Genomic DNA, 144179 nt, shown 5'->3' on the forward strand with positions numbered 1-144179 from the left:
AAAATTGACATGAAATATGGATATCTTTCATTAGCCCTTAAGCTTGCTGCCCCGCGTGCTTGGTGCAGACTTAAAGTGAATCAATTATTTAATCAATACTGTCATCTGTTGAGTAGTCAGTTGATCAATGAATTGATTCATCAATATCATAAGATCTACGCCTGATTTACAGGCACAAGAAAAAGTCATGTAGTCTGACTAATATCCCAGAGTTAATCTCCTTGGACATACAGCAGGACCCCTGATTGTGAAGTGCTGTCAGGCACATGTGGCAGAAGGACAACGGATCTGAGACAGCACTGTCACTGTCCTTCTGCCACTGAATTGACACTTTAAAACAGGGTGTTCAGATGTGCACTGGGCTGTGATCTGAGCTGTAACACTAGCTCATATGTGTGCACACACACACACAGCAACACACTTCTACACATACACACACACTCATGTCACTGCATGGCTGCGATAGCATGGGTGGTCTGCAGGAAGAGAGAGACAGAGACAGAGCAGTATATCTGTAGGCAGAAACATGAGAAGGGCATCTCTTGTGTTTTCCATTAAGGTAACAGAGATGTGATGGCAGGGATGTTGGACCAGATAAGAACAGAAAGAGACATGGAAATGAATTTTTTTTTTTTCTCCTAGGTGACCTTAAGCTAGCATGATATTTACTGTGACTCATTGATGATTGCTTCCTGCATTAGAGTGCAGGGCTGATTGCTTGGATGGAATTGAAGAATGGCTGCATGAGTGAGACTTCTCACTCAGTTGGTAGAGTTGGTCGCCTCAATAGCTACGTATATGCAAACATGTATACACTTTTAAGCATAAACGTTGACACTGAAATAAACAGATAAATGATGTATAAGTGGCTCAGTTGGTAGAGTCCATCATCAGTGATCTTCAGCAGCATTCCAATGCTCTACTATATGTAATACAGGTTTGTGCACTGGCACACAAAACGGAGAACATCTGAGAGACGGTAGTATCATTTTTGAGCCAAATTAAGAATCCTTAAAGATAATTCCCCTTCAGCTGGTTAATTAAATGTCAAATAACATTCAAACAAATCAAACACCCAACCCAGGAAGTCTTTGTGTTATGTGGCACACATCTCTGGGGAGTGCCGGTTATTTACACCCTCTCATCCTGTTGAGGTTGGTGCTGTGAGGATGCATCACATTCTCACTTTGTTGTAGATCAGCTTTAGGCTGCTTTAACTGTCAGCCGTGGCCCTTTAAATCCCGGAGGGCCCATTCTATTTGCACTAGCCATTAGACAAGGAAAAGAACTCTGTCTGTCGCCTAGCTTATTTAGCAAGTCTTTGTTTGTTTTTCCCTTGCTGATTCCTTTTTGATCATTTCATTCCTCCCTTTTCATTGATGCGGCATGCATATTCTTTTTTTCTGAGCGTTTCAGGGTACACATTTGGGGAATAGTTGGGGGGGTTGGGGTTTCAAGCCTCTAATGGCGGGTCTAATCACATGCAGGCATGTTGTCAGAGGCTTTAATCGCCTTTGTCAGCCATGTCTCCGAGTTCAGAGAGGGGCTGACATCCCTGTGTGATACCCACTGCTGTGTTCATACAGTAGATGCATGAACTTTGAAAACAAAGGGAGGGAAGCAGAAGCATGAGGCTTTGATCAGGCGAAAGTTGCCAGTTGCCATTGTTGTACATACTGTACCATACAAAAGTTTGATTTGACGAGGATTAAGTCATAGAGAAGGTTCCAACAGATAAATGCCTCACAGATTTTTATTTCGGACAACTAACTTGCAAGGCCAAAGTCCTCAACCATCAAACGGACTTATTCTGGCAGGATTCCTTATACTAGCAGAATCCAAAATGACTCTCAATACTTTCACTGTAGTCGACAACAGAAAATGTCTAAACTTTTGCCCTTGTTACTTGAAAATCTGACCCTTGTTTTCATCTTTGTGACTTTCATTTCTAAGCTGGTGCCAACAGATTTTTCAGTTTATTTAGTGCATGAAGAAGGAGAATTTAAGAAACACTTTCCCAGTCTGAATCAAACCACCACAAGAAGGAGTTTTTAAAGGTTAAATGGAACGGGGAAGTAGGACAGATAAATGGATGCAGAGAATAAAAGAGGAAGTAATCAGTTTAGGCCTATCTGGGATAGATAGCACCCAAAGCAAATGATGTTGCCCAGATGGTGCAGTACCTGGACAGGATTAAATAACGGGGATAAAAGGAGGGAAGAGAGAGGATGGATGTGTATATTGATGGCAAGAGAGTTGGAGAGAGAAATTCAAGAGAGAAACTTATTAAAGATAACTGAGACACATTATTTAATGAGGTGGCCAACTACATTGTTTACAGGAAGTGTTTCTACCTAAAAAATATTTAATTGTGGACTGCATTGGTTGATGTCTGATGGTTATATAGCCGCTCAGAGCTTTTGCCATTTTTTTATGGGCTTACAGGGTGAAAAGATCAGAGTCAAACAGGGTTACCGGATTTTGAGACTAAGACTACAGTTTACATATCCTCACAGTTTACAGTCTTATAAAGCAGTCTAAGTTGTGTGAATAGAGTTGGGGTTGACAATGTCAGTTGGCTCCACATCAGTAAAAGATTTCAAACCTCTTGAAAGCTGATTGTTAAAGGATTGCATTATGGCCAATTAGTATGCTTTGTCCTCCACACGATAAGTTTCTTGAATGAAACTTGAATAAAGTCTTATGATTTGTTGGTAGAGTGTGTCCTTTCATATTCAATCCCCCGGTCCCGCATTGTACATGTCAAAATGTCCATGGGTAAAACACTGAACCTGAAATTGCTCCCAAAGGCTTGGCCATCATTGTGGAAATGTGTGTGGATGTGATTAGAACTGATGGACAGTTGGGCACTTTACATAGCAGACTCTGACATAAATGTATACACTGATGTATAAAAGAGTGAACACAACATGAAGTGTAAAAGCCTTTTGGTTCATCAGAGGAATAGAAAAGTGTGATCCCATTTGTATCTATACTTCTCAAAGAGAAATGGCTCCCAACACCAACAATCATGTCTCTTGCCGACAGATTCTGTGCTCATAGAGTTATGAGTTCATTTGCACAAAACAGGTAATTATAGCTTTTGTTCAAAAATCTTTTTAGAAGGGTACTTAAGAAATCATGAAACAATGTAGATAACCTAAGCTTGTTTTTTTAATGTTGTGGGATAGAATTTTATTTCTCTCCCCGACTGGACACAACCTGTCTTATCACAGCCGCACTGATGATGACCAAGCAGACAGTACTCCTGGCATAGACTCATGTAATTGCCTGTAAATGTCATATGTTCTTATTTTATCAAATAAAGTCAATATGAGAGATAAAGAGCACAAGCTATTACAGTAAATTTAATTATCTGCCCTACTAATTTATGTGTCCTAACATGAGATTTATCATGCAGCACAAGTTATTAGTGTGTGTTAGAGTGGGTGCGTGTGTATGTGTGTGTTCAATATCTGCATCCAGACTTAGATAAGTGAAATAAAACTTAAAAAAGATGTTCTGTCTGTTGACCTCAAACCACATTATGAGTCTTGACCAGAATTTTAAGAGGAGATTAAGTCAAGCAAAGTTTTCTTACTTTGCCTCACCTGAAAATGACTTTTAAAAAGATCAGACACACACACACACACACACACACACACACACCCACACACGCACACACTTCTACACACTCACACACACACATACACAAACAAAAACACACACTGCATACTTCCTTTTCAAAGAAGGTTTAAATATAGTGCGGACCAAATTGGTTGCTGAGGATATATCCCAAAGAACATCGTCAAAATGACATTGGGGTAGAGCTCGGTTAATGATGCCATAGCTAATTGATATTGGAGCAAAGGATCAATGGTGCAGCGCTGCCAAAGGAGAACAGCTTCAATAGTAAGACGCTCGTCCCCAAGGTCATATACTGTTACTGTAATATTGGCCTTCCTGTTCCCTACTGACATTATGTCCAAGTCGTATCCTGTTGTTATTGCGCAACCATTCAGGTATCTGTCTTCTCTTTCATTCATTACATCCTCTTTGTGTGATGGCCTCTGTGGCAACTTTCAAAGTCTAACACAAAAAAACTTTGACTGTTAAGATCACTCATCCAAGTTTCTTCTACGTGGGAAACAAACTAAAAGAATCAATATGCTCTGAGATTGACCAATTATAAGAGGAAGTATTTGGGACAACATGGTATATTGGGTCTTTATGAACGTTACATGACTGATAAAAGCAATCAAACAATCAGGCAGAACATGACTGCTTCTCTTTTTTGTTATTGGTCATGGCTGCTGCCACTAGATCAGATTCCAACAAAACAATTTAGAGAATGTGGACCGAAACTACCTTTGGCTTATTTTGTTTGGCAACGTTTTACCTTGAGTTTAATTTAAAAGATAGCATGAGGAGTGTATTTTATGGCAAAATACTAGAGTATAAACAGAACTGATATTCAAAGGGATAAGACATATAAGTCTTTGTGTTTAGATGGTGTTCAAGTTCAAGTTCAAGATGGTATTAGCTCATACCATGAAAACATTTATAAATGGTAAGACTCATAGATTTGAACACATCAGAAGGACCCCTCAATGAAGCAAACAGATCAAGACTTTAAGATTTAACAATACCCATATAAATAAACTAAACAGTTATTTTTATATATATATATATAGAAGTAACATCATGAACGCATAGGTTAATAGAATTGGTTTTAAAAGTCCAGGTGACATTTACTGAAAGGTCCCTTAACTTCCTGAGTGTCGCACCAGACATTGGTTATTTGTGAATTGACTTGGCGGTGTCAGTCAGTAGAGCACTTTGCCAAAGGCACTAATCTATGTGATGGAATTCATATGCCTACTTCATATTAAGTTTCCTGTGTTGCTTTTTGACCTTTTCATCCAGCATTTTTTCCGCTCTGATGTGAGCTGGCACCCTTCACAGAGGCTGTCTGAGGCCATTATTCCAACAATTTCTATTCTGCTTCCGGTGAGAAACACTTGAACACTTAACACTCTGCTTCATTTAGAGGTTACTGCGATGGGGGGCTTGAATGTTAGGGAGAACTGGTAGTACAAAGTGTCGGGTGCAGTCTCAAGCTTCCTGAGTGTGTGAATGTGATAAACATATTCATTTTGTGGCCTTTATTTTCAATTCAATCTGGATCCTGCTGTGTAATAAATGGTGTCATTTTATATTATTTGAAAATACATTATAAATAGACTGTTATACACATTGTACGTTCATACTAGCATGTTTTGTTATGTGGCGTTACGTGGGCATCTTATTTGCTGTGATTGTGTGTCCCATCATGTCTTCTTCTGTGTGATTAAAAGTGATTCTCTTTCACACCCACTCTGTACTCAAAGGTACTTACTGTATTTCTGTTTATTTCTTTCCTCAGTGGTATCAAATCTAACCCGACACGCTTGACTGTTTCTGTATCCAGACATACATTCATATTCCCACCTCTCTTAAATACACGAACACACACACAGTCTCTCTCCAAAAGCCCACACTCTCCCTGCCACGTTTTTCAATTTGCCTCCCTTCTCAAATTCTTCCACAAATGAAAGGAAACCTTTGTCCTTTAACTTGAATATGATTAATACCTTTTCTTTTTCATGTTGAAATGATCTTCCCTCCGTTTGCCCTTTTAGCCAACTCAATAAAGAACAGTACTTGATTAAATCTCATTAGCAGATATTTGAATCAAGGACTTTAATAAGAATGCAGAAATAAGATGTATCTTTCCTACTGAGGGTAAATATGAAATCACTCAATTGACACTAAACATAAAAGACTACAGAATCAAGTAAAGCAGTTAATTAATTTTACAGTTTTGTGTATTAAGCTTTCATGATGTTACCATGACAATAACAGTACTCTGTTTGTTTCCATTCTAAACATTAGATTCTTTGGGGGGTAGTTTCTCTGCTTTTTTATTAATTTTTTGCAAAAGAAGTTGTTGGTTTGAAGAAAAATTCATACCACGGGGCCAAATGAGACTGCTTGTTATCCTCAAGCATGGTGATTTTAAGAGCACTCGTTTGCCATCGTTTTAATTATTATCTGCTTTGAGGCGACTGCTTGGATACAAAACAGAATGAAATCGTGGTGCATACCAATGTTCTGCAAATTATGAGTAAAATATACCCTCTGTGGTCAAACTGAAAATTAATTTGATCAAGTTCTCTACAAGTAATAAATGGAATAATTTATCTTGATTTATTTGAATGAATTCTTTTTGGAAAAATTATTTTGTGTGGGCACTAACACTGCCACTCAGTGTTGCAGGAAAGATCTTTAGATAATTACAGACATTAAAGGCATGAGTTATCCATCAAATTATCTTTGTATTGAAATTCTCAAAAACATTTCCATCATTTAATTGTTTTAGCACCAAGACAGAGCGGCGTTGCATTCATTGTCAGCAGTTAGAAGGAGTGTTGTCTGCAAAATGACTTCATTCTAAGGCAGCAGACCAATTCTGGTTTCACGAAGGCACTGAACTGTTCATCTGCAATTTAACAGGGGTGATGAAATCATCTCCTTAAATTAATGTAATGGTGTAAAATTGCAGTTTACAGTTTCCATTTTTTTCTGCAAAAAAAAGCAGAAAAAAGCCTTAGAAACACATTTCAAAGCATCAGTACTTAAAGCTGCAGTCAGCGCTAATTACAGTACATTTCTTCACTACGAACGAGGTCACATCTACTACTGCCAAACTGTCTTCCATTCGAACAACTACTATCCAGTAATTAGACATTTGTTAAACCAGATATGAATAAGTGAACAGGAGGCATACAAAACCACGGGTCGGTTTTGGACAGACTTCAAATTGGCCTCTGAATATGGATCTAGCTTAAGGGATGAGTGCAACATCTTCTCTGAGAAACATTAGCACACAGAATTTCAAGCTCCGTTTTATTTGCCTCTGAGCAATTAGAAGAAGAAAAAAAAACATAGTTTGAGCAGTAATCTTTCATGTGGCAAAAATCTAAACCAATGTTATGAATGAAGAATCATTTGCCCAAAGCTACATTTTAAGTCTGTTTGTGTGTGAGGGTGCATGGGGAGGAGGTGCATGCCCATATGCATTTAACAACCAATTGAAAAATCAAATTTTTATCTTTTCCTAAGTATGCTGGCACTTAGAAAGTAAACAGTGAATTTTATTTGACAAAGCAAAATTGGCTGTGAGGATGCTTCAGGGAAAGATTAAAAAAAATGGGTGTGCAAGGTTATCTCTGGGGAGGAGAGAAATTAAATCAAAGCCACAACTAGCCATTCTTCACAAACCAACTCATACAAGAACAAGAGCAAACATTATTAGTAATTGTTTTTGGGTTTTTTTATTTGATCTTTTCATGTTTTTTTTTCAGATAGATCACAATGAACACAGCCTTTAGACAATAGCAGTTGAAATAATCCATACAAATGAATGTCTGGCGAATTTTTTTTTGCACCAGATGCCCGTTGTAGCATGGAGCCCTATGCTATCAGTGTGGGCTTTGGGGGTAGAGGGAGGGGGGGGGGGGGTGGTGGGGAGTGAGAGGAGGACACTGACAAACATCGGGTGCTTATTTAACTAACCAAAATGGCGTGTTGTCTCTGCATTTGTGTGTGAAGCAGTTGCTGTCTGAGTCTGCATGCACCTGCATCAGTGTGAGTCAGAGACCAGAGGCGCTTAGCCACATTCAACAAGGCCCTGTCCTAATCACTTGGTAAAATCAACAGTCTGAAGTGGGCTAAAAGAACCCACTCTAGATCTGAGTAATGCACTGCCAACAGGCCGTAATTAGTCAATAATGAGAGGCCTTACATTTCGCTCAATCTCCAACTATGAGTTGACCTCAGCAGCCACAGGCTCTGCTCTATTAGACAGAAAATAGCCTGAGAGAGGGGCCATGGCTTTAAAGAGAACCTTGCATCCACTGGACCAGGCTCATTTCATGCCTTCAGGTTGTGAGTGTACAGACATCGGCCGAGCCAGTAGAACACCATTAGAGGGGACAGCACTTTAGATGTGATAGTGAATGTTTGTGGCAGCCAGACTGAGCAACAGACACAATCCTAGCGGTGACCTTTGCACTTTGTCTGAAATAATGATGTCCAAACAAAAGCCGGAGCGTAGTAGTAGAGGTTTGATTGGAGTTGAAATTAAATCTTTAAGCATTCAGAGAAAAAAAAGGAGGAAAACAAAGAAAGGTTTTGTTGAAATGGAAAGGAATCAAGTACATTCTCACATCCTCACACACACACACACACACACACCCACACACACATTCACAGGGGAGAGCATGCCTGATCCAGCATGAAGGCCAAGCACAATGAGATAAAAGAAAAATAAAGCATGAACACAAGTGTGAAAGTGTCACATTTGTCTGGGTAGTATTTTGCCCTCTCTTTCAGCCTCCATTTTACCTTTAAGGAGCTATGCATTTAAATCAAAGGCATGTGTGTGGGTGTGTGCGAAGCAGCAGTTTTGTTAAGATCACATTTGCAGCATGCACTTTGAACAACTAACCCATTTAAACTGGAAGATGTTAGTAACGGGCTTGTCTAATTTATCCAGATATTTGAGAAAGATCACTGAAAAATTATCTTTCTGCCCATGAGTATTTTCCTTTTTAATAAAGTCTTCCAACAGTCTAAAAAAAAAAAAAAAGATCAGCGTCGGTCAACTCCAGATGAAAAGGAGGGAGGGTCAAATGTAACCAAATACTTTAAAGACGAAAGAGAGGGAAAAAAGAACTAACAATTACTTTGCTCCTCAGAGGTGACAAAGCAAACAGCTCCGGAGAAAAGTAAGCAAATGCAAAGCAAAATCAAAGAAATAATGGCAAGGAGGCAAAAGATACAGCAGAATGACAGGAGGATGTCCAAATGTGTTACTCAATTAGGAAAATAAAGAAGGAGCAGAAATACCAAAATGCTCAGATGTGACAAGTTTGGAGGTTGTGTTGTCTCTGCCATCAAGATACCAATAAATGTAAGTCACTGTTCCCTCTCATGGCTGCATCTTCCATAGATTTGGTGATAGTGGTCATCTTCACCGAGAACACATCTAGTCTAATAGCCTACTGTTCTGCTTATTTAACGCACAGAGAATATTAGAAAAAGCTCCTCCCATACTTATTTCAGAGAGTGGCCGAAATGTGCCAAAAATTTCAAAAATAAATGTCTGTATCATTTTTTTTATTATTTAAGAAAGCCTGAATGTGAAGACACTTGGTTATATAAACCTTGTACCTAAACAGCTAAGACATCAAATCCAAAAGTAACTTCAGATAGAATTTCAGATGTCAAGTTTCTCTGCAAAGAATGAGAATTCTAACATGTATCGAGGAGTACATACATAAACGACACAGACTGCTGAAAAAGAACCTCTTTTGGTCCTTTATAGAAAATGCACATTCTGGTGGACCAGGGCTTTAGAAGCAGTCACAAGCTCCACAGATACAACAAGCTCTCCGCAGAGACAGTAAGGCAGTTTTATGATCACCAAGGAAACCACTCCACCTTCCATATGGCAGGTTTCTTTTTTTTTTCTTTTTTTGGAAAGAAAGTAAAAACGTAATGAACAGAAAATCCGCATCCTAGTTATTGTCAAAGAAAAATAGCTGCCCTGTATAAATCTTGCTCAGTAAAAATATTCAAACTGTTTTCTTTTTTTCCATTGTGGTTGTTGCTTTTTGTTGTCGGTTTTTTGGAATTGTATTCTAGATCAGCTGGCTCATTAAGCTTTTAACAGTTATTATATTTGATCCAGCTGGATCTCAGGGTAAAAAGAGGCGACATCTCAAAAGCACTGAAGCCAGCCTGCAAAGATGCAGAATAGAGAAGAGAAAAAAAATAACAACAAAAACCCAAACTAAAGCAAACTCACAGAGTTCGACAGCTACTAAGGCAACTTTTGCCAAATACAATATAAGCCCATGTATATTGCAACACAACTATATATTAATTTAATAAAATACACAATATAGCTTTTGTACACATAACAATTTGGCTCAAATGCACAGAAATTGCAGTAAAATCAATAAAAATATGTCAACTTTTTATGTAAACACATCTAAATTGGATACATTTACACATAATGATAGTATGTATAGTGATAATGTGAAGGGACATTTTGTTGTTTGTTTATATTTTTGGGTACTTCGAAACAATGGCAGTGTCCTTTGCAGTTCTATGAGTTAATACCCCTCTCTTGACCTTTCCTTGAGGACACTTTTTTGCTGAGATTCCTCATTTGTTTTTTTTTCTTAAAAAATGTATAAATACTCAGTTAATATTTGGACACTATACATGGATTCATACATATAATCATCTATATAATCATATAGATATCATTTTTTCACAGTTGAGAAAAATGTCCCTTTTTATACAACTTGTGATTGCCTTAAGGCAGAGTCACACACATGATTATTCACTGTACACAAGGGACTGAAGCTGATGATGTTCATGTAGAAGACAATTACACAGATGGCCACTTGTGTTTAAGCAATAGTTTGTGTGTGTGTGTGTGTGTGTGTGTGTGTGTGTGTGTGTGTGTGCACGTCTGGAGTATCAGTGCATGTGAGTGTTTCAGCACATGTAAGTGCAAAGTGTAGTGCACATGTGTAAAATTGGTGCACGTCAGCAACATGAATGTTTAAATAGAGGCGTGAGACAGACACAACTTACACATGTGGCTACAAATGACAGGTGAAACAATGGTTACACTGTTAATAATTCTCCTTCAGCGTAGCATTTAAACCCCGTCAACCCAAAATCCACAAACAACACGAGCGAATGCCTCTCCTGAACGACTAATCTCCTCATATTCAGATACAGGATCTATCAAGTCTTATACGCCTACATTAAAGTCAGGAAAGATAAGGTTGTTTCCTGTTTTCACCATCCGAGATAGATTAGAATTTGTATCTCTGTTCGATTGTCGTGTCTGACCATTAAAAGTCCTTTTTCATTCAGTTTCTATGGCCATCACACATAACAGAAATCCACCTACACACACTTAGATATGTAGGGCTTCACGAGAGACCATGAACAACACACTTATGAGCTGGTGGGCACTTAGATAATAGTTTGCGAGGTGCCAGAGGAATAAGCCTCTGCAATTTGCTAAAGAATCCAAAACAAAGAGTTTATAAATTCAGTAGAATCCAGGTGTTCTGTATCGAGTTCCTTTCGGTTTGTAGGGATCTCAGCACCTAAACTGGTGCAAAATCTCTAACAGTAAAAATGTTCCCATTGTCCGTCCTGTGTCGGTACTTCTCAACAACAAATACAGTGAAAAGAGCTCCTTGTCATAAGAGCCATTTAACCTTTCTGATTTGTTTTGGTAAAAGTTTTGGCATGAGAGTTTTTGGAACAGCATTCTATTCCTCTCTTATCCTTCCCACTTTTTTGAAAGTCCTTTTTGTCACTTCCTGAGTGTGCCAGTGGCCTCACTTCCTCTGCAGTCCTGCAATAGTTTGTCGATGTCTCTCACCACCTGGTCAGCGTCCATTCTGTCACGATTTACGTTCCCAGGCTCCACCTGCTCCAGGACGCATTCCATTTCACCTGTTGCCTCTTGGCTTATCCTGGAGCGAGCCTCTGCCAGCACCTTGGCTACTGGATCTGAGGGAGGCAAGGGTGGATAGACCCCCTGGTCTCTGCTTTGTTTGGTTGGTGAAAGGTACTGACCATCAGGAGGGCCGTAGTGACCGGAGCAAGTGGCGGGGGGAGGTTTGCCTTCAGCTCCGTCGGCTGGGCTTTTCATGGAGGAACAGGGAGACATAGTGGAGCAGCCTTTAGTAGGACTGCTTGAGACTGAGGGAACCTCCTGGAGCAGTGGACTGAGGGCACGTTTCGCCTTCAAGTAGGGCTTGACATTGGCGACCAGGATGGTGTGATCCCGCCTCTCTTTTCCAAATGTACAGAACGTCTTCTTGCCGTTTGGGTTGACAGTCTCATAGGATTCTGTTTCAGGCACAGTCTCCATCCCTGCTGGTACGAACATATTGTTGCGGTAGTCAACGCCCTCTGCCTGATTTCCTCCAGTGGGGAATTGGGGCATCCAGCAGCGGTCGGAATGACCCAGAACTCGGCACTCCTCCGTACAGTTCACACAATCCTCATCTGTAGACAGAAAAATGGGAAGGGGTGGATAGAGAAGAAAGTTATATTACTGTCATAGTGTGCATAGAATGGTAAAACCACACAGGGAGAGGATAATAGAATCATAGAACTGTTACGAAACTGAACTGTACAAAGGATTGGATCCCAAAGTTACGAGAGCAGAGCCAAGCTTAATGAAATGATGTAAAATTGGAGGAGCCAGCTAAGGATGTCCCTTTCCAAAATCTGTGAATACATGCACAGACACAGTTTTCCAAGGGACTGGGGGACACCTGCTAGCATTTTTCAAAGCTCTGATCAAGGGGATGGCAGAGCATACAGAAAGGATGGAGAGGGAGCGAGAGAAAAACAACAACAGTTGAGGTTTGGCACAGGCATAGTGCCGTTATCATAAATTCATGTCAGTGGGCTTTGAAGCCCTCCCTAGACAGAGAGACTGTGCCAAATGGCTTGTGCTTCTTCCCTGTATGTTTGTGCCTGTTTATTTGTGTGCTCCTTGTTGTTGTCATCTGTGCATGCATGTGTGTTTAAGTGTGTTTTCCTATGTGTGTGTATGCGTGCGTGCGTACGTGCGTGTGATTGTGTGCGGGTGCGTGCGTGTGTGTGTGCTCTACTCTTTCATCTCTATTCAGAAGGATGCACTCTCTGGCTGATTATGGGAGTGTTCACGCCTGTGTCAAACAGATCCAGAACTTGGTTAAAATAATAATAATAAAATGAAAAGAGGAGCAGATTTTTTTCTCCTCTTGGGCGTGAAGTGAAAAATACAGAGAGAAAAAAACCGAGCATCTGTTGTCCCATAAATGGAATTTTTCCATTGGCTGATTGGGTGAAACATGAGGAGATGCACATAAATACCAAATTCTAACCCTTGAGAATATTTACATAAAATGTGTATGTAAAATGTATTTATTTCTCGTCCTGGTGAATACACCATATATGTCATATATTGATAAAGATATTAAAACACTGACAGCTAATCTCATTTTGTGACACAAATAGACACATTATTGCTGCACCCAACAGATCTCAGTACACGATCTTGAGAAACTTTCCTCCATAATTCAAAGAAGCATGAACTCAACAATACAGGCTCGCCTTAAATTCTGCTCTCCAGCAAAATCCAGTTTGTTTGCACAGGCATCTAACCAAATGCAGCAGCTCAGTCCATTTTGCATATTGGGTTTAAGATATGCAATGCATCTCTGCCTGTTTGTGGAGCCAAACACTGCAAAAAAGCACCACACTTTCCCATATAGCAATGCAGGGAATGGGCTCTTTTTAGAACAAAACAGACTGCAACAGATCTGAGGCAGCTTTCTTTGTTGAGAGGAATTAGGCAAGTCTTTTCAGTGAGGCTTAATTTCTACACCATTGATGACTGTGTGGCCCACTAAGTATGTAAAAAACTGAAGTGGCAGACAGAAATATTTGAACTTCAACATGATCACACACTTAAAAATAACACTACTTGGAGCTAAAGAGCTTTCGAACCTTTGTGAGAAGATAACATTACTGTTAGGCGCCCCCCCCATAAATTCCATTATGTGTTGCATGGACCTTTCCAGCATTGTGAGAGTACAGCTCTTAAAGACCACAAACTTGGGAGTCATACAGTCTTTTGTTGATGCAAATGAGCGTGCAGAGTGGATGTGCTTGAGTGCACTTGGCTAGGCTGTCTTTGCAGTGTTGCGGGTCAGCAGCCTTGATTTCAGAGAGACTGCCCTCCTAAGCTGCAGAGATGAGCTTAACACTTCACAAATGTTTGAAGAAGCCAAACAGTGCCGGCAGAGAGAGAGAGAGAGAGAGAGAGAGAGCCTGACATTTCCCATGTCAAGGCAGTCATCGGAAAAGGAAATAAGGTGAGCTGGAAAAGCCAAGGCCAGACCAGTTTGAAATGGACTACATTCAAATGGTGCGCGGGGGTGAGCGAATGCATCTGCACGCGCCGTGGAGCATTTGTGTGCGTCTATGCAAGAGCGATTTTAGATTTGAGTAAGAAAGTATAAACAACGTGTCAAAGCACTAAGATCGATGATATGGTTGGAGGACTGTACAGTACAGTGCATAATACAAAACCGAACACTCTTTCCAACCAGAACACGCTATTACTGCAATCCATCACCAACATAGACTCTACGTGTAACCAAGCTTAACAGCTGGACAACCACTGCCGCTCTCACAGCCAGCTCGCATGCAGTCCAGACACACACAATTAACTCGGCCCCTACAATGTCTTTATGCTCTCAGAGGTGATTGTCCATCCACCGACTGCATATTAAAGCATAAATAATCCATGCAGACATATTTCCCTGTATTTAGTCAGAGGAAACCTCTGATAGATTATTCATGTCTCAGCTGCACGTTCAACCTTGAGGTGTTCTCCTCGTATCTATGGCTAACAATATGACATATGAGAGCAAGGGTGACATTCATCTCCCCTTTCTCTCTCTCTCTCTCTTTATTTGTCTCTTGACCATGGCTCCACTAGCTCTTCAGGTTTGGCAACAGAAGCATTCACCAAGGACATATTTGCCCGTGATGATTTGGCTACCAGGGGTGTTTTCTGTCTCCCTCATTTTTTTGAGTGTGGTCCAAGATAAATTGCACTGATAAAAAGCTGGAACTTGAAAAACAAAACAAAACACAATTAGATTCAAGTTTTGGGCAAAAATACGATTTGGTACTGTTATGACACCCTGATAAACTGCTTTGTTTGTTTTCATATGAGAGACACAAAGGAATCATGATTCCTTAAGAGCTTGACTAAAGCAATTTACTTGTGTATATGTTCCACCCACTTTTATATATTGTGTTTAAATGCTCCATGTGGATGTCATCAATGAATCTATATTTTTTTTCTAGCAGCATAATTACAACAAAAGTACAATTTGTTATAAAGTCAAAACCTCAAGATAACTTCAACCTCATGATATCAATCTATGTTTACAACAAGCACACACTATTTCATCTTTCAGGGTTCACTCATGTATCAAGTCTACAATCTTGGGCTTGGATATTGTTTGGCTTTTAAAAAATGTGTCCTTTAATCTCATCTTGCAAAGAAGCCTTGAAAATACTCTGGTACGTTTTATAATATCCATGTTGGCCCCGAACCAAATGAAAACAAATGGAAAGCAGACAGGGGACAACACAATGACATCCAGTAAGAATTTGAGATGATTCAGTGTAGAGTGTGACTGAAACGTATTAGACACCAGGAAAATTCTACTATATTTACACATAAGGTGTCACTGATACATTGAGTGAATTGTCAGGATGGAGCTCAGTTGATTTTGTCTTTGCAGCCCCATTGTAGACACTTGACCTGAATCACTGATTGAAATTAGATATTTATTACACCTTCATTGGCAACAAAAGAAGTTTAATTAGCTCCACACACTCCTGTGTACTTGTGGAAGCCTTCTTTTAAATGCCAGAAGAGACTGCTATCTTACTACCTCTGGCATGGGTTAATTGACTCCCTGTAGACTCCCTGTATATAAAAAGACTGGGTAACAATGAGTAAGATGGGATAGCTTCGGTACGAAGCTGCCGGTTATCTTCACTGCAAAAGGACATGAAACGGTTATAAAAGTAGCAAAGCGGCTCGAAGACATGTTTGAGCTTAAGGCCAAAGGACGCACGGTTTCAAAGAAACCTTTACCACTTCAGACAGCCCTTAATTCAACATCATTGCAAAAGGAGATGATCCTATTTTGCTGCGCTGTCAGCATCAGATATTGCTGCTTACAGGGTAGGAAAGGCGGTGACAGTGAAAGACTGAGATAAATAAAAGATTTGTTAATTCCTATCTGACCAGATGATGTGCCTTAGCTAGATATAGAAATATGTTTCTACATGTAGCACTTTAAAAGGACTGGGACATTTTTAGAGGCAGTTCTTGCTCAATGAATTATGAATCGTTTGAATGAATAATTTCAATAATGAATTCCTTTTAAAATCAGAACAGATTTTCTAATACATAACGTGTAATGACTGTCCTATGTATTCAAAGCGAGAAGGTGAGAGATGCTTGAGAGAGTTAGGTTTTACGTAAGAGATTCCGCAGTCTTTTCATAAAACCCAGACAGCGGTTCCTAGGAATTATTGATACCTTGGCTGGTTAAACAGAAATCTACACAGGATACTGGCGAAAAAAAGAAATCAAGAAAGAATGTGGGTTTGAATTTGGGTTACAGGAAGTGGTCCGTAGTTGTATGTATAATGCCCACGGTTACATCCCTACTAATTATTTTTGTATTTTTTCTATTCTCGTTTTAAAAAAGTAATATACTTGTCATGGCCTAAAGATTGATGGAGTTGAAAAGAAAATGCTAATGGAATGGATATACCACTAACAGCTAGCCACAGTTAGCTGTAATATCATTAAAATCACTGCAGTTTGACTGCGCAAGATTAAACAGTTTGCATATTAAAAGCACATTATCTTCAAGAAAAGCCAATACACTTTCCTAAAACTCCTGAAGAAGTCCAAGGTAAGTGTAATTATAACAACATAAATGGTACATACCCAATACAGGCATGAACATCCACCCAAACACACATGTACCCACAAAGTCAACTTTCACAACTCCGCTTGGTATGATGCACAACCCAGAGTCCACAGTAAAATGTCAACATGTAATGAGGTGTATCTTAAAAAACTCCAATAACCGAAAGGGGTCACAAATAAAAATAAATGGCTAATAACTGGCTGGTGAAAAAAATCCACACAGTTAAAAACCTGTCGACTCCCTAAAACTGTGTTCAGCTGTCACTTAGCTGGTAATCACATACTAACAGATGCATTTTATCACCACCTGATATCACCGGAGTTAACAACATCCGAAATGCCTCCCACTGCTTTCTCACCATCACAGAAAAAGTGAAGGTGCTTCTTCCACTGAACTGTTAAATGTCTCTCATGTCGCTCCAAATTATATAAAAAAAAACACCTCTCTGTTTTCGCTCCAGAAATAATCATTTACTAAATTAACACCTAATCAAACACATGAAATCACATAAAGGTGGGCTTGAAGGTTTCATCATCAACACAGACAAGAAAAAAGTGAATGTTGAATTTTTCCTACAGTGCTGTTTGTTTCTGAATTCCTCCGTCTTACTCCTCAAACTTTTAGGCTGGAAGTTTTCAGCATGCTGCATGAAGGATGTGCACCTAAACCTGTGGCTGTAAAAAGTGTACTTGTGTATCAGTGTGTGTCATAAAGCATGGAGTGATTTCCCTAAACACCCTTTTCTCCCCCAGACGCCTGCACCCCCTGGCCCTACATGCCCATCCCTCCTCGCTTTATTACCCAGCCCTGTGATTAATGTCCCTCTGTCACACACTCTGCTTCCCAGAAAGGGAAGGAGGAAGAGAGAGCTGTACATGGAGACTATGGCGAGCAAAACAGAGGACAAACTCATAGCTCGCAAAAGTAAAACGCTACAAACGCGTGGCAATTTAGCATCCATCAGAGTTGGGGGGAATCACTTTACCATCACGCACACCTCGCATGGGTACCTATCAGACAGCTCAATGGGCTAGCAAAGTAGCTTCTGAAGATGGAGAACCATCCAAAATAGTGTGTATGTGTGGGTCTGTATCTGTATGTATGTATTTGTGGGTTTTGTATTTGTGTTGTGGTTAATTAAACCCCCCCCCCCCACCTATCCACCCAAGGTGGACAGGAGGAATGGCAGCTGATGAATCGCACCGAGCATCTGTGACAGACCATGACTGCACCTGTTCACCTGAGGGAGCGCACAGTGTGTGTTTGTGTGCGCATCGTGTGCATGTGTGCGTTTGTTTGATATTGTGTTTTTTAATCTCCTTGCCTACTGCTGTGTGGCCCAGCTGATCCAACTCCCCACCCCACAACCACCCCCTTAATTCTCAGCCAATCAGGAAGACTAAATATTTGAACTGCACAGATGAGAGAGTGTCCTCTCTGACTGAGCTGAATGTTTAGTAAGTATTCTGACTTCTCAGGGTAACATCGTAAAAGAAGGCTTTTGAAACCGTGTGTGGTCTTGGATTTTTCACCACACAATGTGGACTGGAGAGCAGATTTATCCTCAGGCTATACACACATAGAAAGAGAAAAAACTGGCTAAGGTATTCTGTGTTAAAGAAGACCATATAGTTGCCTCTTTTTTTTTTGAAACTGTGGAAATCATCAGGTGTTACATAAGAACTGTTGTTTTCTCCTTAACCTCCTTCTTTGATTTATTCAGCCCTGAATTTGGTTTTACCAGGACACAGACCCAGAGTATTAAAAAGCTGTGATATTTCCCCAGCACATCAAATAAAGCATGTGAGTTTATATTCCTTTCCTATTTTTTTCACAGAATTGTTTTGGTAAAAATTAGAACATTACTCAAGTGTATTACTGCATCTGATGTTGTTATGATTCTCAAACAGAGCAGGGCTGGGGAAACAGGTTGCTCTCCACAGTTGCCTGGTCTGTTTTGTCAACATCATTTCAAAAGGTTGCAATATGGAATTTGTGTGAAACGGTGGTATGGTATACTAAATGTTGCTGCAGGGTCCGCATTTTACGGTGTACTGGCTTCTGATTAAGCATTACATAAATTAAATCTATAATGTCCAATAATTATAGTATATCTAAATGATGTAGCTGTAGGCAAATTAGAACAATTGTGGGTTTTTTTTTTTTTTTAAACATTAGCTTCAAATCAATCATGAAAGTTTCACTCAGAGTGTGGTGGTGCATTTAAGGTGACCGGTCTGGATTGTTTAGTGCAGTGGGTAGCTTAGCACAATGAGAAAGCTACCTCTTTACAGTTTAATAGCTTTTATCACAGTGGGAGGCAAGAGAATACCAATGCATTGCAGGAAATGCTTGGCAGCAGCAGCAGGAGGGGGCCTGGCGGCTGGCGGAGCCGGGACTGAATCAAGGACATATATCTCAGGATCAAACACGTCCTCTCTTCAGGCATTCCCTCACAAACTGCAGGCCCCACTCCGACAGCTAATGCCCGGCTAAGTTGTTCAAAGAACACCCGGAGGAGGCAGTATTTATGCATGGGAGAAAGAGGGATAAGAAACCCAATGGAGGGAGGAGGTGGAGGAGGAAAAGTAGCATGAGCTCATATTCAAACAAAAACAAACACACAAAGCCTAATCAATGATGAGCAAGCAGGGCTGTGTGCGGTGGGAGAGGTCTGTGGGTTTGTAGAGATGAGGGGCATCTGGACAGCCAGATTGATGTTCTCAAACAACACATTCTTTTCAACCTAAAGAAGTAAGGAGAGCCCTGAAGTATCTTTTAAATGTGACTTTATGCAATTGACCTACCTGGTTACATCAAAGCAAGCGTATGTGTGTGTTTGTGTTTCCTGTTTGTCTTAAAAGGTCAGAATAGTCTGTGCACTAAGAGCCAGCTAGCATGTCTACCACTGGAAGGCATATTGATTATTTTCAATGAAGCTCATTTAAAGATACTCCATTTAAATATAAATAGCTTCCCCAAGCATTCTGTATATTTCCACTACATGCTGTAGACTCTTCATTCATTCACATTTTAGCTGTATGCGTCCTGCCAGAATCTCAATGAAAACAAAAAGGTTGCTGCCAGCTTTAATAAGTGAAGGTCGGCCTTGAGGCACCCGTGTGAAGAACAAGGAAAAGTAAAGGAGGGATCTCAACGTTACCCGTGTTATCTGTTGACAATCTGATGAGAAAAAGGAACTCAGCAAACAGGTTTTCAACGGTAACGAACAGCCATGGGAACCTGTCCAAGGCCAAAAAATGCTGAGAAAAGACAAACTGAGGTTTATCTGTAATCAAATCCGTGACGTGTTACAACCCACTTCAGAAAATTCACAGCTGCTGTAGTTTGAGCAATATATTCAACTGAGTTTAAAGTACACTTCACTGAGGTGCTTTCAAATAACAAAAGAGAGGATGAAAACACTAGGAAGAGACTTTCTTTGCATTCACAGTAACATCACATCCGTCTGAGGCACCAAATAAATATTTCAAGGTCAGTCGTTGTAGATCCTTGCATCAGCCAATCAGAAAAAATCTGAGTCTTTTTTTTTTTTTTTCATTTTCCCACCTGTGACTTACGACCTTGTATAATTCACATTTCCTCTGGCTACAGCTCGCTTTCCAACTCCTTTTTCCCCTCACTGCCTAAGTGTTCTAATGGTGGAGCAATTGCAGCAGAGAAGCCACAGGCGAGCTATTAGATATAGATGTCTGAGAGGAACATTCCGCTCATACTTCCTGCTGTCATCACGCTATTTTTATCAACCAATTAACCTGGCAGAGAATAAATACCAATAGTTCAACAATACAACACTCCACTGTTATCTAGGTCTACTGTATATGCCAATTGTTTGAACGAATTTCCACCATTACTTTAGTCCATTTAGATTTAGACTAACCCAAAGATATGAAAGCTACACATAAGTCCAGATTTGTTAATATTATTTACCTCCATCCTACCAAAATATTTTGAATCCTCAAAAATGTGGTCAGAATAAAAAATCTGTTTATAATAGCTATGATGCTTTTGATGCAAGCCTGAACTCAATATCGAGCATTTGGTTGGTGTATCTCCAGGAAGTTTCATATATTGTTTGGAAAAAAAAAAAAAAAAGCAAGCTATGAAACCAGAAATTCAAATCCAATGTTTAAACACTTTGATTGAAAAAGTCTCTAAAATGACTGAATAAGGCGCCTCTTTAAAACGACAACACACAAGAAATGTGGTGTGCAGATGTCAAGGTCAAAAGGTACAGAAAGTTCACACACACATTCAGTCAGTCATTATAAATCTTTTCTTAGGACAGTTTAAAGTTATAAAAAAAAACGTATTTCACTAGTTATGTACACACAAATGTTTTTTTAATTTATTAAAAACGTGTATTTTGTCTCTTTGTTTGTCTTTTTCGTTGGACAAATGATTGTTTCATTTCATGGTCTGCCGACAGATGATATGTCCTGATTCTGCATTGTAAATACAGCTTCTTTGATTTAAATAAAATATGGTCAGTGTATCTGGAGAAGATAGATGGACTCACACATTAGCCCACTGTACACAGTGCTATTATTTGCACCAACACATACAAACCCAAACAAAGCCCAGCAAAACATTATCACACAAGAATGTGTTTCAATGATGTAAACATTGTCTTATGTCCAAATATTGCAAATAAAATGAAACTGAAAAAAAGGCAAATAAAACAAGTCTGCTGCCTGGATTACTGTAAAAATGTGGATTAGGTGACGTTGTCTGAGGCACACATGTTAGCATAGTAGGAACAATAGAGTGACACAGGTCAGTAGTATCTTTCTACCTTTACCTGGCGAGAGACATGGAGAGCAGCACAAAGGGTGGCAAGGAGACAAGAAGGGGACTTATTAGAAGATGAGGCGAGAAGCGTGGTGAATCAGTGGCTAATCCTCCGTTTCCTCTAAGCCTGTGTAATTAGGACATGGGGGATTGCACCGTGACAGGGGATGCTTCTGGACCGCCTTACTTTTTCTTTTCTCCCCATCTCCTTCTCTTACTTTTTTTCCTTCTTTCCTCTTAAGCCTGAGTTTATGGCAGTTGGTCGTCTAAATATAGCAGACTTTTTGTCTCTCTCCCCTTTGTGTGTTACATTGCAGCATGTTCACTCATAAGCAACGAAAACAGACCCAGCATGTCTGCACAATGTTTTTATTTTTGTACTTTACTACGTACTTGCGTGCCTTCTTTGGTTGTGTGACACCCTTAGCTTGTATTTAGGAATTCTGAGGGAGTCAGATGGACTGTGTCTGTCAAATAGCACTCCCTCCAACCCACACAATCATTCAAACGCACCAATTTGTAAGGTTGTCTAATGACCAAGGAGCCTTCGGAGAGGGGGCCTAGGATGGACCAGACATTACACAAGAGCCCAGAAAAGCTGATCAGCATCCTTCTGCCTGTTAATAACCTTAATCTACTTCCTTCCCCCAGTAGACTGAAAGGAAAGTTGCCTTGGCCCATTTAGGGAGATAGTGAGTGCAAGAAATGATGTGAGAAAGAGAGAGGGAGAGAGAGAGAGAGAGAGAGAGAGAGAGAGAGAGAGAGAGAGAGAGAGAGAGAGAGAGAGAGAGAGAGAGAGAGAGAGAGAGAGAGAGAGAGAGAGAGAGAGAGAGAGAGAGAGAGAGAGAGAGAGAGAGAGAGAGAGAGAGAGAGCAGGGGGAAAGAAAAAAACAGAAGGGGGAAGGGAATTTTAAAGAAATTAAGACAAGACAGTCAGTGACTCACCAGCTCATTACAGAAATCCTGTCTCTATTCACGAGGTAAACAGGTTTAAAACACGCTATTAAAGAGAGAGAGAGAGAAGTAAACCTTTCATTGCCAATTCACAGGACCTTGTCTTTTGAAGAGCTTAAATCCAACTGTTTTTTTTTTTACATTTCAGACAAGCAACTATGATGTTGGTCCTTCCAAACCTCTAGAATTATGAGACCTCTTCTTATACTGATTGGATTTAGAGCCTGAAAATAAGGCACTGTGGCACTGTCCTGATAACTGGACACAAAACAACAAGGATAAACACATTTAGTATTACTGAGGCTTCACTCAGGCAATCCATACAGTACAATAAAGAGATCCACCAGACACCACACAATCCTGTCACATTTGCTGAATTAATTCACTTTCTTTTATTGTCTCTCTCTCTCACCCTGTCTGCCTCTCTGTTTGTCGCTCTCTTTTTGAACAAAGGGATTTGAAGAACTCGGGGTGTCATGCCTTTGTACAAGTAATCATTCCCATGTGTACTGCTTTAGCAGGATTAGGGGAAAGTGCTTCTCATTTTCTCTCTCCCTCACTCTAATACAACATACACATGCAGTGTTCATAAGTGTGCTGATACTACTGCATAATGGTTTGTTGGCACCAGGTGACCTTGATCCTTTTAAAAGTTTGGTTTGTAAAATGAAGCGAAAGCTCTGAGACAAAAGCTGCTATGGCAACATGTAAATTCATAAAAATCAAAAAAGGGAGAAATGTGGAGCTCCTTCCTGGTGTCTGAAAGTGGATCGACTCAATACAGACAGGGAAGTTGGGTAAAACACGTCAGGAAGCCTGACACTCGAGTCTGATGCAATCCAAGAAGGAGCCAAAACCCAGAAGATTGGATTAGTGATGGCTGCTGCTCATCTGGGGTAATGAAAAACACTGAAGTCATGAGAAGAACCAGAAAATATCAAAAATGATGTGTTTTTTTTGTTGTTTTTTTTTGTTTTAGCAAACTAGTTAATATGTGCTGCAGTAAAGAATTCTATGTAAGTTGTAATGACAAGCCGGATGTGCCGATCACTTGTGATATGTTCTCTCAGAATAAAATTCTGCAGATCACCACAAGAAGCTGCACTGCTTCTGCAGAGAACAGCTGTGACACTTTTTAAGATCTGTTCTGTACCTTCCTTACAATAATATAGCAAAACTATCAGCGTCTACAGCTGTGTGAAGATAACCTGAGTGCATGCACATACCTGATACGACACCAGTCAGATGTTTCAAACAGCCTACAGTAAGCTGACAGACCAGATTACTAGTGTGTACATATTATTGGCCTGTTACTGCAGTTCCTTAGATTAAATGTTCTACATTGCATGAAAGCGCTGTACCTCGATCAGGATTGTGTCACTTGAATCAGATTTGGCTTTTACTGCAAATCTTTTGGTCTTTAAGTCCACCAGACTGTTGCTCATGTTTTATTCTGTGTACAGCGTTGCAGCAATTCGTTAGTGATTCAACAGACAAAACGGGAGAAGTCAAGCGACCAGGCTTCTTTTTGTAAGTGCAGGCTTGTATGTGAACTAATGCTGTAAAGCTGTATGCACTTCTCGCGAGATGACATTGGCCCGCCGCCTAAAGGTTTCAAACTGCAGTAAACAGGCGATCGAGCCGTGATGTGGGAATGGGAGAGACACTATTATCCCTGTTGAAAGTGATTGTATTATTAATGGACCATTGACAATTTAAAGGTGTAAAGTTACAAATTGTTGCGTTAGGTCTGACTACCTGCTAAACAGTGTGATACATCTGCTAAAACAGGTGAAGAAGTGTGCAGACACCCCACTTTCAAATGAACCATCCAGCCGCATATCAGCACACCACACTAAAATCATCCTCATGAGACTAATAGCTGCAATAAGAACGCTGTACACTTAAGCATGTCAGCATTTGATCAATTGTGCCAAAGAACAGTAGTGTAGCTCCCCTAAGGATATTGGCAGGTGTTGAACAGAGGCTAAGTGGAAAGGTGGAGAGAGGAAGGTTGAGTCGATGGTGTTGGCTTTCTCAGCCCTGGGGCCTAACACATTTAGAGAGCTAACTGACACACTTTGGATGTATTAGCCACAGTGAGCTCTGCCAACCTCTCCTCTTCTTGCTGCTGCACCTCCTCCTCCTCCTCTTCATCCTCCTATCGGCGTCTGTCTGTCACTGCAATCTCCACTGCGTGCAAGACAGAGGAACATTCCTTGTGTTTCAGCAGCATTGCTTTAGCATTGATGTTCCTCCAATGCTGCAGCCAAATTGGTGTTTGGCGTCTAGACACTGGTTGCTTGTGTCTCTGTGTGGATAAACATACGCACACTCTAACACTCTCGCACGTCTGTTTATAAGCATGATTAGATTAAAAGAAACTGACGGAAATGCAATAACAGTCTATTAGTATACCCGTCAGGGAGGATAATCATTTCAAATAGAAATGTATTTTCCATCTCACTATCTAATTTATACTTTCTTTGCCTCTCCATATGCCTCACTCCGGAGACTGGTGGGTTATAAGCAAGAGGCTTTAAAAGAGGCTGGGGTTCAAGTCCAGGCCATAGCAATAAACATAAATAAAAAAGGAAATAAAGCAATAAGTGCCTTTCAAACTCAACTCTTTTGAAAAAGAAAAACCCCACAGGCTTGAGGACTCCATATTTTGTCTGACGAAGGTATGCGTTGAATCTGAAGGTGAGACAAACAACTCCACACAGTCCGCACTGTCCCACTCTATGTGGTGGTTCAAGATTAGGGTCAAAGATTAGAAGGCTTACACGAGATAAGAACTGGATTAAAAGAGCTCAGAGATGTAAAATTACAGATCAGAGGACTGGTAAAAACACACCTGAATTGTAAACAAACGCATAACACTACCACCACCTGTCCTGCTGGACAAATCCCGACAATGCGGGGGAGAAAACAAAACAATGTCTTCCTGATGAGAGAATAGGAAGTGAACAATATGGAAGCAGCTTCCAATATTCCAGAGAGGGATTCAATACACATCAAAGGCTGCCTCTGCAGTAAGTCTGTTAGATTTGGGATTAATGGACTCCAGAGGGGCCTGGACACACACATGCTGGCACACAAACACATTCACACACACACACACACACACACACACACACACACACACACACACACACACACACACACACACACACAATCCACTACCACAGCTCCGCCTGATAAGATTCACAACCCGACTAGCAAAGCACTGCAGTGCAGAGTATCTTTTCTGGTAACTCTTCACAGTAAACTCTACTGCAGCACTCTTGCCAGTGCAACAATGCCTTAGTTTAAGCATTTTCCGTAATTTCTAGTAAATCTTGGACTGCAACTGCCCTAACTATTCATGTTGTTTTACTGCAAGATTTCCATGAATGCGGATCAGGTTCTTTCCAGTCATGTCTGTTGGAATGTTTGGACAAGTTCTTTATTTTGCTTGTCAAATTGTGAAACACATGCCCGGACACACACACGCTTGCATGCATACATGCACACACAACCGTATGTTGCCTCCAAGCTCAGATGACTTCATGCAAATTACTAATATGCAAATGTGTATGGCAAGGCTCAGATGGCCCTGGTACATTTTAAGGAAATACAACAAAATGTAGGTGGAGGCGACTCACCATGAATCTGTTTTGTTTAATCTGGACGGACAGGCTGATAGAAAGACAGCCTAATCCCAACTCCGACTGCCTTTCCACCCCGATGCCCAGCCTTCCCCCCCCATTTGGCCACCACCTCCCCCTGCATCCCCTGCCCCCGGGGCTAAAACCACAGGTGCAGGCGAATGCAAACCACTGGGTGGAAAATGCTCGTTGACAGCATTCTGGTGTGTTTGCGATTGGTCAGTGAACAATGAGGGAGTTTCCTGAACCACTTGTCGTGCTGATGGAACAGCTGGACACCAACACCAGACACGGATCAGAGTGGGAAGAGACTACGCAGAACAACAGGGAACTTAAAACCAAAATGAGATTCGGCAGAGCTTAAGCTTAGTGTCATTACACAACCCGTTTATGATTTTTTATTTTTTTATTATTTTCGACTCACAGAAAAATACTCTGGTTATACCTCATGCTGCAAGTTCTTTGAGCAGACGAGGAGCATTTCCCAAATGTTCTGCTACTTATTATTTCTTATTTGACAAACAGTTATTATCAATTACCAGATTGATAGTGAAAAAGGAAGATGTTTCAAATCACCTGTTGTCCGATGTGTCTTGAATTCTGATGGTTGCCTGGATACAGTAACAGCAAGAGTGTGTGTTTTCCATCACTCTCTGTATGCTTATTCATAGACCTGCTCTACTGTCTGCCTCTACTAACCACACAGGCACACTACTACATGCGAGCATGAACCAGCCATAGACACTCCCAAACCCCGCTCTCAGCCACATGATCATCCTGAGCAGCATTATCACAATCTAGGGAACTAGATTATCCCTCGGCTCAAAACTTCATCCCCTTTGATCCCCTCTTGGGAGGGGATGAGAGTCGGCGCAGGCGACCATCACCCAGATTTGCCACTTGTTAATCAAGGCAGATTTTGATCACCTTCAGCACCAGATGGACTGTTTTCAAAACACCGCCTTACAAAAGGCATTACGCTATCTAGGATACTACCTTCAGCAACAACAACACCATTTTATTTCTGCGATTCCATCATGATCCAGAAACACTTGTGTTCCTAAACTAAAATCAGATTCAGCTCCAGACATCTCGATTAATATGGTGCATTGTGTTGTGCATGAGAGAATGCAAAAAAGTGCTGCATTTATTCGAAAATGTAATAAAATGCTGGTCAAAATAATGTATTGCTGCTGCACTTTAAGAGGCTTTAATAAATAGATCTCACTTTCTAAGTCTGATTCCCTCATTTAAAACTCTTGTGCTAAATAGATAACAAGTAAGCAACTAAGTAGGTAACGTGTCCGCATAAATCAATTCAGTGCTGCTCTCTTTAAAACCTATTACAGAAAAACCTACACAGCTGCAACACATCCAACCATCTCACTCGACGTGGTCAGAATTACAATGAAGAATGTGTGTGTGAACCGAAAGAGGAGGCGCAAACACCCATAAGCACTGTACAGAGATCCATCACACTTAGTTGTTTACACTGCAAGCCTTCTAAATCTCCATAATAGATCTTTGTTGTGGTTTGAGGTGGGACGGTGAGGTCAGCTGTTAATTGGCTGCTGGTAATTACAGATGCATCTTAAGCTTGCTGACATTGTCCGTGGGGCTTTGGAGACTTGCAACTAATGCGCCGCAGAGATTACTGCAATGGACAAGAAATTGCACAACCCTCATTCATGCATACTGAAGTAGCAATTAAAAGTCCTTATTTTAAGTCTAATCGCGTCCTCATTCTTTTACGGAGCCATTGTGGACATCACATGTGTCGAATATAATGTATTTAGATTGCAATAAGGTTGAGTGATTCACACTGTTTTTTTTACACAAATGAGATCACATCACTCTGTCCTTGCCCCCCGTCGGTTCATTTAAATGTTCCTGCTCCTCATTCCATCAACTCTTCCATTCTTTGCCAGTAGCCATGATGCTGTTTTTCCCCCCCCCTCTGTAGGGCTGCTTCCCGGGGAAGGCAGGCAGCGCAGGGACAATAGCAGCCACCCAATTAAAGCTGTGTTGGCCTCGCAATTCCTCAAGGTATTGCCATGTGACAGTTTAATTAACCAAGCCCCTTATCTTAATTTAGCAGGATCAAAAAGTAACAAACTGAGGTTATCGGCGAAAAACACTCCCAGTCGCCATCCACACATACTCACACATGCATACTCTCTCTCTCTCTCTCCATCTCTGTGAGTAAGGAAAAGCTGCAGTTCAGAACCACAAGATATATTTGATGAGATTCATACAGCTGCGATCCATGCAGATACCACAAAGCACTACTTACGGGACACATTCTCTGAAGCATATTTATTACAGCTGTAGTGGTCTCAACAATGACAGCCCTTGCAGTATGTCACTGAGTGTGTGTGTGTGTGTGTGTGTACATTGTGATCAGCTTCAGGCATGTCTTTGTAGCGTATGTGTTTACATTGACATGTGGTTTTTTTTTCTTTTCAATCGGAAAAGGTGGCTCAGGAACTGCAGGAAGCCAGGCACCATGCTACTTAAGCCAATCTCCCACGGAGCCCGCCTGCTGTCCTGCCCATCTTCATCCATCCACACGTCAATCCAACCATGAGCTATTTCTTCTTATCATCCGGTTACTTTTCGACTCGACACGCTGTTTCTTCTCTACAGAACTTCTTTGATTTTCCATTTTTTTCAAGTGATGTTCTGATACCATTTCATGCTCTCAAAATGAACTGAGATCTTTCCCATATAAGACGCCCCAGATACCATTGGATTAAAATATTATAGGTTAGTTATCGATGATGGAAAAACTAACTGTCAACATGTCACTCGCTCTACTTCACACTTCACTCTCCATTGGCACTGCACTGTTGGTATTTGTTTCTATCACATGATTATGAACTAAAACTAGCTTACTTTTGGAAGGCTTATTACTTTACTTCAGATCATTGACTGGTATTTTTTGCTGATACTTGATTCTGCATGTTAAGAATTAAAGGCACAATACCCATACTGGTAAAGGTATCAGTACAACTCTAATAAATACACTGAAGCACAATCAATATTTATTCTTTTCTGACATCTCTGATCATCCCATCCTCTGTCATATAATACCTCCCATCTCCTCTCTTTGTTTTAGCATTTCCTCTGTCAAGACTCCATTATCTAAAGCCCTGCAGGCAGTGGATAAAAGGACATTGCTAGTTATGGTTGAGCAGAGAAGAAGTCCTGAATCCTGATGCCTTGGACAGGCCAGGCCCATTTATCTCTCTGGTTCCTGATGCAGTGTAACATGGGGGAAACAATGCCCCAGAGCATCACAAATATTCATTCCCATCAGCCTATGAAAACAGGGCCGGACAAAGGGGCTCTTCACTTGTATTTTACGGATTCAGTGAAAGATGTGCACAAATTACAGCTCAGACAAATGCTTAGCAGGCATTTAGTTAATCAAAGCTAAGTTATTGTGTCGAGTTTTGTAAGTGTCTCCATAGAATTGACCAAGCAATCTGCCACTAATTCACAATGTTGCTGCTTCCGGTATAGTATTAGCAGGCGCGATGAGAGTTGAATCTTAGTAATGCTTGATCTGAACCTCTGCAAAAAAGCAGTGGATGACAGGCAAGAGGCAAGGACTCGATAAGCAAGCAGTTCAATTGTAAGTGAAGGGCGTGTGGGATGATCAGATACAAAGTCATTTGAGTAAAAAAAAGAAAAAAAAAAAGAAAAAACATCTGCGCCACCTGTGACTCCCCCTCCAACATTATTGTCACAAGCTGATGAGGGAATCATGTTCTCTAATTGGGAGAACAGCCTACAGGTGTGAATTTGTCACATGCAATACATCACTGTTGTAAAGTCAAAGTCTCTGCTTTTCCATCCGTCTCTTTTTTTATACACTATTAGGACTCTAGGTGCCTGATTTGATCAATGTTTTTCTAGATGTTAAGGATGAAATAACCCTAAACTTGCTCAAAAATACAAAGTGTACTCTGCACTGTGAAGTTAACGAGGGCAACTTGTTCAAGCTATAGTTAGACTTTACAGCTTTTGTTGCACAAAGGAACATGCAATAATACAGTATATAAGTACAATTCACAGAGCCGTAATCTTTATTACTACTCAAGAACATAATTAAACTCTAAGCTGTTACATGTCATTATCGTTTTCTCTGTAATGTTTCATTAGTTTTATGACATGGGCTCTTGGAAGATTAGGTTTCTGTGGTTTGAATGAAATCCAACTCAAGAGACGGAAGACTGATGGCAGCTCTTTTTTTTTTGCTTCTTCTGAGAGAAATCCACAGAGACAGAAACACTGTAACTTTATTGTATTACATACTTTTTATACCATTCATGTCCTGTTTTAACAATGCAAATACTGCCAAATGTTTAAGTATTGTAAATATTTCCATTGTAAGACTATTTTCACTATGTTTCAACTGTTTTGTTTATCTATTTCTTTATTCTTCTTTAATAATTAAGACCTTCACATGTTCTCAAGCAAAGTACATCCTCTGAACGAGATGAGAATGATGATGTACAACAAAATAGGGAGGAAGTAAAAATGGCCATCAGAACATATGTTAAAGAGTGTGGTTAATGTCAGAACAACGGACACACAATCATGCGTATTTACTCACACACAAGCACACACACAAGCAGGCACTCACACACACACACACACACACACACACACATACATACAAATGCAGCGATGCCTGGCTGTCCGTGGACAGAGGACAGATGGCCATAGAGTGGCTCTGTTCCAGGAAGTGACGATGTTCTGTATCATTATAATCTGCTCCGTAGTATCCTCCCTACTGCTGTGCTGGACAACATGTTTCACCCACTGTGAGCAGATACTGGAACAGCTCTTCTGCTGCTCTGTCACACATACTCTTAGAGAGGTGCTGTGACAACAAAGTGTCTTGTATTGCAAGAGCTTCTTTGTTAAGCTTTGTTAAGGTTTGGAGAGAAATGGTCGCTTTGTTGCCAAATGACTTTCAGAGGAAGAGGTAAATAAAAAATGTACAGTGTATAAGTATGTTAAGGTCACAATCTCTGTTCAAATCAGCTTTCTCATAGTGGTTATTTCTGTTCGTCAGTCGACATACTTTGCAACACAGACATGTGCACTGATTGTGACTCACCCTTCAGCCTGTTTGTTGTTTCCGGCTAAAACGTACTTGGTACCACCCATGAGCTTTGAAAAAACAACAACCACGCAACAACATCTCCCCTATTTGTATTTAGTGCCAAAGCTTCCATCTTAAAATATATATATATAAATATAGCATCAACAGATGATTGCATCCTAATTATGTATGCTGCTAAGCACAAATTTAACTAAGCTTTTCAATTAGAGGTTAATGCCAGGGAAAAAAAAAAAAAAAAGAAGAAGTAGGAAACGTGGGCTGCCCTGCCATGGGGCTCAGCCACACAATGTTAATTAATTTCATTTATAGCACAGACACTGCATCTACCAGGTTGTTGCTCATGTGATTACAAAGAGAGGAAACAACTGGGAGCAGAAACATGTCTTTCCTGATAATGGAGGTGATAAATAAAATGGATTTGGTCTGTTCCTGCTGTTTAAAGGGGATATATCTTGTGAGTGTGTGTGCGTGTGCGTGTGTGTGTGTGTGTGTGTGTGTGTGTGTGTGTGTGTGTGTGCGTGCGTACGTCTGGTAGAACCAGTTTGAAATGGGGGTGTTTTTCTCTCCTCCAAAAACATGCACTGTGGATGACAATGTAGGTTACTAGTGTGTTTACAGCAAGCAGGCAAGTCTGTGTGCATGTATAAACTGCAAACACGAAATATGCAAACTAATCAAACTGCCTTCCCTCACTCCCGGACTTTTATTACACTCAAATGAGGGATTCACACAAACAAATTCAAATTTGTCTGCAGGCGACTTTTCTGACAAGAACACTGACAAAAGCAGCATCTCCAGCTGGAGCTACAGTTCTGTAGAAAAAACTAACTGTGTGTGTGTGTGTGTGTGTGTGTGTGTGTGTGTGTGTGTGTGTGTGTGTGTGTGACACCATGAGTGTGAACAAGCAGTGCAAAAAAAAAACTTATAATCATAATAATAATGACATCACAGTTTTTTTACTGGACTGTAGTGGAGAGTGAATAAAAGTTTAACAATACGTTTGAAGAGTGATTAACTTTAAATCTGCATGACTCTGCCCTAATCCTCACAGTCTGTGTGCCTACATTTTTTAATGGGCCTTCCCCAGAATTTAATGGCTTTGTGTGTATTTTCAGTGTCTAATACGAGTGAGCACACTCCTGGATTAATACCCTGTAATGTTCTCATTACAGAGCAAGGCAGCCGTAAGCATTTAGGGGCATTGAAAAGCACTTTCAATGGGATCCAAAGCAGACTTTTTTTAAAGAGAAGTCCAGCCATGCTATGATGAGAGGCTGTAAGGGTACTCAGAGAGAAATAAGATATCTTTTTACTCATTGCTTCTATAAACATGCCATAATTAGTTGGTGAGCAGCAAGGGTGAAGGGAATAATGTCACAGATTTATAGCCCGAGTGGTTAGAGTCCCAGATATTCATCACTCCTCTCCAAGACTGTGGTGCCACAGTGCTTGAGATGGGCATTGCTGGCTGAATGAGGATAAGAGGTTGAGCCGCCATGCAGGCGCGCTGATGTTGAGAGGTGGAAATCCCTACCCCTACCTCCACCCTCTCACCACTACCACAGCCCGGCCCATCCAAATATCACAAGCTAAGCTAAAGAGGAAGGACACAAGAATGGACATTACCCCTCATGAACCACAATCATAACAATGGAATTTAATAAAACTTGGTGTATTAAAGAAAATAGACTAATCCCTTTAAATCTTCCATAATGAGAGGGAAGAAATCCTAAGACTGTGATATTTTCCCTCCCTTCACCCCACAAGATTTTAGGCTTTCCACAGGATTCCACTAGCTTAGCCGCAAATCGCCTCACTGCTGTGCGATACCGCCACATCCTCTAAGAATGGGTTGAACGCACACTCTGCCAGAAGTGTACAGGCACACAAACACACACACACACACAACCACACATACAAATCTTATATGACTTTGAGTGACGCTTTCTGGAGAGGTCCAGATTGCTGATGGTTCTTATTTTCCACACTAGGAAAACTAGCTGGTGGTGTTGCCACGAATCAGGCTATCAGCCAAGCCAGGGACGAGCCGCGAAGAGCCAAAGAAGAAGATGAGGAGCAGGACAAGATGAAAGGCTCAGAGACAAATCCGGCTCGCACACACAGTAAGAAGAAACATGAGCATCTGGCTGCTGTTTTTCAGATGTGGCTTGTTTTATTCTAATCTCGGCAACTCCCCAAGGCCATGCTGAAGACGTTTAGATAGATTCCTTAAGCTTTCATTTTGCCAGGACAGATACTCCATGAGGAGGAGATAAACATTTGATATTTAAATGCATGATCACTGATAAAAAAAAATTAAAATAAAAAAAAAAGGAGCAGTAAATGTCATGCAAGCCAAAGTGGAGCTCTGGAACACATCAAGTCATGTTACAATGGCTGTAAGTCTGATGGCCTCAATTAATCATGTTTAAACAGACGGATGAGATAGCAATCACATGAAACCTGACTCCCCCATATGCTACCTGTTTAAAGTAATATTTGTAAACTTACTAATTACAAAGCACTCAAACGAGGCTCCTCTCTCCTCGGCAGATGTTTGTACCATTAACCTGCAGAACAAGGGTTTTAACATCGCACATTGTGTGAAAAATCGCACATTAACAACGCCCTCGCTGCACAGAAGAGAACACCTTGTCAGAGCCTTCAAACTAATGCTAATATGCTAATTGGAGACATTTGGAGGCTGATTAAGACCCTTTTTTGCAATGTTTTATGGTGGAAAAAAGGTACACGTTGTCATTATTTTCCACATCAAGGTGTAAATCAATGATTCAATTAGTGCTTTGTTTTTTTCACCAATAATAGATAGTTCCAAAGGACTGAGAGTTTTGCATTACTGCAGCAAAGCATATTTATTTATCACATTGCCAAAGAGCATCAAAGGTATGAATATATACACTATATATAAAGGACCAAGTGTGTACTGTACTAAACTAAACTAAACGATCTTTGCAGGCACTTTTCAGACTCTCATGCCGACAGTTTCTTTGAGTTTTCTTTTGATGAATTAAAGTCTAAAAGTCCATTCTTGTCCATGAGACTGAGTCACTTTCTGGCTGAGCTGTGCCTCATTCACATCTCCACTTTCTTTCTAATGCCCATTGGAAACATTTCAGAAGAAGTGCGTCTTCAAGCAGGCTGTCTCTCAGCAGCCAGATTTTGTGTTGCTTTGTTCATTTGTTTTTTTGGGGGGTTTTTTTGTTGGGGGGATCCAATTGTGCTGTGTCTGAACAGCGTGGGTCTCTCTTTCTCTCTGTCTGTGTGTCTAAGTCTTTGTCTTCAACTAGAAACTGTCGAAATCATAACTTACCCCAAAGAAAACCCACATAAAAATGACTATTTTAAGACAAAGAAAGATAGAAGCTAATTTTAGTGCTTGTGGTCACATTCAGCAACCAAAAGAACTGATTAAGATTCATTATTAAGATTAAGATTATAAACCCATTCATATACTTTTATTAACATATTATTGTATAAATGTAAATTTGAGATCAGGATATTTTCACAACAGGTTGATCGTGCTGCATCTTGAATATAAAATCAAAAGCATATAAATAACAGATGTAATAAGCATCCGCCCACTGCCTGCAAAACGTGTCTGAATTCATCTGTCCATGAAAAATGAATGATATTGAAAGGAATGCCCTTTTCCAACAGTCAGATAAAGGTTTACTGAAGGCCACAGTTAGCAGAATAGAGGTTGCCATGGCTACACATGTGAAAAGGGCATCTGATCCAACTTCTGACCAGTCAATTAATCTTGGAATTGCACTTTTTTCATCAAAAGATCAGTTATAATTCAAAATTAATTGCTGCACATGAAAAGGAAAAAAGTAAAGACTGAGATTGTGAGGAACTTGAAACACTTTGGAAAAGTACAGTTGCGCTAGCATTTTAAGATTAAAACTGCCATCAGGGAAAGCTGGGTGAATATTAAAGATGGATTAAAATCTGAACCGTTTGTTTGGTGGAAGTATGAAGTGGTGGGAAAACCTATTATTCAAGAAAACATCATATAAAAGCCTAATTTTCCTCCTGATTTTAGGAGTGAATAATTACGTTATTTCACTTTTTTTTCTCAAATGTTTTAACATAAACTATGAGGACTCAAAAAACTATAAGATGGAACATAAATGTATCCTGTGAAGTGAAAGGGACTTTATCTGAAATACAATGATCAATGGTAAATGATTCATTTTCCTTTAGCTGATGGTTAAAATATCAAATTCAGTCATGGAGAGAGGCCAGTAGAGAAAACACACAAGCTCTCACATGGCTACAACACCTACCCCACACTGGTACTTAATATAAAAAAAGGATAATTCTCATTGAAATAGAAGGGGGAAAAAAAAGACCTCAGTTCTTCTATACAATCTTTAATTTCAAGCTAAGTCTCTGAGTTAAAAGGAGTGTATAATGAGCCACATAGGACACATAAAGGACCTCACAGAGCTATCAGTTCCTCCTCATCCCAGCTCTCCATTCTCAAACAAATAAGTCATGTCGCTTTAAAGATATCCAGCTACCTACATCAGATGTTTTGAACATCTCCCCAAAAGTACATACTGTATTTGACAATATACACTGTGCCAAGTTCAAAGGACTCCTTTACACAAGCATCTAAATGGAGGTGTTGGCGGGGTACAATTACATTTCCTGCCGACATCATCAAATATTTGTGTACAGTACATACATCTGTGTTTGCACTCACAGCTTTGTTGGTGTGTTAGCCAGTAGTTTGCGTGCGAGAGCAATTGACAAAGTCTGACATTTCTCTTATTTAAGCTATTCACAAGCTGAGAGATGATGGAGGGGGGTTGGGGTTTCTATCAAATGACAGGGAAAAGCCAATTTCATCGTCTTTTTCTGCGCTGCTACGGGAGCACATCTCAAGCTGCCTCTCCTCACTGTATCAACACTCTCCTTGTAGTATCACATCCTTCTCTTCCTTCCTTCCTTCCCCCCTCCTTCTCCTCCACCTCCTCTGTCCCACTCATGCCTCCTGCTCTTAAAACAAGGCAGGAGACGGTTTGATTATCACACTCCGATCGCAGCTAATTAGGCTGGGTCAGCTGGTACAGTCAAGCAGTATCCCTGTCAAACAGCGTCCCCTCCACGCTCTTCCTCCTCCTGCTCCATCATCCCTCCCTCTCCCTCTCTTTTTGTCTCTCTCTCTCCCTTCCCTCGGACAGCCCTATCAGTGGGTAACATCTCCCTCCACCACAGCCGCCTGTCTGTTCGTGATAGCGACTGTGGCAGTCGTCTCCACAGAGGCGAGCGATGCGCTGCCAGCCACTCTGCCAGAGCCAGACGAGCCCATATCAGCGTCTGCTGCAGACGCGTCGGAGCATCAATTAATCGCTGTTTAAAACTAGCAAAAAATGGATTTGATACACTTAAGCTTAATTAATACATTGCTACCAGTTTTGCGGGGCTAATTAATCAATTTGATTCTCTTCCCTCGTGTGAAGATGTCCAGATTATGTTGTCTGGAAGGACTAATATCAGGGAAGATGATGAATTACATGCATGCATGGAGTTTTGTGTTATTTGTTTAACTAATTACCAGAGAAGAGGAAAACAGTAGAAATGCAGGGGAAAGAGGTTTAATAGGAGAGGAAAAAGGACAAAAAGGGTGGTAAAATCACACAGAAATAGGAGATAGACAAAATTACACACAGTCTACTGCAAACCAGCAACTATAGAGTCCAATAACTGTAATAGGGTTGGGGATTGATAGGGACTTGAACTACATGCTTTGGATTTTTGTATTTCTGTTTATAGTCTGTGGACGAGGCCAAAGTGTCCTGGCAGGCGAGCAGAGAGAGCTACAGATAGTAAATAGAAGAGTGATGCTTGGAGGGAAACAGAGGACTAAAGATGGCATGAAGAAGATGGGGTGGGGGTGGAGGGGGGTGAAGTGAGAGACCTATGAAGTAGATGCTAAGTGCTGAGATGTGAAGAAAATAAGCCTGCAGGAAGACAACCCCCGGGACAGTGACCAATGACAAGATTCCTTTTGCTTTTTCTCTTCCTCCATCTGATAAAAGACATCCTGTACCTGTGTGATGTGTGTGCACACGGGAGCTTGTTTTTTGTTTTAATTCCCTGTTAGCGTTAGCTTAATGCAGAACAGCAACTTACACCACATTTCCCTGTATTTGTCTATTCATGGGTTTGTTGAGCCTCCGTAAAGAGCCATCACATTATTTGAATGAATTACCTGTACACGAGTGGGTCTGCTTATTAGATAAAGAAGCATATGGCAGTACTCCTGAGCTTAACAGACAGGGGACCATCTTAAGATTTATCAGGAGGCAGATATGTAATGTGTAGTTAAAGCAGACCTTTCTGAGCAGGAGGTGAATCAATTTTACTGCCAAAAATGTCACTGTGAAATTGCAATCGTGTGTGAATATTAACTCAAAGTGAGGCAATATTTGCTGCTTTTGAGCATCACATTGGTAGCCTTGCAACTTAATAAAGACACACTGGAACAGAGCCAGAATGATGTTCGCCACCCCTCACTCCTCATCACCGCTTTAGCAACGATGCCTTGGCCTCCTGCCCCTGCCCTCCCCCACAAGCTTAGCTAAGCCCACATGTTATTGGCTAAACACAGCCAGCTGCAGCCAGTTAACTGTCTAATCTCACATCAATCGATTTCCCCAAACAAGGAGAGGTGGAGAAGTGGAACGCAAGTCGCGGAGCGGGGGTGAAAACACGGCAGCGGGGTGAAAATAAATGGGAGGGCAGCGATGAGTGAGAAACAGGCAAAGACAGGTTACAGCCTTCTGCATTTTCCTGCAGTGACAGGCGTGTGTGTGTGTGTGTGTGTGTGTGTGTGTGTGTGTGTGTGTGTGTGTGTGTGTGTGTGTGTGTGTTTATGTGTGTGCAAGTGTTTCTATTTGTGGACTATTGCGACAATCTCTTGTTCAAGTCTGTCAAAAGGAGACTGAGGAACAAAACCCACATAAAGGTGCAAGGACAGGCTATAGTTGGAAGAATTGGTCTATAACAGTAAGCAATCCACCATGATTAATGTATAGGTACCGTTTTTAATGACTGACTTTGGCCGAACGCACACTTTGTCATGTGTTTCGCGTTTATAAATGTGATTCTTTCAGTCCCCCACGGACAATTAAATGGGAACATTTTCAAAATGGGAAACATATGGAGCTGTTTAATTGGCCAATTTCTCTTGCCAACATGTGTGGCTTTTTTTCATTCTAAAAACCAATGAAAAGGAGAAAAAAAATGTTATCTAGTCAGACTTGCATATTGCAGCACAGAGTGTTGCACAAATTGTCATTGTCCTTCCGCAAGGAGTAAAACAGGCCTTCTGTTCCCTGGATTAATAGCACCATTACACAGGATCCATGTTCAGTGTAGAGCTCTGTGCTGCTGGATCCAGTCAGTGAGATATATTCCTCTTGGAAAGAGACTTTAGTGAATTTGTATTTCTGTGGGAATGTCTGTTTTGCCGAGCAGGTAATGGCCCACACCGAGTTACATGACTGGTTGAAGCTGCAATGAGAAATCTACCATACCCTCCTGCCCCATTTCTTCTCTCTATAACATTATACTCTGTATAATCTTGTCTTTCTTGGCTCCCCTCATCCTGCACTAATCATGCGAGGTGGCTGGGGTGAGGAGGACTGCAACAACTTATATCTGGGGAGTTATTGTTCTACACATGTCATGTGTAATCTGCCCGACCCACAGCGCTTAGAATAATTATTCATATTTAATCACCACACTACGAAGCTACATCGCCTGCCGCTCACTAAGTCATTTTCCATGTTCCATTATCAAAGTTTCAGAGACGGCTGCTCAGGGAAGGGGGACTAAATGGAAAGGCTGAAGTAGTTGGGCTTATAAAAACATAATGGGCTTGTCTGCTTTGATAAACTGAGGACGTGTATGGAATGCACACTCGCTCACACCCTGAAACACAGCACACAGACAGACAGACACACATTAAATGAGAAAAGTGCGTCGAACAAAGTAAAGGAGAATAAAGTAGTCAAGTTGAAGCTCAGATTGTGAGCGTTCAGGCAAGTCAGGAGCTCAATCGTTAATACAAATAACTTCAGTGCACGGAGCAGATTGATTGTCTTTTGGTTCAATTGAGTTTGGCAATCCTTCATCTCTCATGCAGTCACATGAACAACGAGGGACTCACCTTGCTCCAGAGGCGGGGGTTTCACACCCGTAGCCTTTAACTTGAGGGCTTCTTTTGCGGACATGTCGCAGCAGGACCCTTTGTTGGTGTCTTGGTCGCTATCAGCCTGGTCGCTGTCCCCGTGACCGCTGTCTCTGAGGCTGGCTCGCTCTGGGTCTTTGAATGTAGAACTACTAGACAAGTAAACAGAAAAGGGTAAAGAGTTGAAGACACAATCTATGGGCTTTTGTTTTAATTTCTATCTTCAGAAGGAGTCTAGAGATACAATGAAACATTAATGAGCAGCCCTGCATGTTTGAAAAAAAAAAAAAAAAAAAAACAATAGATGAAAAAATATGATCAAAGATTGAATAAAATGCATCTTAAAAAACGGCACCCAATGTACAGTCTGCTAACCTAGATGAAATGTGAGAAGAAAAAGTCTTTGTTCATGATCATATTTTATGTATTACGGAAGCTACATTAAGAATTCACTTTTCGACAGAGTTAAATGTGCATGTCTTTAACCCCCTTCACAATTAACTGTCAGTTTATTTACAGTTTACTTGAATTAAAGCACTGTGTTGGGACTATTGGAGAAAAGAAAAGAAAGGTCTGAGATGCAGTGATGGTTATAGATCCTGACTCTTACCTTTGAACAAACTGTTGTCTGCTACCCATATAATTAGGCTCAGTGGGGAAATTGTCCGTCTGTGGAGCAGAGAAAGAGAAAAAAAAAAGCATGTAGTGGGCTTTACAGAAATAAATCCTGCTGTGATACAAGATCTCCCAGTGACATATGATTAATTAGGCGGAAAGAAAATGTGGTAGAGGACAGAGCAGGGGGCAAATAAAGGACTGGGGGATCTGAGCTCTATAGCGTTTGGGTTCGAGCATTTCATTAACCACATCAAGCAGGCTAATTAGCCATTTGAGAGTAAACCACAGAGCTGTGCATCAAATCTGCCAGGCATAATGTAATCAATAACTGCTAGGACAATAATAATCCTGATGAACATAGAAAAAACTTTGCACTTACTGTGCTGAAGTGTTAGTGAAACACTTGCAACGAAATAACAGCACCTTTTTCGGGGGAAATTAAGCTATTTGTTCACACTTTTAACAACATTTCTGTGAAAAAAGTGTCGACTTTCTTAGTTTCAACACTTTCTTTTTTTTCCAGAAATAATTTGTGAGGAATAGAAGCTTGTACATGTCGAACCATCTGGTGTTTATTGGGTATGGGCTTCATGCTATATGGATTGATAGGAATACAAATTTAGACGTTCTTTACTGTCATTCAAACTTGAACTTTACAGTGTAGATAAGAACGAACATACAAACACAGAAAGGTGAAACCTTTCCCACACAAACAAAATGGCATGTATGGGAAAATACAGCAGTAAAATGGAATACTCCTACTAACCCTATACGGCACAAACACTCTTTAATCCTCGCTGCTGTGTGCAGCAGCGCATTACAGACTGGATCAATCACAGTGGCAATGGAAACTCTCTCTCCCAGTCTTCCTCTCTCTAGTTAATTATAATAAAAGTGTGGTATATTAAAATTTTTAATCATGTCAGTTGAGATAAAAGGTCAAAAAGGTACCCGTTTCTTTGTGGCATTTACAGGCAATCACGTCAACCTTACTAAAAATAAAAAAAGAACTAATATAAAAACAATCAGGCGTGCACACTTTACTGTAGGAACACAGAAACTAATGTGTTTATATTTGCTTTAAATTATTAAAGTTGTATCTCAAAGTCCCTGTTGTGCAGAGGTAGGAAGGGTGGAAACAAATGGCTCAAAGAAAAATAGCTTTCATACTGTTGTAGATGTATTCATCATGGTAACACAAATAATTACCCCTATGTAGCGAACAACTCTCGGCCCCTGAATTGATAGCAGTAAAATGTCATGTTTAGTGAGTAATGTCTCCTTGTGCCAGGCTTTTTCACATGCACAGCTTGACTCTCAGTCGATAGAGTATTTCAATGTCATCCGTGCTCTGCGGTGGCTCAGTATGAGGCAGCGTGTGTGAAGGTCAGACAGGCCACCTCAGTACTTTGACCTTCCAAGCTTCTGCCAACACCTTTATCCGAACCTAAACACTTGATTTCACTTTAGCCTTCACCAAGATTAAAAGGAAAACACCCACAAAATGTATCAAAAGGAATATAACCACGGTGCAAAGGAAGAATGAATGTTTGAGGTAGTTTGGCATTGAAATGATAACAACCGGAGATTTTCTTTATAAAAAAAGGAGATGGAAGCCTTTATACTGATGTGCTCCTTCTGCGTTTCTATTGCCAAGGACTCACCCTTGAATATACTTTTCAGTATATTCAGGGTATGAATCAGATCAGGATGAAAAGACATGTGACAAAAAAACCCGAAAGTTGTGCTTTTATTATAAAGGGTTTAATGCTCTGTGCACCTGTGTAGTAGAGCACACATTCAATGGTATTTTTGTGCATACATTTATGCATCATTTTCAAATCACAATGGTGATAAAGAAATCAGTATTCATAAAATGACCTTGTAATAATCAAATGTGTTTTCTCCTACAAATAACTTTTTGTTAAACATCCATTGAATAAAAAAACGACATACAAAATCCATGGTGTTTTTTTTTTTTGGAGGGGGGACCCAAGTAACGATCATGTACATGCATGTTGCACTTAAAGTAGCATTTGTGCTACTTCCTCCACCATCTACCCCCACCTGCAAGCCAATAAAAAGCACATTACGCCACTTCATAGAAACCTCTTTCCTGCCAATTAGAGTCCAGGCTGATCTTAAGCTTCCATCTCTTCCTGTCTGTCCGTACTGCCCAGCCCTTGCACAACAATGGGCCACTATCCAATTAATGGATCGATAATGGCCAGCATGGGCTGCTTTGTACTTAGACAGTCAGAGCCCACAATGAATACAAGATAATTTCAGGGTTCAGTGATAAATTCTAGCTAGATGTCCGGTGTCTTTATTAGCCTTTAAAGTCAATGCATCATACAGTCCATAAATACATTGAGTTGCCAGAATCACTGAATATTCATGTTGCATGCCTGTGTGAAGGGAAACAGAATAAATTGCTGTTTTTTTTTATCTAAAGCAATCTTCTGTATCGAAATCTATTTTGCGGTGGTTTCCAGGAAAGAGGCGTAAGATGTTTGGCATAGCTGGTGTCCTCAGTCAAAAGAAAACATAACATTTCTGATAAGTAAGCATAAACTTAGCAAGTGTACATCATGAGGACGTAACTCATCTTCATTCCATTGAAGGCAAATATTGCTGTGACATGTTCTGAAAATTTACATTTTCTCAAATCTTTTCATTGTTCTCTATAAGACTAGAAACTGTTGTCTGCCTTAGACAATAGAGAAGACCTGGTAGCTTTCAAACTGTCATTTGAGTTTTTCTCTTTATTGTCTCCAACAATAAATTCATCTCCAGTCGCGTCTGTCTTATTTTAAGTGTTGAAAGCTTCAGACAACTTCAATCGCACCTGCACAATTTGCATTGCAATTTCTCTTTATAATAATTGAACTCAAGTGAACCGGACTGAGTTACACTTAACTGACTGACTTCAGCAGCTTTATCCGACTCGCTGATTGACCTTTAAGGTTCAGAGAATAACTGAAAACATTAAAAGCAAAAGGAACTGCACTGGTGTATGCCAATTAACTTTGTGCAGATGTATCTGAGGTCAGTTTGAAAGAAGCTTGTCTGACAATTGCAGATCCATGTCGTTGGACAGTGCTGGGGATGTAGTGTTGTCTCCAGTCCAATGCAGCAAGGCCACAAAGGTCAAACAGACACTGAGTACGGTGAGGCTGAGTAAGTGTAAAAAGCTGCACTATGTTCTGTATTCCCATTGAGACCCTAAGACTGAGCGAGCCGACAGCAGGCCGATTGAGACAAATGGGACGAGAATATTGGAGAGCGTTTCTATTCTCAGGCCTTGTTGGTGCATTTTGGGACACTGTTCATTTCTACTGGGCTGTGCTTGTGTGTATGTGTGTGTTTTGATATGTAAGGTAAGGGTGGTGAAAGAGGACAAATTGCAGCTTCTCTTTCACACATCATTGGACACCTCTCTTTTATTCACAGGAACGAAAGTGCACACCCCCACCCCTTCCTACCCTGCTAGGTATGATACATGCATTTGTCCTTTACTGTCTTCTAAACACACACATGGTACTCTGTCTGTGTGTATGTGTGTGAGTGCTTGTGTTTCTTCATGCTGATCTGAATGGCTGTTTTTAATTTGATCAACTATGTCTCCATCGTGCATGAATGTGTTTGTTTTTTTGTGTGTGTTTGACGTTACCAACAAGGGAACTCTAGCTTATTCCTCTTGGAAAAATGTAGCTCAGCAGCAGCCAAATGGGGAAGAATGGGGAAAAAAGATAAAACAGATTGAAATGGAGCTCAGAGGGACAGAAAACACAGTGGTGGTGGTGGTGGTGGTGGTGGTGGTGTGTGCGTGTGCGTGTGTGTGCGTGTGTGTGTGTGTGGGGGGGGGGATAAAAAAACAGGAAATAAAAGATTTAAAAAAAAAAAAGAGGACGAGGAGAACAAAACAGCAAAGTGAAAGACTGATAAAGGAAGTAAGGAAAAAAGGGCGGAGAAACCAGACAATAATTAGACTACATTGATTACCCAGTGGCTGAGGAGCAATTGTAAGTGATCAAATCTAATTAGCAGCTCCTATACATCTTCCTGCAGATAACAGACCAATCAATCAAGGGGCTTAAGTGATCTTAAAGCCATCACAGTCGACTGCCTGCTAAATATCCACCATCTTCCAAAAGACTGACTCAAGATCTGCTTCAAATGACTTTCAGACCAGTTAGGAAGTGTACCCTATGTCATTCAGTGGACACTAGATTGGTTTCAACCACATTTAAGGTCTTTTTGTTCAGGATAGACACCATTCTGATAATTTGGTCTTCAACATGAACGATATTCTCTTATAAGATGTCCCACATTTTCAAGGAGTTTAAGTAAAGATGTCTTCTTTCATCTTCCACCAAACATAACTCTTTGAATTCAGTTGAATGTATTGTGATTGTTTGTGTTTAGAACACAATGTGCACAGCAATTACAAAGACAACATCCTTCAAAAATAGATATTTCACTATAATGACTTTGCAAAACCAAAATGCAGCATGTTCCAGCAATTTTACAGAGAAACGCGAGATGAACAAGTTCAGCACAAATAGTTGTAAATTCTATATTACTATATTAAGTGTTAGATGATTACCTAGAGAGGCCAAAAAAAAGATCTCTGTATCTGTATTATTCTTCGGCTTGTTAAACCTTTGCCAAATGTGAGCTAAACCCAGACCCAAATCACTCGTAAATTTCAAATATGCACTGATGATGTTGTTCCTGCTAAAGGTTGAGAAAAAAAAAAACTGTTTACCAAAACTTCTATGTGGAACAAGCATAGTTGTATGTGTGATGCAAGGAACAGCTGAATTCAAGCACGCAACCCCAGAAAGCAAGGCGAGGTCTAGAAAAAACACGAGAGGTTTTCTGTTTTGCAGCAAAGAGAATCACTGTTGAAAGGAGTTCTAAAATAAACCAGTTGTGTTATTCTTCTGTACCACACATCTTCCCCAAGCCTCCCATAATTCAGCTCGGAATCTAACAGTCCATCAACTTTTTTTTTCTTTTGACAGTAGGATTGTTGGCCCATGTTGTTGTTTTTTTCCATATATATATTAAAAGAAACTCTGAGCTGAGGTCTTCCGAACTCGGCCTAATGCATACTGATCCCTGACAGCAAAGCCATGGTGAATATTCAACTTCGAATTTTGTGTAGAGCTACAGCCCTCATTATCGGAATACGTGGAGAGATACAAGTTGTATAATCTCCTGTTGCTTGTTATCTAGGAGGTATGATGTCCAGTTGCAGTCTTGACTGACTTTTATGCTCTTTGCTCGTCAGACTCCAGCAGAAAGATAAATAAGCCCCTGCAGCAGGGGATATGTGCAGAGTTGCTCGCTGCAGTGAGTTGCCTGCATAAACTGTGTTCGATTGTGCAACAAAGTTTGTACACGTTTCCAGATCTGTCACATAAATGATTGAGCTGACACGCTGTGTGGTTAATGCCCGGAGTTTCTCTGATATTATGCAGTGTAAAGAAATCGTTTACTTCATAAACTTGATACATGTACACTTGTGCATCCATTCTTGTGTCGTGAATAGGTATCAGCTCTGCTTATAAATGACATTAAACTCTAGATGTCAATTTCTGAATATATCAGAAATATCGGCAGGACTTCAGTTGAGTAGGGAAACAAGATGGGAAATTAGTGTCAGGGTAAGATAACGTATCTCTACAGACTGTTTCAGGAGATATTGATTATTTGTCCCGGCTTGAAATCAGTCATTTAAAGTATCTGGCTTACTGACAGTCTCCCCTCTCCATCTTTTCTCTAATTGTGCTATACTTGACTTCAGTACCACAAATCTGTTGGAATTCAAGGTGAATATAGTCTGCAACACGTGCAAGTATTAAGAGTCTCCACATCCTTGAAATATTGTGCCCGTTTCCATTTTTATAGCAGTCTGCCTGGCTTTTTGTCAAATTGATGTTTCTGTGCTCATTTGGGGGAGAACAGTGCTTTTTTTGCTTTATTAAATAGGGCTAAGTAGCACTTTGGAGGCTTTTACATACAGTTGCATAAGCAGCATGACCTCTCCCTTGCATATCCACCACTCACCAGCAAAAAAACAATATTCATAATTAATATGCGACCACTCACATTGCTTGCCTGTTATTTCGGTTGACCATCCAGTGTTATTAGAGATGCTTATTATTGGCTCACTGGTAAGCAAAAAGACATCTTAGCATTTCAACCTTTTTCCTTTTTTGAAGCCTGAATAAACTAATGCACGTAGTGATGGTGATCATAGTCCACATAGTGATGAGAATGCCATGCAAATCAAACAGTTGGCTTTTTATTTCCGACCACAAAGCACGAGCAGGGGGCTGAAAGCATGAACAGGTGAAAAGTAAAAGAAGGGGTGCAGAAGGAGCGTGCTGGGGAGGTCGTGCCTGCATCCCTTCATCAAGAGAGATGAGACAAACACACAACTTCAAAGCTGATTTCCTTCAACCTGTGTGGTTACTGCTGATTTATTATTCCCTTTGAGGAAGTGCCTGAGTGAGAATAGATATAATTTTCTCTTCTGTCTACAAATGACTGCTTTGGTCTCATTCTGAAGATGGTTTCCATATGTGCACGTAGGGTATAGGTGTGTATTATTAAGAGTAACAGCTGTGAGTCCATTGTTATGCTTTTTCTGCCCTTTTTTCTAAGAGCTGCTTTTGTATTTGTCATTCATGCTTCATATTGATGTTTGTCATTTAGTCTTAATTTTTTTAGACAAAATTATATTTTAAGAGGATGAAAAACTGATGATAAACTGAGGAATAAACAGATCCAGCGTCTGAGAGACGGTCAACTAAGTAGAGTTACGCTCTATCCTCAAGCCCGTCATTTTAGCCTTGAGAATCAACTCACGTAGAAGATAATAAAACACAAACCTCCTGAGAGAGTATGTATACATAAACTTTGTTTTCTTACTCTTCCTCTCTCTCTCTGTCATAAACATATGATTATTCACAACAGGTGCTGGAGATCTTTCAGCCTAGCCTATTTTATGATGCATGAAAAATGAAATGATCGGCCTAACTAAACCCTGCATTCACAAAACGGCATCAAAACGTTGTCCAAATAGAATAATCTCTTTACCACAAATAACATAAAATATATACTCATGAGAGTTTTTTTTAAATGCCTATGCATGTAATTGATTTATTAATGGGATGATGAAGCTATTATTGAATGAATCATCCTTATCTAACTAAAAAGGATATTACCCATAAAGTGTTGTGATGTTGACCAACATCCCCTCAGGGAAAGATTACAATAAGCTGCTACATTGGAAAAACACAACGGAGGCTTGATGCTAAAGCAGCAACTGTCAACATCTTTTTTGATTTTTTTTTTTCCTTTTCTAAATAGAAGTGCATAAAACCAAGTGACCCATTTTACAATGCAACTGTACTTACAAAATGAAATAATTTGATTCAGGATGAGAGTTTCAGTCATGGAATCTCTACCTTTGTGGCAGAATAAAAGACTCATTGTTTGCCATTTTTAACAAGATCCTTTAAAAAAAAAAAAACCTTTGTAGTTGCAGCTTCAACAGATTTTTACCAAGTTTCTTGCCATTGAATAGAAACCTATTTTTCCAGCGTATAATACTTGCTGAATACAGCAGTTAAGCAGCTAAATGCTGTAGCCTGATTAGCATAACGTTGCTTATGTCCCCAATTACCAAATACAGTACATTGGCTAATGCAAGTTTAAGGGGCACCAGAATATACTTTTGTAAGATTTTCAACCAAACTTTTGAGCTGCAAATGATACATGTATGATCTGACATTAACTTTGGAATCTCCAGTATTATTTATTTGACTAATTGTTGATAGGAAGTAGACAGACAGACAGACAGACAGACAGACAGACAGACAGACAGACAGACAGACAGACAGACAGACAGACAGACAGACAGACAGACAGACAGACAGACAGACAGATTGATTTTTTAATGACATAGTCATATGTGAAGAAACAAAGAGCCTGAAACTGAGTATATCTGATATCCCGAAGTCATTATTATGAGGTGCATTTTATTGCACTGTGAACAGTGCAATATAATGAGGCTGTCTGCAGCTGGTGTGGGCAGTGAAGACAACACTGGACATAAAATTAAATAAGACCCAGGATGAACTGAAAAAATAAATGTTAAAGCTAAATGCACAAGATGAAGAGAGTCATACTGGAAAAGGTTGTGACCCCATCAGTGCTTTAAAAAAAGAAGAAAGAAAAAAACACCTTGATTGTGTGCAGAAAAGGGCAAGAAGTACTTATGATTCTAATCTTTCCCCTTGTTATTTTTGCAATTATCTTCTTCTGTATTTTTTCATAACGTCTGCATCATCTACCAGCATTATCTTTAAAAAATACAACATACTCGCAATTCAGCAGCCAACTCAGTCTCGACGGCCGTCTCTGAAGCAAGCTCAGACGAAACGTTCCTGCTCTGAAGAGGAGGGGTGACACAAGATGCTGTTTGTACTCATATCAACACAATCCACATCTGTGGCGGTTGAGCCCCCAGAGGAAGTGATAAATGTTGCTTTTGGCACGGATGTTTTTTTTTTCTTACACACAAAAAAACCCCTAACACAGCAGTTTGCAACCATTCCAAAAATAGAAGTGTTGTTTTCCCTCACTACTTGAGACACTTTGTGTAGACACATTTGAACCAGCTCGTCTGGCTGGCTTACAGCGGGGATCACTCTTGTTATTGATGAATGATGAATGTGTGAGCTTTTGAGAAAAAAAGGAAACAGGAGGAATTGAAAACAGAGGTCCTAATTTCATGTTAAATAATTTACCCACAGTTGAAATGGTGAGGAAAGCAGTACAACAAAAAAAAAAAGAAAAAAGAGGAGAAGGTGCAGAATGTGATCTTGGTAAGCCACTAATCATTCTGTACTTGATCATCAATAGTTACAACAGCTTGGCCGTTAACTGAAGTGTTGAGTCAGCACTGACCTTGCTTCACCCTCATTAATCCAAAGCCACCACAGCCCAAAAACCCAAGGCTGTTGCAGAGGTATGCAGTTTAAAGACATTTAAAGACATGAGTAATCATGTCTTTAAGAAAGTAATCACACATACTGTAAGGACGAGTTTCACGTTTACTATGCCTCCGACGAATATTACTATAAAGACCTCTAACGCAGTATTAGTATCAAATCTGACTAAAGAAACAAGCATTTTATCATTTACATTCAAAACAAACCATCCACTAAATGTGGCCTAGTGTGCGCGTTAACAAGACGGAAGCTGAAAGCTCTGGAATCAAAACATTAGAGAACACAATTATTCCATCTGAATTGATGTAGGAAGAGCTGCTCCATGGATGAAAGGATTGTAGATATTTCCCCAAAGCCCGGAGCAGAGGCCAGAAGCAGATAAAAAGAAAACGCACAAACGGACACACAAAATGCATGCACACACGTCTAATATCAATACATAAACAAGTTCACAATACACGCACACACCTGCGTTCTCTCTCTCTCTCTCTCTCTCTCTCTCTCTCTCTCTCTCTGCTCACACATGCAGAGCAGATGGACTCTGTCTAATTTCCCTTCAAGGTGACCTATCTACTGTATATGTATTGGGTCAGAGGATTTTGAGTGGAGGAGGGGCTGAGCAAAGGAAGATAGGAAGGATGCTGTCCATGCACCTGGGTAAAATCTGACAGGCGAGGCTTTAGCATAATGCTCTGTTGTCAAAGCGTTGGACGCCACTTCCTCTCAGACTCTTTCAAGTGCATCTATTGTGCATTAAGAATCTGTCAGACCAGCTTTAGCATTAATCAGCTCGTCCGCAGAAGAAACAATCGCACATAATCTCAAGCTCTAAACCCTGCTGACCTTCTCTTCAAATACACAGATAACTTCCCCTTGAAACCTCAGTCGTTTAAAGGCACACAGACACAAGCTCTGGCACTGCCAAGTACTCTTTTTTTTCTCCTCTCCCTCCCCCTGTAGTCTATCTGATTGGTTCCTCCCACAGCAGCACCCATGTCTCTCCACCTGGGAGTACATCGACTCAGCATGTCAGCGTGACCTCAAAGAGGACGCGTTTCAAACAATGTGTGTGGGGGGGAGAGAGAGGGAGTCGTTTTACCCCATCAATCTGGAAGTATAGGAGTGGAGAAGTGAAGAGAGGAGAGGAAAAGGGAATAGAGAAGGGTATGATACACATGTTCCATTCATCATCTCGGCAGTGTTGAGAGTGTATAAATAGCAAAGATGTGTTCGGAGTTATCACTGAGCCAACGCTTCCATCGTGGTACTTCATTTATTAAGACTGTGTGGGGATCAATACGGCCGACATATACACTCTGTACTGTTGACAAGATAATCTCATCATTATGAATTTGGCTTGAGTCGTCAGTAACATGAGCAATTGCAACGCTTATCTGAGATGACAAGAACGGAGAGAAAGAAAGGGGGATCCAAAAAGGATGGGAGAGGGAGATGAGGAGCACAATTTTTTTTTTGTTTTGTTTTTTCTTTACTAAGCAATGCTCAGAGCGATAGATAATGAAATACAGTATTTCAGTACAAAACAGAGCAAAAATCAATCAAGTAACGCAGCAAACCAGCAATTGATCTGAATGCTAAAGGCCCCAAAATGATTTCTCTCTCAAAGACACAAACCCAGTGAGGGGCCAATTGAGTACATCTGTGGCAAACAATGGAAGCAGATGAAACCGGCCAAATACACAATTTTCGATACGCCATTAGCACTCAGTGTATCCACTGCTAGCCTGGAAAGCAGACGCATTCAAACGTGTGGGGGCAAATCTTGTATGCACACCACTTAGTGGACCTTTTGTTTAAGCAATAACATCTGAGAGGGCCGACTCATTTTGCCTGTGTTTCCACAAAACACACAACAGCCGCTGCAAAACACAGCGGCTGTCAATTCCCCTCAGACACACACGGGGCTTTAGAAATGCGAGTCAGATTTCAAACTGTGTCACAGATATAAGCAGGGGCAGAGGAAACTGTTGGATCTCTCCTATTACAGTGTCGGATCGTCTTAGAGACACACACAGACATGCAAACAATACGCTGGCCGGATTACACAGTTTGGGAAACTACTCCTCAAATTGCAAGGCCAATTGTTGTTTCTGGAATGAGTGACTGCAGTGTGTTCCAGTGGTTGTGTAAAGGAGGAGAGGGAGCTTCAAAGCAGCTTGTTTTGACGTGTAGTTAGGTGAAATTAACGCAAATGAGCTGGTGTTCATGCTATATCCCTCCAATCAATTCATCACATTACTGATGACACTGAAGAAGTGCTGAACGGTGGAAGGCAAGGACAAGGAAGGAAAGATCCAGGGGAGAAAGGGATAAATCATTTCTCTTAGACTAATGAGATAGAAGGTGAGAACAGATTCACATAACTCATTCTTTGAGCTGCGTGTTGTTTAAACAGCACATGCCTGGGGGGCAAAGTGAAGGAAGATGTGGCAGAAATAAAAAGCTCTCTCGGAATTGGACACGTGCCAAGACACAGCGGAACGGGTTCCACTTTGTTTGACTTTGAAAGAGTTTGATTTACAGCAAGGAGACCCAGCTGCTGGCAGTTCAAAGCATACATCTCCACACCGTGTACGCCCGTGTAGCCTTCTGTGCGCTGCGCATCTCAGCGCACATTACTGTGAGGTCACTCCGATATGCACACACTCTACGGCTGCAGCTCCAGGACCCTGCTGCTCAAAGCGTTAAAGTCTAATGAGCCCAGGGGGGGATCTAAGGGCCCTCAGGGGGCAGGCGGCCACCACAGGGGAGCCCATTCCAATCTGAGAGAGCCAGCTAGACCTGTGCTTGTGAGCACAGCTGGAGGTAGCTCAGGTCAGTGTGTGCACATACCTACACACACGCAAAGATACATCTTACGTTCCCCCACTGTGGAGGTTATGTTTTGTTTTCTTCTTTTTGTGACCTCTGTTGATGCCAGGTTGGCCTATAGTTCCTGAGTAATTCAAGCACAATTTCAGTAGCATGAAGGTAATTTTTTTTTTCAAATTCTAGTGAGTCCCTGCACAGATCTCTTCTCGTTTTTCAACAGTAAAGTGGAATTCAAGCATTTGTAGCACAGCGAAAAAACGCAGCATGTTTTGGTTAATTCATGGATGAGTCATTATTTCTAGCTCAGTCTAAACCCGGTTTCATGAGAAAAGAAAAAAAGGCTGTGAAAAGAAAAAAAGAAATAGAATCAAAATACAGCAGTACTGTACCATGTCTCAAACATGTATGCTTCTCCAGTGTCAGCAGAGGCTGCGAGCTGAGCTTGAGCAAAACATTAGCTCATTTTGTTTTTAGGTGCTCAACTTGTTTACAAGTTGGATTCCATATGTTTACTGAGCAATGCCAAACAAAAATTTAGATTGAAAGAAAATACAAAGCAAGTGAGAAAGTGGAGAGATTACTGAAGCATTCCCTCAGAGGGTTTTTTTGGGGTTTTTTTTTTCAAAGTTTGTTTGTGAAAATTTGCTCTTAAAGTTAGTGCCTTATCACTTGAGGGTTAGACTCTATCTCTTCAAAATGACCATATATCTATTTTTTAATAGCTGTAGTCTCTGAGCATCATCTGTATCAGTAAATAATCAAGCAGATGAATCTGTATTTGGGTGCAAAAACTGTATAACAACAACACTTGTCACTTAAGATGCTACATGGAAACTTGGAAGTTAATCCAAGCTAAACTTCAAGCTTTACTTCAGTGTACAGATTTGCTGTATTAGGCCTGATCATGCACATCCCCTCTATCAAAAACACACACATGCACTCACAATAACTCCAGTGTGAATGTCTCCTGACAGTCCACAGTCCTGTTATCATGACTATGCCATCTCCAGTACACTGCTTCCTGTTGGACCAAGCAAATTGGTTTAATGTGTCCGGCCTATCTGGCTTCCACAGAGGTCAACTTGTGTTCTCATATCCTGTCTTTCTTTCTCGACACTTGGATAAAAAAAAGAGAAAATGTCTTTGTTGCCTTGCTTTGCTGGGTCAGGAGGTCGGCTAGAATTATTCAATTATGCAGCTCCCAAACACTCTGTGTCCACATGAATGCACAGCAGCTGGCTGAAAGGATTCCTCGTGGCTGACCAACAAACCCGATATTGTGAGCATATTCATTATTGCTGATCACTTTACATCACTCTTTTTCTTTCGACAGTTAAATCCGTTTTGTATAAAGTTACAGGACGAAACCGTGTCTACTGGTAGACCGAGTTAAGGCCCACCATTTATATTCAATTATTTAGCAGGGTTACTTGGAATTTTAAGAATTTGCAATAAATAAAACATCTGCCTCCACAGCTTGCTCACATCTTAAACAAAACTTCTGGGTACTATGCATCGCCAAGTGAACTGTAAGTTGTGCGAGTCTCTAAAGAATTTTCAGGCCTGCGTCTTTTGAAGAATTTCTTGGATGTAGAGGTCCAAGTAAACATGGAAGTATAAAAGGAAAAAAAAAAGATAAAGTCATGGTAGTGTTAACAACTTTAAGAGCGGATTTTCACAACCTTGAAAACCAAATTACCCGCTGAGGGAAAGCTTCAGTTATCTCTCCACTTTCTCACTTGCTTTCTCTTTTCTTTCAATCAGAATCCAAAAGTAAATGAATGCTCAAACTCTGCTTGCATCAGAAAATAAAAGCTTCTGTTTACCACTTAACCAGAGGAACACCCCCCCCATCCCCATAACAAATATGTAGTCATAGATCTCGAGTGTTTATCGTGACATCTTCCGCTTTCCTTCTGATTTGTTAAACGCTATGATTTATTAATGACATAGGATGCAAATATAGCTGCTGTTTTCGTGCAGTGCATTACACTTCTGCAACAGCTTCCAGACACGCTGATGGATTTGTGGTGCAACAAGCACCTCTGAAAACCAAAAACATCAGCAATTCCGTCTAATAAACCATATATTCAATGACAAAAATGTGTGTATTTTGGTTATGTAGAGACGAGATAATTTACTGTTCTTCCCCAGAGCAACCTTCTGTGGTCTCGCTGCACTTCCTCCTACTTGTATCTATCATATGAGCTTGAGGGAGATGAAGAAAAAATAAAACTGCCTATTAATAATTTAGAATTCCAGCGTGTAGTGTTATGTACAGTAGCAGCAGGTTTATTTGAAGAAATATGAAGATACACCCTAAGGGGAGCTGATGATTTTTTTTTAATGCACTGGCGAGCTTAAATAAAAGAAAATCTGGTTAAGTGGCCAAGAAGAGCTCAACCACAGGGACCCAAAATATACACATTACAAATGGCTTCTTGAACTGTCCCCACAACCCACCAAAAGAAATCATGTTCGTGCATTGTGCTGCTGAACTGCTCAGTCCTGTCTGGAAGAGGACTTCGGTGCATACAGGTTTATTCCATATAGAAAGCTCCAGAGGAAAGCAGTTATCTAAAGATGAAGGGAGAGGGAGAGAAATGAAATAAAGAGCGCTTTTCAATTCATTGCCTCGGTGGCCACTGAAGTGTGGGAGCAATTTCAATACAATATACAGCAGAGGCTTTGATAAGACTTTTTTTTTTCGCAAGGATCCTTAAAAACAGCCACAGCCTGGTTACATGTGCATCCCTGTGTTTGAGTGCACTGGTGTCTGTGTGTTTATATGTGTGTATGTGCATTTCTTGGAGGAAGGGTGTTTCAAGGTTCGGACAAATGCAAGATTGTCCCGCTCATAAAAGGAGAGGAGGCTCTGTCACGGAGCCTGCCAGCTAAAGGCTTAAATCACATGCCTGGAATACACAATGACGTTACACCCCCCCCCCCCCCCCCCCCCACCCCCCCACACACACACACACACACACACACACACACACACACAATCTCTCTAAATTATGCAGAGTAAGACCATTCCTAGAAGCATTCATTTCCAACATCTGCTCCAAGTGCATTGTTTGAATACATATGCTCAACCTAAACAGATCAAGGTAGAGAACAATGTACCTCCTATATTTTATCCACAGTGCGTGATCACAGACACACATCCATTCTGCTCTTTACAGCATGCTTCTGCCAGTCATTGCCTGAATGCATTCAAAGACCTTGATTTACTATTATTATATGAATTGTTACAAGAGAAATCTAATACACTTTCTATGCAGTAAAACTTGAAGCCAATTTAAAATATCACACATTCAGTGTCTGCTTGGTAAATGAAATCATTGTCATTCAAAATACTGTCATGCAAGCAATTTAAGAGAAAATATGATACATCATGTGTCTGTAACGTATTTATGTTTGACATTTTCCATTAGAGCAGTAGGAGCCTCCTTAACAAGAGACAAGTGACAGCGTCAAGTCAGCATATAGGCAGGAGCCCCTTTTCTCCTTGGCGCCCTCGTTTCAATGCCACCAGACACAAGGCAGAATGTCGCCACCTAAAGGCCACCTTTCTCGCCATCAGACTCCCCCTTTGCCTCAGTACCACCTGCACCTTATTAACATGGATGCTCTCCCAGCGAGACAGAATTCTTTTTAATTAGAGTTTCATGGTGAATCAAATTACAACTCTCAAAACTTATCAAAACAAATCAATATGATAAATTATGGGCCAATTAAAAGTAATGACACAGGAGTCTTTGCAATGTTTGGTAACAATGAGGGCAGCTCGGAGAGGAAAAGAGTATACAGAGTGCAGCAGAGAGACATATTAACCAGTCAGTGGGCCGCAGCCTGGTACAGCTGCTGGAGCTAACCATTATGTGGGCCAAAATCCTAACATATATTCAAGACCAAGTGGGCACAGGCACACTCTTTGGAGTGAATTACTGAAATCCCTTCTCCCTGCGCATTGAGGAATTTTGCAGGAGATTGGTTTTAACCTTGATTCCACACTAAGTAATTCCCTTCAACGCCTTAAGCGGAATTAGGCATCATTACGTATCATCCATCTCCTCATCCCAGGAATTCTCTTCAGAAATGAAATGAAGCTCTCCACAAGGCCAGGCGCTGGCACGGTGGTGACAATGATAAGGCCAACAGAGCCCTGCTGATATGTTCATATTATTCTCCTCTCCCAGCAAGAGACCAAACCCAGCCTGTCTGCCAGTGCACCACTATAAAACATCATTAGAGGCCAGCAGCACTGTGGAGAGACACTGGGAGTTACAGGAAGCTACAGTAGGTTCCGATGCAGACAGCACTACTAAGGTGCCCTTGTGAAACTGACTGAGCAGGCGGGTATGCTCTCACGTTTTATCCATCTCTTTATTTATTTTTCCCATTTTGGCCTCTCCTCCCATGGCACTGTGGTGACAGATGGGTTGAGAGGCCTTGGGATCGATGGAAGGGGAATTCTGTCTTTGTTTCCTGACATTTTTCCCATAGCCACTCTCCTCTGACTCAGGTTACTTACTGTCCACACAGTAGGAGAGATGAGGCAGTAGCTGAGAGGAGGGGGGGAGGGAAATAATACGCTTCTGTACAGCTTCTGAAGAAACTTAATGCCTTAGGCCATCTCCCTCTACACAGGTTTCCGTTGAATAATACAATACAGCACCCTACACGCTTGATGCGTCAAGGGGACTCTCTGTAAACAACACACTAAGGAATGTGTTGTTGCTGCTCTCGCTTGTTTTCCCTTTGAAAGTCTGATGGGGGAGAGAAAAGTAAGTGCACAAAATGGGTGTGCAACAGCCCAGCACAGTCTAATTCATCATCACTACATTAGTAGGGAAACAGACCGCAGAATGGGTCCGCAATTATTCTGTCTCTCTGATTAGGAAACCTTAACGGTCTTTGTGCTGACCCTTGCCCTATGCAGCTGCCTCATAATAGAAGCAGGGCCGAGACTGAGAGTGGGAGCAACAGACAGTGGCCTTCCTCCCTGGTGGGAACACGTCACATCAGATCAAAGTCATCGTCACATCTATGTCCAGTGCAAATAGCAGGACTGAAAAGACAGTGGCGAATTTAATCAAGAGGCCAGTTGTTCAAGTGCATCCGGATGTAGCAGGAACAAAAATGACTTCCTCCAATTTTGCAAGAAATTAAGCCAAAGACAAAATGCATACTGAAGGTAACTCAAGAGTCTTTATTCTGCCTATCAAATCATATTAGGGCCATGAAAGGTAAACATCGGACAAAGGATTCTTTTGGCTCCAACTGGTCATTATCCCCTCTGTTACATACTGCTGTCTGAAGCAGGCTTAATCCTCGTCTGACACGACAGACTTTTAATGGGCTTAAGGCCAAAGACATAGAGAAGTTATCAGGTTAGAGGCTTATACACCCAAGTACTCAACACACAGCCGTGTAAAGTAACTGTGAAAATAAGTACAACGCGCTAATCTCTAGGAATTAAAATCCTTAGAATCAAGCACAAGTAGCTATATGTTTTCATATCAGATGTCACAGTCATAAGAACTGCCTGAAAGGGCAAATGAGGATCTGCCACTGTTTGAGCACATTTTGTATTATGTGACTGTCTAACTGATCTAGATGATTTATAAAATATTTTAGTCGGTACTTCAAAAAAAACAAAAAAAAAAACAGTCATTGCATCTGGATATGCAAATATCTGTGGGATAATTGGGTAGTTCAAAAGGAATTGGAGCTGAAAAAAAGTCACACCTGCTCATAATGTAACTCACAGCTAGAGTCTAAACCTTTTATTCCACAGGAAGGAAATGACAGTGATAGAGTGATTAATGGAAAAATTCTACATGAAACGGATTTCAAAAGCCTACCGTGACATATTTCAAGCACAACTGATTTGTGTTGATGTCAGTGACTCTGTTCTATGAGAATACTGGAATGACTGTTTAATCCTTCTAATGCTCAGCCCTCCCTCCCTCCCTCCCTCCCTCCCCTCCTTTCTCTCTGTGCTCCTGGGCCTCTCTGCCTCTGCCTGTCCTTATCTTCTCTTTCTTTTATTTTACAAAACAAGGGAAGGGGGGGGAGTTGATATAGGAAATGGGAGCTCTCGGTGTTGTGATGTGGAAATGGTGGCAATACAGTGAAGGAGAAAAGTGCAATTTCTCTTACCTGTATGATGGACATGCGGTTAGTAGGTGTGTCTGTAGTGCTGGTGACTGGGCCTGTGAAGCTGGTGTGGCATCCCACGTGGCCTTGGGGCACGCTGAGGTTATTGGCAGTGGGTTTGAGGTACATGACCTCTGACCTTGGTGAGCTGAGTGGCAGGCGTGTCTGGTAGTCAAAGTACATGGGAGAGGTGGCCAAGGAAGGGCTGCTTACCACATTCATCACATTCATGGCATCCCGCTCCTCCACCTCGCTCTGCACCAGCATGATGTCGTTCTTGTTAATCTTCTTCTTCTTTCCTTTTCCCAGCTGAGGGTGCGAGTACTCTGCAATGCGACAATTATATGTACGGATCTCCTTGTTTTCCTGTTTGCACTTGATTGCTATGGTCACCATGGCAGCCAGAAGCATGATTGATATGATACTGAGAGTAACAATGAGCGGAAGGGACATGTCCCAGTTCTGATTGTCCTTCGTGCGTAGCTGTCCATCAGGAGGACGTCCGTCTGAGGCCTTTATTAGCAGCCTGGCAGCAGCGGTGAGAGTTGGCTTGCCATGGTCTGATACTCGGATGATCAACTCCACAATCGGGTTCACATCATCCCAGAATAGGTGGGCTGTGCGCACTTCCCCCGTCACTGGATCAATCTCAAAGAGGTGCTCCTCATTGCCATCCGAGATCTCATAGGTGAGCCTCCCACTCTCGCCGTAGTCATTATCAACCGCCCTCACTGTTGTGACAATGTAGCCAACTCCAACATTACGGGGCACGTGGATTTCAGCTGTGTCATTCAGGAGAAGGGGCAGAACTATGACGGGGATGTTGTCATTGACGTCTAGAACACTGATGCGCACTGTGGCATTGCTCTCCAGGTGTGGAGATCCGTTATCTTTAGCAAGAACCTTGAAGTCGAAATACTTTATTTGCTCATAGTTGAAAGATCTCACGGCATAAATGGCTCCATTAGCAGCGTTAACATTTACATAGGTGTTGACGTCACCCCCACTCACATTGGAGTTCACTATGCTGTAGTACACTGTGCCGTTCTGGCCGAGGTCAGGATCATGTGCCAGAACTGAACCTAGATACTCCCCGGGAATATTGTTCTCAGGAATCTGAAGAAGATAAACTGACTTGGTAAAGCGGGGAACATTATCATTCTCATCGAGAATCTTTACGGTGAAGGATTTTGTGGAATTAAGAGGAGGAATACCATTGTCTTTAGCCACAATGGTGACATTGAACTCATCCTGTGCCTCTCTGTCTAAGGGTCTGTCTGTCACCACTGTATATAGGTTATCATAGTTTTCCTCAAGTTTAAAGGGGACATTACCCAACACTCTGCACTGAAGCTGCCCATTCCTGCCTGAGTCCTTGTCTGTGACACGGACCAGAGCAATGACAGTGCCTGGAGGTGCTGCCTCGCTGATGGCTCCCTGTCTTACTGATACAAAGCCTATATGTGGCCAGTTATCATTCCTGTCAAGCACTTTAACAGTGACTTTACAATGGCCTGGGATTGGATTGGGACCCAGATCCTTTGCCTGGACGTCAATCTCAATAACTGGGCTTTCTTCATAGTCAATTTCACCCTGAATCTTTATGACCCCTGTCCTTGAATCTATGGAGAAGAGCTCCCTGATTCTCTCTGGGGCATAGCCACTAAAAGAATAAACAACTTGTCCATTGTTTCCCTCATCAGGATCGGTAGCATTTAAGTCAATCAGGACTTTACCAGGGGGGGAATTTTCAGGGATTTCTACAACATATGAGGGCTGATCAAACACAGGGCTGTTATCATTGGAATCAATAACTTTAACATTTATCTGCATGGTACCTGACCGAGGATATTCCCCTCCATCAGTGGCTGACAAAATAAGGGTGTGATGGCTTCGTTCTTCTCGGTCCAATGGTCTTTGAATGACTAATTCTGGAAATTTAGTCCCGTCCCCACGGGATTTCACCTCCAAGGAGAAGAGATTGTAGTCATCGCGTGTTATTTGATAGGTTTTCAGGCCATTTTCGCCTGCATCTGGGTCATGCGCACTGGTCAGCGGAAAGCGTGTCCCTGGCACTGCGTTTTCTGAAATGTCAATATCAATCTGATCCGAGGGGAAAGTTGGTGAGTTGTCATTAATGTCCTGAATATCTATTTTGATCATGCAGATCTCCTTGTCATTTGCAAACACCTCCATGGAAAGCTGGCACTTGGGGTTTCTCCTACACAAAGTTTCCCTGTCAATGCGCTGCTTTGTGTACAACAGTCCGCTTTGGGGGTCTACATCAATGAGATGCGGAGCGGAGTTTTCCAGCACCCTGAAGTTGGCTTTCTTACCCTGTCCTCCCGGCCCAACCTGTTCCAGTCCAAGTCTGGCATCTTTGGCAATGTTCCCAATCACTGTCCCCGGACCCTGCTCCTCCGGGACAGAGTAATTCAAGTTTTTCAATGTCAGGGCTTGAGCCCATAAGAGAAGGAAAAAGAAAACAGAAAGATACATCCCCACTCCGTAAATGTCGCTTTTATCTATGTCCTGTTTATGCTTCCGTTGACCTGTTGATATTTTGTTCAAATTTGGTATTTCTGTTATTCAGGATCAAATAAAGAGTTCTGTTCATCATGTGAGGCCTTGGCATTTGTCTTTGTGGATTGTCTTTGCTCTGTCTCCCTCTTCCTTTGCCTCTTCCAGCAATCTGTGGAGCTGAACGCCTAATTTATATTCAGCTGAGCGCCCATACTCATCTGAACAATAATTGCGATCCAGTCCCCAAACAGAATCGTCATTGTTTAGTGTTCACTTGTACCACCTAAGAAAGAAACAGAAAAAAATGATTTATTTTTCACAAAGTCTGTGTCAATTTGTCACCTAAATAAAAATAGACTTAGCTGCACAAGCCATTCTGCCAGTGAGACATCAGATCCACCGCTGAGCCAAAAATGAAACAGGGCTCATGTGTAATTCATCTCCACAATTATGGGGGAAGCTTGTCAATTAGTTAACCTTGGGAAGACACTTGGCACTGCCCTGCTTCACATGGCTATAATGATTCTTCGTGCCGTTTATTTACTACATGCGATTTTAAAGGCACAAGGTTCAGAATGCAGTTTTTAATGTATCGCCAATGTGCAATGCACGACATGACCCTGGAGTGATAATGGACCATTCACACAATATGAGAATGTTGATGAAACTGTAATTTAGCAAGTTTAATAATATGGTAACACTGCAAGCGTACAATTGAAGATGGCCTATTGTGGTGGCTATTTAAATAAGTGTGTATAAAATGAGCCTCTTACACGCATTAACAAATCCGCATAATCCGGATATTCACAATGAGCCTTATAAAAATTCGGAAATGAGCTGCCAACATCTCGACACAGCCGTGTAATTCTCTCCACTGATGCTCTCGCTGCCTCTCTCTCTCGCTCGCTCGCTTCTCGAGTAAACGGTCTTTGGGAGAAGCTGTTGCATCCGCATGCATAGGGATGGTTGTGAAATAACAATCATTTGAAAATGAGCAATAGAAAGGGAAATGACAGATGAGACCTTGAAAGGACTAATGACATAATGTGAACTTACCAAAAGAAGCCGATGTAATAGTCCAGAAAATATAATAGTAAAAGAAAATGAAATAGTCAGTTCCAAAAGGGTTCAAGGAGAGTTTCATCCCTCTAACACTTCAGTAAAGGTACCACCCGTATCCTCTTTTCCCCCTCTATGTGCAGAGGGGAAAGCCACAAGCCTCCGATGCACGCGCAGGCTACAGTGCAGCGCAGTGGAAATAAAAAAAAAAAAAAGTGCTCCAGAAAAGTATGACTGTAATGTCAATGAGCTGAAGTCCTCTCCGCTGTCTGATTAGGATGCAGCGGCTCGCCTTCTGCCTGCAGTGAGTCACCGTTCATCAGGAAGGAAAACTGTTCGGAGAAGAGGAAGGAGAAAAATCCAGATGTGTAGGAAGGTAGATCCAAAGTTGTTTTTATTTTTTTTTATTTGTTTTATTGAAGAGCGGTGGATGTTTTTTCTCCTTGTCCGAAACAGCGCTGAGAGACTGAATCCCGGTGTGGCATTTTGTCCTTGTCCACGTCCCCAGTCAAAGTCCACACACAGCCTACAGAGAGAGAGAGAGAGAGATAGAGACAGCTGCTGAGGAGGTGGTCAGTAACAACCCCGCATTCTGCCACAAGTCCCTCCGTAGCTGTCAGGGAAATAGGGGTTTGGTTTTCTTGAATATGTACGCACTGTCGTTACTTAGTATTTCCCGCACGTAAACCAGTCCTAAGCACATTGAACGCTTCCTCTCACTGACTGAACTCCGGACACCGCATGGTGCATTAAACATTGTCGCTACTCCTCCGGCAGCCAATGAATTTGAAGAGGTGGGAAGAAGAGGAGGGATTCAACAGCCGCTTCGGGTACAGACTACAAATGATTGGTGGCTCGTAGTTCACCGGTGGTGCATCTGTGTTCTTTCAAATATCTCAGTTCATTGTTGTTTACAACAGAGGAAACCGTGCAGTTGGACAGCCTTGCCAAGAGACCTCCAGGGCCATTGCTTCAGCAGTTTAAAAAAAAACAGTTAGGTCATACTTCAAAAATAGAGATTTGAATGTTTTTGACATTGTGTAAAGTAAATCAACTGCATTTAACAATCCATATTTAGCCCCCTTGTAATTGTATGCCACATGCAGCTAAAATTGCATCCACCATATCTGGTTATTATTTAACTTCATGAATACAGAAGGTATTTCACTTGACGAAAAAATCTCTATTGTTTCCTTCACTTTCTATTTTTTTCATTTTATTGCCTGAAATCTTTTGTGTCATCAATCCATTATCTTGTCTCTTTAGTCTTTGTTCCAAAGTGAAAAGCAACAAGAGAAACAGTACATCTCCAATTTATTTTCCATCACCAGAATTACAAAAAAAAAACAATTAAAAGTACAATTGGCAATCAATCAATTTGTGTGAGTCATTAAGCAAACACGTCCAACATAAGCTTCACAGTGGGGCTTTTTCTTCTACCTGTGATTGTCCCGATCGTTTGACAAAAGGAGGATTCGTACATCACACAGGAATTTAGTTATCCAACAGATAGTTCTTTGTTCAAAAAAAACTGGAGAGGCTACCAGTTAACACATCATAAAGCAATGTGAACGCTCCTCAATCACTGAACTAGCCATATATTTAGGACTTAATATCTCATAACCCATTACACATAGAAATGTCAGATCACGGCCCGGGGGACTTTTTGTCATGATTTGATTTGACTGTTTTAATACTCTAAGTCTTTGACCATGCCCTTCATTTGGTGTTGCTATTTCAACATGTCAGCTTTGTTCAGACTAATCTTGTAGTCGATCCATGTATAAACATGGGTCTTGACCTCTTTGACTTTCTCACTGACCTTTATCTCTGACAGGAGGGAATGACAGGAGTGTCAGAAACATCCGTTGGCCGGATGGTGACCAAAGCTCATTATTAATCAGCAGGTTTGATGTAATAATGTCAAGATGTTGATAACTGATGAAGGTAAATGTCACATCACTGAGTCTATCTGCATACAGTGTTCGTGTGTGTGTCTCTATTCTGTTTGTGTGCTTGTGTGTCTATTCAAATGTGATGCATATTTTTATGCTGTGTACCTTCATTTGAAGTCTGCAGGTCGTGTAGGTGTTCCCATATTTAAAAAAAATTCATGTGGGAATGTTGAAATTAAATGAGCCAGATGTTTAAAACATGATAAACAGCATGTGTGGGAAATATAAAGTATTCTATCTTCTGTCGAAAGAATTTTAAAGTTTTTAAACCACATTTTCCCAATATGTTTCATCGTTTGCTCAAATAACATGTTTACCTTCTTTTCCTCTCTGACTAAAGCTACACACCGGCTTTAAACAACGCAGCGAAAATCACCTGCCTTGATGAAATGTCACCAGTGCCGCCAGAGATAAACCCAGCCATTAGCAGCTTTCTTCATTAGCCCAATTAAATGGCCCTCAGGAAATGCACTGACAGAAAGCGTATTTGCAATGGGCTGCTGGTGAACAGCTGCATTAAAACACAATTTCGTAAATTAAATTTCAATCTAATGGCAATGGCCTTTCTTCAGGTGGTAATAAGCAGGAGAGAGAGAATGCCTTTTCCCACCTGTACTATTTAACCACTTTCTAAAATTCTTCACTTTTTGTTCTTGTTCTTCTTGTTCTTCTTGTTCTTGTTCTTGTTCTTGTTCTTGTTCTTTTTCTTCTTCTTCTTCTTCTTCTTCTTCTTCTTCTTCTTCTTCTTCTTCTTCTTCTTTCCTTGAGCAATAGCACATGTGTTTCACTCTCCCACCACAGAGAAATCCAAACCATAAAGATGGACAGCATGCAGTCTGGGTGTGTCTCTTCCACTTCTGTCAGTGAGAGAAAAAAAAGGAAAAGAATCCGAGTCGACTTCTATACATGGAGAGTTTTTCCAGCAGCAAACTGTCTCCTCTTTCACCGCTATACTCTCTGCCTGTCTGTTGTTTGTCTCCCACAAAAATTCCCTCCATGTTACCTTCTGAATCTGCTCCTCCTCTTTTCTTTTGAACACCATTCAACAGTTTTCAGTGTCAGAGTGGGAGTAGTGTCTTATTGTTGACTTGACTTTGGTTCAGCAATAGTAAAAGGCTTGATCTACACACATTTCGAGTAATCTTCAGTCTTTGTATTTGTATTTGGAAGTTGAGATAGTGGCACAATGGTTTCAAGGAAATGAGTCTTCATTCTGTGAAGACATAAGCCGTCTATATTAGTGTACACCAGTTAACAGCACCCGTGTCTCTGCAGTCTGAGTGCACTGAGCTATTAATGGTAATCTTCTGCGACAGTTGACATGCACAACATGCTGGATGGGACCTATGCACTGTATGTTGGCCATTGAATTCAACTGTCAAACATATGGTTCCTTACAATTTAATGCGAGAGACATAATGATTAAAATGAATTGAATCCCTAATTGCCTAATCCCTAATTAAGTTTTATTTCCTGGATATTTTCTTCCACTCTGTTGCTTTAAGGTGTCTTTTTCAAGTTGTAACCATATTTCTTGTGGCTGTTGCTTTTTCTCTGTTGTCGGTTTTTATTTATTCTTCTTATATATTTTGCCTATTTTTGTTACTGAAATCAATAATTAAATGTATAACCTCCAGTAATAGTATTATTCATTCGATCATTTGTAGCTTAATGCAAATTATGAAGCATCTGCATGCATTGTGAAGTAGAGGGTCAAGTCCTTGTGTTTGAAGAGGTTTCTTTTAAATAAAGGGACTTGACTTGATTTCTATCATTTAGTTGGTCGTAAGTTATGATTCTATTTTACCTATTTAATAAGATTATCAACTTTTATTCAAACAACTGCTTAAAAAAGAAGTGTTAAAACCTTTTGTAAATGACTTGACTCAGAACTAGGACCAACAGTGCACAACGTTAGACAACCTTTCCTCCATAACATTCAAGTTGCCCACTTAATTGTAGGGCTGAAAAGTGGAGAGAGAGAAAAGAAAGACCTTAAAACAAACAAGCACTTGGCATTATCACCATTTAAACCTCAACGTTTCCATCAAGGAGGCTTGAATTTACTTAACTGTTTTGTTCTGAAATGTTTCTAATAGAGGTAAATACTAATGAGCTTGGTCAGTGTTTACAGCATGAGCTAAGGGGATCTATCTACAATGTCCACTACACAGCCTCTATTTATTTCTGTCTTTGCAACAGAGACACTTAAATCCCTGACCCGACTTAGCAGGGGCATCAAGCCTGCAGAAAAAATAATGGTTTAATAAAGAAGGTTAACAAAATGCAACCCACATGCACTATGCACTGAGTCTGTCCACTTTGTGTATCTGAAAAAGTCTATACGGCATATGTGTCTAGAATATCAATCTTCTTTTCACAGGATAAAAATGTTAAGCTGTCAAAACACAACCTGCATCCGTTTTTGTGCATGTTTCTATTTGCTTGGTTGTATCTATTTTGTTAGTCAAAGCCTTGTAAGGCATACTTCCCGATCAATGCTCATTGTGTAACTGATTTTGTCTCATCATGATCCTTATGGTGTGTTCGTGAGCCATAATAGATTTCAGCAGGGGGATCACAGGGCCATAGATTAGCACAGAAAAGAAGCTCGTTCTTTATTTAATTTGTGAAGTATTAATTAAGATGTTTATAAGGCTCACCAGCTAAAATTAATTTTCTCGAAGCATTTTTTTTTTTACCAGTGCATTTCTACCTCTGCACTTATGCCTTAGATAAAGATGTTGCATGCACGCTGTGGATGCATACCTTAATACGTGTTCTTAGGAGGCTCTAAGTAAAATAACCAACTTCTCCTTGAGCAGAGCACGAGTGAGAAATTAATTATAATAATCTCATATTGGTTTTTAGCATCACCTCGCACTCCTGAAGAGCCACATTGAGTTTGGTCATATCACACTTGACACAGGAACTTGGTGTCGTGATGAGAAGCATGCTTATGGTTAAGCCAACAGTGCATCTTTTATTCCTCCTGAGGTGCAAATAATTACCTCTCCTCTCACCTGTAGAGCCAGGTATCACGCTGAGACAAGAAGATGAGCCACCCTTGGGCAAAGGCAGGCTTTAAAATGTAAGCGGAACATCAAGTGATCAAACAGCTACACACAAAACACAAGTTTTCATCACCACATTCGATAACATGAAAAATGTCCATCAACCGTATGCTCCTCAGTCTCACCACAAAATCCTGCATGTATATCGTCTGAGTTTTTAACACCACGTCTTCTTTGATTAGATCACACTTTATTTCACAGGCAGATTCAAAACCTCTCTAAGAAATCAAGCATCACAGTCATTGGTGTTAGAAACACTTTGCCTGCAATACTTTTATTATTTATATAATTTATTTTAGAGAGATGAATGCAAAAAAACAATAGGTGTTTATTAAATGGAATAAAAGTGGAGCCCCCCTGACAAAATACACACACACAAATTATTTCATTTATACCTATTTGCAGAATATTATTCAGCTTGCAGCCCAAAACAACTCAGTCTCATTAAAGTTTATTTTCCACATGTGCATAATGCAATAAAAAATTTGCAAATTATATATTTTTTGATGACTACATTAAGTACAAGTGTTATTAAAATGCTCGATTTAAGTGTTTGCACTTCCTGAATATACTGTAAACAGATTAGAAATAACATTGTATGAAACACTTAAGGCAGTAAGAAGGTGACATACAAATCATGGTTTTACTTCTAAAGATCAAACTGTGTCAAAAGAAACTTTTCAGATAAAATTAACTTTTTCGTCACTATCTTTTCTTGAACTATTGTGTTATTCTCCTCCAAGAAATTCAACTTCAAACGTTTAAAAAAACATTCTATCATTAATGGATTTGTGCTGTGATGATGGAAGCCCATGCATAGGGATTAAGATTATAATCTGAATCTGTGAACATGCGCAATGCAACATGTGGAGACTAGACTGGTGCATACAAGAAGGGGGGGGGGGGGGGGGGGTTATTACTGAAAAGTTGGTAAATTCAACAAAGAAAATGTCGGAGTTAAGGAAAATCTTCACATATATCCATCAGTCTCCATCAGTGCAATCTCATTTTTAGAGTTCTAGAGATCTAGTTGAATAAATTTACTGATAAGAAACAGCAGAACGACATACAAAAACGACACGGAGTTAACTTATTGTTTCAAAAAAGGGCCTCGCTACAGTATTAAATAAATGCTCCATTATTCACATATTTAGTACAAGAAAAGGTCATCTTGTGTTCAAAGCCCACTTTAACCAGCGAATTTGACCTAACAATAACATTAAGTAAAAGTTTTTTGTAAAAGAAAATGGAACAGTTAAGCAAGACCTTTACAGAACATTAACACAACACATTTCTTGGAATGGCACTTAATAGTGTCTGTACTTGTCTGAAACTGTTCCTCCATTTCATCTAATTCCTCTTTTGTAAGATAAAAGGCAGAAATAAGAACATGGACTACTTAACATCGAAATGGGTCAAAATGATTTTCTACAGAGGAGATCGAATCATATGGGTCACTGCATTATTTCTGGAAATTCAGTGAGAACAAGTGTTGTAGGATTGTTGAAAATTACCAACCAATTTTATATAGGTGACCTCGTAGAGTGTCTATATTTGGGTTTCCTTGGGCTTACTGTATGTGGAGGGAGTGGATTATTCTCTCTCTCTGCCTCGTTTTCACATCTCATCTCACTTCATCTGGACTTTATCGTCTCTCTCTACATGGTTGCCTGTCTTTGTTAGTTGCTCGTCGCCTACAAAATTGTTATAAATCCGCACTATGAAAGCCCCGGCTCTCAATCATGCTTACTAGCAAATGACAAGTCATCCTTAAATTAACACTTAATTGCCCTATTTTTGTCAACAACTCTGATAAGCATTGTCATTTTGATTCCGAGAGATTGCAGATTTGGAAAAAAGGATTTTATATTGACTCTTTGATGTTTGGCTTGACTTGGGCTCAACTAGGCCAGCTCAGTTTGTCTTGTCTAAGGGGATTTTGACTCAAGGGACGGTCACAGTCTCACCCACAGCGGCTGAGCATCTCCGTCTCTTCCTCTTTATCTCCCCCAAGGCCCCCCTCCCCAAGTTGCTATCTCCTCTCTCTCTCTCTGTCTGTTTACGATACCATCCACCAACCACCCCTCCTTCTCTCTGTTCCTCCTCTCCTTCCCTCTCTCTCCATGTCTGTCTCTCTCAGTGCCCTCTGCCTCGGTCACCCTGTAGCGAACAGGTGTATCTGTCCCTCTCCTGATGAGTTTATTACTCTGAAGTGTCCCCACAGTCCCTGCGGACCCCCTGCCTCCTAATACGCTTAGCCCTCACAGCTTATGTCAGCCAGAGTGGGTGGTCTGATAGCGCTCGACTTGATCAAGCCTTCCACATCAGGGTCCATCTGGTCCGCAGTCACTCCGGTCAGCTTGTACGTCAGGGAGTAGACTCGCAGACAGACAGACTGACAGCTACATAGAGTAGGCCTCCCCACACCCATTAAAGGTGATGGGAGTGACACTTCACCATGGCACTAGGGTTTCAAGACCTGCACGAGGAACATTTCTAGACATTTTTTTTTTTGTTCTGACCACCAGTGACTCAGCATGATTATTTCAACACATCAAGCGGCTCTGCTCTCAAGAGACATAAAGTATAAGCAGTCAATAAATGACAGTATTGCCTTATTCTCTCCCTTTAACTCAATGATGTGTATTCTTATAATTGAAAAAATATATATTTTCGTTCAGGAAGGCATTCCCCCCAACCCTACACACACACTCCCCCACACGCACACACACACACACGCACACACACACACACACACACACACACACACACACACACACACACACACACACACACACATGCACGCACGCACGCACGCACACGCACACGCACACACACACACACTAATGGAATAAGTAGGAAACTTCCTGAGTTACACATTTAATCTATAACTTTTTGGCCACAATGGAGGGAGAGAAGAATTTAATTTCTTACATATATTTATTTTTTTAATCCTTGAAAGAGGGCAGCTGCTTCAAAACTGATCCAGTAGATACAGAGCCACATTTATTTAGTGTTTTAAGCCAACTAACACTTTTGAGTTCAATTTTAACGACATTTGGGGCCTTGGTGGCTGAGTAGTTATTGCATGTTTTATGTAGGGAAGTTTTTGTCCTCAAAGTGTGAAGTGTAGTGTCGTGTAGTGTGTGGGGAGTGAGTGTATTTCAGCTATATTACATATATACAGCAGATATGGAGACTGTTCATTCATTGAAGTGAGGACATTAAATATTGTCTCTCCTTTTAGCTCTATTTTGGTCTCCACCAATGCTTGAAGAAAACATGTGGCTTTGTATGCCTAAATGATTCACTACGCTAACATGGCTGATTTGATAATAAGGCTCTTGTCCCCTGATGCTATAACATTCAACGTTCACTCTTACTTTAGCTCTGGTTTGGTCTCCACCCACTCCTGAAGGGTACCCTTTTAGCAGCTTAATGCTTTATGTTAACAAGCTGGTTTGCCATTTGGTGCTATGGAGTGAGGATACAGTTGTGTTATCACAGGTTTTTTTTCCCTCTAAAAACATGCAGCCACCTGCTCGCTGCATATCGAAACAAAGCTGTCACATCACACACCATCATTTGATCCAGTGTTTCTGTATAAATTGTGATATCAGCGTTGAAGCAATAAATAATTTGGTTCAGGGCATGAAATACGTTTGCATTATAAAGATATAACAAATGGTGAAATGAGATCACCATCCGGTCACCACCGGAAAAAAGACAATGAGACAATTAATAGAGCACAGGACACTTTTCAGCAATGTATGTTATAAGGTCACAGGGTTCAGCAGTTTTGATGACAGATATACATGACGGAGCTTGTACTTGTCACTTTTTTATTCACACACCTTTTTGTTATTCACACAACAGTATATAGCAGCAAGCTAACATGTGCACTGAGTTATTTATGTGCTGTGATCCTGGGCAGCACTGGCAAAACAGGAGGTAAATGTTTTGCTACCCGATTACCGAGGTATGATCCCACCCTCCACTCGCCCTGTCTCCTTCGCTCTGTCTTTCTCTCAGTCTTCTGCATCTTTTTTTGTCAAATTCTTTACATGAAAACACTTCCCTCCCTTATTCCCCCTTCCCCCATCCCCCACCACCGCCTTCCTACCAGGAGTTATCAAAGGGGTTGAACACAAGACAAAGACAGCACCCCATCCCCATAGAGCAGAGCGGTGCCTGTGCTTGGATGTGTATCATGCTGAAGTGAGAGTGCAGCACCCGATTCACTCAGAACTGCTGCGAGTCTTTGTAGAGTCTCAGGGCCTTGAAGTATGCATATGGGCTGTGTTCATCATCAGTAAGTACACACAACAGCAGGAGACAACCTTGTGACTCTGTGACGTGCCCACAGGTGTTACTCACAGTGATGTGTCACATGCAAAATAACCCCGGCAGTGCTGCTTACATCCAGTGCAAATCCCACAAGCATCAGAGTTATTTACGGTGTGTTATTTGTTGCAGCAGAAGCTGCTCTGCACTCCCCCAAGATGAATGGACTGAGAAGTAATAGCTTATTTACAGTGATAAGTTGTATTCAATTTACCCTGTTTCCATTATACATCCCAGTGTTTTCCACATCCCCACAGACCTCATCAATTATAAAACTTGACTTTGCACCGTAATTTAATGTTTGGTTGTCCATGGCAACAAGACAGGCTTTCTTTCCTCATTCTATGGTTTTGTAAGATAAACATAGCTCATCCAGAGCCTCTGAATCTTTTCATTTTGTCTTTTTTTTTTTTTTACTAAACTGGTTATCTCACATAAGAGTTATCTAAGAATATGAGTTAAAATGTTTTATTTATGTGTTTAACATTAAATGGTTCAAGCTGTATAGACAGAACATATTGTGCAGTTCTTAGTAAGGGGGAGGAAACACATTAGCACCATCTAGTGGTGAGTTTAAAAGAGCATTGCTGTCCCATTGCATGATTTCACATGCACAGAAGACGAACAAATACATAGGAACACATTTTTACAGAAATATGTCTGTCTGTCTGTCTGTCTGTCTGTCTGTCTGTCTATCTGTCTGTCTGTCTGTCTGTCTGTCTGTCTGTCTGTCTGTCTGTCTGTCTGTCTTGTAGATCAAGTACTCTGATTAAGAGAAGCCTCATTCTAGAGCTAATTAAACAGATAAAAAGGAATTTTGAATGTCAAGTAAATTATGATTTCACTTCCAGCATGTTCATATAATTATCACCTAATGTGTCCTCCTTTACCTGTTTGAGAGTGCCACTGCTTTATGCTGTGTATAATGGATCAGCCCATTTACCAAAGCATTTAGAGAATACTAATAAGCCCTGCTCATGAAGGTCACGAACCCATTTCTAAACCATCCAAAATCAAGGATACAAAAGCACAAAACCAGCCTGTCCACACGAGACAGTATTCACACAATGTGATTTGTGGGAATTTTTACGATTTGTGTCACTTACAGTATTATGCCATGGGTGTTTCCATGCCTGAAACAGATGTCAAATTCCATCCAAGGGTAAACATTTCTGACAGTAGACAAAAATTCAGCACCCACTGTGATGTTTTTTTGGGGGTTTTTTTGTGGTATTCGTATTTCATTGCACACTCTATGTTTCAAGAACTAACTAATTAATATAATGCAGAATACTACAAGACAAAACTAAAATCATAAAAGTCCACATCGGAAGAATCATTGGTTATTTATCCATAAAATAGAGTTTAAGATTGTGTCCAGAATTTGAATGTGATTCTAATTGTTGGTCTCTCTGTGCAGTGTTTGGTGAATATAAAATGATGTGCATGATGCTGATGTTTTATTTAGAGTTTAGGAGCTTTGAGGCTCAAATGTACAAAGGGAAGTCATTGTTAAAGAAGATTTCATGTTCAAGTGTACACTACTGTGCATTACAGAAAGGTTAAGGAACAAAGCATAGAAATCCTTTTACAACTTCTGTTTTTGTTTGTTTTACCAAACTGTAACAAAAACACAGAAAAAAAAGAAAATTGCAGATCCTGAATTTACTGTCGAAGGGGTGACTGTGGCTCAGTTGGTAGAGTTATTGTCTCTCAAAGGTAGGGTTGAGCTGCGTACAAACACTTATGAAGGGGATTAGTAACTTGTCATAGCAAACACTTGCATCAGTGTGTTAATTGGTAGATGTGACATGCAGTGTAAAAGTGCTTTGAGTTGTCAGAAGACTAGAAAAAGTAGCGTTACAAGCTCAAGTCTATTTACCATTTTGATCAAAACAAAGGTCAACTCTCCCCTCTATAGTGATGCTCTAGCATTAGTTATAGTAGAGAATGACAGTTGTTTTCCACCATAAGCCACTACTAGCTCATTAGTGTTTCACCAGTTTAGTTGATTTTTGAGAGAGAAATCAAACTGACGTCAATAAAAAGTAGTCTTAAATTTATTACTTATCGAAACACGACATAAATCAATGTTATGACATTATCTGCTTTATTAAATTTGTGCTTAATGCAGCCTTCTTTTTCTCCTGACAAAGTTGGAAAAGCAATTATTCAAGGTAAAAAAACCCTTGTCCTCTGACAGATGCAGTGTGACACAAATTATAATTTAATTGTACCCTGTTTTAATCATTCAGTCATTTGTAACACACAAACACAGTTCTGTTTTTCTCCAGTTACCATAACGTTGTTGCAAAAAATGCAGTCTTTGTAACACCAAGGTCAGACGTAAAACAAGCTTTTATGATGATGATGATGATGATGATGATGATGATGATGACATGAATTAAATAAGTAAAGAATGATATAATACTTCCTGAAGTAGACCTGTTGGGGGGATTTTTATTATTTTATTAATTGTTTCTGATGTTTCCTGCTAGAAAATGCTGGATTACCAATATTCAGAAAGTAGTTTAATGCACAAGGACATTTTAAGATAAGGGAGAAATGGGAGGCTGCTGTAGTCAACATTGTGGATTGATTCAGACTGACCATGGAACCAGGTGACGATTTATCTATGACTCTCAGCTGCTGTCTGCAAAAGTCTTTCGTTTATCATTTTACTCTGAAAAACATGGAACAATTCCAAGCCCCATATACTGAATGTCTAACCCTAAGCCTTTTCCATTATAAAGGCAAGATCGCGTCAACACTATAGGTAAATCACGATTCAACGCAATCGAAAAAAAGTTACTGTTCTTAGTATATTGATAGTTTGGGATCAGAATTTTACTTGCCTTGACACAGTTCCAGTTATGGTTTTACAAACATATCACTGTGAGTCATGAAACAGTACAGGATGAAAACATGGGTGTAAATTTGTCTTCTTTTCGTTCTGTTTTTTTTTTTACTATCCTTTTTCCCATCTCCAGTGCTGTAATACCTGTGCTCAAGGGCCCATTTGAAGCATCAGTAAACATAGTTATTTCTGGACACAGTGTGTAATTGTAGTCATCTGTCAGGACACAAGGAAGAAGGAGGCATGAAAGCCTGGTGTGACTTTTTTTCAGAAAGGGGTAGGGTTGGGGGGAAACAGGCAAAAAAGAGGAATATGTAAACCAAGAGAAAAGTGAATATGTCATGCTTTCAATAAATGTATGATAAAATGCTCACAACATATTTATAATCTTTTTCTTTTTTATCTAAGTGATGTTTCTGACAGTATATGCTGAGATTCTAAATTAATCCTGCACATCTTGTTTTCTTTCTAACCTTGTGTGTGTGTGTGTGTGTGGACAGCTTCAGTATCAATAGATTTTCATCTATAGATCTATAGATCTATAGACTATCTACTTTAGTGCCCTCAACAACAAGAAGAGAGTATGTCTAATGTTTTGCTGGACAAGTATCAAAAACAACCTTCAAAACAAGCTTCAAAATGTGTTTCTGCAACTACATTAAAATGTGACTTTGATGGAAGAACACCGTCTTTGAAAGGACTTCAAGTGCATGAAACAAATCTTTATTAGTTTTCACATACACAGAATGCCACTAAAAGAAGTCCACTTCATTTTTTTGTATTTTCTTTTAATCATGTAAGTGTCTCTGCAGCCTTGGTAAAATGTTCTATGAGAACAACACAACAACACCATGAATGGACTCTTAAACCTATTTTTTCTCTTTCACTTGCACTGCATTGAGACAGAGGTTTGCTGCTTCAAGCACAGTACAATCAAAGTATAGCACACTATTTAGCTTGCGCTGCATGGTTTAACTTCTATGTGTGCCTAATCTGCCAGCTACCACCGTTTAAACCACATTAAGTCTTAAGTGGCCTTTGCAGTGAAGCCATGCCAAGGCCCCCTACTGCTCTCCATGGTGCTGATCTGGTTGCTGGGGTCGAAATGAGAGCTGCTCTAATTGTAGTCAAGTGTTGTAGGATCATTTTAGATGGAATGTATTCAAATTCTATGTCACTTTTTTTTTTTTGAAGCAGTGAGGAGACACCATTCTTAGGATTGAAAATAATAAGCAGCTGCAATTACGTATATTTTTATAGATGAGTGTTTAATTTTCAATGAGAAAAACTCATGCATTCAATTGATTTTCTGCTCCCAGGCTTTTCAATAAAGCTTGGAGTCATGATGAATATTGATAGGATTAAATTAATAAGGTAAGCTGTTAATTGTTATTGGGCCAGCTGGATGCTGGTTGGAGGAGAGAGAGAGAGAGAGAAAGAGAGAGAGAGAGAGAGAGAGAGAGAGAGAGAGAGGAAAGGGAAAATGAGGATGTGTCATTAAGTGGTAAAAAACCTGGATTTGAAAATAAACCCAGTTCCTTAAAGTGTAACCCTATTCACAGAAAAGCCCACATATAAGCATTAACACAACTTTAACATGTGTACATTAATTGCAAAAAGTTAAAGTTGGAGAAGAGTTAATATGACATTCAGTGAAAACAAATCTATCTTACTTTAAGTTGATAGTCAGATGAGCGGGTGGAAACTTGTAACATTCACTATACAGCAAGCAGGATTGATGATATATGCAGCCTTGATCAAATATACTAAAGAGGATTTGAAAAGAGGACATGATGCATGTACAAAATCTGATCTCTGTCATCCATTCTTAAGACAAAAAGGCTTTGGTGTTTGTAGCAAAAACATTCAAATTAATCTATAAGGCTACACCTTTACTTAGGTTACGGAGAATGTAAACAGTCATGTTAGACAATTAAATTTCAGTGTAAGGAATTAGTGTTCAAGAAGCCTCCCCTAGCTCATTCAATTAACCAAATGTTGCAATGTTGACGTACGTACAGTTCATACAATGTTGTTTTTAATGGCTCAGCAGGAATCATGCCAGTTGATTGCCTTGCTATGACTCAGCTTGTCAGCAAGCAGGTGTGTGGTTTTAACATCTTTATATATACATTTTTTTTGTATACAATGATTGTATGGTGTGCGTTGACATGCTTTTGCTATATTGTACTTTAAGCAGTCATTCCAATAAAGCCTTTTGAACTGGATAGTTCAAAGTTACAGATGTTAGATGCAAACTAGTTTGAGTACCTCTCTTACGACTTTGTAACCACATCAGCAACACAGCATTTACGGTTTATCCTCAGGGGAACTGAAGGCTTTCATGAGGAAGAAAGATAGCTTCCTTAATGTGGAATAACAACGAGGACAGCTTCCTGAAGTGACTTTAATCCAATTGCAATTCCCACACTCAGAGACTTTGAGGTGCATGAGTAAGTGTATGAGTGCTTAAGGTTGTCCCACTGTCAGATCATCAAGTGCTTGAGTGTTCTGTGTTTCATACAGTTTTGATGAGTTTGCCTATGTGTAGACTGTCCTTACCCAGAGGTCAAAGATAACATGGTGACATGAAGGACCATCAATATATATACTATTTAATAAAGAACAAGCAATCAGGTTGTGATGGGACAAAACTGCAATTTTTTTTTTTTTTTGTGAGTGACAGCATGAGGATAACCACCTCTGATATTATTTATAGCACATTTATAGAGTTGTTGTTCTTGTGTTACAGGTACATTTTTGCAAATTATTAAATGGATTTTCCGACTTTTTAAACCATCTGAAGCTCTGGTTGACTTACTTACTGCCTGACGCCACCAAAGTTGTCAAGGGTCAGAGCTAATGCTTTAGGGTGGAGATTTGGATTGAGTCATTGATGATTGAAAATGTACCAATGATAATCTAGTTTCTGTTAAAGCAGCAGAAAGCCACGCAACAGAACTGTAAATCTGAAATGAAGAGTTCTTGCAATGAAACCACTACTTTGCATAGTCCAGTACTTTGGTTTGAAGTTTTGGTACTTTGAACCAAAAAAACAAGTTAATGCATGTAGATAGAACTTGTCTAAGGAGTACTCAATATGTATATATATATATATATATATATATATATATAGTACTCAATTATGAATACTTTCATAATTAGTACTTTTATAGTAAAAATAATTAATAATCACGTGTGTTTTTCCTATTTATTAAGACTGTCTATTTTTAATTAAACGGAAATCAAATTCATGTTCAATAGTATTCCTTTAAAACGTGTTGGAAGAATACTCTTTGACATGCAAAAAGGGTGTTTTTGCATGATTTCCTCTGCTTCTGTCTATTGTGATGGTCTGCCAGACAGTTTCTTAGCAACCAAAAAATACACATTAGCCCTCGACAGCAACATCCCCTCACAACTCCCATCCCAGTCCTCACAAAAACATGAGCACGCTCCTCTTCTGCATCTGTTTCCCCAGGTCTTCTGCTAAAGACTAAGAAAATGAGCCTCCACTTTGATGTCGGAGCATTATACATGCAGCACTGTGAACACTGTACACATGTGGTAATGGAGAACAAAGCCAATGGAGGTGAGCCAGCCTGACCCTCGACTTCTCAATCCTCCTTTGCCTTTCTTAATACTACCTCCTACAATCAGTAGCACTTCTCATTAAAGGGCACTTCCCATTAGAGTGAGTCAGTCTTCAGCGTCTCTGGCTACAAGGCTTGGGTTATTTCTCATCAGTCCCACACTGTATTCATTATGCCTTCTCTCCTTGTCTCATATTCAGATTCACAATCCTAACACAAAAACAGTAACTATATTGAGAAAAATAGTCTGTTTTGCCCACATCTATGATTAATGTGAAGGAATCTGTATTTGAAATACAACTCCAGTATTGATTTAGGCAAAGATCTGGGTTAAAACACTAACTCAGGTGTCTTTTTGCTTGAAATGTTCCTGCAGGTTGAATATGAGATACGTTACATGCTTTTGAGCTCAATTCCAGAAATAGTCTGCACAGATGGCCTCAAAAGCAATCACAAGAAACTTTCAGGATGGCTGCCGGAGGCATAATTATGATTATATATTTCAAAGTACAAACAAATACGTTTTACTTAAGTGACTGAGCCACACCAAATACTCTCAGCTATGTACCCGTCACCTGAACTGAAATACAAATTAGCTATGTGCTTTTTGTAAATCAAATTCCGAAGCCAAGTTCAGCATAAGACATTTTTTGAGTCTTAAAGCAACTACTAAAAGTCACAAGTTAAAAACTTTATACCTAGCAACTTGCAATACAATGTTGAAAAGCTTAGCCATGATTGCCTGTAGCTATGTTTGAAAAATCTATAATTCAATAACCTTAACTTTTGCATGAAATTGTTGAACTTTGACCTCAAGCTTTTAACACAAAGACTCTAACTCGCTTGTCTGCCAGTTAACAATTTTTGGCATTTTGGGCAGATGCTGTAGCCAAAGGTGAACTAGCTTTTTTTATATAGCTGTTTTATTTACTAGGGACCAGCAACAGGACTAATGCAACTGTTCATGAGAACAGTATATGCATGATTCTATATGTGTTTTTTTAAACATTATATGCATAAAGTAGATTTCATTAGTGGATTTTAACATTAACATCACAATTTGATCTCCATATACAGCCATAAAGAACTTACGTTTTGTGTTGATTTTGGCAGTCCCAGGAGCCAAATCCTGGTTTAGTAGAGATCAAGTGAAATACCAACTTGTTTTTTAACTACTGTTTTCATTAGATGCATGCAGTGGTTCCCTTGCTTTTTTTTGCCAGACTCCCTTAGGCAAATGAGAAAAAATGTCAAATCCCCAACCCCTCACCATACACACCAACATATCAACTTTCATGAAACATATTATCTGTCAGGCTCTTTGCTGTTAAATTTACATATTTTTTTTTAGCATTTATCTCAAACATTGGTTGCAAAAACTGCAGAATAGTAGTCCAATAATTCCCATATTTCCCTCTAATAAGTTACATGACCTACCTTATGGGTCTTAGTTGCCACCCCCACAACCAAAATAGCATTGCACCTTCAAGAGACCCTCTGATTATGTATACCAGATTGTGAAAATGTTGATACTACCTACCCTAACACATTGCCCCTTCTGGTACCCACAAATCAACCATGTAGACTGATGGGAAGCCGGCAGTCCCAGAGCCATGCCAACCTTTACTGCCCATCACACCCACACTCATAACTTCATTTTATCTTTGAGTCCCCGTCTACCTAATATTTTAGGTTCTGGGGTGAGCATCGTAAGTAGCCCGTGTCAGGAATTACCCTATGTATTCCACATAAATTAATTCATATAGTTTTCACGTTGACAAAACCATGATGACCCTTTTTTACCGCGCTTTTGTTGAGTCGATTCAGAAACTCTCTGAACCAGACCCTGAGGTGGTCCTGTAAACTGATCGGAGAGCAACAGCTGAGTGTGGAGAAGTTGTACTCCAGGCAGGTGATGCAGCTCACCGGCTCAGTTAAAGTTCTTAAAAGATGGGTCCCATTCTCTGTACTGTAAATTTCAGCTATTTCCTTGTGGACAAAGACTTTTAGTTCCAAAGTGCAGAACAAACGGCGATAGGAACAGATTTGTCCCAGCAGCTATTATGGAGTGGAACAAGTCAAAGTGTGTGTTCTCGGCTCTGTAGCTTTTTAAGATCAACTTGATTTATCATTGTACGTTTGGAACCTGCACACTTCATGCACCTCAGCACTTTTACCTGTGTACCGTGCATTTGCACTTTGTCTATTTACAGTATGTATTGTCTGTGTTGTATGACGTGACTCTGCCTGCAACCAAATCTACCTATACGGGTACAAATAAAGTAACCTGAACCTGAACCTGCAACTATACTTCCACTTCTCTACACTGTCCTAGTTTCTTTACTGTCTCTACTTATCTTAAGTTAAAGCCTTGGTACGCCTGACAACTCCCTCTTGTGAATGTACCTGCTCCAGTAAAAGCTTCGTCCTCTCTCTGAGGCCTGGTCTGTTCTCCGGCCTATAGTTGCATATTACCATCAATCTCTGTATGTGTAAGTGCGGCCTCTGCTTCCCCTACTGCTTGCCTTTGGCTCCATTTCCTCCCTGTAGTTGGATTTGGGACCCTGTCTTTTTTTCTTTATCGCAATAACTCTGTCCTTATAAAATCACAAGGCACCTTAACCATTTCCTTATTCACAAATTAACAAACCCCACAAGCATTTCCACCTTTGATATCTGCCCTTCGTAAAATTACAGTGGCCACATGAATCTTGGGAATAGTCTGAGCTGTTAACACCACGCACCTTCAACACACGTGGGAGTCTTGACATATCTATCCTCTGCCTAATCTTTCAGCTTTTATATTTTTTCGCTATCATTCAGGTCCCCATTATACCACATACGTATAACTCTTTTCTGACTTTTGCCTGATAAATGGAATTTCCTCCTCATAAATAAAACGTCATTATTAACCTTCCTCTCAAGTAACCAGCTGTAGTCACCATTGTCATGTCTTCCACGTAGACCCTAATTGGTGGCCATCTTTCTCCAGCTCTATAATATCCATCTCGAAGCTTTAAAAATGAATTAATCAGTATTGTAAAAGCTAGTGGGTAAATTGTATATCCTGTCATAATACCTACATCTAGTTTATGTCAATCTGCTGTGAAGCCTGCCATACTTATGCACATTCTAATATCCTTGAAGAATACTTTCACTAAGTTTACAATCACACCTAGAACTCTAAAGCATTCTATATAAGGCTGTGCAGTACAGAACAGAATGCATTTGCTCGATATAAAAATGCTAGTGAATAAAGAACAGAATAAGAATCAGCAGCATTTAAACATCCAAGGAATGTGCTTAGTATATAACACAGAAAGTGAACACAAATTATAAAAGCAAGTTAAAAAATAAAAATAACCGGTGTGGTTACTGGTCTTCACACAATGCAATTGACTTTTGATTCTGTGGTCTGATGCACAGGGAAGGATTCAAAATGACAGATGCTCTAGGGCCTTTAAGTGATACTTAGAGAGCATTGCTCCAGGACACAATGGGGTCTTCAGAGTTAAGTGAGACAACAGAAGTCAGGAACTTGAACGCACAGCATTAACAAGACTGCAACATACGTGCAGTTGTTGATATGACCCAGCTACAAAGCAGTCCAAGATATATTCAAGTGTTCAAACATCTCCAGTCCCTAAGCGACAAGATTAAAGTACTAATAGTACATAATAACACAAGGAACTGCAACAACAAGCTGCAAGTAACAAAGCACCATAACTGGGCCATATGCAGGTAACAGGTCCATAAAAGAAGATAGACCACAGAGACAAACAACCTTCCGTTCCATTTCATACTTAACAGGTTTAATACAAGTACAAACTCAATACACCAATCTAAACTGAATGGGTGTATATGACAGGGATGAAAACAAGGGAGCAGGCTAAATGGGACCTCAGCTGATTTATAGCTTCTCATCCAACAATGAGGGGCCAGGTGTTTGGATGGTGGTAATCCTTGTCTCTCTGTCATCCAAAAGCAGAGGACCTATACTGTAAAGATGCCTCTTAGTCCAACTGGCCATCTATTGCTTTGCCTTTGCTTTTAAAAAGAATTATTAGTTTTATTGAGTTCCGTGCCTATTTTTGGTTGAAAATCCCTTTAGTTTACCCTACTTAAATTTATCCCATTGACTTACCAGAAATGGTCTTTCTTAATGGAATCCAGAGTTTGACAAATGTAGGTCAACTCACAAAGTATTCCCCTGAGATTTTCAGAGTAGAGAATAAAGTCATAGGATCTATACAGTATTGGGACTTTTTATCCAAGAAACCCATTTAGACAATATTGTTCATGTTCAAGTTGTGAAAGGCTGTTAGGATATTGTTCCAAAATTGGACCTCATGTACAGAGCTCTCAAAGCATTGTTTTTATTATTCATAGGCCTTTGACATACATCATGAATCTGTAAAAGGAGTTGTTAGATTCAAGCACATTCTGTTTTGGGTGATATGCACAATGTTTGTCTCTTTTTTACTGCAAAGGAACTGCAGCAGTTATGGTCCTGAGGTCCTCTAGTGGTAACAGCACCCCTGAATATTTCTCTTGGTAAATATTCTACGGGAAAAAAACAACAACTCTGCTGATCAAGCTGAAAATAGATTTACAAATCAAAGATATAAAGTAATTGAATCAAGAATACTTAGGAGAGAAAAAAATGACAAGTACAATGTCAAAAAGAAATGAAAAGTGACTGGTAACAAAACTAAAAACTGATCTCAGTGAAGAGTATCGGGTGGCCTGTTCTCTTCCCAAATTAACTTATCATCTTAAGAGACAGGACAACACACTGTTAAAGATTTGATTACACCTGACGTCAACATGTTACCCTAGGGAAATGTACTGATTTTTTAGACAGAATAAAAATCAATTTCACTTTCATCATGTTTTCTGTTACTTTTTTCCACTTTAAGTCTGTTTGAGGTTTTACTTGCCTTCCTACAATACAATCATCTGGGTGAAATTAAGTTCCCTATTTGAAGATGAAACTGCCAATGGTCTGGTAAATGTCATTGCACCAATGTAAAGTATTTATTCTTGAGACTCACATGTACTTGATATGCATAGGGTTCCATCACTATATGCTCATAGGGTCATGGCTTTCTCTTCTTCTTTTAATGTTTATAAACATCCATTTAAAAACAAATGGAAACTATGTTTGAGTATAACACTTGATTTCTAAAGGCACAGCTGGGGAGCTTGGATTGTATTTGTCACCTTTTTTCTCTGCAAACCGCCAACCTTGTAGGTATTGGTACAGAATGCAATAGTTGTGTGTGCAACTTGATTGGTCGTAATCCAACATTTCATCTATTCATCAAAATCTGGTGACGAAAAAGAAAACGTTTTATTAGGTATATGTGCTGTACAGCCATATACTACGTTATATGACACACTGGATGAAAAATTGTTTGTGGAAACTGTTTTTTTTTGTTCTTCTAAGGTTTACTTTTGGGCTTTTACAGTGGATATAGTCAGAACTCAGTGCAGTGATTTTGCAAAGCAACATGACTGTCACAACATCTAGGGAAGGAGCCATAGGTCTGATTAAACCCGGCCTGCCTGCTTTGAGGACTGTTCTCTCTACATGGGGCTTGCAAAGTCACCACTAGGCCAACGGCACCCCGTGGGAACTGTGTCTTTTACATTTATAGAGCATTTTATTAAAAGGAAAGCACACTGAAAGTAGCGACAGAAAAATGTCATCCTCAGTGTGTAAACCATTCTGTCACAACAAAGAGACTGAATTGAATGGGTGCTTTGCTGTTTGTCATTGATTTTCATCACAACAGAACATTTAAAAAAGGATCTAAAACTCATCTTATCTATGTGTAACATCCTTCTTTGTCAACATTACTATGTAAAACAAGGATTAATGTTACATGAGGTTTGAACATTTGAAAATGATACATGCAAAGGACACTCATCTCAATGCATTTTTGATGAATTAAACATGTTTTTCATTTACAAAAATTGCTTTCTATTTTATGCATGTTTTAATGCAAACTGCTTAAAAAAGGTTAAGGATGGTATAAGATTGGTAAAAGTCAAATAAATACATCCAATGACAGCCGAGAAGATCGTGTGTTCTCTACAGTTGCCTGGTCCTGACTCTCTAGGGGAAAAGTCTGTATTCGTATCACACGCTGATTGGTTTTGATTCATTTGAATGACAGCATTCACCTCATCAGGTATAAGTTCATGTTTGTGTGCACTCCATCTAAAGGATGCTGGCTGCTCACATTAGCATCCCCTGTGGAGCCCCGGCTGAGGCTTCGTGGTCATTTGCATGCAGCATTCACACTTGCCTCCCCATGCTCAAACTGACTGACAAAATATAAACAGGAAGTTATTATCCATTGGCACAACACTGTATACTGATGTACTCCAAATCTCTGCAGCGACTCTGTCTTAGGTAGCCTGCGGCACTCTCAGCCATTAGCCAGAGCAGTTTAATAAACTACTCTGCGTTCTGTGTTGAAGTAAACATTTCAAACTGTGTGCTTTTATAGTTGTAAATGCCCAGCAAGGCAGTGATTTTGTAAAGCAACATGACTGTCACAAACTCATTTATGAAGGCAGTGTAACGGCTGAAGTGCGGCTGATGGAATAAAATGGACACCTAGAGAATTGGTGGGTTTAATGCTTTTCTTCAAAGTGCGGCTAAAATTGCATAAAATAAATGATTGGAAACACTGGCAATTGTGTGATACTTGCAGACATTGCACATTGTACATTGTGTTTATAGTGGCTCATGCACCTGTGGTTGTAGTAAATTATAGTAAATTATAAATGGACTGTGATTATACTGTGCTTTTTTAGTCTTCTGAACACCTTTTTACAGTTCATGTGGGATTTATCTGTTTACACCACATTCACATTCATGATGGCTGAGGATGCTTTTTACAGGGCCAATCAGTATAAACAGATTCAAACATGTTGCTGGCTATGTCATCAGGAGCATTTTAGGAACCTTTAAACAGCATGCTCAAGAACTCTTCTACATATGGATTTCAGGAGATGGGGATGGAACCACCAACCTCTTAATTGATATTGTTTCCTCTGTCACATTCTTTATCATTTAGAATGTGTTTGTGTTCCTGTTGCATTTGTTTCATTGGTTGGAGAGTTTTTACGTCATTGTTGCAATTTCAGCACTTTTGCCATTCATGCTTTTGTTTTGGATTTTGTTTGTTGGATTATGTGTTTGAAACAAGCGGCCACCTTTGTTCTTGAAAAATGAAGCCAATGCTGAAGTGCAAACTCCTACAGTTTGTCGAGTGTCTGCTTGAGGCTGGCTCCAGGAACATCAGAAGTCACATACACATGACTGGCAAACAAGCTTTTTTTTTCTTTTTTTTACAGCATATACTGTATTAACATGTTTACAGCCTAGTACAAAAAACAAAATAGGTCTGATTAGTTATTGTCATCATTGGCACACACACACACACATATGGGGGCTGAAGTTTTTAACAGCTTTTGTTTGATTTTGAAAACATTACGTGTTATCCATAGTTAGGCTGATAGCTGATATGACTGAGAGGTGGGTGCGATGTAACGTTTGTCAAGAGCCTTTAAAAAAAAAAAAAAGAGCCGTCTCAACTTCGGCTCTAAGCCTCTCAGCATTTTATTTGACCTTTCCACTTGTGTTAAAACAAGATCTTGATCCATTATCTGTGTTTAGATAGAGCTTTCACTCTTTCTACCTGCGTGTTCGCTGCTGGTGGGTGAGTCATAATTTAATGAAATATCTTTTAAATATTGTTACATCATAGCATTTTACCCATGTAGTTGTAAAATGTCTCTAAATAAATGGAGCATATATTTAGTTTTTTAGGTGTTACATCAAGTGTTTCTGCACATGTCAGAATATCTCTCTTGCAGTAAATCATTGTTTTTAAAGTTGCCATCATACTTATAATTTTACTCTATTTCCCAAAAAAAATGAATGATGGGAAAATGCTACCAATGCTTTTGAATGTCAATTAAATAAGCAACTAACTATTTCCTTATATAATGTGCTATGTACAGTAAGATACAATAAAAGTGCTCTCTCTCTAAGTGACTCTTATTCTTACTGTATTATGAAAACACTTACTCGTAGTGTTGATGAACGGTCAGACGAAAATAAAAGCAAAAAGTTCAAAAATAGAATCATAAGCATCCAGCCTTAGGAAATGACAAGAATAAGAGTAATGCTTCAAAAAGAAAGTCCCCAAAATGAAATTATTCCTCTGTTTCTAATGCCTTTTATAATGAGACAAGAGGCACATTTCATTTAAATGCATGATACATTATTTACAACATGTTTATATTTAATAAGTACAGCACGGTGCACAGATTGTGTTGCAGGCCTGTGGGAGTTAGCTCCTCAGTCAACATATTACATGAATAAAAATAACTAGCAAGAAATTCACAGCGTGTTTATCTTATGGCTAACATGTAGCATGTATCATGATACATAGTTTCACATTAGCATTTTTATATGAACAATGTAGATAGTAGTCATGATAACAACAAGAGAGGCGACTGAGTACCTCTGTAATTCTAACTTCTTTATCTCAATAAAGTCTAAAAAAAGACACAAAGAAAGATCCAGCAGATGGTTATTTTTTGTTGGCTTGTCATAATATTAATGATTAATTAAGACATTAAGATATTAGGCACAACGTGGTTATTTGGAATGACAAACATGATGGTTCAGCATTAAAAGGCTGAAGCTGTGTCAAATAATTACATTTGATCTCATTTAACAACAATGGGAACTGAACATTATCTGAATTTGGCTTCACCGAATATATGTTTGATTAAATGCATAGATAGGATAGTGATGCAGCAGTGAAGCAATAACAGTCACAAAATGAAACAATATCATGTGATAGGATACAATAAACGTTATTGTCTCCATATGTATATTCACTCAGCCTCAAATAATTCAAATATTTATTTTCACAGTAGAACTGCTAAAAAACATATAACATATTTAATTTTTTTTACACCGGCTTTTGTGATGGCACTTTGGAGATTTTTTAAAGCGTATGCAAAACTCTAGAAAGTGGAATTGATTTTTCTTTCCAAGAAGTTCACTGCATTTGTAAACTGTTTTGCAGGGCTTTTGGAAAGAGTTGGTTTTGTTAATTGGAGAATGCAGTTGAGGTGGAAGTCCATAAAAAAACCCAGCAGCAACAGGGTCCGTGGAGGTATTAAAGCTTAACATGGGCATAATTTCTGCATTTGGCTTGATGCCCCTGTCGGCTCAAAGTAGCTGAGCAGCCCTGGTAACTTACACACAAACACGCACACACAGCTACATTCAACACAACCCCCACATATGGCTCCTTGCTGAGACAGTTTGTGTGAGGCATTATCCATTACAGTATAAAAAAGCAGAAAATTGCTGCCTTTATTGTAATGACATTGACACTTTTTACAGGCTCTACTGCCAACAGCTTATCAGTGACGTCTGTTGGCTCAAAACAGGTTAAATGTAACGTGCCGAAGAAAATAATTACTGATAGAATTAGTCAAATGTTGATGAAATTGTATACACTGTGACTCAGTGTTAGAGTCGTTGGAGATTCCTAGCTGCTGCAGCAATATGTCCAATGTGTCCTTGGACAAAACACTTAACCCGAATTACTCCTGAATTACCCCTCTGCTTTGTCGGTAGCGTATGAATGGGATTAGTTACTTCTGATGGTCTTACTACATAGCAACCACTGCCATCAGTGTGTGAATGGGTATGAATGTGTAGGTGTGACATGCAGTGTAAAAGTGCTTTGAGTAGTCAGAAGACTAGAAAAGCACTATATAAGCTCAATTCCATTTATCATTTACAGTTACAAAATAAAGCACAGTAACTCATACAAACGGAGAAATGGAAGACAATCATGTGCATGGGTTTTCTGCACATTATGTTTAAAATGACTACCTCACATGATTGATGTCCCTGTTTATACGCAAGTGTACAGAATATGAATTACAAAGATCTACTAACCCTAGTACCGCCTTACACCCCCTCCTCAAATTAATCTACTGAGTCAATGCATGACTTGAATCACAACATTGTACAAGGTGCCTTTATTAAACAGCTTGTTACACAGTCAAAACAATTAGGACGGTGCATTATAAAGGTGGTATCCTGGCAACTAGGTATGGCAAGGCAAAGATAAAAAGAGACAGGCAGAGGAGAGCCCTTACATGCTGTCAAAGCAGATTTGTTGAATCTGAATTCACCGGTGTTAATATAACCATTTTATTTTGTATCGATGTTGTCCGCAATAAGAGGAGTTTCGGGGCAACTTCTGTCTTGAAACTGAGACTGGAGGTTTGGTCCAAGTTGCAAGCAGAGCCACAACTGTGAGTCCAACCCACAGGCTCCTCATAGAGCCAAGCAGCGCTACAGGGACTTGCTACAGAAGATAATTTTGACAGTGGCTGGAGGGCTTTTCACCACTGTTATTTAGTATTCCCACCACATACACACAAAAGTGCATGTGCTTGTGCAGCCCCTGCTTTTTCCATTTCTCATCACACATATACACACACACACACGCACACACACACACACGCACATAAATACCACCTACCTATCTTCTCCCAATGCTTTCCAGGAGAAGAGATTGGTCTCTTTTTGATGTGAAGTGTGCCCCTGACAATGAAGTGCAATTAAGCTGCACACTTTACAATACCATTTGCATTTTGCTGTGCAGCAAGAGAGTTAGAAAACACACATGCTTGCAGATTTCCATAAAACATGGAACTACGCACTAACATAGACATGAACATGAACACTTTTAATTTGTGATTTGCATCTTTCAAGAAATAATTTAGGGGAGGAGAAGAAAAAAAAAACCCCATCTCTTTTTAGCGATTCAAATGAAGACCAACAATACCAATACATTACTTTTTCTTTAGGCTAAATAGAAATACCACAACTGTTGGAACAAAACGTCATTTTCCCTGGATTATTGCTCCAAAACATGTGCAACACTTACTCCTTAAGACTTAAAAAAGCTTCACCATGAACATACAGTCTCATGTAATTTATCAATGGACTGTAAGGTCATGAAATGGAAGAGGAAATGCATCCTAAACAACATTATTTGCCCATTATTTAGACTATTCTTGTGCTCTGACCTTTACCAAAGGGTTAAAATAGATTAATTTTGTATTAGGAGGTTAATGGACAATGTCTTTACTGCTAAACTAAATGAAAACACATTAAAACGACACCCACAGATGTAATGGTGCACCACATTTGCACACACTCACACATAGTAGCACAGACATGCCACTTTTAGATACCCATCATTAGCCACAGCAGGTTTTAAAGTGGCAGTTTAGGATGACTTGTCACTCACTCTGCTGCCTCCACCTTGCCACTCTCACGGCTGCCAGGCTAGTAAAGAGAGGAGCAGCAGCACACAATGCTAACAGCTAAGCAGAACAAAAGGTGACATTGACACAGTCATTGCACCAGTGCTGGTTCCTCTCATGACGTCAGTGTCCTTCGACAGGGAGAACATAGGATGTGGGCTATGGCTGAATCATGTGATCGGCCATCCCTATCTCTATTTGTGGGAGTCTGTGCTGTAGCACTCCTACCTGTTTGCAGGGTGGACAGGTTGATGCATGAGAGCTGCGCACAACAAGTACTCGTCTGGAGAGAGAATGAGGGACACGGACAGACAGGCAAAAAGGAAAGCGAGAGGGAAAGACAGCAGCATCCAGAATCGAGTCCTGACGCTTTACGCCATCAGTCATGATCATCCATAAAACATTCAGAGATAAGGTTAAACAGCATTTAAAGCACATGGTTATAAATGGCTGACCGTGACCTTAAAGTCTCAAGAGAAAAGAGGAAAAAAACAAATGGAAGGAGAACGGAATGAGAAGTAGAAAACTGGAGAAATGAATATAATAAAGATAAAAAAGGACACAAAAAGGACATAAATGAGAGAACGATAGGGTGTGCTATAAAAGGATGTTAAAGACGTACTGTCCAGAGTGAGGAACAGAGATAAAGAAGAGTGTCAAGCTGATGATACCTCGTATAAAGAGGTTAATAGAGAGCAGGAGCAAGACAAGGAACAGATATAAGAAAAGACAATGGACTGTATATCTCAGTTTTCTTTTTGGTTCATTTGTCCTCCTCTCGACAATGCTGCCAAATGAACACAAGAATTTAACTTGAATTTGACTTTGATCTCTACTTGTCTTCAAATTAACAAAAAAACATCAACAGATTGAATTTATCCAAATAAACATTGTGCTTTTGCACTTAAATTAATCATTTGTTATGTATGCAAACTGTGTTCTCTGATTTGACATCTTTTAATTAAGGATGAATTGTTAGAAATTAGTTCAGTGCAAGTTTTTTAATCAATTATAATGTAGTTTTAAAAAAAAGGCAGTTACCTGGTAAGAGGGCATAAAAATAAAAACTAGAAAAATAAAACAGGCCCTCTTTTTGGAGGCTAGCAACTGTTTTCTGAACCTCGGTTTCTTTTTCAGGCTCATGCTAAAAGGAGCTCTAGAGTGCTGATCCATGTTTAAATACATACATACAATGTTACGATGTTAATCCTGGATGTGGTTTCCTGCTGCTCTAAACGAGAAGTTATGAGAACTTAACCAGACTTGGCAAGAATCTGACATATCACCCCCACTGAAATTTTCCTGCAGCTGCAAATACAGCTGGCCAATCAAAGGAAAATAGGCATGTGGGGAGATGGGCCTTAAAGAGACAGCAGCTGAAATGAAGCGTCAGGCAGGGGTGAAAATTAGGTGTTTTACTGACGCCAAAATAAAATAAATGAGGAGGTTTTTGAGCCACACATCAAGCAATTCTACTCAATAGAGTAACGAAAAGAGATGATGATTACACAAATGTTAGTTATGTTGCCACATATTTGTCATTGAATACACGGTGATACACACAATTTCAGTTGTGCAAGCAAAAACAGCATGAGGCATTGTGTCGCATACTTAACATCATGAGTGTTATGTGAGAATAAATCTAGTGTTTGGCCAAATAGAAGTAAAATATATTTCTATATCATCACTAAAGAATACCCCAAAACAGCAGGAGTACTCAAATTATCTATGTGTTACACCTAGTGGTGTGTTCAACAGACTTTGAAGGATATTAGCACCAACCAAAAATAGAAAATGATGATGTGCACTGGAGGTATGAATATTACCTAAAGCAACTAAGGACAAAGCTTTTCCTTACTTTGTTCTGTGGTTCCAAACACATGAATACACGTTTCATTTTCAGCTGCTCAAGAAATAATGACAAAAAAAAAACAATGACATTAGGCTCGTTCCCTTTAATCTCACCTCATAAAACAGCCCTCATGAAGGAGTTCCACATTTCTACCTGTATCTGTTGCCATGGAGTCAAACACAATGTCAAATCTAATTAAGTTGTAAACTGTTTCCACAACAGCTACAATTTGGGGGTAAAGCCTGAGCCGCTTGCATGCTTGTCAATAAAACTCCATTAAAATGAACACATCATAATTACAGCCTCTATTATCCTTCAAGATCTAGGACAGAGGCGCACGCATGTAATTGGCTGCCTAACTACCCCATACAATATGTGCATGGCCAATAGAAATAATTGTCCTTGTGTGTCGTTGTAACATGTTAACAGAGCCATATCAGAGTTTGTGATTGAAACAATCAATTTCAAGGTGCTCCCTATCAACATAGTCCTATTTGCAATTATGGATTGGTACACAGAAAGGTGTAAACAATATTAGCAAACGGCTGCATGGTAGAAACAACACAGCTGTGTTTATGGATTTACGCCTGCTAGTGGGTTGGATTATATTCTCTGAAAAGGAAAGAAGTGAAACCTGCTGTTTGCTTTATGTGTAAGAATCCTTGCCATTATGCTAACAGCTTAGTAATCACTAAACAGCAACATTTGTATGTGTTGTTCAAGACAAATGATTCACAATATCCATACAGCCGGAGACTCGACGAGACGCACATTTGACAAACAAGCAAAAGTGGACTCCTGCAGATATGGCGTTCCCTGCAATCTCGCCACATCTATAAGCGGCTTGAGCAGATTTGATTTATTCCCCATCTTAACTTTGCGAGCGCTTGTGGCTTAGTTGCACCACTCCTGTCGCCGCACACAAAAAAAAGGAAGAAGAAGAGATTAAGAGACTAATGCTTTTAGAACAAAGTGGAGCTGCTGGTCTGTTGCGAGCTTTCGACACTACTGTGCTTTAAATCTGGGAAAAATGAAGAGCTTACAGAGGTAAAGATGTAGTAATGCTCTCATCTCCTAAAGGAATTAACTGTTCTTGTGATGAAGTGGGAAATGAATCTTTGATTAATAGTTTGGAGGCCGTGCACAGATGTAGATAACATCTTTCTAATCTCTTCTTCTCATGTGTAACCCATAATGTGCACCACTTTTTTTTGTTGTGTATGTGCACAGAATAGCATGAAAAGGCCAGATGGATTGTCTGACGTTTGAAGAATGATTGTTTCAACAGCCAGCTGTGAACCAGGACGATGTCCTGCACAAGTTACACAATCAGAACACACCCGAGACGGCCACAAAGATGTTGTCCAATCCCTGTCTTCTAAAGAGATCAGATTAGGGTTTCTTCATATTAAATACTCTTTTTTATCTTACTTTAAAGTTTAATCTTCAGGCATTGACTTTTAACCTGAGATTTTTCTTATTACATTGCAGATATTCATTGACCTAGCCTGTGTCTTCAGAAGGGTTTCAGACATCAATGTGACATAAATGTGAAATTGTTGTTTAATGTTCCTCCCTCTTACGCAAGCTTTAGATAATCTTTAGATATATCAAATAAAAAAAAGGACACTGACATTTCAGATAACATAATTTACTTTTAGAAAAGGCTTTTGAATACGGAAAAGTATTCCCAAAACGTTCTAATATTGCTTAGAAATTACTATAATTGTGTCACAGCGGTAGCAGACACAGGAGGTTCCAGTTGTCTGATTCAAACTTTAATTTTGTCCAATTACAAAGTCCTGCTCTTGTGAAAATGCCACACATGGAGTCGTGGAATGTTTTCTTTCTCTTCGCTGTAATTTTGAGTATTGATCAGGCATGGTTTGATTAACTGTGTTCTGAGGAACCGGTGTAAACAAGATGACTCATCAATAGTCACACAAATCGATAACTTTCAGAAGGTTGCATGCTTAATTCTGTTCTGTTCTTCCCAGATTTAGTTCAGGTATTCTCTTTTTTCTCCCTCAACCTTTAGGTACAATTTAGTAAACGTCTCACAAAAAGTTCAATAATTAAGCAGAAGGGATATTTCCATTCCATTCTTGTTTTCCAATAATTTGAGATTTGCTGATACATTAACCGTGCCAATCCAAGTGTTCATCAATGCATTATATTTACCACATATCTCCTTTGGTGTGATGAGGTGCTGGAGACCATCCCAGCTGTCATTGGGCGAGAGGAGAGGTACACAGTGGTCTTTGGACTGTGGGAGAAAGCTGAAGTACCCAGAGAAAACCTATGCATGCACAGGGAGAACATGCAAGCTCTGCACAGAAAGGCCTTGACCCATGGGGATAGAACCTTCTAGCTGTGAGGCACCACAACCTCTGCAGAAATGAGCAGTCAGTGATACAAGTACAGATTGATCATTTACCTGTATCAGCTACATTAAAACAAAGACAACATTATTAAAATAATCAGTTCGATAATAGCCTGAAAAAGGGGGCAACTTGTATGTTAGTACTTTTACTTTTGGGACTTTGTGTATTTTGTTCCTGGGTGTGTTTTGATTCTCTTTATAACATTTTAACAACTAATCTCTTCACTCCAGTGTTACTACATTTTACTAGCATTGGCATGTCCTATTAACTAGTGTATTAGAGTTCTCAAATAGCACCAATTTTTCAAGGAATGAATTACCTGAAATCAGGACTTGCTGCTGGTAGTTGCTCCCAGTAGCCGTTATGGGAATCATTGCTGGGTATGCTACTGTTGGGAAACAGTTGTTTTTGAATTGTGTAGTCATTTTCTATATGTGTAGTTGCATTGCAACATCTCTTAAGTGCAGGATCGGCTGTCTGCTCGAGATAATTTTGTCACAGGTAGGCCTTTTTTTTTTTTTTTTTACTAATTAGCCAAATATTCCCTCAGATAGTTTTTCTTTTCTTTTTTGTGTGCACTGTCTATAATTTGTGCTCTTGGAAAAGGCAGGAGGAGTGTGTATAAAGTGTGTACTGTAGCTCAGTAAGTGGGTGGCCGAGTGATGGAAGCTCATCAACTCAGTGATAATCTAATTACTGCTCCAGACAAAGATAGATGGACCCAGGCAGCAAAACACACATCTTTGTGAGATTCAATTTGCGCTGTAAAAGCCACACAAATAATTTAGGGGCCTTGCTACAGATATGAATTTTGATGCATGCATATTAGTTTGCACTGCTCTCAAATGGGGTCTGTTACATAAGTCACAGCATGCCAGCTTGTCGAGACAAACTGAGAGTCTGTCGAAACAAACTGTGAGACAAATAGAGTGGAGTTACTGGAGGATCTGATTAAAAGCAGAGAACAGTGATGAATTGAGAGTTATTGATGAGCGGTGACAGATGTGACGGCTGACAGTGACGCATACCACTCCCCCATCTCTCCCTTTGTGTTAAGTTAATTTCATATCCAGTCCCTTTCTTTCAAGACTTGTCGTAACACCACAGAGACTTTTTACAAGGGTTGTGGGAGAAGGGAGGTTAAAATCTGATTTGTATGGAAAGTGGAAGACTCCATATGAGCAAATTACAGCTTGATTTTGTAGATGCATAGAAATGAAGACACTTTTGTTGAAGAGCTGTCCGAATTTTTACGACATTTGACCTCTGGAAAGAGACGTCTGTGTGTCTCTTTCCCACAAATGCATTTCAGAATGGAAATTTGTCAGCTGGAGGCTCCAACGCTTTAATAATTGGATTTTTTTTTTTTACATAAATTGCAACCCAGTGAGGTCATTTGAAGCAATGCTTGTAATTACAAATTGTTAGTGCCAAGGGAGCTTTGTGACACGGCTGCTGTAAAATGGTTCCAAAGCATTGGACCGTTCCAACCTCTTCTTTCTGTGATAGAGAAAGAAATGCCTCAGAATATTTTTGAGGCTTGTAATTTATGCTTGTCATTTCTCAGGTCCTTTGCTCTGATTAATTCAATTAAACGAAGCTCAAATAGGAATTTCAATATGTTGTAATATCACAATGCCATTGTTTCCTGTTGTGAAAGAATTGAGAAAAAGTATTAATAGTACTGGTCAAAAGTACCGATAATCTGTTTATCGGTACTCTCACAGGACTATAAGAGCTGAAGCCAATTACAGCCAGATCCGCCAAACCAGCAAGCATCTTCTACTGGTTCTATGTGAGAAGACCATCAGCAACCTGCTGGGGATGGGATCTCTACAGATTTTAAATAATAAAAACTTTAATGTTATATCATCTCAGCAGTAACATTTGTCTAAGAATGACTTTCTAAATGTGTTTTACCACACAATGAAAAAAAACGTTATCTGTATAAGATACCATCTGTTGTTAAATGTCTTGTCTTTGGAAATTGGAAAAGTTGTCTTAAAATGTTGAGTGGATATTCTCTTCCACCTACAGATGATATTATGTAACTGTATTCAATGCAAGAGAAATGAAAGATTGCACCTTTTGAACTCTTCCCTTGGCCCCAATCGTTTGCTAAAAGTGTCATACTGACTCCTCAGTGGGAAATGATTAGTTAATGATGTACCTGAATATCATAAGTTCCAAATATATCATCAAGTCTTGAGCAAACAAATGATAAAATTGTGACTGTTCTCATTGAAATATAGATCAAACCTAATGTGTAATAATCTGTTTGTCGCACTGTTAAAAGTATTCTTCTTCAGAAATGAAGCCAATTCAAGAAAATAAAGTAAAAACACCAAAATGAGCAAAGTTGCGCTCACCAGCTTTGCAAACTGGAAGATCCAAGTGCAAAATACTGAGTCCAAAATCCTTTATTTTTTTTCTTATTTTTTTATGATTTCTGCAGTGCTCAAGGCAAAAAGTTCAAGAGGTCTGCCTTTAAGACTCCCTCCTATCGCTCAGCAGTGCAGGCTGACATTAAAAGCGTCGGCTTGCTGCTGGTATCTCAACACGTTTGAGCAACAAACAGTAAAAAAGCTTTTTTCTCTCTTTGTCTGGGCAGACATGAAAAAGCATAGACAACTTTTAGTCTTTTCCTTTGCAGCAACTGGAATTACCTTAAGTGTGAGAGCACAATGATTTCAATGACTGGGTCAATAAAAGGCAGCAAGAGCACAATATCTTTTTGATTTTGGTTTCATTTATTGATCTGTTTGTTTTACTTGGAAAGAGTTCATGTACAACATCCAAATTACTTTTTGACAAATTGAATAATACCGTAAATTCCGGACTATAAGCCGCTACTTTTTTCTCACACTTCGAGCACTGCGGCTTCTACTCCGGTGCGGCTAATGCATGGATTTTTTATGGGGGACAATGAGCTTCTGCCGCAAAAACATTTGACTTCGTCACGTCGGATCTTAATATCAGTCATTTTGCGCTTCATGCACGCACCCTCATCATGGAAAACACACGGAGAAATACATATGATGCAGTTTTCAAGTTAAAGGCGATCGACCTGGCTGTCAAAGAAGCTAACAGAGCTGCTGCACGTTAAGATGACACTGACAGCGACAACAGAGACTGAGGAAGTGAGTAATGAAGTCATTCTGAGGCAGTGAATGGATGGACTTTTTCTTGTGAAATATATTACGGTCATCTTTTTCATCAGCCGTGTTACAGACACCGTCGGCTAGGCTTCGTATTGTAACGGTTCATGTTGTAAAGTCAGTAGTTGATAATGTGTTCATAATTCCGATTATGTGGAGAGTCAGTGAATGCACCAGCGAGAACGTGTTGAGCGGCTGTATGAGAGAACGCTGGGGGAGAGAGTTGGATTGTTACGGCAAGTTATGTGTTGTTCTCTGCTGTAAACGGCGTGGTCACGGCCGACAGTGATCGGGTTATTAAGTTATTATTTGAACGCTCTCGTCGTCCTTTAACGTCCGTACGGACGCTACAGTATTTGCGGATGTTACCGGTAGCCTACGTCTGTGTAAATAGCTCTTGTTATAGCGTGGACACCTGCGGCTTATAATCAAGTGCGGCTTATATATGTACAAATACATTTATTTACTTATTTTTAGCCGGTGCGGCTTATATCCAGGTGCGCTCAATAGTACGGAATTTACGGTAGTTAGCCAAATACTCGGACCCTGATAGCTCCCAATCTAAACATACACAGCTTTACAACAGCCTGGGACAGGGGGGTTAGTCACTGTATTTTCTGTTTCGGGGGGCTATTAGGGGCCATTTGGTTGCGTTGTCACTACATGGAGCTTGCATGTATGGATCCTGTGTCTGGGCAATACTGGTTTGGCTGTGATGGCCATGTGGTAGGGTGGGTAGGATATTGACGTTCTTTGTGTGGTTGGGTTGGACAGTGAAAGCTATTGCTCTAGTGCGAAGAGTTCACAGGCATTTCAGAGTGCCTCTGCAATAATCAAATGAAACACAATGAAGGCAGGTTCCCACTTCACAACCCCGGTGATGACCTGACTCTGTATTCTCATCAGCCTACACAGTTGAGCTGTGGGGGCCAGAAGGCGCCATGCGGTAAGGTCAGCGTTGTCACTTCCAGGCTGCCTGGTATAAACAGAGCCTGGGTCTATTAAAGGTAATAATGCTTTTTTGGTTGTGCTGATAACTAAGGCATTAAAGTAGGTGATGCAATTCATCAGTAGTTCATAGAGGTATAATTTGGACAAGGGGTTTCTTCACTGAGCGCTTATCCTTCATTAGGACACACAGATCTTATTTCAAATTTCAACAACACTGACTTAACTCAACTAAGACACAAGACACAATAAAGAGAGACAGAAGTCCATTGAAACAAGCACAAGCGAGCACACATGCACACACACACACACACACACACACACATCAGCAGAAAGAATATGATGGTCAAGGTAAAATCAAGGACATCACAAGGAAATTAATAAAACAGGATTGTAAAATGTCTAAAAAGAAAGTGAAAGGATGACAATTGTAATTTTGATGTTCCATATTATTTGTTTCTTGTAGAGACACAAACTACCTTACCCAAAGAGAAGAGGCTTAAATTGTTATTACTAACACTAGATGTGAGTAAAACTGTGAGTCATTCAAAGGTCAAGTGAGTGCTGAATTCCCTGCAGATGCAACGGCCAACAGAAATTCATCTTCCAGCTAAAGGCTGTTATTTCAACTCCAACTGCTTTTTTTCCCCCGTTTAGACCTCAGTATATTCCTCAATTGTCCACCTCCCTGCAGTTCTAATCCCTCTTTTGGAGCCAACTGTATTTTTTTAGAGGGTCTTGTTGACTGAGTCGGGAAATATGATTGTGCTGCAGAGACAACGGCTCATCTTCCTTCTCATATCCACAACTCGTCTTTCTCTCCCTCTGACTTCTCCATCTCCCCCATCTCTGTGTTGACAGAAGCCCATTTTAGATGGAGTGTCCTTTTGCGTCATGTACCTTTCTCATCAGCGAGAACGACTTTTTCGCGGACCCTACAAGGCCCTCTCAGTGTCAGATTTATTGTCAGTGTTGGGGCTGAAGTTGACTGCTGCCTCTCCATGATGTATTTTCACTGATGTGCTGACACTCTAGAGTGAAAAGATGAGCTTTTACCATAAATGAAAAATGCTTTTGTTGGTGTAGAGATGGAGGTAGAAGAGTTAGTGAAAAGAGAATTTCTGTGAAGTCTTGAGAATATGTAATTAGGAGCCATCACTATGTAAATCTGGAAATGCTGTTTCAATATAAGCACTCTTTTACATGCACTTCATTCCCTCTTTTTAAACTTTTTCAATTTAGCATTTTTTTTTGTCAATCTGCTGCAGATATTTTCCTCTCTCCCATATCCAATTTTCTTCCCCCTGCAAGATTTTACCCCCATGTCTCAACATTTCATCCAACTCTTCCTCATATCCATTTAATGGCTCCGTCCTTCACTTTGCCCTCCCAGGAAGCAGATCAATAAAGGTTGAGCGAGGCCAAGCATCATGCAGCCAATCACTCAATGATTCCCCCTTTGCCTCGGATTCTTATATATTTGTCAGGCTGCCTTCTTTGTTCTCAAAATAGTTATTTGTAACCAAGTGAATAATCTCAATCATTTAAAATTTTATTTCTTTTTTATTGTATTTTTTTTATATCTGCCATAAGCTTATTATCTGCAGCTTGAAAAAATTAGCAAAAACTTTTTAATTGATACTGAACAGAAAAATGCATGGTGCTTTGACAGACAGGCATTAGAGTGCAGCTACATTAAACCCAATAGCAGATTATTTTAACATCTCAGCTTTAAGAACAAGCACAAAAATGTTGATGTGAAAGAATTTTTTTTTAATTGAAGCATGATTCAGTGACTGCGTGACACATTTCAGTAATTTTTCTGAGAGATGGTTTCTGGTCACTAAAGTTTTTTTTTTTTCCATTAAATCAAAGGATGATGAAGTGAATTTGTCAAAGTCTACACAGAAAGGAACCAAAGTGTGGAGAAATCAAAAGTAAGGTTTTACTTTTAAAAGTGCTTATGTTGAGTATACTTTCAAAAACACAGCAGGTGTTACATCAGTTCAAAAGCTTTGTGAGGTGGCAGACATCACCCATCTGAGGAACGGGTCATATTTATCCCCATCATAAATGACATTACATTATTGCAAACACTGCATGTTCTTTTCACTCCGATTTGCATAACATTTCACTGATTGGCAGGAATTCCTGTTGCTTGTAATGTCCAACCAGTAATGCGCACAGTTCTCTTGTATAGCTTCATGCTCATCTTTATTCAAGTATTAAATATTCATGATGAAACCAATAGACCGTACCCTGTCAGCTGTATCACCACGAAGAGACTCAATTGAAGTTGATTGTATGTTGTTTGTTTTAGTGCCCCTGGTACACTTTTCTATTAACAAATAAATGCTAACATGATACAATGAGCCTGCATATAGTGTATGTACTGTACATACTGAATGTCAAAGGCTGTCTTTCTATAAAAGAAAGAACAGCTATCATTAGTCTTTATCTAGAAATAATAAAAAAAAAACTGTCAAAATTGTTTCAAAAAGTTTCATAAAGCTCTAAAACAAAATCCATATTTCAACATGGACACATAATATTGGTGTATTTGTGTGTCTGTGTGTGTGTGTGTGTGTGTGTGTGTGTGTGTGTGTGTGTGTGTGTGCGTGCGTGCGTGTGTGTCAGCATGTGTGTGCATTTGTATTTTGTTTTTGGGAGGAAGGCTTACCAAGTAGGAGTTGCCACAGAAGACGAGTGTGAACATGAGCAGCAGGCCGTGGCAGACTTTCAGAGAGGTGCTGTTCCTCCCCCGCACTCTGCCAGAACATTCCTCATTTTCAGACCTAATTGAAAATAAACAGATCACTTGGGACCGCAGTGTAAATCTGATGGGCTGGATAGTCCACTACCACTGGTAATGTTTAATCATATTATGCTCCAGATCTGAAGTGAGATTAATAAACCCAATTAAGACTTGAGCAAAAAGAGCACAAAGCCGACCTTGAGCCTCACATTTGCACATCAAGCAGACTGTTATCGTTCACAATTAACAGCAACAGAACATCTTTATGTCAAGCTTTACTGTTTGTTTGTTTGTTTTTGAGTCAATATTGTGCTCATAATAATTCCCAGAATCTGCTAGCTTGGTTTTTTTTCAGCTGCACATGAAAACAAAATGTTTGTCGTAATATTTAAATTGGATTCATCTTTTAACTTGGTTTTACTAATAGATGTGCAGTACTTGGGGCGCCGGTGGCGCAGCGGCAGCGCGCGCGCCCCATGTTGCGAGGCCCTGCTCCTCGCGCGGGCGGCCCATCTCCCGCATGTCTCTCCCTGCTCTCTCTCCCCGCCTCCGACTCTATCCACCTTCCTTCACTATCATTAGGTGCGAAAAGGCCAAAAACAAATCTTTAAAAAAAGAAGTGCAGTACTTATTGTATGTTTGAGTCAAATGAGCATGTATACGTCATTTGTGCTGATTGTTTCGTTTTTCTGATTTAGCTTCAGGGGCAGTATGTGATGAAATAGTGTGTGCCGTTTAACAGTCAAAGAGACTTTGTAAAATGTCTCAAGGTGACCAAATACATAAGCAGACCAACTGTGCAGTTAAGGTTAGAGAAAGGCTGACTTGTTGTTTTTTGTCTCTGGGTACTTGAGGAAAATGGTTCTCAAATGGTGGGTTGAGACCCCAAAAGTGGTTCGTGTACACGTTTTCAGTGGGTCGCAAAGGTGTGCCTTTGTTCCATCTGAGGTCCAAACTTCACACTTTTTGATGAAATACAGTCTGATTGATTGAAAAATATCAGAAATGTTGGTCATTATTTTTCATGATGAGTCTGTTTTGGGTCCTGAGGCTCAACCATCTTTTTTTTTTATTTTTTTTATTTTTTTTTATTATTTCTCAAAAATAAAAGATCTGACAGAATGGGCCGGTTTATACAATGTTTGCAATACCTCTGGGAGATGAAAAGTCATTCAATTTTAATGAGCCCACCTTAAGTAAGAGAATTTTTATTACCTACCCGGAAGGTTTAGAAAAAAGGAGTGACCCCCCCCCCCAGCAAATACATTTTAATGACACAATAAATGTTGAAATAGTATCCAAGGCCATGGTGAGCTTCTTCCAATGGGGTTCTTAGATCAGCCTGCCTAAGCTGTAAGATATACAATATAAAACCCATGTCAATGACAGTCTTTTAAAGAATTTACCTCTGAAAATAGTTCTTGAACTCTTCTTCATCATCGTCACCTTGTTCTTCTTCTTTAAAAGGCCTTGCATGAATGTTTTGCTCTAACATCCAATATCAGAACGACGACATTCATCAAAAGTTGCTATAAAGCTGCCAGCAAACTAATTTGTACATGATACAATTTTCAAATAGCATTTTTTATTTTCCGTTACGGGTTTCCATCATCCTCAGAGGGTTTTTACAGAGAGCTGATTCCTCTCTGTGACATCTACATGCTGATAGATTTGGCATGACAGCTGCAGCCTGAAGGTATGTTTATTCTTCATCTACATGAATCTGCATATTCAAATTGCTCTGATGTTTCTAGTTTTGTGGAATGTGTGGGTTACACTGAGCATTTTGATCTACTGATCCACATTGTGACTTTTGAGTGGTTTCAGTTTCTATAACTTGATTTACTGAGTTTATCCAGTTTGTTCATGTTTTCTTGATACTTGAGTAAACAGAGTGTTTCTAATGACTGATATTTTGGGATCATGTTGTTTACATTTTTTTATTTTTTTAAAGTATGGACTTGAATGAAATTAGTGAATGTGATTTGTGTGGGAGGTGTTTTTGGAATATACGATGACTTGATTTTAAGTCTTACACTGTTGGTGTCAAAAATATACTGTAAATTCATGTTCATGTTAAACTCCTGGACAGCTTTTTCAGAGCAGACACTCAGGCAACCTATCAGCATGGGTTGCTGTCATGGCAATAATGTTATCTGTAGGAATCTGGGGAAACATCTGTAAACAAATGCATATAAAATACATTTGCATTGAAAAGTCCCAGAACCAAACTCTCCCATTAAAGCAGATAAACTCATGGACAGGGAAGGCCTTTATAGTTCAGTATTGTCACACTTTCATCATCCTGAATTTGATGTTGTTGTTGTTGTTATGTTGTCATGTGTACTACGCAAAAGACTTTTTACTGAGCAGCAAGTGCATCCAGAAGGAGATAAAAGTGGTGAAATCAGATCACATTCAAACTTCAAATCTACCTTCAAATGAGACATACTTCGTTTTCGAAAATCCTATTTTGTGTTTATTTGTTTAAGCCCACACTATGATGTGCGAGTTTTTCTACTAAAAAATCTGTTCTTTTTGGTTAGGCACTGTAAGTAAAACACATCTTTTACATTAATTATTAACTTCTAGCTGGACTTTGTTTGGTGGTTTGTTTCTGAAATTGCTGCTGCAGTACTTGTTTCTCATTAATGAAAAAGAAAAACTTGTAAAACTTTTGTGAAAAAAACATTTCATGGAAAAAACATCATCTTCAGTGTGAGCTTTGATTTCTTCCTTTAGCTGAGTTCAAAACGGACCTCAACTTGTTCAGGAAGTCTCTGAAACAAGACACAAAATATTTTGTTTGGCTCAACACTTACACTGACAGGAAGAAATGCTTTGACTGTTCATTCAACAGCTGATACAGTACAGATAGTTGTTCATACTAGTTTATGATGGAGATATTCTAGTTTAGGTCTGGTTTGACAAGGTTAAAGTCATGGTTTAATTAAAATATATAGGAAAGTTTGGTTGTAAAGGTTACATCTTGAAGCATTTTAGAGGTTTGCTATGTTTAAAGTAGAAGAAGTGATGCCTTAAGGGATACAGTCAGTCTGATGGAAACAGCAGTCTCCCACAGCAATGTTCTATTGTCCCATCCATCCAGACCTTGAAGCTACATTCAAAATGGAGCTTTGATGCTTAATACAAACATTAATTCTTCCTAAACCTTTTTACTTTCAATGAATCTACATAACTGACTGAAAGAACCCTTACATACAACGTAAACATATACTATTTAAATTATTATTAAAGTAGTGGCAAGCTTTAAGTGTTTTGCATGTTTGTTTTTCTGACTCTAATGTTTTCTTATCCTTATTGATAGTTTCCTCTTAATGGTTACTCATTACAAAAAAAAGTTACTTAGAATGCACTGTATACTGACAATGTTAGGGTTTTTTTTAATTGAGTCACTGTTGCTCGTTATTTTTATTGGATGATGGAGGTTATATAATGTATGCAGGCCAGAATTCAAGAGATGCTAGAGATGCGATTGCTTTGAAGTGTAGCCAAACACGACCCGCAAGAGCACGATAGCCGGTCACAAATGCTCAAGCATGCTCTTGAGAATGTGATTTACAAAGGTTATCATGGCTGTGGTGTGAGAGGGACAGAGTGCAACCAGCATTAGCATAAATGTAGCAGCTTCTTCTTGCTTATGTTCCCATTTCTTCCATCTGTGTGAAAATAGATGACAAGGCCTTTATGATTTTTTTGTAAGGCTTTGTGAAAGTTTAACAAAACATTAAATCATGCAATCCCACTAAGTTCTGATTTTCAGCTGTAGTCCAGTCGACAGGGCGACTAAAGCGGTCAATTCAAGCAGTTGTACTTGGGTGATATGGGACACCATAAAATCCAATTTTGACATTGACCTCGAATGTCATATCTGCCCCGTCAGAGACTAAAGTTCAAACCAAAAGGACATCAAGCAACTTTGGTTGGGGCTCATTAGTGTGGAGTCTGCAGGAAAGATTTTTTGTTGCCAGTGATTGTTATTTTTTGCATTCAAAAACCGTCACACAGGAAGGTGGTGGTGGGGTGCTCTGAGAGATTAAAATGGTGTATTAATAGTTTTCAGACTGCTATGTGTGCAATACCCAGGCGTACAGCAGAGATGACAATACTTCATACAATCCCTGCATACAATGAGTTGGTGCCCCAGATTGGACACCTGGGTCAAAAATAATCAACGCTCCCTCGCTGCTGTGCAGGAAATCACCATCAACACCTTTTTTTCCTTATGGATATACTGTAAATTATGATTAGAAAACCCTTTCACTGGTAGTTAACAAAATAAAGATACTCCAAACATTACATTCAAAGCCAGCTTCCTGTTTGGAAATGACTTTAAAGTACTGCCCCAGGCTTCTTCTTAACTCTTTCTGGTAAACACTGATCCCATTTCTGTTGTCTTGTGTTTCTAGATGAGAGCTGCACAGGCAAAGTCACTGTTATTCTCCTGCACAGTGTTGTCTAACTCACCCTTTTGAATAATAATCATTATTATGGTAAATGATTTGACCGTTTTATTTTTTCATGATATGACCTCCCTGCTCTTGCTTTGCTTCTTTTTTTCCCATGCCTAGTTTGGTGATAACAGCATAACCTGTTAATGCAAACCTACCACAATGCACCTTTTCTCGCCTGGACCATTGAAATCAGTGTGTAGCCCTTTTTACACATGCATGCACAGTCCCACTCACATTAATGCAGCCCACATACTGTAGTGGACTGATACTAGTAGCAGTCATGATAACAATGATTAATGTTTTCATTCTCTCACATCTACTCTCACTGACTGAGTGCACTGATAATTGCTTGTTGCTGATACTGGCCTTCTCGTAATCTCAAAATGTTTGGTTGCACAATCCACACAAGCAAAGAGCCTCGAGCCTCTAAAAGAACAGTGTTTTAAAACAGTCTGCATTTAGAAAAAAATTATCTTTTTTTTAGTTTCTTCTAACTCATTCTCATAGATGCACTTATTTACTGTGTAGTCCGCCTATCATCCAGAACTCAAATCAGCCATTGAAAACTCGATGGCAAATCATATCAGCATAACAGCATCGAACAACCAATAATACAAGTAAGAAACATGTTGTAAGTCAATACAAAACTCTCTGGGGTTGAGGAGCCAATGCTTAAATGTTGCCAGACTCTGATTTGTACAGTGCAAAACATAGTTTTAGGACTATTGATTATTTGTGTTATCCCTTGGTGAAATGATGAAAAGGGGCACTGGTGGTCAAGTGTTAGGGCTCACACTCCATGTGTACAGCCGTTCGAGTTCAAATCCGACCTGTGGCTCATTTTCTGTGTGTCACAACACTTTCTGACTTTATCCACTGTTCTCTCTGCATGACAATAAATGCTCCAAACTAGTTTTCCAAACCCACTCTTTGTGTGAAACACATTTTCATTTTGCACATGAAAAGTTGGTATGTGTCATTTGCAGTTGAACAAAAATGTAAAATATTGTAGGAGAAATGTCTTAGTTTAAGTGGAACAGATGGTATTAGAATAACTAACCAAACAGTTAGGCCAAGAATGGCTCCGTGGAAAACTAAAGATCTTTGGACTGTTAAAGAAACCATAACATTTAAAATCAAGTAAAAAAACAAAAAGCAAACGTAAATTTCATATTTTCCTCACAGCATTCAGAGGTTTGACAGGAAACATATTTCCACTTCATGCCACCCAGATCCCTCTCCTGCAATTTTTTAGATTTAGCCAAATAAACAATTATTGCCATCCACTGTTAATTCTTTTCACCCAACTATAAATGTAAGCGGCACTGAATGTGAATGTGCATCTATTTACATTTTCCCTTTGCCAACTTTTTCTCATAAGCATTCAGAAGAGTTGCATTAAATCTGGTTGGAAAAACGGAGCAATGTTCATCTACGTCCAGTAGGAAAGATGCATTTTAAGAGATAATTCAAAATATTTAAATAAAAATTTAACATTTTAAAATACCGCAAAAATCACCATATCATTCTGTTATACATTTCAACAAATTATCTTTGTATTCCTTATCACCATCTAAAAATCTTCAAAGGCAGCTGTGTCAGCTTCACACAGGATTGAAAGCTTTCCCTATACTGTGAGTATCCCTAGTGTCTGCCTATGCCATCCAACTCCCCTTCCATCAAATTTGAGGCCCATGAGAGAAAGGAATGATAATGGCCTTTTGTATTTGTTAGTCTTCACCATGAATTTCCATATATTTATGTCATGATGAGCTTTCCCTGTGCAATTCTCTTTTCTTCCGTCCTCTTCTATGCTGATTTATCTCTGTCATCTTCTGCTGTATTTTCCATGTGATTAAGTCCCCGGTGGTCATGCACTTTGTAATGCCTTCTAATCACAAGCTCCACTGTAGAAAATTCGTCTTAGGCTGCCATCTTAATTCCTTTCTGTCCATTGACTTTCATCTGACATTCATCCCTCTAGCCCTCCTCTGGCATTGCCGTGGCATGGCTGTGCTGTGACAAACTGCATGGCTGGGGTAAGGGGAGGTTAAATGACTTGCCTCTGAGACAAAGAGTTCATCATTGCATCTGCTCTATGATGAAGGTAAAGGATTACTGGCCCCTCTACCTCTGGGGTATGAAAATTAGCACCTTCCAAACGTTCTGCCATTCCCAGGAATGCAACTCACACTGCGATGTGATCCCTGGAGCCTTTCTATAATATTCTGACGAGCTTATGAGGAAGAATATTAGTGTTTGGTTATTAAATTCAAATAAGCCCATGCAGTATAATTTAGATAGAGTATAAAGGCAATTAAAGAGCACAGTCTGATTAGCAGGTGTTCAATTTAAATTGATTCTGAAGGTTTGCATTAAGCTCTATTTTATGAAAAAGGCTAAGTCTGAACTATAAAATCTGACCAATAGGAGGAAAGGGCTGTCTTATTGCAGATTAGATTTAATCCAAACTATTTAGCCTCTGGTTTTCTTGAGCTTTCTCATATTATGGTAGAATGTATTGAATGCAGCATATTGTTTTGCAACAAAAAAAGTCATATAACAAAGTCTAGACTGTCTATCCATCATTCAGTGTTCATGATATAGTGAAGAGTTTCTGATAAACTTTAGATGGCAAACAAGTTTATAATCTGCTTAATAAGAATATATAGTAAAAATCTAATGTTTCTTTGTTGATTGCAGTAGAAGAATAAAATACATTCATATTTTGCTAATTATTTTGGTTCAGTACGCACAGTTTTATGGGTAACTTCCAATTTAAAGGAGTTGAAAGAGTTGACAACAACAATAACTGGTATCTTTTTTTGTATTATACTTCACCTTATATATTGATACTTGCATCCAAGCTTTAAATGACAAGCCCCCAGCTTGGCTTCTAAAAGTGCTTCCAGCAAAACATTTCTTGCACAGATGAAAATGAATAATGATAACCTAATTGTCTTACCTACCAACTTTGACTTTCTGAATGAGTCTCTGAACATTTAGAGAAAGTAAAAAAAAAAAAAAAAAAAAGACTTATGTGGTTAATATCATTGGCAGTATGCTGTTGTGGTCTGAATCACAGGCTATCAAACCTGTAGTCTCTCTCAAGAAGGCGGTGACTCCCTTATGTACACCAAATGACCAAAGTTTATGGGAAGCTACAAATCCAAAGTCTCTGTAATGTTTCACTGGGGACGTGAAAGATCATGGCTGTAAATGGACATAATATAGAAACCTCTCTTGTGGGTTCACTGGGCAAGATAGAGCAATGTTTTATTCATTGCTTCAGTCATTTATCTTTTTCAAGGAGATCTATGTTCTCCACAATTCATGTAAACTACCTCATTAAGCTTTTCAAAGTCATCAGCAATTGTATACTATTTATAAAACTTAAATTTTCCTCTGATGCCAAGCTCAGGATGGGAAGCTCAACTGCCAGTAGTGATCTGTTAAAGGTTTTAAGTTGTTCACTTGTGGGGTACCATTGATATCATTTCAGTACTTCCCCCCTATCACAAGCAAGCAAAAGAAAGTGTAAATATCTGGAGGACAATGGGCTCACCCTGAAAATGAAACGGCAAAAGAACAGCGGACTGTATATTTGAATTCAACAAACTCCAAAATAACAATAAGATGGCTAGGAAGTAAATGTTTAGCTATCCTGACAATAATTTACTTGTGAAATGTTTTTCATATTGTCTCATGTTTCACTACCAAATTATAATCTAGCTACTTCCTTGGTAATGGTACTATTAGCTAGTAAGTGGCTGAAGGTTAACATTAGCTGTTGTCTTACTTATTGCTCAATGTCCCTTTATTTTACATGACTTACAACGAGATATTGTTGGAAAATGGCTACTGCCATGTATGTCAGATTGTCCCATTCTGAAAAACTTTATCTTGTAGGCTGTTATTGCATGTATGTATTCAGTTCTCCATTCATTACTGTCATATCCGATTTGGATTATCAGTTAAAAATATGATCTTTAACTTACAATTCACCACTCTAACAAGTAATGACAGAATAAGTTATTTCACCAGTTAATACTAAGTACAGCTTTAAGTGTCATGATGGCACAAGAACAAGTGTGTAACATAGGTCTCATTACAAGGCAACACTGTCTTTGACAGCCTAATATAACAAAGCAGCAGTATTGATGTAAGAGGAAAATGTGCAAAACCTACAGCAAAGAGGGGAGGGAACATGAAGCTTTTTGTACATCAGTCTTCATTTATCTCTTACATCAATCCAGTCTTTACACCCAAATGTGCCTGGAGAAATGTGAAAGACGTCTCCCATTATGCATTTGGAGAAAGGGACATTAATGTTGCCTTCAGAGGAAAGACTAGATTTTTTTCTATGCCAAAAAGTTAGTAAAGACTGAACTTTCTAAACTCTTAAGCCTGAAGCTCTTTGTTAACTGTACTTTTGTTTTGAAAGCAATTCGGGTTAGCTACTAGCCTACCCTAAGCTAAATTACCTTTCTGTCAGAGGCTGTCTGAGAAGTTGGTCCTCCTCTCTCTTTCTTCAGGCTCCAGAAAGCTTCCAATGGTCGAGACTTTTAATCATTGTGTCCCTACCCTGGTACCTGAATGACTCCAATGTTTTCTCTCTGTCTTAATACAGTATACCCTGGAGACACTTTCACTATGGAGGACACTGTTTGTTCCAAATCATAAAATACTGAAGTACTGTAAGTATGCCTTACTTTAGAAACAGCATTATATTCTAGCTTACATTAAAATAGAGACAGGATCTATTTCTGGCTTCATTTGTTGCCAGCTGTTGTTCCTAAAAGTTATGTAAGAGTTAAAGCAAATACATTCACCAGACATTTGTATCAAGCTTCTTATTCCTCTTCACTCACATGTTATTTGGCGTTTGTCCTTATAGTTTAAGTCTTGTACTGATGGTCTAAGGTAGAGTGCATCCCACATACAGTATATACCTGAACATAGCTGACTTTAATAAGACAGCTAGGGAGTTCATAAAGTACAGACCTACTATTAGAAGTATAGCAACAAAAACATCTAACCTCTATGTTTTGACCTATTCTAGATTTCTCAGGAGACCACAGAACGAACAGCAGCACTTCATGTTATGGTTAAACTTGAGGTTTCCAACTTGGGTGTCCACAAATAGTACACATCTCCACCACTTACACGACGACCTCTGAGTGGCCGAGCAATAAGGGGGTCACATTGTTTGATTTAGATTTAATTAATATTACTACAGAAAGAAAGAAGATTTGCTAATTCTGAGAAAAGAATGCAAATGTGAATTACTCAACGTAAACTGCAAAAACAATACTTTACGCATGAATATTAATGAACAAACACATCAGTTGCAGAAAAAGCACACAACAACAACATGTGAACCGTTACATAAAAACAAAGCTTTAATTGAAATCCATCCCTGGTTTTACTCCATATGTCAGCTATGAGAAAAAAAAACACTTTATAAAGCAGATTTATCTTACATAATATAAATAGCAAAAGCCTAACTGCTGCCTGCCAGGATTAGGGTTATAATTCTAAATGTTTAGCAAAATAACTGGGGAGAAGAGGGGTTCTGGGGAGGATCCGACCTTTCAGCAGGGCTTCAGACTTTGCCCTTTCTTCATTCGCTGTGTTTGGCAACCACACGAAGGGGCACATTTTGAGCCTGCTTAAATATACAAAACATCCAAACTGTTGCAGAAAGAAATCTTGTTTAATAAAAAGTCTTGGGAGAATTTTTCAAAAGCATCATTTCTCATAACACTATGTGCAAGGCTGATGTTGTAAGTGTTTGAGCATTTCCAGCCTGCAAATTAAGTCTATGAATTATTTATTCTGTATGCTAGTCTTGAGCTGCATAATCAGTCACATTAACAATACATGTACACCTGAATAAACTTGAAATGTCATTGCTTCTCAATGTGCTGGGTTACAAAAAAGCAAGATGACCACATATGACCTGGTGTAGCTACCATACAGCAGATATTTGAACTTCTGTTGTCTCTCTTACTAAACTGAATCTCTATTCAGCAAATAGCTATGACGATTGTTGCTCCGGTATAATTATTTGGAGAACAATTTACTGGAGAGTTAATTTACTATGATGAATGCAATAGTGGTCAGTCTTTAGTGTTCCTTATTTTTTTTATTTTACATAATATATTTTTAAAGGCTCTTTTTAAGTATTGACTGTGATTCTAAGAATTTTACGTGAATAGGATCTTTGGCTGTCATAAACTGCTGTAGAATATTGCGTCTTTTCTTGTTTGAACCTGTGTATTTTCAAGCTTTTGTTGTGGAGCATCTGGGGAAAAGGAAGGAAAGAGGTGTTGATTAAATTCAGGACAGTAAATGATCATGTTCATCTTTTCTCAAATGATTATGGCAAAATATTAAGGGATTGAAACAACCAGTGCCAAGTTTTTGTTATCACTGTTGTACCCACGTTTAATTAACTTTAAATTAAAGTGGAAATTAAGTGACCTGACTTAATTTATTATGAGATCAGAGGAACCCATTTATCAATTGCCTCTTGATGTGAGAAGGTATATATTTTAATGCATTATATGTTATACAAAGTAATATGTATTTGTATTTACCAGCCCTCTAGACAGAAGAAAGCCATTTTTGTGTCAGCAGTTTGACTAAAAGAATCTGTGCAAGCCTCCTCTTACACTTTATTTATCAAACAAAGGGTAAAAAAACACAAAGCAAGCCTAAACCTTGAAATACTGCAATAGTTTCAGAAGAATTTGATTAATGCTTTGAAATGCATGCAGTTTGTTATCACATCAGTTTTGTCCTGTGTTTTCGTGTAGACATGTACTGTACCTCTATGGGGGGAAAAAAATGCTAAATTTGTCTGTATGTAATTTTCAAAAACAAAGGGCTTGCTTTAAAAGATAGAATATAGATAGATTAGTTTGACATGTTATAAAGCCTGTTTTTAATATAATTATCTAAATAAGTTCTTATCTTGTCTTTCAGTGGTTGTACACATTTGTTCTCTCAAAATCGGTTATTTTTATTCTGACATCATCAAACACATTTTAAGGAACATTAAACCTTAGGGTTGCAATCCATATGGCTTCCTGTGCTGTGGCTGTATATCTTCCCTCTCATGAATCTGTCTTTTTTTTTTTTTTTTAACTGAGCCATAAGCAGTCAACAGACACCCACAGGACTCAAAGTAAGTGAGCTCTTTACCTTACAAATTGAGTATGGCATTTGATCATTTGTGATCTAGAGCTACAATTATGTTATGAAATACCTATGTCCTTGTAGTCTACACAAATAGTAGACAACTGGATTTTTTCACATCCACTTTAAAACATAATTATCTGACATGATGTGTAGAAAACTGATAATGACTGTCTCTTTTTTCTATATACAATGTTCATTTACTGTACCATGTTCTGATGTGGTTGTTGTGTGCTTTTGAGAGAGTTGATTATGCATGATTGATTATCATTTCATGAAGGTTATATGCTTAATTTGGGATGCTAGTCATTCTCACTGACAAATGCCACTTGGGGCCCTTCACGCAGTGTGCAGTGACAGCACTTTATCCCAAGGCATAGGGGCACTCTCTAAAGTCATTCATAGTCCACACACAAAAAAAACTTCAATAAAAGGTTGTCTCTTAGTATTTACATTATTTATCCATGGGCTGTCACCTCTGAGGTCCAGATTGTTTTTCAGGCCCTCAAGCCACCACTGAGGGATTTCATTCATTTCAGCTCAAGGTACAGCAGTGATAAAGTTCCACTATACCACCTATATCTTAGCTTGTCAATGTTTCATGCCCAATATAATTGGAGCCAGGTGGTTTATTTCATATCTTTATTTTGAACCTTGGGCTAGGGTGTCCATACATCCAGTTATCCATCCATCGATCTATATTTCCATTAATCTAATTGGGATTAATAATCAATAGTAATACCTGTAGATGGGTCAGCAATCAGTAAATTGAAGGATAGAAACAAGTTGTTTAACTTCTGATTCTTTCATATTGAACATTTCTAAAATAAAGAATTGTGTCTTGCAAAGTGTAACTCCAATCAACTGCTTATGTTATCTCATATTTGACAACGAGCTACAGTTAAGCATTTTTTAAACCATTATCATTGATCTCCAAGTGATGGGTTGCCATTCAGTGGGAAACCCTCTTTTCCTTTTTGATCACATCAGTTGATGCAGGCCTGTCACTTTGGTTTCTGGAGACATGCACATCATTAATAAGCCATTATTTGGTAATCCCTTCTAAAATAGATACTGCCTCTAGTCAGGTGACATTTCAACCCTCTGCCTTTTCACTGGGAGCATCCCATTGAGCTACTCTTGTGAGCCGTGTTAGCAAAATTATGGGATTTCTGAGAAGCTGTTCTGTTGGAGGGGAGTCTAATACTTTTTAACTTAAACAAAAAAAGAAGTTTATCTGTTGCTTAAACCTGTCCCTATAGGCTGTCTGTGCTTCCAAAGCTCCTACGATAAGTTTGAACCCCTTCTTTAAATGTTGGAACAACAAAAGATTCATATGGGAGCTGTGCACAGTCCAAATGCCCACTGTTTTACCAATAGCCCCACTATCTCCAGGCTGTGGAAATATTAACATGGGTTGAGGGAGGTGCTTAATCTGTGTAGAATGAGAAATGTTGCTTACCTACACCTCCTTATTCAAGCCTAAATAGACAGCTTGAAGTCTGAGGGCCTTCTGGATACATTCATCCTTGTGCTGTTCTTATGGATGAGGGTTGTATGCCTATTGCGTATGATCAGTCAGGCTGTGTTGAATGTGCCCCATCTGTCTTTTTATCCTTCCACTGAGGGGTCTTTAGAAGGCTGACCAGCTCTTGCATCATTAGGTCCATGGCCATTTCTTGCCTCACAGGTGTCCCAACAGGGGACAGTGGCAGGACTCTTGAGGAGGATAAAGTGTGAAATCAATCGAATGTCACTCAAAGAAAACCAATTTCTAATGAGAATAAGCTGGTCCTTCCAACCTCGAACCTACAGGGGTGGGCAGACCTCATGAGGTATGACAGACATGAAGATAGGCAGTGATGGGTTGGTTGTTGGTGGGTTTGTCTGAAATAGTTACAAGAATTTAATGCAGTGCTTCAGGTGGAGTTGCACCATCAGAAGCACCTTCATGTTGTTTATTATGCCTATATTGGTCTTTATGCATTCCTCCACTTTTTTCTGTTTGATATCAGTTCTCATGTCTTATCCATCATAGCACTACGGTCACTTTATACTTTCAGTATTCATCTCTTTATCTTTTTTATATATTTAGTCTGTTGTTCTATTTTCTGCCATGCACCACTATCACTTTATAATTTAGTATGTGCCTACTTGCACATACCTTTGTAATTTTGTATTTCAACTCTGTACTTGCATCTTGACACTTTATTCTTTCATTGAGACTTTATCTTTAAAATAAATGAAGTTTTTTTAAATTGAATTGACAATTCACTTTAAGTTCTCTTCAAACATTCACATGCATCAATACAATGAAAACTACATTTAGTTTCTTCGTGCACCATCCTTTCATTACGTCTCAAAACTAACAGAACCAATACTGTTTTATGAACCTCTGTGTTCACTCCCAGAGGCACAATAAAAACAGAGGCCATCATATCGCTTGGCAAAAAACCGTTCCTCATCAATGCAATGCACAACATGGGTTTAATGAAAATGATTAAGACTTAAAACAAATGTTACATAATCCCCTCTTGGAATTGCTTCTCAAAAGCTTTCTGCATGTTCTGTACACCAAAGGTGAAGGAAGAAAGGATTCCATAGGGTCTAAAGGAAGTGGAATGTTTTACTACCATTAGTCTAATGAGTTGCGGCTCATCTTATCAGTTTTGGAGTTAACATTGGGTCTGCAAACTACATTTTTTTTCTCTCAAGAGAGCACTGGCTACTGTAGAGGGACTAAGGGAGCTGTTGGCATTGATTGTGCTGGAGATAAGGATGGTCTACATTAATAATATGGGCCTTGGTTTTTATTACAATGGTGGCAACTTGCTTTGTTGTTACAAATTATTGGCCACAGAGTGTACAAAATAATATTCTACTATGGGGTCATTTATGGTTAAAAGTGCTGGTATGTATATGATTTGGGTATTTTTCCTAAACAGGTATTACTGTCCTTTGATTTGACATTAGAATTCTTACATAGCTTCTCAAGATCATTATTGGTAAATGACAATGGCTGATTCCTCAAAGATATGTTGTTTTATTGATTATATGCATGCATATAATCATATGTCAGATGCACCAGGCACATATTGTTCAAATATACCATCCCAAAACTGTTTACAAAATACTTCAATATTCAATTCATACGATTTCAAGGAAGCCTGACAAAAAGAAGTTAAGTTAAAAACTGCCCAAACATGCATGTGTTTCTTGCCTGATACTGTTTGGCATTAACATGTCTGCCACATGCAACTTCCCATGTCTGACCATGAAGACAGCATAACTAGATGAGGGGAATACATTTGGAAAGGGGCTGGAACAGACTAAAACATAGAAGCAAGTATACCATGACATTAATGCTGCAAGAATAAGACTGAAGTCATACTCCATTATAGCCCCTGCAACAAGGATGACTCTGCCGTCCAGCCATCACATAATATGGGACATTTTCAATTACTGTTTGCCAGAATAAAAATAATACAATACACTAATGAGACACCTTTAAATCCAGGTAACATGGTTGCTTTTTTGTCCATTAATCCTAGAAATGGCTTCTGTGACAAAGGGGTGTTTCCAGGGATTGGAATAGGGTGGCCAACTTTGATTGGCTTATGGCCTGATCAGAGGTGTGACACATTTGAAACTTATCAGGTTTTGTTGAAGCAGGCTGCAAGCAGCTTTTGTGACATTTTTATGCAGCACATTGTCTTTGGTAGATAAATCAAACTGTGACTTTTGGATATACATCCTTCTTAGTTCATAAAAATCCTGAATTATTTATGTGATACTCTGTTGTGTTATTTCTCCCTTAACCCTAGCCCCTAAATATGTGAACCCAATTTGGTGGACCTCATGAAATGGGGACAGTTCTGTCCATATTTTGTCAAAAAGTTTGGAAGGAATTGGTAAAACTTTCCCTGGCAGAGCAACAATTTTGAGACGGCTGTGTCCAAGCCAATTTCACTTTTACCAGACTTAGTAATATTGTCTAAGGATCATTTTCAAAGCATGTGTGCATCTACAGTATGTGTGAGTGTGTCTGTGTGCATTCACGCACACTAATATTGGAAGCTGTTCTCTTTGGAAATCTGCCAGCCAAGAGGCAGCCAACACAGCATGGGGAAGATAGAGAAAAGAACAAAGCTAACAGAGTCCATACACAGGAGAGAACTGTGACGCCATTGCAGCATTAGGAAACACACTCACCTCCTCAAATATACACATCACAACACATGCACACATACATGCAGACCTCCTCCTTAAGTATCCTGGTTATGAGCCATATCCCGGTTTTGATCATTTTCGGGATATGACGTCTACATGCTCACAGAGAAACTGGTTATTTATATTCCTGTATACATGATCAATAATAGTATCCCGGTTTCTGATTACTACATCTTTTTTGCGCAGGCGCACATGTTTATTTTTTACAACACAACACCACGGACATTTAAAAATATAAAAGACATGAAAACAACGTGGCTTGTAACAAAAATATCACTTCAATTTACCCCTTTATGAATAAAAAAAACCAAAAATGATCTGTGAAAGTTCCGTTAAAATTGTCTGCTTAATGTATAAGGACTGCTTGCCCTGGCATGTTTTGCAACCCCTTTTTGCACCTTGTAACAGGTGACTGTGACAGTAACCCTCCTTGGACCAAATGGAGGGTTTCCTCTTTTTGTGGGTGTAGATGATGCCATAATTAGGATTTTATTTAATTTGCCGAACTGTATGTTTCATGTTTTTAAATGTTTTCCTTTTATTTTTATATTATAATTTTTTCAAATTGTTGACGCTTTGCCTTGAACATTTATACTTGTTGTTTATATAAGCTGTTTACAAAAGCTGTATATAAATATGAATATAGAATAAAAAGTGGTGGTTCAAAAAAAAAATTTGTCTGCTTAGTCCACAGAAAAAGAAGGAAGACATCCGCCAACGCGACCGTTTGCTCATCCAAAACAAACTCAGTCGGTCCTGAAAGTAAATAAAAGCAATCCAACAAAGGTCGATCACTGCTATACCAGAATAAAAAAGAAGCGATCTCACCAGGATGCATGCCGGATCGGGCCGTATTTATTTTGCCCGTATGCTCTATATTATAGCCCACCTTCAATTATATTTTATGTTTTATCAGTGAAACATAAACGTTATTCCTCTCTCCAGAATAAGACGCTCTCGTTGGCGCCATCATGTTTGTTTTACGTGTACGTCACTTGGCTGAGTCTGTGCCTGCGCAGGTGTTGGCAGCTGTCAGAAACTGGGGTAAGGCATATACAGTACATGCCACAGTATCCCGTTTTCTATCGGAGTTCTCCAGGTAACAAAACCGGGTTTCTCAGAAACCGGGATACTGCAGTAATATGGTTTCTATAATCGGGATATGATGTTTACATGCACAAATATAAAAACGGGATACTTAAAACCCGAATCCGGGATACTCAAGTCCATGTAAACGCACTCATTGTCTCCCTTGTATATAGGAATCATTTGCTATTGTTGCAGTGATGTTCACAGCCTTTGATCCTGAGCAACTACTTTTTTTTAGAAGTAAACAACCCAGCTGCCAGTCAAAAAAACACAACAATTAGCAATTGAAATGAAAAAAGAACAGTTGGATTTGATGGATGATCTGTACAGTTGTGAATGAAAGCAGCAAGCCACATGGTCCGACAACAAACCAGATTATTTCTATTCATGAGTGAGTAACAGAAAACAATCCTTCCTGATTGCAAATAAAGGCACACCTGCTAACCTTTAAATGGATTTGTAAGAACCTGGGCGCAGACAACAGATTGAAGCTAGATCAGCAGGTGCACAGAGACTAAGGTTCAAAAGATATGGAACTGTCAATGATCAGAGGAACGATGTCTTGCATAGAGACATTATTATCAATCTCTTAGCTGAAAAAGAACAAGTACAAGGAAGCAAAAAATTCCAGCAGATTCAGGCATTACAATTAAAATAGAGGTGAATTGAAATCAAGTGGGAGAATTCGGAGGTTTGAAAGTAACATTTGTATATTCCTTTTTAAATCAACTGTTTGCCAAGGAGACAGTCTAGTAAATAATTGGTGTGTTCTTCACCCATGGTCTCTCCACAGACCTCAACTTTGACCAATCTCTTTTTGTAAGGTGCTTTTTGAAAGCTTCCGGCTTGCTTATTAGCTCTTCATCCAGAGAGAAACTAAACCAAGACAGGTTATATTGCCAGACATTAACATTTTTGCTAGCCAGTACCAAGCTGCTGTGTCCTGTACTGTCCCCATTTTCCATCTCGAAAGATGAACAAAGCAATTCCCAAAAGTAACAGCATTCCAGTTGAAACAACTCTCTCTGGAGAGGATTTATACTGTACAAAAAAGCAAATGAATTCTTGGACGTTGTCCTTTTTTTAGCATGGTCTTCCACAGCATGTTTTTAATACTACTTTTCTTTTTTGTTTGTTTGATTTTTTTTATTTTTTTTTTGGGGGGGGGGGGACTTATAATGTTGCATTTCAGTTACCCATTGTGAGTTTACGATGCTAAAGTCATGTCACTTAGATTATCAGGCATCATTTGAGCATAAAAAGTCTTTTTCCAACCACATGGTCGATCATGTATGTTATTAACAAAATGAGATGAAGCTTCAAAGAAAGGCCTCCATAGGTTCTTTGTCATCTTGGTTGAAGTTTGAATGTACAGCAAAGTCAAAAAGATGTGATTAGATTGGACATTTTAAGAAAGTAAACTTATTTTACAACATAATAATTTATACAAATTGCAGACATGTAATAAACATTTTTGCTGTATTTTATCATTAAAAAAATCAGTTAAGACATGAAAAGCAGCCTATAAGTGTACTGTAGACAGAAATAGCATCTAATACAATTATGTTGCAACTGTGCTCTCATGTCTGGTGGTTTCTTGTATAGAGAATAAAATGTGGTGACATGCTTCATGCCAACTTACTTGATTGCATAATTCCTGAAAAAAATAAGAGAATAAAAAATCTTTAAATCTTCCCTTTTTTCCTGTGTCAATGCTGATTGTGTTACTCCTTAGCAACACATCCTGCTCCTTTAATTGGTGCTTGAGCATCCTCTTTTCTTTCTCCTCAGCACCTGATAATGTCACTGTGACAGTTTGCTGTTAGATTTCTATGAATTGCTTCACAATGATTGACGGTTTGACAAGCCCTGTAATTGGCTGCCTGGTCTGCACAGTCACCAAGTAAATAATAAGAAATGGTGATGGAAAAGTGGGGCTTTTCATATCTATTCATCATACATATTTTTATAATTTAGACACTCTCTTTAAAAGCATTCATTTACTCTCATTGTGTAATTATTTGTCAATTTTGCAAATTCTTTAGCCTGCAATTCTGAAGAATGACCTGCTGGTTTACATGAGACCAACATCACTGTGGTATTTATTTGGAAAATTGATATGGAAGGCATTGTCAACACTGGTTCAATCTTTAAATGTTTACCCATTTTGAAAAGTTGTAACAAACATTTTGAAAGCACAGCAAGAGTTCAAATGTTATTGTCTCTGAAAGGGCTTGGGTGATGCGTGCTTTCTTGCCCCATTTGTTTACGGTGAGAAAGCAGACTCAGAGGGAAGAAAAACACCGAGCTCTTGGAGTGTCACTCACCTGGCGAAGGGGTTTGCTCTTTGTGATGTCACAATAGGAACATCTCCAAACGGCCTGTTTGAACACACATTTTCTCAAAAGATGAGTAGGAAAATGACGGAGAGAGTGGACTTTTTGAAGGTTTGTAAACATGCAAGGGAGACTTGTTAGTGTTCAGAAAACAGTCGAGTGTATTTTGCAAGCATGTGTGATTTAAATCACATGACCAAATTTACAGAGGCTATAACCCTCAAACTGTGGCCGCCAGGTTTTACTCCCAACCTCCCCCATTAACTCCATGCCAAGCCACACTTACTCATCCCTGTAAATCTATCCACTGCTGTCCTCTCAATAAAGGCATGATAAACGATAGACTTTGAATATCAATTTATATTAAATGTAAAAAAAATAAATAAAATAAAGGCGAGACAAAGAAACAGGTTATACATTGTTACAACTTGCCACTTACAGCTTTGTTGCCAGAACCTGACCTCATTGATTTGAAGAAGTAACACCGGAGGACTTCTGAGTGACAAGATTTTAAATTTAGTTAACAAGCTTTAATAAAGTTTTAATGGTGTATATTGTTTAGTATGCATGAAAAGCATTGTGCACTGTGAATCTCGCTAGAGAACAATATACCTCGAGGGCTTCAAACATTGAAGTCGTGTAAGTTTGTAGTTAGTTGGTTAGGCAAGGTGACATAACATGTCAGGAATACAAAACATTTTGAGGACTCCTTTTTTCTTCGTCTTGTGTCGTTTGTTTACAAGAAAAAAAGTGAGAGTGGTTGTATGTCAAATTAGACTTTATATTTGATTGATTTGTTTTGGGCAGCACTACAGGCTGTTAGAGGGTGAAACAATGCCACAAACCTGGTTCTTCTTTCACTCTTTTTGCTAGAAAGTTGGTGTACTTAGTTAATGTTTATTATATCAGTCAAAGTTCCACCTATGCTTGTCAGGTAAATTGGGATAAAAGACAGTCCCTCGAAATGGCATTCAATTAACCAAAAAGTTTCCAAGTTCTTGCAGTGGAAACACAAATAAGGGGGAAGGTGTCCTTCAGTTATTCTTAAAACTACAACAAATGTCCTATTTTAAAAGAAGTCTACCGTAAATGATGAAAAAAGGCCGTTTCTCATTGGAGATAAGACACTGACATACACAAATACCAATGTGCCATATATAATGATTGAATTTTATGGATACATTTATGCTTTCAAAGGCTGAGTTCCTTCCTTAAAGGCCCATCTCTTTTACAATTATTTTTTTAGTATATTCATATCATAGCCAGATAAAAAGCAGTTTAATTGCATGGTTAATCAAAAGCCAAATTTTTCCTCCAAGGCCACTAAACGGTATGGGAAGTAGAACAGGAAGTTTGCAGATGATGTAGAATATTAATAATGTGTTGGAATAAAAGTGTGAGAAGCGGATCCAATTTCATGGATGTATCGCTCGAAAAATGCAAGGGCATGTCTGGCTGATCATTCTCTATTATTTCACTGAATTTGAGCTGAAGGAAAACCACTGTATTACTAATAAACTCAAATGTGGATTAGACACACCAGAATGGATCATATTGTGTTGGTTTTGTCAGAAATAATGAAAGTGTAATCATTCATTGAAGAGAATTGTAAATGGAGAAACTGACTTTGAGAACAAATTCTCGTACATAAACTTAAGTTATGTGTCATAACTTAAAAAACAATTGAGTAGTTACAATTTCCCCTTGGTTCTGGGAATGTTTAGGTACAGTATGAAATTCTCCAGGCAGAATGGTCTGCACATTCAAAGTCACAGAGTTATCTATTGAACAACCAAATTGTATCTCTATTTGTAATAGATCCTTTTTGTAATCTTACACAAATGAACTGCTGAAATAATGGAGGAACTTCAGGTAATGTCCTTTACATCAAAGATTGCACCTCTCTGTAACAACTGCAAAAGGGGTTGGCAAAAGTGCCAAAGGCTCAAGTGTTTCTTTGACGGCAAGGAAAGCATCTCTTCATTCTGTTCATGAACTCCAGTCCATGCTTACTTACGGTACTTATAATATATGACATTTCTTGGATTTCAAAAACATCTTTAGACATTGAGACATGCTATTTCACTATTCAGCCAGATCTGTAGCATGAGTAACAGTCTAGCATCTTACACATTATACTGGCTACCACTATGTGGAATTATTTGGACCATTCTGTATGTCTCTGCCAGCTAGTTGGATGCTTTGCATTGTTTTTGTAATAAATCTTGGGGCTTTATTGTCCTCTGCCAAGTCCCTACAGTATCTAATGCATCTTTGATGTTTTCTGGCTGGCACGTTCGCTTTATCTGTAACTGTTTTCTGATGTTGGCATTGTTCCTCTTGGATTCGTATATTGAAATGCTGCATATTAGATATTTAAGCTTTAGGGCTCTCCATACAAATACACAAAAAAACTTGACTGGCATATTCCAACTCAGCAGCCTTAAAAAGTCTATCATCAATGAACACAATCACCCAATTTTTAAAGAGTTCTTGGTGCTCCCCTCTGGCCACAGATATCTCTTGAGGCATGCAGGACAAACAGACTGAAAAAGATTTTGTCCCAACAGCCATTAGCCTTATAAAAAAACCCAATGTGCTATTTATCAAAGATATTAATTATTTGCTACTGCTCTTTTCAACCGATGAAGAGTGTTCCTTTTTCTTATGTATCCCATAATAATTTCTCCTTTAGCTTGTGTGATGGTTTGTGTGTTATTGCTTGCTTAAACACATTCTTCAGCCAGATTTCTCTCAGTCATTACAATAACAAAAAGATGATGCGAGTTTGCTGGTAGATCATAGTCATAGTGGAGTTCTCTCTTCTTCTTTCCCCCACTTGATGAACGTTTCCCAGCTTTTTTCTCTTTTTGTTCACATGATGGTGGGCAGGTACTCATATACAGCTGCTCTATAACAGCTTGTTTGGTTAATATTGATTAGAAAAATCACACGACCATGACATGAAAAAATTGCTTAGAGATGCTATCCAAAGATGTAGAAGGGCTGTGGATGTTTGTTTGTTTTTTTTGTTTTTTAGCTTAGTCTTGTATTGTTTTGTCATGTATCTAATCATGTGCATGTTGTAACTGAGGTTCTACTTGCAAACCAGACAAGATTGTTCAGTTGGCATGCAGCAGCCAACTTATTAAATTCATTTGTATAAACTGGTTGAAACCATTCAGAGCCATAACATCACTGTAATTAAAATATTGCCTTGGACTGATTCCTGAAACGGATTCACCAAAGGCATTGGTGCATAATTGTTCATGTAAATTGAATGATAATAAATGAAATAAATGACAGTTTAGTAGGAATAAATCAACATTACGATCGCACAACATACACACAATGCAACACATATCTATTCCACCTGGTGATCCAAGAAAAATTGCAAAGGTTGTCGGCATTAAACAAAATCACTGCCAAATCTATTCATCAAATCAGACAGTAGGTTATCGCTTCTGCAGAAGGACATACCACAGGAAGCAGACAGTTTGCGAAATAAGCACATACATGATCACTTAAATGCAATGGTCTTTACGTTGACAAGTTCCCCTTCTTTGACTTTGCCTTCACAAACTAGGTTATCAAGTCCTTAAAAAATAACTCTCTCAGCAGCCCTGACTCAGCGGGCATCAAAGAGAGTGCCAAAAGCAGTTTCTTACCCTGGGATGTTCTTGGTTAATATTTCATTTGATTGATTTGAAATTGACCTCTCTCCCTTACACTTTGAAACAGGTAAACATACTGGCAATTGCAGCTCTTTGAATTTCCCTTCGACTTGTTGTACCTTTTCAGGAAGCAGGGTCCCTTTGGTTCTAACATTGCTGCATGCACAAGCAAATAACACCAATATGAATGAGGGAATAGTGATTAGGAACATGACGGAGGTTGAATCAACAAGACCTCTGAAAAAGAACCATGGTTATTCCTTCTTCCATTTTAAGCAAGTTTACAACAGCAGGGAAAGATCAACTGACTGATCTTTCTTCTTTAATCCTCGGAGGACACATGATTCTGAATGTGTAATTTTGAAGTTAAAGCGGATGTGCAGTAACAAAACAAAGAGTTCCTCAATAATTAAATTCAAGTACATATTGAACGTTTGGGGGGCAGGAATAATTAAAGAAGCAAATCTACTTAAAGTCATGCAAGTTAAATAAGTGCAATTAAGGCAAAGAAATTAATGTATTGATCTGAATCCTCATTTGTTTCTAGACTATCAGTTTATGAGCATCACATTGTTTCTACAGTGTGCTTCAAATACTAAGTCCCTATACCTTTAATACTTTAATACATTCAAAAATAATTCTAAGTACTATATGTTTTCTAATGATTCAAATATTTGCAGCTGTTTGTCTTCAAATGGTTGTTAATAAGGATACTTGTGGTGCGCACAAAAATAGTCTTATTGTTGCCCTTGAACTTTATTGTTTAAAACAATGTCTCTCCGTTGTGACATTTTGCAACATTACTACACCACTAACTTTTTTTTCCTATCTGAAATCTTATGCAGAGTAAAGATTCTCATTCCTTCATCCAATGTACTCACCACGTGACGGTTGACTCATTTAATTATTTGACTCACCGAGCCACTCTGTGCCTAAAGCTGCATGTGGGCCAATTTTTACAAACATTAAATACTAACTGTATTTCTATATCTGTATTGATCTATGTTTCTACTGTATGATTTATATATATATATATATATATATATATATATATATATATATATATATTCCACAGTTCCTTCTCTTTGTGAGTCATGCTGATTTGCGTAAACAAGGCACCTGTGATGCCAAAAATAGGAGCAATATGATGCTTCACATGCCTACCACACCCCGCTGAAACATTTTTATACACAGGCTTGAATGTACAAAGGTACAAGGATGCACAACCTGCCATGCCATTTTAGACTAAAATCAAGCTGTCCTGCCTGTTGGCAAGTCGGACTGAAGGTGAAGGAGGTGAGCCGTTCTGTTGAAATTGTTGTCATGTGTGTTCCATTCACTAAGCGAGGTGGGTGCCATGGGGACATGCGCATGTTTAAAATGTCTTTAAGCCAATATCAAAACTTCAAGTGAGATGACATTATTATTATATTATATATATTATTATTATAATTATATTCTGAAGCGTTATCTCAGAAAATTTATTTCACCAAAGTAACAGAATATAAGACTGGCCGCTAATCTGTCTCAGCCCAGCTCTTTGTGAAAAGGATAGCAGTTTTCTTGGTGTCCTTCAGTTGTTTTTGAATGGTTTGTTTTGTCATGAAAAAATGTTTCCTGGCTGGTAAATTACAAAAATAGAATCTTGTGTGACTAAACTTCTATTGAAAAACAATGGAAAGATTAAATATTTGAAGCCACGGACAGAGTGATCTTTTAGTTGTTAATTCCGTTTTTTAACTGTCTTGAACGTCATGCATGAAAGAGGTATGAACAAAAAAGCTGACTCATCCCTCTTATTACAAGGTTTCTGCCACTAGAAAGCATACATACGCCATGTTAGAAAGGCTCAATGAATAAATAAGTCACCCAGTGATTGTGCTTTTCCACATTTCTCACATTCAAGGGATTCCTGTTATTTTATTAATCCTCACCCTCTGCTGCTGCCCTCATAAGGATGATATACGACTGAGGGATCGGCCCGATGAAACACGAGATTGTCTGCCTTCGTCTGTAATTAACATGAGCAGGTACGCACAGAAGAGCCCACAGATCTGACAGTATTCCCCTTGAATGGGCCGAGAGGGCCCAGGGACACCATTACCCTAACTGATGAGGGCTATTTCTCATTCCTGGCCAGTCACTTCACTGCCATTAGTGTGTGCATTATCGACCTGCAGAGAGGTCTTTGTGCTCACGGGGAAACACCTGCAGGTCAAATCATCCAACCTCCCCACTGCACCCATCTACCCCCCACCACTCCCTCCACAGTCCTCTCTAAACCTCATCAGCAGGCATGAGATCGGGAAGAAAGAAGAAAAGCTGCATTTCCCATGTGGGAAGCAGAGCAGCAAAAGCGAGGCGAGCTAGTGAATGTGTGCGATGTATGGAGTGTGGGCGTGAGGAGATGTAAAGTATGCATTCAAGAGTGTGGCACGAGTGAAAGGGGAGAACAGTAAGAGCAAGAACGATGGAGGTGGTAACACAACTTAACCTCTGCTTTTCATGGAGGAACTTTTGTCCCTCATTAATAATGCTAAAGTTCATCATTTCAGAGACCTCAACGGTATGTGGCATTTAAAATGAACACGCAGTAACTACAGACTATTCAAATGCAACAACTTCTTACATAATGCTGGAAATACACTTTTTTACATTATTATAATTTTCCGCCAACAGTAAGTCTCACAATAAGAATCAACTGTGCATGAGTCCAACTCTTGAAATGATAATACTTTCCAAATTTGTTGCATTGAGCATCTACCCCAGTGGTTCAATTGAACACCCCCACATCTTTAAAACTAGTCAGAAAATGGATATACTGTACTTCCAGTTTTTAAAAAAAGGCTGCACAGACATATCCTTTAAAACAGCTCTATTCATTTGGAAAATAATAGTCATACATAGTCAGTAACTGAAATGCATGTTCCAGCAGACTTTATAGACACTAAAGTCTACAGGTTTTTTCTTGTCTTGATTTTCTTCTTCTTTTTAAATCATGCAGTACAGGCCAAAGAGGCTGAAGACCAGCTGTCATTTAACATAAGTTGCCCCCTGTACCCACAGTCAACTTGCATACTCAAGGGTGGACGCATCTCCTGCTCTGCCATTCGAAGTAACCTTAAAAGTCACCTTAGAACTGCTCACATCATCCTGTTTATACAATTGCCAGGGAGGCCACCCGACACTTGCAAAAATGCTTGACAAGAGACATGGTGCACAAGTTTCAACAGCCTTGAGCTGTTTGTCTTAACAACCCCTGGGACCCACTCCGATAGATTCAAGCTCTCTTCAGCTAAATAGATTGGCGGAGAGCTGCAGTTAATCTCATGACTGATGTATCTTCTTTGCCACTGGTCAAAGCAGCATCAATGGTCTGCACACAGATGGAAGTATTCATCTTTTATTTAAATGGGGAATCCTCAGACCTGCAAATATATTATTTTCTAGGCTTTATGCATTAGATATATATTTAAACATGACATTTATGTTACACTTTTCAGTGGCTGATTTCATCTAATGAGTACCTTTACCTTTAGTACCACAGACAACGTACAGATGCTCATTTAACTTCAAAGCCTACTTCTCATTGCTATGTTAAGCTGCTAACTGCTTTGAAAGGGAAAAAAGCTAATGTAGCCTTGTGCCTGTGTGTGTGTGTGTGTGTGTGTGTGTGTGTATTTCTCTGAGAAAAATCATGCTTTGGCAAGCCACTGCTGAACCCTTATTCAGATTCTATTCACCCACATCCTGTTTATGTCCTAATACACATTAATGAAGCAGCACTTTAAACATTTCCACCTGTCTTCTTTTCTTGTTCTACTTAGTACCAAGAGGAGAAAAGACACGTGTTAGCCTCTTGTTACAGAACTCAGTATCTTTTTTTTCCTGCGTGAGCAGATCAAAGCATTAATGCTAGACAGGTAGGAGTCCTGGATGAAATGCTAATGCTAATCCCATTAACATTCCAGGCATGTCGAGCGGCTTGCTAATGGCTGGTGATATGGGTTGGATGGGAGTCATCTTATTTAGGAGGATCGAACTGAAGGCATTCATCAGAGCGTTGATATCATCACACATTATATGAACAGCTGCATATATTTTTCATAGGGTTGACATTGTAGGGAGATGCAAGTGTGGCGCCATATAAATCAAACTGACAATACAATGGACCTGAAATGGATCAGGGTAAGACAGGATGCAAGAGGTAGCATGCATATTCCCTCATGCTCCACACTTAAGCACACACTAAGACACACAAATACATAGTCTGCCTTCTCTTAGCTAAATGCAAATGTTCCGCTTCCTCCGGTTCATTTATCCAGTATGTAATTAGTGTATTCTATTTCATAAATCAGTGAGTGAAGATCCTGCCACTGGTCTTTGACAAGCACAAGTTTTCTGCTTCACAGAAATTGAAGTTCTTTACCCTTCAGTTGGAACAAAATAAATGACACATTTTGAATGTAACCAGGGTCAATATGACCCAAAAAAATACATCTTTTTTTGCTGACTGTGCTGGGTGGTATTTTTAAAGAAGTGGAAAAAGCTGAAATCCTTTTTAACTGAGGCAGCCAGAGGCTACCACTGTGTTTTCTAATAGTGATGGGAATACTGACTCTCTCTGGTTTCGCTCAATTTTTCTGGTCCATTCAGACAAGTGTTCCAAAGATCTATATCTTATTTTAGTTGGTGGAGGGGTTAACTGTAGAAGGAGGATGGTTAAAAATGTATATAGCGTAAACTAGACTTAAACATTACACTTCACAGTGTTTGGCAAAAATAGCCCCAAAGATGTTGATGTCCTGTTACTCGCTGTCTCTCACATGTAGGAGGACAAGAATTGGGTGCCAGCCGTGCTACTGTACTACATTGCTCTGTTTCAAATATGCTGTGAGTCTGAATGCGACAAGCTTAATAGAATAAATCGAGCCGGACAGGAAGTCCGACAAAGAAACACACAAAACGTCAGGTCAGTTAAAAAAAACAAAAAAAAACAATATATGGACTCACAATCATAGTTTACCATCACTTAACCAACATAACGTTGTAAGTGGCGATAGATAAACCTCAGGAAGACAAAGAAACATGTTGTTTGCACATTATTGTCTTTTTATTACTGGGTGATCTTGTAGTTCAAATGTAATATGTGTGCAGCTGCTCATGTCTGCGCTCCACTGTACTAACACTCCAGAAACGGACCCAGTTGGGCAGGGCACGCACTGTCTAACGGAGCAAAACCATGGCGCTGACCGACAATGTGAAGATTCGCAGGTACAGTTTCACCACTATTTACAAAACTTAATTTAAAACTATGTCGCTTCCTTCTACTTTGTCTTTGTGTCAAGTTTTTTGAAGGACCACTAAACTATTGAAATTCAGTCTTGATTTTAATAATTACTTGTTTGCTAGCCTTAGTTAAGAGCTTTTACAGTACCACAGAAAGACTACCACCACTGTTCCACTCAGGTGTTGCTAGTGAGGCATAAGCTAAATTCTACACAGCCACAATCATGTTTCTCAAGTTGTATACTTTTATTTGAAAGGCAAATTCAGAATTATTTAACTTGTTTGGTTTGGAGAGATGAAATCGGGCATTTTGAATTAATTATGCCTTTTTACATTATTTATGCACACGGGGTAAAAAGGTTATCTTTAATTATCCACTGAACATCTTAGGGAGGTATAAAAAAGAGAAAAAAAAAGAAAAAGGGGGCAGTTAAAGCTGTCAAACTGGGTTTATTCATAAATGAAGTGTTACCTGCACATATTTACCAAAGCCCTGTAAACAAGACAGCTGGTTAAGTTATTAAATGAACTAAAAACTGAAACTGATTTACACCCAGCTTATCCAAACATTCTGCATATGGTGCTTAATGCTCTGTCACTTCATCATAATTATACATCCGCAGCACACATGCAAATCAATGCATTCATCAACTGGGATGCTGGCAGTGTATCGCAGGATGTATCAAGTGTTGTTGTTTTTGTCTTTTTTTTCTTTTTATAGAAACTCTCCCAAACCCCTAAAATAATTGTACCTTCTGAAACCAACCAGTCTCGATAGATTTCAACTCAAGGACACTTATTGTGGAAATTCTCTTCCAGGGCCGCACTGTTGTACATTTCCAAGAACAATCTATATCATTCACTGTCTTCGGCCTGAGAGCAGGGATTTATATAAAGAACGGGCAGACAGGCAGAGAGAAAATAGATGGTGTTTTATTTCCTGCAGGGAGAGAGAGGGTGTAAGATGGAGGGAGTATGGAGTACAGTATGTCTTCTGTCTTCTATCTGTTAGAAAAAAAACTTTTGGTGCAGGGGTCATTATTTAGTCTTGTGATCTGGATAGCCAGTGCTGCAGAAGCCTAATGAAAAGTGCCTTAAACCCCTTCCCAATGTGTCACTTTTTGTTAGACAATATGATGGATGGCCCATTTTACAGCCTATTTCATCTGCTGTGCTGTTCTAAACTGTATTTTCAGGGTGCTTTTACTTGAAACATCCATTTTTGTGTGACATGGATATTCATCAGGGAGGAGAATCAAATGCACCAAGGCTTTCAGGATGGTAGGGGGGAGGTATGAACCCAACCACACCCAAAATCACATCCTCCAAACTCTGTAATTTTTGTCTTATCCTCCTGTAAACACTCGAAACATGCAGACAGTTACTGCAGTAAACTGGCAGCCGTGACCTTACATCCTCCATTCTTAACCTTGCCGATGACACACCACAGAAGCATGATGAGATTGACAAACAGTCAGCATTTGTCAATTGTTAAAAGGAAAAAACATGGAGGAAAAATGATCAGCCATGCCTGCTCTCTCGTGATTCAATCACAGCAGCCCAGACAGCCTTTTCTTCCTCTTCATAAACCAGTCCCTTTCACAATGTGACGCTTTGAAGGGAGTGCAGGGTAATGAACAGACCTGGGAGGGGTTGCGGGCTAGTCAGCCAGTCCGTGCAGTCCTCCAGGTCATAGAGAAGGAACATTAAAAACGAGCCCAGGGACCTGGAGTGGGGGGTGGGGGGGGATTATGTGGTTAGAAGGTCTCATCTGTGTCCAGTTGTGAAAATTATGGCTGTAATTTCCATTCGGCCTGATGAATGGCATCTACAATTTTTACTTGGGTGATTGCCTTCCATAAATCTCGTCAGATTAAACAGTGTACTGATAGCACTTAAAAAGCAATCTCCTTCTCTAATGGCATCCTGTGTGCTGTAGTTCATAAGTACAGTAGACTCAAAGCACTCAAATGGGTACTCCCTTATTTGCGGTATTTCAAACAGATGAATTTAAAACGTAAGATCCAAATAAGCCCCCAACCACTGAGACATCCTTTGCGCTACAGGCTTCTGCGCCTGGTTTGTTTCATATGTGACTGCTCTGCTACACAGAGAAACACGCTCACCAAACACCACCAGTGAACTCCCTTTACAGGGGGAAACTGTACCAAACCAGTGTCCTGCCCCGAGGGTAGGTCATGTCATGAAAGGCCATGGTTGACGCATCCCTGTAGGGCATTCACACATCTGGACACCCCTTGCCCTGCCCCCTACTGGTTCCCACAGGCTTAATAACTCTCACACAGGCCTTTGGACATCACTGTGTTGTAGCAGCTGGGGACTACACATGCTTTTTACCCCCCCGACTCTGTCAGCCGAAGGTCAGGGTCCCACAACACCAACTGACAGTCACACCCATGAGGGACATGGACACATTTTTCAGTCTTTTCTACTGTATATAAATTTTCCGTAGATGTGCACTTGTACTTGAAAATGTTGGATGTACTTTTACATCTATTGTACTATTTTGTTCCTTTTTTTATTTCTTTTGATGACTTGTGATTTTAGTGAGCAGCTCATCAATGAAAAAAGTACTCCTCATCCGTTTGTCCACCTTCATAAAGAAAGCACTGGCGTCATATTAGCAAGGGGAGGTGGACAGCCAGCGTGCTATCATGAGCGATAGATAACGGTTACGTTCTTTTAGGACACACTGATAACCCCAAATACTGTTCATCTTTACCAGAAGTTTATTTAAATGTTGTATTTACTTCTATAGTTTTTCTTTTCAACAAACATTTTAACTGATAATAGGGATTTAACTATCTCCATAATTGTGCAAATTAACAAATTCATGTAACGTAAGATATATTATTGCAAAATCAAATTTTAAAAAAAAGAGAAAATTGAAGACTTGGGGAAAACAGTGATTGGACATTAAATCAAGGTATGAGATGGGTAAAATGACCTAAAAGTCCCTTTAATAAAATAAAACGATTGCATTAGCTGGACTTTGTAAACAAAACAAGTCAAACTCAGTTTTAAATTGAATGTTTTCTTTTTCCTCTCATATGACTCTTTGGAAAGTCAGGGAGTGAGGACAAGGATTTATTTAATTCAAAGGTCTGTCTACACAGACCTTAGAGACCTTTAGAGCCGGTTTGTAGAAAGAACAAACATCTACTGATATTTTAAAAGCTGAACAGGATGAATCCATTCTAAACAGTTCTATCTTTCATACTATGTGCGAAGAGCAGGCTGTCACGTCTGTCTCAGGTTTGCCCTGGCTCCTCAATGATCCTTACATGTCAGTTTATGGCAAATACAGCCTCTGATTGGTCAGTAGACCAAAGCAAGATGGCAGCAACTGACTAGCCAAATTAACAAAAATGACACAGAGCTGATATTATAAAGAAGACCATTTTATGTTATTATACAATTGCACCAGCCCTTAAGAGCATTTACAAATTAAAAAATATTTCTCTTTTATCCCTTTCACCCAAACCATTTAGCCAGTTTTATTATTTCCTAATTAGACATTTGCATGTGTCTACAAAAACGTTTATTTTTCTCTTAAACATTTTTAATCCTAAATGCAGGGTACTGCAATCCGTGGGCCAAATCTTTGGGCCAGATTTAAATTGCAAGTCCATAACTGCAGATTGCAAAACTGTGCACACTGTTTACACATTTGTTTTGCAAAACACTGTGTGTAGTCTTTGCAAAAAGTATCTGGCTGAGAGTGTGCGTACAGTTGTACAAATCTGGGCTGACATTTAGCCGATTGTGTGTTGAGTTTTAATAACTGTGTATTTTTTTATTTGTGTAAGCAATCATTAAAAAAGTGTAACATGGTATGTACAGGGGACAGTAATTGCAGCAGGGCTGTGACAACAAAGCTTCCTAACAATTTGTTCATCTTATCTGTTGCACACACACACACACACACACACACACACACACACACACTGTATCCTTTGTCTCTCTATTCCCAGCTGGTAGCTGTGGACACTAAAGAACCGCAGGGGAGATGTTGACCCTGTTTGAGTAGAGTAACCCTGCATCTGTCTGCAATACCACCACATCAGCAGAAAGCTGGCCACAAGGTATATGTCCAGCAAAAGCAAATGTGTATGCAGAGCAGTCTTTTCAAAGACAGGCAGTGCATCACCACAGTTAACAGCCTCACAAAGGTGAACCGAGGGAGGGAGGGAGGGAGGACAACCAAGTTATATTTCTCAACATGTTTCATGGTTTTTAAAACAAAGTAAGAGAACAAAAGCATTTATAGAGAGAGGATATCAAGAATTTCAACTTCTAATTAAATCCCCTTTAACTAAGATGTGGAAGGCTTGTGAATGCACCACATGCCTGCTGTGTCTGACAGACATCTGGAGAGGCATCATAAACAGGTACCAAGAGCACTTATTGTAACAGCAGCTGGCAGATTTACAATGATGGATCATTTTAGATAGGAGAGCTCATCTGGCCTGATACTCCAGAGGTATGAAGTGCGCCAGTGGTTTAAAGGCAAGAAAAGAAAGAATAAAGACAGACACACAAAAAAGGACTGTTTAATTCTTCTCAGATATCTATGCCCTGCAAATTTCTGAGGGATAAGGTCATCCATTGATCTGGCACTACTTGTATTAAAAAGGCAGCTTGGTAAGAGTGAGGGGGAAAAAAGTAAAAGAGAATTAAAAAGTTGATTAAATCTTTTACAAGTGCTACACAAACAGATCTATGACACACTCCTTATCGACTTTATACATGGGTCAACTGAGGACATGGAGCCATTTCTTGTTTTGTATCCTGTAGTAAAATGTTTTTTTTAAGTCTTTTACATTTCAAATGTGCACTGCAGAAACATGTGAAGTTCCCTTGTGTCAAAGGTCACACACTTTTCTAAGACTAGTATGTCTGTCTACGAACCCCCCAATTAAGAGAAAAGTTCATCCTGTCTCTCTTTTACCTGCTCCACTTTTCAGAAGATATGTGCTCAAACAGGCTGTTTGGCGGTTTATCCCTTCATGACATCACAAAGGGAAGTAACTCTTCCCCCCTGGTGTGTGAGACTTCCACAGCTAGATGTTTGTTCTGCCCCCTGAGTCCACCTTTTTCACTATAAACAATTGGGCAAAGTGCAAGAAAGCTCAGGCCACAACCCCTTCCAGAGAGAGGCACAGCTCACAGCCATAACACGGCTCATTTGGATTTAAAGCAACAGACACCAAAACACTCTGTTCTGAGCAGGACTGCAAAGAGGGGTTTATAGGTAAGAGCAAATACAGGATCAACATACATTTTTACCAAGAAACTTCATAGACATGTTTGTAGGGGAATCTGAGACTCATTCTAAGTTGTTAAAAAGGAGCATAACATGCAACCTTTAAGTCATTACAGTGTTAAACTTAAAAATAACTGCATTGTTGTACGTGTAAGGCCAATAACGAAGGATCAACACATGATAAAACATTACATGTTGATCAATTCTACCTTATTTAAAGTATTTTTCTTTGGAATGGAAGAGATAATGTTAACAGCAGAGCACATTGTCTCCTCCAACGCAATGAATCATTCAGTCAAACTACCGCCTAGCCTTCAAAGGGAATGTTGGATACACACATGGAGACATCGGGTCATAATACAATTTGCAGACAGGCTGCCTGTGAGCATAATGGAATCTTGTCACTCAGAGGGAGAACATTGGAATTAATTCAATTTGTCACAGTGACAATTCGGACTTTGATTAAAAAGGACCAGCAGACAATGGCCCTGGTGTTAATGTGCATCATTTGAGTGTGAGGTAAAAAAAAACAGGCAAGTCTGCTGTATTTTTTTTTCCTTGTTTTGAGCGCCAATGGTTATCAACTACAGTTTAGTTCATGCAGCATCCCTGCATGACTTTTCAGTAAACAACTATGGCTGTTAATGTTGGTGTCGTGCTGTGAGTTGAATGTTAGCAGAATGCTAAGTATTTAAAATGATCTGCATTTGCTTTGTGCAAGTCGAAGAAACAAAAGCCCAAACAATACCAGGGACAATTATGCGTAATGGGAGCATCCTAAATCGAAGCTTTAACACAGCAGCCTGAGTTCATTACACTGAATGCACAAGTTTGAAAGTCTCTACCTCTAAAGCTGAAACAATGTAAGATTGCTGCATTACTTCCCCCTGCCTTCTACTCCAAATCATCCAACGTCTCTCCCTCCCCTTTGCTCCTGTGAGTAACCTCCAATCATTTACAATAAGCCTTCCTCAGAGAGCTTAGTAATATGATGATGTTGTATTTCTGAAACTAGGTAGTGTAAAACAATAGCACCGTGTAAAAAATGGAGAAGGAGGGTCCAAACAGAGGCCCTGCTGGACCATACATCACAGTGTAGATGCAGGAGCGGGAAATATGCTGACATCAGGCCTCTATCTACCTTTCTTACCCTCCGCGGACACTTCATAAAACAAACGGTGGGTGTAAATTTAGAGGATGCAGCCGTAAACAATAGGCCACTGGGAAAAGTTTAGAGAGTTCAGCTCGAATAACAGTTTAGCCAGGAGAACCTGCTGATGATGAATAGGTTTGTTTGTCACCTTTCTTGCCTCTCCGGGGAACAATGATATGGATCACAGAGGGAGAGAGGGGAAGGGGATACAGAGGGGAAGAAAAACAGCATCCTGGAGAGAGCCATATTACAGCCAGCGGAGAAAAAGCTGCTCTGTGAACCTTAAAAATCCCCTTAAATGCGACATGTCAAACTTTGCTTTTATAAATTCTCAGTGGGAGCCATTTTTTCTTAGTCACGTCAAAACTGGAGTCCATGTATAGCTAAAACTCTGCACAATTAATCATTATTGAGGGGTTAGCTTACAATGCTGCTGAAATAACTGCAAAAGTCTGAGGGAAAAATATCCCTCAAAGCCTGCACGCCCGCACAGAAATACACTCACATATTACCTTTGAGTTTATAATAGCATTACAAGTTCATACCTCTATACAGTACACAGATAACAAACAAGGTCCCTGGAGACTTGAAATGCACTGTTCAGTCAGTTCGGAGCATACCATAGCTTAACAAATAATGCATCACTGTTTCTGCAAAACTGATTATTGTGTGTAATGTAGGAGCATTTGAGTAAGAGAAAAAGAGAGAGAGAGCATGACTGAAAGTCTTTCACTACCTCAGGGGAAATGTGGTGTTTTAGATAATGACAGGTCCCTTGTATTTGCTGATACCTGGCTCTGCATTATGCCATGAACAAAACCTCATCACAATTCTCAGCCCGGCTCGTTGTCATCTATCAGCAACACACACACTCTGAATAGGTAAACACTGTGGCTGCAGGGCTATAAAGCATACCGAAATCAGGTGTGATGGTGGTGATAATGGTGCGAGTTGATGCGCACCTATGGATGCCGTGCAATTTTACTGATTCAGACGCAAGATGGGACCTTTGCAGAATAATACCCTGTATTTTTACTGCTATCAGGGGCAGTGACGATGGGAATATGTGGCATGTGCACCGGGAGTCACGTACACTAAACCAAACACTACATTGGACTTAAACAAGGGGGGATATTGGAGTTTTGGATTAAAACAATGAACACAGAAATAGAAAAAGGAATACAAACCAAGAAACAGTGATAAATACAATAAACAATGAATATAAAAACACTTCTGTATTAAATATGTACGATAGATTTAAATCATTGATGTTGATTGTTTAGCTGAAAGATGCATGATGTCGAACAATAGTCATGGATTGGTCAAACAAATGTTAATTCTAATTGAAACAATGACACTGCGATGACAACAGTAAGGCCAGTTATATGTCATATTAATGTGTTGAGTCACCACTATGGTCACACCCGTCAATAAAGCTGTAAAGATTGAATGAAACAGATCTCTGGATTTTTACTAACGACTGTAAATTTGAAAGAATATGAAATATGTTTTGTTTTTAAAGGTTTATTTGAGGGTATACACTCACTTTAAGGTGCAATCTTCTCACGTAAATCTACGAAGTGGAGTGGAAATAAACTTGGGATGCTTGTCCTTATGATGGATGAGGGTTCTGTCATGGAAAGGGCATACTTCACTGTTGTTCCACTGGCTGCTGTTTTGAGAAGCGTATCTATTGCCAAAGAGCAAATGTGCCTTGTCCTTCATGAAAGCCGAGAGTAGATTTAGAATGTGTTATGGAGGAAATGGTCTGAGTACACGCTTCACAAAAGAAAAAGAAAAAATCAAGTTCCATGCTTTGTGACAGCAAAGGAAGGGCAGGCTTTCTTGCACATCCTGGTTCAAATCAGAGGGAAGCTGTTTGCTCTGTCTTAGTGCATTAAAATCAAATGCCTGCTTCAAGGAAGGAGAGGGAAAGGGATGCGGAAGTCACAACCTTGCCCTTTGCAGTTTGTGGACTGATCATAAGAAAGGCTTCTTCAGTCATTTAAAAAAGAAGGACATATTTCGAGACACTTGGGAGATATGAACCTTGAAGTCACAGTGCCCTGAAGACAGAGGAAAAACTGTAAAGAACAGTTTCACTCACTCTTTCACACTCTCTCTGACACAGCCAAACTCTACCAGCACCTTCTGATAGGTTCCATTTTCTTTTACTCTCCAGCAGAAAATGAGTCCCAGCGAAGGTGGGATTGAAGGCTTGATGCTGCAACAGCAGCGATCTGTGAAACATGTAGACTAATTGTTCATCAGAACATGTTCAAATCAGAGGTACAACACATCCATGGAGAGAAATTATCACTGGGTCATCTATGCTTTGGACTCAACCATTTACTTTGACAGTCAGAGATAGAATGACGTAGCCAAAACTGCTTCCAAAATCACACAAATGCAAAAAAAAACAAAAAACAAAAAAAAACACTGGTGCTTTGTTTCTATGCTAGTTTGTGATTTCTGTAAATCAGGTGTATTATCAAGAAATGTTAATAAAACCAAAAAACGATATTCATATTAAAGAATATTATATACACATTGGACAGTGTGCAGTGTAGTTGTTGCTCAACGAGAACTTGATATTCTTTACTCTTTATTCTTCTGTGTTACAATCTCACAACATTCTGTACAGGTTGTTGTAGGTTTAAAAAAATGCTATTGCATATGTTGTAATTGTTGGACAGTATGTTTCCTCTAAAATGAACCCATTAGTTGCATAAGGCCATAATATGTTAGAAAAAGTGCACCATTCACCCATACTAGATGTTAGGTAAAGGTATTGTTGGTTTTATTATTGTTATAAACACAGACACACCATTAGAACGGTGATGGAAACACGACAACATCTAATTGTCGACCGCTTACAAATACCAACACTTCATGGCATTTTCATGATGAGAATTTCCTTCTGTCTTGATTCCACACCCGCATGTCAACGAAGCTGCTTCGACCCACCAGATTTGTCAAACTAATGGAAACAGCGTCCTCTGAAGGTCAGTAATGTCACACAGTGATGAACATTAAGAGCAAGAAGGGAGGGAAAAAAACTATACAGGAGGGTGTCAGGTGACAACATTAGGCAGAGATCGGGGTTGGAAGAAGGACGAGACACTCGGCAGGATAATGAGGGGAAGAGGGACAGCAGGAGGCAACAGCGTGAATGATGCATGATGGGTAGTGGAATTATAAAAAGCAGATACACTGTAAGGCAGAGAGGGACAGAGTGTGAGGGGGACTCGTGGAAAATCATGAGCAGGGAAATATATACGATTCCCATCTGACTTTTTGGAAATGAAATTTAATTATTCACAGGACCTTGCCTTGGTGGAACTTCTCATTACTCCATATATGAGAAGTGTTATTAAAAAGACAGAAACTGAGTAAAAGTTTTGACACTTAGCATGTAAAATCTCTCAGTGTCTGCCTGGTTACTTCTAAAATCAAGTCAGTTTAGAGAGTTTCTCTGTACGAAAGCCCTCCTTCAGGGAACGTAGCATGCTAATCTACAGAAGCACAATAAAAGTAGAGAACTGCATCAAAGTGTATCATCAGTTTTTTTAACTGGACTGCTATTCTAAGATGAAGATATAATAGTAATAATAATCAATAATAATAATTTATACTTTATTGTAATCCTGCAAGGGGAAATTCGGTTGGCACACATGCGCAAACAGTATCCCATGAATATGAATTAATGAAGAGGTCTTAGAGTGAGGGGGCTGCCCACAGCAAGAACCTAAGGGGTTTGAGGTTGGCAATAACCGAGGAAATATTTTAAACCCAAATAAATGTGTTTATATATTATACTATATTATATTATACATACAAATTCTCAATGTCGACATCATGAGCTGAAGTATTGATAAATGATGGCAAAGGTATATGTTAGTCTGCTGCAATCTAATTTTCTTGCTTGCTTTCATGGCTTGTAGTCTTTTAATGATGCTTAGAAGTTCTGTTTTAGACCAAAGCAGAAATCTCAGCAAAAATGCAATAAAAAAGGTTGATACTACTGCACCGGTTAATCCATAAAACGCTAAGCATCTAAAACACTCATTGGTTGACTCTCTACTAACCCATGAAACAACCTTTCAATGACCAAGCTTCTGAGAAATGTAACAAACAGTTGTACTTGTTTTCCATCATTACCACACAATTTCAGTACGGTATGGCACTGCTCAGAACCTCATGATAAACAAGTGCACTCGATTGTAGTGGTGAGATGTTTGATAGTGCATTTTATCCTCTATGTAAACTCAATCCATCTTTGTCTGCTTAAATTAAAGCGTATGGATTTGGATTCTTCAGGCAAAAAGCTGAGCTGTATTTGCCAAGAAAATCCAAATGTCGACAAATGTAGATGAATGGCTCATTTTCGCCCACGTTTATTGAGATGGACTGACAGAAGGGGAGAGTGGCCGGCGGTCAGGGCCCTGGCTGGGATTCATAAAGACCTTAGGCCAGATTAGCAGCCATCTGTACAGCGCTACAGATATCTGCAGACTGTTCCAGTGGCAGGGGGAGGAAGCATTGGGTATGGAAGAATGGTAGAGTGACCTTTGGGTGAATGAGTAAAGAGACAGGGCTCATAGGACAGACAGAGTGGGTAGAGAGACAGACGGAAACAAAGAGGGAGAGAGAGAGATGACTGACAATGATAGATGGAGACCCTCACAATCTGGAGGAAACGGAAGGAGCATGACTTACACCCAGCCATGTCCTACAGTATATCACTTATGCCTGCTTGGCACAGCCCAAGGCTTGGAGGAGGAGGAAAGGTGAAGGAGTCTGTCAGTTCCATCTTCTCGCAGGTGCTTGGAGACAAGCCATTTGTCAAAGTTTGTCATTGGCTCTGAGGTTATCTTGCCTTTCTGATAGAAGATGATAGCAGGAACATCACAGACGTGTGTGTGTATGTGCATATATGTGTGTATATGACAGGGGAGGTGTGTGGACATGGGGATGAGAGGGAGGGGTTGGTTTCATTTGGTCTCTATATATAAAACATCCATCACACATCAGATGTGTAGGTGTCAGCTAACCAGGCAAATCTAATGATTTGATCCTGCGAAGGGGAGGGGAAGGAAATCGATCTGGAAAAGTTGTGAGCTAAGTTTAACAGGACTCTTTTGAAAGAACTACTACAAGCGTGCACCAGTCATTCAGGGAAAAACACGTTTTCTTTTAAAAAAAAAGAAAAAAGTCTGCTATGCAGCCTCACAAGAGAATAACTTCATAAAATGTTGCTTTGGTAGCAGCATTTGCAAAGAAGTGCACTATAAGCTGTCAAACAGAATTAATATTTTATAGATGTTGAAGTAAATTTAATAAGTAAAAGTCATTATTCAATCTTAGCTCTAATTGGTGTGGCAGTGGTGCAGTATAAAAATTATATAACTCTTTTATTTCAGCTCTTAAATTAAATAGTCTACTGCTTGTAGGTTCTTTACATTGGATCGGGTCCAGGAGCTTCCAATGGCCGATGGCAAGTGTTAGTGTAAAAGAGTGACCTGTCGCTCTGAACCACTGATGTGGTTGTATGTGGATGTCAGTCCTTTAAAAAAGGACCCCTCTGACCGCCATATCTGTAGAAGGATGATGTCCCCTGGAATGGCCGTCAACACCCAAGCTGTCCAAACACATTTCACTGTCACGCTTCAGCTTTTCTGACATGGCACGACAATGAGAGGCATCTGACATCTCCTCAGTATTTACTGTAGATGTCTGACACGACTGCATACAAGAACATGACAGATATCTGGCACTACTGTTGCACGCTCAACTCCCTGCTGGCTGTCCTGAAGACCTGCTTTCATTTTGTAATCCAATCCTACAACAGTGACCAGCAATTGGTTTATCAGTTTGGAAGGAAGTAACGTCCAACAGTCTCACTTGCCATGCAAATCAGTGTGATATTCTCTGAGGCAGCCTTTGTCACCAGACTCTTTGGTTCCATGATCAGCTCATTATTAGTTTTATCAACACAAATTCTAAATTCAAAGGGGACTTTTGGCATCATTATTCAGTTGGAAACCAAGCTCACCTTGTGAAATTAACATCCAATATTCTAACAAACCAGAACAAAGAAATTGACATATGGATAACAGACGGCTACAGACGCTTGCAAACTGATTACAGAAACATAATGCAGTTGTTCAGCTGTCTCAACCATGGCACAGTGCCCGAGAACAGGTTGCCTTCTATACTCCAAAATAAAATAATAAAAACCAGGATGACCTTGAATTAGCCGGGCCTGGCTCTCCTGCACAGCCGACATGAAGTCTAAAATTACTGCTGGGGGGTCAGCGAGGGCCCCCGTCAAGGGAGCGGAGAACCACAGGCCGTATTTTGCCTTGCCAGTGAGGTGGAGGAGAAACAGTCAGTGACAGATGAGTGAAAGATAAAGAGTGTGACATGTGTAGCAGAAAATCGCTCCTCTCCAGATCTGTTCTGCTTTATTCTTTGCATTTTCTCTGTCCGTATAAAGGGAAGGAAGAAAACCCAAGGTCACAGTTAGTGAGCATTACAAACATTAAACCTTGGAAGCTGGAATAGTAAAATCCCAGAGCTCTTTCATTTCTTTAATGGAAATGGCAGGCAATCCTCCTGGCCCATTACTATTAATTGGAAATGTACTGCATGAGGTCAAGCCTTTACACTCTGATGTAAAGAATATCATATTTTTTATAGTTATTATTACAGCATGGACTGAAATATTAAGCAGCGACATAAAAGCTTATAACAGATATGCTTTGGAGGGATTTAAGGAATCAGGCAAATGATTTCAACATGACACATGATTGCGCTGCAAAATATGAGCTCTAACACAGAGAAGCATGTAACTTAGTTTCTGAGGCAGATTTAGATCACTGTCTGGAGATAAAGCATTGAATTAGATTGATCGCCAAAATATTAACATAATCCCTAAGGCAATTTTAAAATATGCCTTCCCTGAAAGTCAGATTTTCTACCACTTTACAGAGCACCGAAGTGTCAAGTCTGTTTAGGGCTTGAAATATTCAGAACTCTAAATTCTGCCTTGTGCAACATGGCGTACCCTGAAGAACAGTTCAGGTTAACTGGCAAAGCTTTGGTGGAAAGTCCAACATTGTTAAGTGCTTGTAGCACATCTAAACCCAGCATGACAAAGTTCTCTGTTACCACGAAGAGACATTTCCTTCTTCTGCTAAAAAAAACAACACTTTTTAGAATGTTTTTTTTTTTTTTTTTGGACATACGTAGGTCCATGTTTTATTTTGGTCATTTGGCTTGTAGACCCATCACAATGATTTGACTGACAATATGTTCTTGGCTTAGCTTCTAAGAACATGTTAAGGCAGAGGCCAGAGAGCAAGTTAGAGGAAATAGAGCAAATAGAAAGATATGAATATGCTTTTTAATGAGGTAGAAAAATAAATAACACCTTCATCTGTTTTGGCCTCCTTCATGCAAGTTGTAAACAAACCATGAAGAAAGTAAGCCTTGTTAAGTTTGACATTATTAACCTTCAAGGTGCAGACTATTAAATTTAGACTCGATCAAGACATTCACATATTGAAACAACTATCCGAGACCATTAGGCTTCAATCCAGGAAACATAAGTGTACACAAGTGTAGTCTCTAACTTAATTCTTCATATTAAATACACAGCAAACACATCGTTTAAGCCCACAGTATTTCCTCGTTGCTGTGGAAATGAAAGCTCCTTGTTAGTTTTCACCACTTGTTGTTGACCTTTGTCATGATGCCGCAGGTCACTGCTGATTGACATCCGACTGACACATGTATCTATCACTTGTCAACAAACATGCTAAACACTAAATTATATATTTATCACTCTGTGTACAGCTTACTGAGCAGAGATACAATCAATAAGAGCAAACATGACAGCATGAAAAACAGCCTTTTTTTTAAAGGTGTTGACAAGGGCAGAGCAGCCAACAACACTTGACCTTGTAAAGCACATGTCACATGGTCCATATCCAACATTCCCTGCACAGCCTCCTCTCTGAACATGTCTCACTGATAGATGGCAAGCTTAACCTATCATTGAGTCCATAACCTTTGACTTCTGTGTCTGGGCAGAGCAGCTGAGGTATGGCTGGATCTCAGCACATAAATGAATAGAGGGTAGAAGGGCGTCTGGCTCTGAAAGGTGTCCAGCCGAAAGATCACAGGGCAAATGAGCATGACTGGCCCCTTTGAGAGCCATCTAATTAATTAGAAAAGACGAGAGAAAAAACACCTAGCTCATTCCCAAAGACACTAGAACATGTTGTAGCAGTTTGTTGGAAACATCAAAACACACACACACACACACGCGCACACACACACACAAAAAAACAATTAAAAAAAAGTCAAAGACTCCTGGGACAATACGGTATATGGACATGAACAACTGTTTGGAGGAACTGCCATCTAGATTTCAAATGTTTCTCATCCAGTTTCTCTCTAAGGTGCAATAATTCATATCTGAGAAGAGGTGATATTGGAGTGTCACAATGGCTTCAATAAAATCCCACCCCCCTGAAGCGTTCTGCAGTCTGTCTCCATTACAGTCAAGCACTCTCATGAACCCTGCCTCTGTTGATATCATCTTTCATGAAAGAGCCTTTCCTTATTGTCTCTTTTCATTTTTGTTTATTCGTTGTTAATAGAGGCACAGAAACACTCCAGTGGTCACAGAAATTCACAAAGGTAAATAAAACAAACACAAAAGGGCATGTATGTTTGGACAGCATCCAAATGATATACATGATGTTCTGTATTTTATTGTTGATTGTGTATCAACGCTTTAAGAAATATGTAGATGATATGAATCCTGAGATCTATGCTGATTACCAAAGAACCTTACTCCTCAAATAAACAGAGTTGACCATAGGAAGCAGGAGGACATTAGAGCATATTGATATCATGTCAAGTGTAAGCCCCTTAAGCAATTGTGCCTGCTTGAATGAAGCAGCATTTTTCACACCTGAACAAATAAAGTATTGGCAAGTACCTTACTGAAATTGAGTTTGACTCAAAGGAGGTCTAGCTTGTTCAATAACACGTCCCTTACCCCCCAAACACAGACACACATACACATGCACATGAATAGTGTAGCTAGAATATTTGTTACATTTTTAAAAGGGAGTATTGGGCTTTATAAGTAAATAAGTGGAGTTTGCTATATATAAGTAATTCACACCTATACTGTAAGCATTGGCTGTTCATTTTCAACACTAAAATACTGTTTTAATACAAGAAAACAGTTAAGAACTATAGTTAGCAATGCATTGTGAGAAACTCACCTTGAAGCAACAGGACAAAGGCCAACAGTATAATGTTGTTTTAAATGACAGGACATTACAGTATTTTTTTTTAAAAAGTTGGTGTTGCCTTGAGAACTTGGAGCGCGATGTGTGGTATGTTAAGTTGTTTGTCTTTTGTTTCTAAAAATAT

General features: G+C 39.5%; 1 protein-coding gene across 4 annotated transcripts; it reads right to left on the reverse strand.

The window, feature by feature from the left end:
* Nucleotides 1-7364: 7364 nt before the first annotated feature.
* pcdh17 (protocadherin 17) lies at nucleotides 7365-62664 on the reverse strand. 4 transcript variants are annotated; one of them, XM_079339089.1, is made up of 5 exons: nucleotides 61677-62664; nucleotides 58311-60903; nucleotides 40061-40119; nucleotides 39430-39599; nucleotides 7365-12153 (listed from the first exon to the last, which is right to left on the reverse strand). In XM_079339089.1, the coding sequence occupies exons 2-5, from the start codon at nucleotides 60594-60596 to the stop codon at nucleotides 11453-11455; spliced, it is 3216 nt and encodes a 1071-aa protein (XP_079195215.1). In that variant the 5' UTR covers nucleotides 60597-60903; nucleotides 61677-62664; the 3' UTR covers nucleotides 7365-11452. The 4 variants fall into 4 exon arrangements, with proteins under 4 accessions (XP_079195215.1, XP_079195214.1, XP_079195213.1 ...); XM_079339088.1 differs by having other exon boundaries at nucleotides 39430-39602; XM_079339087.1 differs by having other exon boundaries at nucleotides 58101-60903.
* Between the last annotated feature and the right edge of the window lie 81515 nt (nucleotides 62665-144179).

This window comes from Symphodus melops (genome assembly GCF_947650265.1).
Source record: "Symphodus melops genome assembly, chromosome: 3".
Lineage (NCBI taxonomy): Eukaryota > Metazoa > Chordata > Actinopteri > Labriformes > Labridae > Symphodus > Symphodus melops.

Coding starts and splice junctions, on each gene's coding strand:
- pcdh17 (XM_079339086.1), bottom strand. CDS start 60,596: ATGTATCTTTCTGTTTTCTTTTTCCTTCTCTTATGGGCTCAAGCCCTG. Junction 40,120..58,100: donor ACCGCATGTCCATCATACAG/GTAAGAGAAATT, acceptor TCTGCTCCACAG/ACGGACAATTTCCCCACTGA. Junction 12,154..39,429: donor ACCCCCGCCTCTGGAGCAAG/GTGAGTCCCTCG, acceptor TTCTGTCTACAG/ATGAGGATTGTGTGAACTGT.